Raw genomic sequence first — 144179 nt, forward strand, 5'->3', positions numbered from 1 at the left:
GTGTGTACAGAAAAACCTGGTTGAAACCGTGACTAAATTTTAAGATATAAGGTTATGTTGATTTCAGACTCAATCAGAAATTGGGCAATGGAGGAGTGACTAGCTTTGTCAAAAATGGGATAGTGCTTAAGAGTTTTGGAGATTGGAGTTGTTTATGAACCAATTGCGATTGAAATTTGAGGAAAGAATAATAAAATTTTATGAACGGTTGTGAAAGGTTAATACCTGATAGATTGGAGATGGGATAAATAAGATTATACGGTGTGGGGATTGTAATGCTCAGTACTATGTGTGACACTAACATGCACGTGACAGTGGTGGAAGACTTTCTGAAAGTAAAGTGTTTTATGTGCTTGAATTATGGTAGAAGCACAAGGATAAATCTATTTAACAACGCTTTCTGCTATTGACCTTACACTGGTATCTGAGGATGTATAACTGGGAAATGTATAATGACACAACAATGGGGAGTGTCATTTCCCCATTATCTGTACAATGGAATAGATGTCTGTCAGAAGAAAGGCTCTCCTATATCCAATGGAATTTTAAAAAGGCAAGTCGGGCCATATGTGATGATTCATGTGAAAGCAGATTTCCTGATCATGTGGTTTTCGAGGCTCAGTAATAATACCTTTGAGGTCTGCACTCAACTCCACAGCCAAGGAATCAATTCCAAATCATTGGGAGATAATAAAAGGGGAGCTGTTCCCTGGTGGATGGATGAATGTAAAAGAGCTGTGAAGCAGCGGAATAAAGCTTTTAGGGAAGTTAGGCAGTGATACTCCAATTCACCTTTTGTACAATTTAAAATAACAAGCTGTAATTAGAAAAGTAGTGGGAAGGGCAAAGAAAATGCATTGTGATACAAGTGACTATGATAGCATTGGGGGATAGATCTGTGTCGGGGAAGTTTGATAAAGAAACTGCGGGGAGTTAGAAAACTTGATACATTACCGATTTTGTATGGTGAGGAGAAGGTTGCAGTTACTCACTCTGGAAAAGGCAGAAGTGTTATATTATTCGGCCAGTTTAAGTAAAGAAGAGAGGTCTTACGGGGAAACAGTTTTGGCAAGCAATCCTCAGATTGCTGAGAAAAAAGTATTTTCCAGTTCCTGCTTGGATGTTGAATTTACATTGTATGGACTTAAAGGGCTATTAATGGAGCTGGTCAGATGTCACCTGGGAAAGGTGATATTTGTTTTGGTGTGCTTACACACTTATCAGATTCGAAACTTATATTGGTTTTGAAATTCTTTGATACAATTTGGGTAGAAGGGAGACTTGCTGCTTCCTGGAAATTAGCGGTTGTTAGCGATTGAAATCTGGCGAGGATCGATCAGATCCTTCCAGTTATAGACCTACTTCAGTAACATCACATGGGCGTAAGATAATGGAATGAATGGCTTTCTTATCTTGTGGAAAGTGGTGGAAAATGAGCTGTATACCAACCTGGATTTTGTAAAGAGAGAATGACCATGGACTGGGTGTTAAGTTTGGAACCTGATATTTGTAAGGCCCAAGTTAATAAAGAATCAGTGGTAATAGTTCCTTTGATGTGAGAAAACGTATGATACGTTATGGACACAAGTGTTGCTGCTTAAACTGGAAAGGTGGGAATATGTGGTAGAATGTTCAACTGGATTCAAGATTTCTTATGTGACAGGAAGATACAAGTTAGGGTGGGAACAACATTGCGTAAGGAGCATGAGATAGAGAATGGGACTCTACAGGGGAGTGTGTGTAGCCCACTCCTTTTTAATATTATGATTAATTATATTTTCTTAAATGTTGGCTCAGATATTTCCAAATCGTTATATGCTGATGATGGTGTTGTGTGGAAGAGAAGCAGGAATTTAAATTATATAGTTAGGAAAATGCAGGCAGCTTTTAACGAAGTAGAGAATGGGGTCGTTGGTGGGGTGCAAAGACTCAAATTATTTGTTTTTCTAAAAGGAACATTACACCCACAATTGATCTGAAGTTATATGGGTAAATCTCTTAAATAAGAGTCAGTGGTAAAGTTTCTAGGTAGGTGGATGGACGAAAGGCTAACGTGGAAGGTGCACATGAATAAAATTTTAAAGAAGTGTAAAAAGACCCTTCATGTGCTCAGGTGCTTAGTTGTGTGTGATCGAGGTGTGAGTAGGGGGTCACTCAAACAAATGTGTATTGTTTTAAAAAGATCAGTCTTTGATTATAGACGTACTGCTCATGGATCAGCCTCACTAGCGGTCTTAAAGCCCTGAGATAAAGTTCAAACTCAAGCATTGAGATTATGTTGTGATGCTATTAAATCATCTACAATCTACACAGGTTACAATTATTAATGGTTTATTAGGTTAGTGTAAGAGCACGTAAGTTGATCATCCATTATTGGCAACATTAGTAGAGAGTTGGGGGCACTGCATTCGTAAGGTGTTCGGTTTTGGTTGGATGGGAAATGAATGGGCATAAAGTCTTGGGTTGTTTAATGTAGATTATGTCCCAGTGTACCCCTTTCTGTCGCTCCTCAGTGGTTTTTCCCTTTGCCTGTGGTTGATTTGGGCCTTCAGGAAAACATCAAGATGAATGATATACTCTCACGTTTACGTAGTGGACAAGCTATGTTGAAAATCTGCAGATGCTGGAAACCCAAAGCAACACATGCAGAATGATGGAGGCACAGCAGACCAGGCAGCATCTATGGAGAAGAGCAAACAGTCGACGTTTCAGACTGAGATCCTTCATCGTGTCTCAGCCTGAAATATCGACCTTTTTTTTGTGTGTGTTGATGAGGAGTGATTGTTTATCAGTGGTACAGGGAGTTCTGCAATGTATCCAAGGCAGACATTATGGATTCATACATCCACACAGATGGTGCAAAAGATCCAGCAATAGGTCATTCAGCTGTTACTGATTATGTTCCAAACTTTCAGGTGACATAAGAAAAAAAATCAAGCAATTTATCAGAATTCATGTCTGAGATGGTTGCTATCTAGCCTTGGAAGGGGTTGAAGAAGTACACCCTGATTATGTACTTCTGTGCTCTGATTCATTCTCGGTTTTGACACCTTTAAAAAAAAGGTATTTTAAATTGTAGGCCACATATTCTTCTTGGGATTGGACAACATCAGTTGAGGCTACAGGGTCTAGGCCTGTGTATGCATTTCATATGGATTCCTGCCCCTGTTGGGGTTGAAGGAAACAGGATGGCAGACATTCTTGCCAAAGCAATCACTTAAAATTAAGGACGTAAATGTGGTGAGCCTTTGCATAAGGGGGAGGTGAAGGCCATAATTATAAAGTATTTTCAATCACTGTGGCAACAAAGTTGGAATAAGGAAAAGAAGGGTTGGCACTTATACAAAATTCTGAGGATGATGGGAACATGCCTGGGTATTAAAGAAGGGAAGATGTTATACTCTCACATTTACATATTGGACCAGCTATGTTCAATAATTCCCCATTCAGAATTAGTATATGTAATAAGGCCATTTGTAGGGAATGAACTTGTCAAGAAAGGTGCAGCTTAAATTGTTTGATTGCCGTTCCTTTGAGGTGAAAGGAAAGATCTAATTGCTAAATTTAAATCTTCCCTTTGATGGGAGTTTCAGTGATATTGTATTCATGTGTTGATGCTGCTTCCTGCACACATGCTGAGCTCGTTGACTTCATCAACTTTGCCTCCAACTTCCATTCTGCCTCAGATTTACTTGGTCCATTTCTGACACCACTCTTCCCTCTTTTGATCTCTCTGTCTCTATCTTTGTAGACATTCTACCTACCGACATCTTTTATAAATCCATTGATACTCACAGCTACCTGGACTACACCTCTTCCCATCCTGTCACTTGTAAAACTGCCATCCCTATTAAGTGAAATAGGGATACTGCCATGATGAAGCTAAACTCAGGTTGAAGAAGCAACACCTCATATACCATCTAGGTAGTCTCCAGCCCCTTGGTATGAATATAGAATTCTCCAACTTCCGGTAATTCCCTCCCCCTCCCTTCCCCTATCCCTATTTCACTCTGCCCCCTCCCCCAGCTGCCTATCACCTCCCTCATGGTTCCGCCTCCTTCTTCTACTACCCATTGTTTTCCTGCCTATGACGTCCCTGCTTCCCCTCCCCCACCCCTTTGTCTTTCAAATTACTGGTTTTTCAACTAAACCTACAAGCATTCTTCAAATCCTCCCCCCCCTCCTTCTTTCTTCAGTCCTGACAAAGGGTTCCGGCCCGAAATGTTGACTCATCGTTTCCACTGATGTTACCCGACCTGCTGAGTTCCTCCAGCGTGCTGTGGGTGTTGAAAGGATTACCCGTCAAGAACAGCATTTCCATCTAATTCTTCCCCCATATTTGAGGACCTACAAGTACCTGGGGGTGCACCTGGATGACAGACTTGTGTGAAGCACCAACACAAAGGCTGTGTACAAGAAGGGCCAGAATTGCCTCTACTTCCTGAGGAGACCGAGGTCCTTTGGAGTATGCAGGCATCTCCTTCACATTGTCACCAGTACAATCTTCTATACAGTGGTGTGCTGGGGCAATGGCATCAACACGGGTATTGCCAACAGGCTCAATAAACTGATTAAAAAGGCCGGCTCTATTATAGGAATCAAACTGGACACACTGGAGACTGTGGCAGAACAAAAGTACCCTCCAGAAAACCCTGGCAATTCTGGACAATGTCTCTCACTCTCTGCGTGCCACCTTGGCTGATCAGAGGAGCACTTTTAGTGGTAGACTAAGACAACTGTGCTGTGTCAAAGAGTGCTATATGAGGTTATTAACCTCAGCCATTAGGCTCTATAATAAGTCAACCTGTAGCCAGGAAAGTGATGGCCCCCTCCTGTTGGACTGTTTGAGGTAACTTATTTTTTATTCTTTCTACATCTCTTCTAATATTTATATCTGTGCACTTGTAATGCTACTGTCACACTGTAATTTCCTTTGGGATCAATAAAGTATCTATTTGTCCTCAATATCACACATATCTATCATCCTTAGTTAGGCCACATGACACAGTGTAGAAGTCAAGCTCCCATCATGTGAAGTAAGGGAGATTTGGAGCTCTGTCTTAGTTTGTGCTGCACACAAACAACAAATTCACATCAAGTCAGTCAGCAATAATCATCTTGATTCTGATTCCACATCAGATGCTGCAGGGCAGCAGTGTGCCCAATCCTCAATGTGTTCCAGTATCAAAGCATTAGAATTAATGTGTTTACAGAGAATTTGCTGGACTTGATGTCACTGTTTTATCTTCAATCTCCTCTCTTGAAGGTTCCGACATGCTAGAGCTATAGATCTTCTGGAAGCTGTCAGAATCAGATTTCACATCACTGTCATATGTTGTGAAATTTGTTGTTTTACAGCAGCATTACAGTGCAATACATAAAATATGATAAATTACGATAAGAAATATATATAATTTTTTAATAAGTAATGTGAAAATAGTGGAATTCTTCATTAAGATGGAGAGTGACATAGTTAATTCAGAAACAAAGGTTCTGAACTTAAAGAGGGGTAACTTTGAAGGTATGAGACGTGAATTAGCTAAGATAGACTGGCAAATGACACTTAAAGGATTGACGGTGGATATGCAATGGCAAGCATTTAAAGGTTGCATGGATGAACTACAACAATTGTTCATCCCAGTTTGGCAAAAGAATAAATCAAGGAAGGTAGTGCTGACAAGGGAAATTAGGGATAGTATCAATTCCAAAGAAGAAGCATACAAATTAGCCAGAGAAAGTGGCTCACCTGAGGACTGGGAGAAATTCAGAGTTCAGCAGAGGAGGACAAAGGGCTTAATTAGGAAGGGGAAAAAAGATTATGAGAGAAAACTGGCAGAGAACATAAAAACGGACTGTAAAAGCTTTTATAGATATGTGAAAAGGAAAAGACTGGTAGAGACAAATGTAGGTCCCCTACAGACAGAAACAGGTGAATTGATTATGGGGAGCAAGGACATGGCGGACCAATTGAATAATTACTTTGGTTCTGTCTTCACTAAGGAGGACATAAATAATCTTCCAGAAATAGTAGGGGACAGAGGGTCCAGTGAGATGGAGGAACTGAGCGAAATTCATGTTAGTAGGGAAGTGGTGTTAGGTAAATTGAAGGGATTGAAGGCAAATAAATCCCCAGGGCCAGATGGTCTGCATCCTAGAGTGCTTAAGGAAGTAGCCCAAGAAATAGTGGATGCATTAGTGATAATTTTTCAAAACTCGTTAGATTCTGGACTAGTTCCTGAGGATTGGAGGGTGGCTAATGTAACCCCACTTTTTAAAAAAGGAGGGAGAGAGAAACCGGGGAATTATAGACCGGTTAGCCTAACGTCAGTGGTGGGGAAACTGCTGGAGTCAGTTATCAAGGATGTGATAACAGCACATTTGGAAAGCGGTGAAATCATCGGACAAAGTCAGCATGGAGTTGTGAAAGGAAAATGTCTGACGAATCTCATAGAATTTTTTGAGGATGTAACTAGTAGAGTGGATAGGGGAGAATCAGTGGATGTTGTATATTTGGATTTTCAAAAGGCTTTTGACAAGGTCCCACACAGGAGATTAGTGTGCAAACTTAAAGGACACGGTAGTGGGGGTAAGGTATTGATGTGGATGGAGAATTGGTTAGCAGACAGGAAGCAAAGAGTGGGAATAAACGGGACCTTTTCAGAATGGCAAGCGGTGACTAGTGGGGTACCGCAAGGCTCAGTGCTGGGACCCCAGTTGTTTACATATATATTAATGACCTGGATGAGGGAATTAAATGCAGCATCTCCAAGTTTGCGGATGACACGAAGCTGGGTGGCAGTGTTAGCTGTGAGGAGGATGCTAAGAGGATGCAGAGTGACTTGGATAGGTTGGGTGAGTGGGCAAATTCATGGCAGATGCAATTTAATGTGGATAAATGTGAAGTTATCCACTTTGGCGGCAAAAATAGGAAAACAGATTATTATCTGAATGGTGGCCGATTAGGAAAAGGGGAGGTGCAACGAGACCTGGGTGTCATTATACACCAGTTATTGAAAGTGGGCATGCAGGTACAGCAGGCGGTGAAAAAGGCGAATGGTATGCTGGCATTTATAGCGAGAGGATTCGAGTACAGGAGCAGGGAGGTACTACTGCAGTTGTACAAGGCCTTGGTGAGACCACACCTGGAGTATTGTGTGCAGTTTTGGTCCCTTAATCTGAGGAAAGACATCCTTGCCATAAAGGGAATACAAAGAAGGTCCACCAGATTGATTCCTGGGATGGCAGGACTTTCATATGAAGAAAGACTGGATGAACTGGGCTTGTACTCGTTGGAATTTAGAAGATTGAGGGGGGATCTGATTGAAACGTATAAAATCCTAAAGGGATTGGACAGGCTAGATGCAGGAAGATTGTTCTCGATGTTGGGGAAGTCCAGAACGAGGGGTCACAGTTTGAGGATAAAGGGGAAGCCTTTTAGGACTGAGATTAGGAAAAACTTCTTCACACAGAGAGTGGTGAATCTGTGGAATTCTCTGCCACAGGAAACAGTTGAGGCCAGTTCATTGGCTATATTTAAGAGGGAGTTAGATATGGCCCTTGTGGCTACGGGGATCAGGGGGTATGGAGGGAAGGCTGGGGCGGGGTTCTGAGTTGGATGATCAGCCATGATCATAATAAATGGCGGTGCAGGCTCGAAGGGCCGAATGGCCTACTCCTGCACCTATTTTCTATGTTTCTAAATTAGTTAGCTGGCCTAGTTCACACAGACACGCCTCTATCTGTGGAGACACTGACTATACCTTTGGTCTGTAACCTGGTAGAGTGCAGCATTATATTACATTGCTGGATATCGTCTTGTCCGCTCAAGTAAATTTAACAAAACCCTTGAAACTTTTTTTTTAACACATCCAAGGAAGTTCTCAGAATTCTTGTTGACAGTACCTGAAAAAAACTTACTGACCTACATTAGGATTTTGCAGGTTGGGAACCTATGTAACAAGTATGAAAACTTCAAAAGTAATTAACTATGTCGATGCTGAGAATCTGAAATAAAAAAAACTCAGCAGCTCAGTCAGCATCTGGGGAAAGAGAAACAGAATTAATGTTTCATATTTGAGGTCCAGTTCTGATAAGTAATTTATTGGGGATTTAGTGGATTGAATGTTATGGAGTAAATTATGTTTCTGGACTGATGAAAACAGAATGTGTCAAGAGTCCACAAGAACCAATATACCTCCAGTGTCCCTCCTCCTTCCCTTCCTCCTGGATCCAGGGAGTTCAATATGACAAACAAGTTTAATTGTCATTCAAGCATACATGAATACAACCAAACCAGACAGCGTTACTCCGGGGTAAAGGTCCAAAACACAGTACTAACAGTCACACACAGCACAAAGCACACATAAGGTAGAAAGATACTGCCACTCATTAGGCCAAACTCAAGCCATCCAACATCACCTAAATCTGCAATAGAGCCTGTCTTCTGCCGAGTAAACTTTGTGGCAAAGATAGGTGGAGGGATAGGTAATGCTGAGAAAGCAATGCGATTGCAGAAGGACTTAGACAAGTTGGAAGAATAGATAAAAAGTGGCAGATGGAATACAGTGTTGGGAAATGTACGATAATGCATTTTGGTAAAAGGAACAATAGTACTGACTACTATCTAAATGGGGAGAAGATTCAAACATCAGAGGTGCAGAGGAACTTAGGAGACCTTGTGCAAGACTCTTAGAAGGTTAATTTACAGGATGAGTCTGTGGTAAAGAAGGCAAATGCAATGTTGGCATTTATTTCAAGTGGAATAGAATATAAAAGCAAGAAGATAATGCTGAGGCTTTATAAGACACTAGTCAGGTTACACCTGGAGTATTGCTAACAGTTTGGGAACCCATATCTCAGAAGGGAGGTGTCGTCATTGGAGAGAATCCAGAGGAGGTTCACGAGGATGATTCTGGGAATCAACGAGTTAACATACGAGGAGTGTTGGCCACTTTGGGTCTGTACTCACTGGAATTTAGAAGAATGCGTGGGGATCTCATTGAAACCTACTGAATGTTGAAAGGACTAGATAGGGTAGATGTGGAGAAGATGTATCCAGAACTAGAGGGCACAGACTCAAAATTTAGGGGTGACCTTTTAGAACAGAGGTAAGCAGTGACCTTTTTAGCCAGAGAGTAGTGAATCTGTGGAATGCTCTGCCACAGACTGCGGTGGAGGCCAAGTCCGTGCCTATATTTAAGGTGGAAGTTGATCGTTTCCTAATCGGTCAGGGCATCAAAGGATATGGCAAGAAGGCAGGTGTATGGGGTTGAATGGGATCCAGGATCAGCCATGATAGAATGGCGCAGTGGACTCGATGGGCTGAATGGCCTAATTCTGTTCCTTATATCTCATGGTCTTATGGTCGGGGCAGCACCGACTTCAGCCTAGACGCCATGCCATACTGCCCCCGGTGGAGCGCACCGGCACCAACGCCTCGGTCCCAGCAGCTGTAAACAGGCGGCACAGCAGCTTGAGGCCCAGTCCTTGCATATGCAAGATAGTAAGCACGTATAGGAAATCTATAGTACAATCACGCAAAATATCTATGTAGACAATCATCTAATTAAGGGCCAAACTGTCCAACTATTGATAAATCGCCATTATGCACTCTCTGTTATTTCACATAACTTTATTTTTATTACTTTTTTCCGATTTAGACATTAACAGCAAGGCCCTTGAGAAGGCCGTGGTGAACAATCTTCTTGAACTGCCTTCTTTCTGGCAAAAGTACCACTCCCAGAGGGAGCTACAAGGTTTAGACTCAGTGACAGTTTGGGATGCTGTGTGATGTGGAGGGGAACTTGCAGGTAATGCCATTCTCATGCATCTTCTCCTGGTGAGAAGCTGCTGTGGGAGATGCCCAGAGCGATTCTTTCACTCAATGCAGCCACTCTACAATGGTATGTATAACTATGGATGGATGCTATTCAAATTTACCGTTCTGTCCGGGATTAGGCAGAGTTTTACAAACGTGTGAATTGGTAGCAGGTCCAGGTCATTCGACCCACTGAGCGGCTTCACCTCTTCACGGATAATCCAATTGAAAGCTTAACTCCATGGTAACCTTTCACTCTTCTGTGAAGCGCTGAGTATGTCCTTCGAACCCAGCAACTCCGATTAACCATTACTTAATCCCAGGACAATTCACAATCACCAATTAACCTACCCGGTACGTCTTCGGTTTGTGGGAGGAAACCAGAGCACCCGGCGAGAACCTACAGACGGCGCCGGAGCAGCAACAGCGTCGCGCTAACCGCTAACGCATTCATCTTTGTATTCTGGCCTTTATTTTTTTTACATCGTATGCTCTAACATCTGGAATAGTAAAATAAAATTCTGTACGGTTATTAAAGTGGTCTAGATGACACGCAAAAGAGATTTTCCTTGTAGTTCTAAAGCAATTGCATTAGCCACCGCAGTGAAGTCAGGTTATCCTCCAGTCCAAGGGGCTGCCTGGGAGACGGAGACGGAGAGGTTACTCGGACATTAGCCACTCCGTTTACTGGGAGCTCGGACCACCAGCAGCCCGACCCCCGGACTCGGGACCTCCGAGCACCAGCATCGCTGCGCCCGGGCTGCTCAGGTCCGACCCACAGCTGTCCTCGCAGAATGCCTGAGGATAGCAGGCGAATGAAACTCGCCGGGCGGCAGAAACCCTTTCCCTTTCCCTTTCCCTCCCCCTTTCTCACCGTTTGCGCTAGCTTAGCCGGGCGTCGCTATCCCGGCTGCTTGCGGCGAAGGGTAAAGGTGACTTGCAGGCGAGCGCTTGGTTTGTCCCTGGCGTCAGAAGGCTGAGCCGAGGAAGAGGAAAAGCCCCTTGGCCTCCGGGAGTCTACAGGACGGTGGGGGAGATGTGCCTGGACCCTGGCCGGGGAGGCAAATTGGTCCGTGAGCGGATGAACAGAGCAACCCCAGTGCCGGCTTCAGCCCGATCTCCAGAGCATCCCTAGAGGCGGCTTCCAGCCTCCAGGCGCGCCTCAGCAAGCCCCAAAGGCGACCCCCTCTCCCCCACTCCTGCGCCCAACCCGTAACACCATGGCAGACGTCAAAGTCAAGCAAGAAGTTCCAGATCCGGCGGCACTGGAAAACAGGTGAAAAAGTTTGCTTCTGTGTGAATAACTAACTCGGGGAGAAGCTGGCACCCATTAATGTAAAAACTTGTGGTGGCAGAAGTATATCGGCTTATATGCAATTCGAGTAAAGTATTGTCGTGAGTAATTGCATCTTGTGACATGTCACAGAACCCAGCAATGGTCTTCGACAGGCTTCTCTCACTAGTAGAACATAGAAACATAGAAAACCTACAGCACAATACAGGCCCTTCGGCCCGCAGAGTTGTGCCGAACATGTCCCTACCTTAGAAATTACTAGGCTTACCTATAACCCTCTATTTTACTAAGCTCCATGTACTTATCTAAATGTCTCTTAAAATTCCGTATCGTATCCGCCTCCACTACCGTTGCCGGCAGCCCATTCCACGCACTCTTCACTCTCTGAGTAAAAAATTTACTCCTGACATCTTCTCTGTACCTACTCCCCAGCACCTTAAACCTGTGTCCTCTTGTGGCAACCATTTCAGCCCTGGGAAAAAGCCTCTGACTATCCACACGATCAATGCCTCTCATCATCTTATACACCTCTATCAAGTCACCTCTCATCCTCCGTCGCTCCAAGAAGAAAAGGCCGAGTTCACTCAATCTATTCTCATAAGGCATGCTCTCTAATCCAGGCAATGTCCTTGTCAATCTCCTCTGCACCCTTTGAGTATTCTTAATAAGACGACTTGCATTTACATTTTGCACTTATGGTCTGTTTCTATGCGGGAATAGCAAAGGTTTGGCTAAAATGGTATTAATGTAGCATTTGATACCAAGTGCCCCTCTGACAGATAAGTCCCATTAACCCACCTTTGTCTCCTTCTCCCAGTGGCCACACATTTTAATTCCACATCCCATTCCCATTCTGATATGTCTATCCACAGCCTCCTCTACTGTAAAGATGAAGCCACACTCAGGGTGGAGGAACAACACCTTATATTCCGTCTGGGTAGCCTCCAACCTGATGGCATGAACATTGACTTCTCAAACTTCCGCTAATGCCCCACCTCCCCCCGTACCCCATCTGTTATTTATTTATATACACACAGTCTTTCTCTCACTCTCCTTTTTGTCCCTCTGACCCCTTGCCCATCCTCTGGGTTTTCCCCCCTCCCCTTTTTCCTTCTCCCTGGGCCTCCTGTCCCATGATCCTCTCATATCCCTTTTGTCAATCACCTGTCCAGCTCTTGGCTCCATCCCTCCCCCTCCTGTCTTCTCCTATCATTTTGGATCTCCCCCTCCCCCTCCCACTTTCAAATCTCTTGCTAGCTCTTCCTTCAGTTAGTCCTGACGAAGGGTCTCAGCCCGAAACGTCAACTGTACCTCTTCCTAGAGATGCTGCCTGGCCTGCTGTGTTCACCAGCAACTTTGATGTGTGTTGCTTGAATTTCCAGCATCTGCAGAATTCCTCGTGTTTTGTCTCCTTATAGTTGAGTAAAACTCCATTACAAAGTGTGTGACACTTTGATGCTGATCTCGTCGATTCTCTGGACTACTGCATATTATTGTTACTAGTAACTCAAAACGCACATAATCCAAAGCAATGCACTGCAAAATGCTGGAGGAAGTCGGCAGGTCAGGCACCATCTATGAACAGTTGACGTTTCAGGCTGAGTCCCTTTAGGATACATATAATTCACTTCTTTAGTCCTGACAAGTTTCCCGTGAGTTTCAAGGGAGTGCAGAATCCAGAGCCTGGTATGTCCAAGGGAACGGAGGGATCGGCACTTAGTGAGCCCGGTGCTGAACCATCACGATTCCTGATTATTGGGAATTGAAAGTCTGCTCTTTGGTTTGTAGATGTGTCCTGTTCAGAGTTGATCCAACATCGGTCCCGTTCGAATTTCCTGTACGTATTTGACGAATTATTACTGGCCCTCTAACTGGCATAGATTGTGGACAGATGGGATCTGTTTCCCAGGGTTGAAATGTATAATACCAGAGGGCATGCATTTAAGGTGAGAAGGGGCAAGTTCAAAGGAGATGTGAGGGGTAAGCTTTTTGTTTTACACAGGGTGGCGTGTAACTGGAATGTGCTGCCTGGGGTGGTGGTAGAGGCAGATACATTTGGGACTATTAAAGAGACGTTTAGATAGGCACATGAATGTGAGAAAAATGGAAGGATATGGACATTGTATAAGCAGGAGGGATTAGTTTAGTTGACCATTTGATTAATTTAATTGGTTCGGCACAATATTGTTGGCCAAAGAGCCTGTTCCTGTACTGTTCTATCTCTGTTTTCTTCCTATTTTTGCCATGTACTGTAAACTGACTACTTTCCATCATGTGAGTTTGTGATGGTTCAGTATTGACTGGTTTTGTTGCAATTTCCGAAGCACATCTAACGACGCCTTGACATTTGGATGAGAATGAATCCTCCTGTCTGATTAATTTTTTCTCTAATCTCTTCTCACACAGGATTTTAGAACTGTGCCAGCAGTTTCCACAAGGAATCACCGACCAGGTTATTCAGAATGACATGCCGCAGGTGGAGCCACAGAAGAGAGCAATGGTTATCAACAGGCTTCTCTCAATAGTAGGTCACTTAATGTTTGTAACAGAGCATCTTGTGTTTCTGTTTTGCATTTGCAACCTTGGGCCTCTCAGTTGTTAAGGTGATTTTGAACTGTAGTGTTGCAGCCAGCTGGTATTCAGCAAGGCATCGCAAACAGCAACAGTGTTGATAACTGTACAAACAGGTGCTGGTTAGGAATGAATGGAGCCATGGATTCCTCCTTTTCTTCTGTGTGATCTTCACACCCACTAGAGAGGGCAGGCGCGGCTGCATTTGTATTTCATCTGAAAGATGGTGCCCCTGCGTTGGCTTGGTATTGCACTAGGGAGTTAGCACTGATTATGGGTTTCATTTGCTGGAGAGAAGCTTGGAACTGCATACACATGGAAACTCTCTAGCTCGGCATCCTGGGGACCGGACTGATACTGGATCACTGAAAATCTGCAACCCTCCCCCCCCCCGCCCTGCAAGGAGCTGATACCCATTTCTACAATCCCACCACAACCACTCGTTTAATGTTTATAATTGTGTCCGGCTGTTTTTCTGCTGTTGTTACCTCCAGCGGAATATTGGGAAATCGGGAGGATGGACACTATTGTCCATGGTACAAGTATCACCCTTCTTCCTTGATTACTGGTAAATTTGTTTTTTTTTAATTTTATTTTTATTTGGATAAGGAATTCACAATTATCATGTACTTTTTTCACACATATAACCTTTTCCATTTTTTTATATGTATAAAACTACAATTATTTATACATTCTTAAGTACACATTGAGATGATATAAAAGGAAAATAAACATTTAAATAGATAATTATGTACTGTGGTAAATCTAACCTATTAGGCTAAGTAATGAAATTAGTTGTTAAGAAAAATGGTAATAATAGTTTCCATACAACCCTTCCGGACCATTTCCACTGGTCCAAAATGTTGCATACAAGCCTATATACCAACCATTGTAGGTGTTTATATCCCAATTTGTTCGTGCTTGTTCCTGCCCGCAGACATAATTATCCAATCCCTATGTACTTATTTATTTAATTTTTTCTTTTTTTTTTATCCCTTTCCCAAATCTTTCCCTTTACTTGTGTTAATTCTCTATTTTCCAAAAAAAAACAAACATTTAGACTAGGGGTGCTTACGTTAGCAATATTACTGTGTTGATGAGAAGGGCAATATAAATCATTAGGAGAGTCATCTAAAGTCTGCTCGCATTGGGGATATATATTCAATCCATTTATTCCAGATTTGATAAAATGTTTCTTTTTGAGTTCTCAGGGAGTAAGTCAACTTTTCCATTTTAAATATTTCCAAGATAATTTCGTACCAATCTTCTAATGTAGGTGGTATTGGATTTAGCCATTTTCTAGTGATTGATTTCTTACTTGCCGCTAAGAGGGCCTGCAGCAACTTTATATCTTCCTTCTGTTCAAGGAACAATACATGCCCCAAATAGAGCGTCTCAAAGTTCAGAGGTATCTGGGACCTAAGTACCTTAACTAATGTTCTATGAATACCTTCCCAAAATAGACTTAATTTAGGGCAATCCCAGAAAATATGAAAATGATTTGCCTCCTTGGAGCCACACCTTCTCCAACACATCACATTTGTATCTTTATATTTTTCCTGATATGGGGTCTTGAAGTATCTTATAATGTTTTTCCAACAATGTTCTCTCCAAGTCAAAGAATTAGTCGAGGACCATTGAAAGCTGCAGATTTTCCCCCAAGCCTCCCCTGAAAGTACCAACCCCGCTTCTTTCTCCCACTTCTCTTTAATATACAGTGTATTTACATTTTTAGCATGGGAGAGTGCATTATATCGGCGAGAAACTGATTTACTAGGTATTGAACTGCAAGCCGAATTCAGAATCTTGAAAAATTCTAATTCTACTGTTGATAGGTCTGTATATCTACAACTCTGGTTAACATAGTTTCGTATTTGAAGGTACCTAAAAAAGTCATTATGTTCTAGGCCATGTTTGTCCTGCAGGATTTGGAAACTTTGTAATACTCTTTTATCTATAAATGAGAGGTAGGTTGTAAGACCTTTCTTTATCCATAGCTCAAATCTTTTATCTCCTCTGTTGGGAAGGAATTCGGTATCATATGCACACCATCTAAAGAGTTTTAACATGTTATTAATTCCACATGAATTAACCACCTTCTGCCATACTTTTAATGTAAGATTTATCCAAGCATTATTAAATTTTTCCAACTGGGCCATCAATCCTTTGTCAGCTATTGAGGCCTGAAGAGGAAAACTGTCAACTAATCCAAATTCTATTTCCTTCCATCTAGCCTTATATTCCCTATTACACCAATATAACAGAGGGGTTATCTGTGAGGCATAAAAATAATTTCTCAGGCAAGGAAGAACCATACCTCCTCCTTCCTTCCCTAACTGTAAGGTGTTATATCTAATTCTAGGTTTCCTTCCTTGCCAAATGAAGCGGGAAATCCATTTGTCCCATTCCCTGAATTGATTATCATCCATCTCCACTGGTAAAGTACGGAAAAGATATAATAACCGAGGAAGAATATTCATTTTTATAGTATTTATCCTTGAGTTTAAACTTAAAAAGGGGATAAGATTCCATCTATGCATATCTGCTTTTATCTCTGAGATTAATGGCCCATAATTTACCTGTGACAGTGTTGAAAGATCCTTCGGCAGGGTTATTCCTAAATATTTTAATGATTTAGCTTCCCACTTAAGATCGTATGTATCCTGCAATTTTTTGGATGGTGTATAATTTAGGGACATAACCTGCGTTTTCTTTACATTTATTTTATAACCTGATATTTTTCCAACAGTGTGAACAATCCTATAAATGATTTTTCTGGTTCACTCAGATAGACCAAAACATCATCTGCGAATAACGCCACTTTCTGTTCAATCCCTGCCACCTTGATACCTTTTACAATTTCGCTCTGTCTTATTAGTTGGGCAAGTGGTTCAATATATAGCGCAAAAAGGAGAGGAGAAATTGGGCATCCCTGTCTAGTGCCTCTCTCTAAAATGAAGGAGTCAGAGAGGTCCCCATTTATCTTAATTCGGGCTGTAGGGCTGTCATATAGAGTCTGAATTACTTTAATAAACCTTTCTTGAAAGCCGAATCTTCCTAACACTCTGTATAGGAATGCCCAACTAACCGAATCAAAAGCTTTCTCAGCGTCCAATCCTACTACCATTGTCTCTGTCTCGTTCTTATTAACCTGTTCTAATACGTGCAGAGTTCTCCTTATGTTGTCCTGTGTTTGTCTTTGTTGAATAAATCCAGTCTGGTCTAAATGGATTAGGCCAGGTAAAAGCTTTTCTAATCTGCGCGCTAGTATAGATGTAAATAGCAACATACATCAAAGTTGCTGGTGAACGCAGCAGGCCAAGCAGCATCTATAGGAAGAGGCGCAGTCTCTTAAATAGTAAATAGTTTGTAATCTAAATTAAGAACACTAATTGGCCGATAATTGCCACATTCTAGTTTATCTTTACCCTCTTTAGGAATAACTGAAATAATCGCTTCTCTCCAGGAAGGTGGAGTTTCTCCTCTCTGCAAGATCCAATTAAAGGTGTTAAGTAGTAATGGGGCTAACTGTGTCTTCAGGGACTTGTACCACTCTGAGGTAAACCCATCAGAATCCGGGGACTTTCCAGCCTTTAACCTAGAGATGGCCACGTTCAGTTCTTTGACAGTTACTGGTTCTAATAAACTTTCATTTTGTAAATCTGTAAGTTTAGGTAGATCTAAAAAATTCAATACACTGTCTATATAGGGGTCATTGGGGGCCCGGGGTTGGGAGTACATCTCTCGATAATATGTTTCAAAACTCTCTTGAATTTTCCCTATTGTACTCTCCACAAGCTTTGTCTTTGGATTCTTTATTTTATGAATTGTATTGTCTGCTTGTTGTTTTCGTAATTTATATGCTAATAATCTAGCTGATTTACCTCCTACTTCATAATTCTTTTGTCTCAGGTAAAGAAAATTTCTTTGAGTTTCCAACGTATAAATATCATCAATTTCACTTTGCAATTTCCTAATTTCCTGTTTTCGATTTGAATTACTTTTGTTGCTATCTCCAACTTGAAGTTGTTTTAATTTTCCTTGAAGGTCTGCTAATTTTTGTGCATTGATTTTTTTCATGTGAGTAGTAATGGAAATAATTTTCCCTCTCAGTACAGCTTTCAATGTATCCCATAAAATCACTGGTGATGTTTCTCCCGTGTCATTAAGGTCTAGATATTCTTTGATTTCTCCCCTTAATCTCTCCATTACTTTCGGGTTATTGAGTATATGTGAGTTTAGCCTCCATAGTGTTTTCCTCATTTTCCTTTCCAGGATTAGAGACATAGAGACTGGGCTATGATCCGACAGATCAATTGTTGCAATATTACAGTTTTTTATCCTGAGTCTATCTGTATTAAAGATAAAGAAATAGTCTATCCTTGAATAAGCTGAATGAGGGAAAGAGTAATATGTATAATCTTTACTAGTAGGGTGTAATTCCCTCCAGACATCTATAATTCCCAACTCCTTCATCAATGAATTCACTTTCCGAGTCAGAGGTTTATTCTGAGTAACTATTCTTGAAGAATCTAATATAGGATTTAATCTAATATTAAAATCCCCTCCACAAATTACTACCCCTCGAGAACTGACCATTAGGTCAAAAATGTGTCTATAAAATGACCATTCACTACCTGGAGGAGCATAAACATTCAGCAATGTTATTTCTGTACCTTCTATTCTTCCTGTGATTTTTACAAACCGTCCTTCTTTGTCTCTAGTCTCTGAAATATGTTCATAATTAAGAGTACTTGATATTAAAGTAGCTACCCCTCTTTTGTGACTCAATTTATATGATGAATAAAATACATGCTTAAAGCCCATTCTTTTTAATTTTCCATGTTCAGATTGGCTCATATGTGTTTCCTGGAGGAAAGCTATTTGTGCCCTCTCTTTTTTCAATTTAGACATAATCTTATTTCTTTTAATTGGATTCAAAACCCCATTAACATTATAGGAAATTATTTTTACCAATTCAGTTTGCGTTTTATTCTAGTAGAAAAAAAGCACTCTCCTTTTCTAACCAAACAGTAAGCAATCCCTTCTCAACAGTAAACCAAGACATATAACCACACCCTAGACATTTCTGAACGTATAACATTTGAAAATTTTTCCCGACTTCCCACAGTGAGGCCTGAGCACCGACCCACCTCAGTTCAGAGGGATAACCTCTATCTTCACCCTGTGTTAGAGGGCCCTCAGCAGTTTGAATAATCATAGAGAATTTTCTCCTATTTATGTCTCGCCCATATTGCTATCATTCAAGTTATTCCGCCTAGTTTATTTTCAGTTACCAGTTTTCATTTTACTTTTAAGTCCGATTTACTCTTTTCAGTCATTTCTCTTAATTAATCTGTATTCTCTGTACATTCGCGTCTGAATATTTGCAGCTTTTCCTTGTAGTTTGACACTCTGGTTTGTGTGGAGCGTCCTCGCCCCACTAACTGCCACGACTTCTGCCGAATCCTCTCCAGTAGCGACTCCGGTTGGGTGATAACTTTAATAGGTAGTCCCCGGTCCGCCAGGTCCAACGTTGCCTCCTCCACTGTAGCGTAAGTTTTTGTCCCTTCGTCGTAAAAGACTCTCAGCCGAGCTGGATACAGGGTCTGGAATCTGATGTTGTTTTCCTTCAGGACTCTCCGTGTTTCGGTATATTCCTTCCGTCTGGCAAGAATCCCCAGTGCGTAGTCGTGGTCTAAACTGATTTTGCAGTTGTTCCACATGAAACCTTTCTTTTGCCATGCTCTTTTAAGCACCTCTTCCTTCGTTCTGTAACTGAGAAATCTGATCAGAATCGATCTGGGCTGGGCGCCTGCCGGAGGCTGTGGTGCCAACGCGCGGTGAGCCCTTTCTATCTGTAGGTCTTTTGCGGCCGGTATATCAAGGTTCTTTCTAAGCAGCTTCTCCACGAAGGGAATCATCAATCCGGGTTTACCTTCGGTTCCTTCGGGAACTCCGTAGATCCTCACATTTTCCCTTCTCGAGCGGCCTTCTTGATCTATTAGTTTCCACTGGAGCTGGTCTTGTAGCTTCAGCATTTCTGCTATCACTTCCTCGGCGTTTTGTAGCTTCTCTTCAATTCCAACAATCCTCGCTTCTGCTTCATCTATCCGCGAGTTAGTTTTTACTATTTCTCCTTTAATATCTTCCAGCTGTTTGCTGTTATCTTGTCGGAACTCGCGAATCTCTCCGAGAATCAAAGACAGAGTCACCGATTCCCCCTCATTATCTCCGTCCTGGCTTGCCGTGGGGGAGCTAGGCCCGTCGCCTTGCTGCATCTCTTTATGTTTATCAGCCTTCGAAGCGGACTTTTTATTCTTGTTCTTAGACATCATCCTTGCCCCTTTTATTAATATAGTTATGCAATATTAAGTATTTGTCTAAATTCGATTTTGGGGCAGTTTACCTTCTTTTTTGTCGAGAGACCTTTTCCTTACGCCGCCATTCCCTTGATGACCCAGATTACTGGTAAATTTGATGTTGCATGTGATAACAGCAATCATCAGTAAGACTGTTTCCTTTTGGGTAATAGGGTCTGACTCTGGCACTAACTTAGCTCTTCTGCTGAAATCCTCATCCATATCTTTTTAACCTTTTTTTTTAAGATTCCAATATTTTCCCTGCTAGCCTTCCCTCCCGTAGCCCAAAGTAATCCAAAACCCTCTCTGCAGATAGTGCCAATTCCTGTTCATCCACCACACTCTGCTTATTCTGCTGGTTTCCATTTGGGCATCTCAATGCCCCCAACTCTTCCCATCTCTAACGTCCCCCAGCCCTGCAAGTAGAGAACGACTTTCAATTCTGATCTCTTGAACATACCTGATTTTAGTAATTGCAACTTTAGCACTCTGTAAATCTCTGCATCTCCTCAAAGCTTTAGATGTGCATCCTAACATGCTCATGCTGATCACCGTGTGGTGTGGAAACCACACCAGGACAGGTGACAGGAGGACTCCACAACTGGTGGTTAAATGGCCCACTGGCACCAGCCTGCCCACCATCAAGGACATATATACAGAAAGGTTCCGGAAAAAGACCAGCAACATCATGAAGGATTCCTCCCATCTTGCTCGTGGACTGTCTGTCCTACTCCCATCGGGGAAGAGGCTACCGAACATCCACGCCAGGACCACTGGACTCAGAAACAGTCGCTCCCCCCAGTCGTCAGACTGATCAAACCTCCATCCCACCACCACAACGTACACATCACCGAGCGTCACGTCACCTGCATACAATCAGTCTCTGTATAGAGCAGTTACTTGTACACTGTTTTTATAGGATTGCCGTTGTAATTGTAATTATTGTGTTTGTTTTGTTTTTTAAGCTTACTGTGTTTTTATGCTTAAACTTGTATAATGAAGAATGACAATAAAACACTTGAATTTTAAATTAAATGCTTCTTCTATAATATTAAGTTCTAAGAAGCATTTTATTATTATTGTGTGTGTGTGTGTGTGTGTGTGTGTATATGTATGTGTATGTATATGTGTGTGTGTGTGTATATATATATATATATATACCCGTATGAAGTACATATATGAAGTTCTAAGAAGCATTTTATTACTATACAGGTTTCCCCGCCATCCGAAGGTAGAGCGTTCCTACGAAACGGTTCGTAAGCCGGAATGTCGTAAAGCGAAGAAGCAATTACCATTTATTTATACGGGAAAATTTTGTGAGCGTTCGCAAACCCAAAAATAACCTACCAAATCATGCCAGATAACACGTAAAATCTAAAATAACAGTAACATATAGTAAAAGCAGGAATGATATGATAAATACACAGCTTATATAAAGTAGAAACACTTTTCCACAATCATCGCCTGAACTGTTCTCCGTAGTGAAAATCTCACACAAGCGCCATCGGCAAAAACACACACAAGCGCTCTCCAGTAACCTTTAAGCTATGAAGCTGCCAAGTCATACCAAATAACAGGTAAAAATACACAGCCGATATAAAGTAGAAATAATGTGTGTACTGTGTAGTATCACTTACCGGAATTGGGAAAGCACGGAGCACACTGATGATGGTGTGTTAGACTGAATCATCAGAGTTTGGGTGGTGCAGTGGCCCCCACCCTCCAGGCCGCTGAGTGATACATTGCCGCGAAGCATGCAGTGGTCCAGCGGTAGCCGGGAGGCACACAGCACATCTTTAAGAAAAAAGCCGAAATAAACATGCTAATTAATTAGGTGCCGCCTGACACGTAATTGGCAGCCCAGATCAGTGATGATTGCTGATTGCGTCGCCTCTGATCTCAGCCGACAATTACGTGTCGGGTGCCACCTAATTAATTAGCATATTTATTTCAGCTTTTTTCTTAAAGATGTGCTGTGTGCCTCCCGGCTACTGCTGCATTCTCTGCGAATTGATATCTGTCCGCGGCCTGGGTGTTAGGGTGGTGGGACACTGGGGTGTCATCTCATCGTTGTCTGTTTCCATTAGAGCAGGCAGCTCATCTTCTATGACTGCCCGTCTCGATGTCGAAGATCGAGGTTCGTCGTCTGCTGTGGCTGATGTGGAAGGCTTGCTTGACTGCTGAGCCTCGCACATTTTTATATCATACGGTTCTTTGTAAGCACTCAAACCATCCTGCAAATATCCCCTAAACCGATGTACTCTTTCAAAATTAAAGTCGTACTTTATCATTACCTATTCAGTTTCGATTGTTATCCTTTCCTCTTCCAATTGCATCAGCTCTTCATCTATCAGCTCTTGGTCATGGGATGCCAAAACCTCTTCAACATCATCTTTGTCAACTTCCACAAGCCAAACTCACTTCGTCCTTACTTCATTCACCACGATTGGAGCGCTTAATTATGTCTAGTTTTACGCTAAGTGTAACACCCTTACGAGCTCTTTTAGGCTTTTCTGATACCATAGAACTCATCTTGCAAACGGCTGCTCACAGGCTCGTGTTTAAGCAATGCCGGGGAGAATGCCGTTTCGAATTTGGGGGAGAGCGGCTGCTCGGGGCGCGCGGCGCACTGCCTTTTTCATAACTGAAAACACCTTCTGTTAGCGAAAACGGTACTAATGTAGGACTTTCGTAACAGTGAGTTTCGTAAAGTGAACGTTCGAAAAGCGGGGGACACGTGTGTGTGTGTGTGTGTGTGTGTGTATATTGATGTATAAAGTTCTAAGAAGCATTTTATTACTAATATTTGTAAAATCTGTGCGGTCTTTGAGACAAATCTCTGGTAACACTCCAGGGAAGCAGCTCAGAATGTTCTATTGCACTTCGTAAATACATGCGTTGTTGAAAGTTTCTAGCCTTTGTAGTTAAGCACTGTGCTTCCAGATGCCGAATCCAATACTGGAGTGCAGTACATTTCAAATCAATTGTGTGATGGCTCTTCTTTGTTTTTGAAGCCTTAATCTGTCTGGTACGGTTAGGTGGGTTGAGGAATAGGGTATGCAGAAATACTTCGTCATTTAGTTTGAAGAGCACGATTTGCCAATAGCATGTGAGATCGGTAATGTTTGCTGAAAACTTTAGTTATATTGCTGTAGCTTTGAAATGTTGATCACTTTTTAAGTGGGGAGGCTGACAAAATAACTGTTGCTGAATCATTTCAGGGCCAGCTAGATCTGCTGAGGGGCACTGCTGGTCTCCTTTACCGCATCAAAGATTCCCAGTCTGCAAGGTGAGACCTTTCCCATTTAATCTCAGGGAACAGGAAAGCGCCAGCTTTGCGTCACTTGCATTTAGACTTTTCTATAGTGGAGCACATACATATACAGCAGGAAGCCATTCCAGCCTTTGGTCTTGCTCTACGGTTTTGACAGATTATGATTGATGCATCTCTTGACTCAATTATTTTGCCTTGTGAACAATGTTGGCAATGTTCTTTTTCATTTATTCTCTTTCCATGATCTGGGCATTGCTGGCCTTTTGCCTATCCCTAATTGCCCTCAGTATGGTGGATGCCTTTCAAGGGCATTAAAGTCACCCTCGTGGTGGGCAGGATATTGTCCAGACTGGGGAAGAGTGGCTCATTTCCTCCCGTGAAGGATCAGTGAACAAGGTGGGATTTTGCTGCAGTTCTGTCATGGTGGGATTTGAATTTGGGCTCTGGATTGTCAATCCCAGTCCCTGCACCACTGGTCCAATAACTTAACCAATGTGCCGTTGTTCTACCCTTTGTTACATAGAACACGACATGCTCCTCAGCCCATAATGTTGTGCTGACCCTATAACCTACATCTAAAATCATCTAACCCTTCCCTCCCACATAAACCCTCCATTTTTCTATCATCCATGTGCCTATCTAAGAGCTTCTTAAATGTCCCTAATGTATCTGCCTCGACCACCACCCCTGGCAGAACATTCCACACACCCACCACCCCTGTCATCCCCCTATACTTTCCTCCAATCGCCTTATAATTATGCCTCCTTGTGTTAGCCATTTCTGCCTTGGGAATAAGTTTCTGGCTGTCCACTCAATCTCTGCCTCTTATCATCTTGTACACCTGATCACCTCTCATCCTTCTTTGCCCCTAGCTTTCTCAAACAAATCTGCATGCATGCAAGGATAGTTAGAGGTGGGGGGGCATGAGGTGAGATATTGTTAATCAGTTTTTTCCTTGCTTCACCGATACAGGGTTAAAAGGGAAAATTTAGGATAGATACCATAAAGAATGTCATTGTATGGATTGAAAAACACAGTTAAATGTCTGATGATCTAAATGTTCTGTGTTTTGTTCTGTGAATTGGCAGAATGAAATTTGAGGCCAACTGCTGGTTCTATTTAACTGCTGGCCTATGAATGGAATGAGCTGTTCAGTTGGTACTCAGGAATCACGAAGTTCAGTGGTTTTTTTTCAGAAAAAATTGCTGCCCTCAGTAAATAGTTTCTGTTCCTATTGTACACCGAAGTATTTCTGTTTTTTTTTGATGGAAACTCTAGTGCAGTGGTCCCCAACCACCGGACTGCAAGGAAATGATATGATTTGGCGATATGAAATGATATGAGTCAGCTGCACCTTTCCTCATTCCCTGTCACGCACTGTTGAACTTGAACACCCCCCACACCCCCCCCCCAGCTGGCTAGCCCGCAAGAATATGGTCAATATTAAACTGGTCCACGGTGCGCAAAAGGTTGGGGACCCCTGCTCTGGTGAACACCAGACCTTTGAAAGGTTACCTTTATTTGTCACATTGAAACATACGGCAAAATGCATCATTTGCATCAAATCAAATCGGAAGATTTTGCTGGGTAGCCCACAAGTGTCACCACGCTTCCGGAGCCAATACACCCACATCCGGCCCAAGCTCATAACTTCAGAATGTGGGAGGAAACCAGAGCACGGAGAGGAAATCCACACGATCACTGGGAGAACGTACAAACTCCTTATAGACAGCGGCAGGAATTGCACTCTGATTGCTGATCACTGGCACTGTAAAGTGATGTGCTAACCACTACACTACCGTACCTTTTAAACACCTTGAATTCTGTGCCTGTGTCTGAGGAAATCCCTCCACTGCCTTTACCAGCTGGGAACCAAACTCTTTGTCCAACAAGTCCATGCCGATTTTCAAGCCACCCTATTTTAGTCAACGCATGTTCCTCACCAGACTGCTTTTCAGACAGGCACACTTCGTTTTCTCAAGTACGTGGACCCCAATCCCCCTCTGTCACAGGTCCTCCTTGCTTCCCCGTACCACTTTTCACAGGGATTCCCCAGTGATTATGATTCCTTTTCAATTGTAGCATTGTGGCTGTGTTCACAATATAAATTACCATGAATTCTCTAAATACTTGTTGCTCTCTGCCCTCCTATCTTACTCAGATCTAGAACCCACAGCCGGTATCAAGTGCTTTGCAGTTCAACCTGTTGTTTCTTTAAAACAAAAAAAGCAGATCAAATGTTGTGTCAGTCCTGGATTTGTGGCACAGAATAGTGATGTGGCAATCTGAGGATTACTGAACCTTTTTGTTTTGGAGGACTTTTACTCTTAAATGCATGCTATAACTAAATTTTTTTTTGTTGAATCAGCAAGATGAAGGGATCGGACAACCAGGAGAAGCTGGTTTATCAAATCATTGAAGACGCTGGGAATAAAGGTACAGTAACATCTTCAAATTGACGACCAGCTAGGTAAAATCCCAAAGGGGCCACAGTCCATTGTCATCGGGAAACTTCCTCCAGCTGAGTATTGCATGTGGGGAGCCCGGCTCCCCGAGATCAAGACTCAAGGGCACTGGCCTCAAAGGTTTTCCGCTGGGATATCATTCTTCCATTTCTCTATAGGACCTCCCTGGGTTACAAACACCTGGCCTATGGACAGCTTGTACGCACGATCGGGGTTTTGAGAAACCAGTGAGATGGATTTTCCAGCTGCTGTGAGGTTACAGGCATCTTCTGTTGGGTGGGCATGTGACATTTCGGTAATGCCTTCTCTTCCCACTCATCCTCTCCTTCCTCCCCACCAGCCCATTTCTCTCCCCCCACCACATACACACCCTGAGTCATTGGGTAACATAAATGTACAGAACAGAAGCAGGCTCTTTGACCCATCTAGTCCATGCAGAAATCATTTAAACTGCGTATCTCCATTGACCTGCACCGGGACAATAGCCCTCCATATCCCTACTATCCAAACTCCTCTTAAATGTTGAAATTGAGCTTGTATGCAGCTCATTCCACACTCTCACGACCTTCTGGGTGAAGTTTCACCTCATGTTTCCCTTAAACTTCTCACCTTTCACCCTTGACCTCTGGTTGTAGTCCCACCCAATCTCAGTGGGGAAAGCCTACTTGAACTTACCCTATCTATATCCCACATAATTTTGTATACGTCTATCAAATCTCCCCTCATTCTCCTACATTCTGAAGAGTACAGTCCTAATCTATTCAATCCTTCCTTTTAACTCAGGTCCTCCAGACCCGGAAACATTCTTATAATTTTTCTCTGTACTCTTTCAACCTGATTTACGTCTTTCCTGTAGGTAGGAACTGCATACAATACTCCCATTTAGGCCTCACCAGTGGCTTATACAACTTCAGCATAATATCCCATCTCCTGTAAATACATGGATTTTTGAAGGCCAATGTGCCAAAAGGTTTACGAGACTATCTACCTGTGATGCCACTTTCAATGAATTATGGACCTGTATTCCAAGATCCCTCTGTTCTTCCACACTCCTCAGTGCCCTACTGTTCACTGTGTTAGACTTACACTGGTTGGTCCTACTGAAGTGCAAAACCTCGCACATGAAGTTGGTGCTGCTTTGTCTCAGTTCGACAAACTCTGTTTCTATTTCCCGAGTAAATACAGATGCAAAGAATTCATTTAAGGTCTCTCCCATCGGTTTTGGCTCTACACATGGATTACCGTTCTGGTCTTCCAGAGGATCAATTTTGTCCCTTGCAATCCTTTTGCTCTTAACGTATCTGTAGAATCCCTGAGGATTCTCTTTCACCTTGTCTGCTAGAGTAACTTCGTGCCTTCTTTTAGCCCTCCCCTGATTTCTTTCTTGGGTGTTCTCTTGCATTTTTTGCACTCCATAAGCACCTCATTTATTCCTACTTGCCTATACCTGCTATGCACCTCCTTTTTTCTCTTAACCAGGGCATCAATAACTCTTGAAAACCAAGGTTTCACACACTTGTTATCTTTACCTTTTATCTGACAGGCACCTACAAGCGTGGTACTCTCAAAATTTCACTTTTGATGCCCTCTCACATTTCAAGTATACCTTTGCCAGAAAACAGCTGATCCAAACTTGCCAGATCATTTCTGATACCATCAAAATTGACCTTTCTCCAGTTTAGAATCTCAACCTGTAGACCAGACCAATCTTTTTGCATATTTACTTTGAAACTAATGGCATTATATTCACGGGATGCAAAGTGATCCCCTCCACAAACTTCTGTCACTTGTCTCATTCCTCAAAAGCAGATCCAGTATCACATGCTCTTTCGTTGGGACTTCTATGTACTGACGAAGGAATGTTTCCTGAAAACATTTGACAAACTCTATCCCATTCAGTCCTTTTACAGCTTGGGATTTCCAGCCAAAATGTGGAAATTTAAAATCACCTACTATAACAACCTTACGTTTCTTTCAACGGTCTGTGATCCCTTTACAGATCTGTCCTCTAAATCCCTAGGACTGTTGGGTGAATGTAGCCCTATTAACGTGGCCTTATTTCTCAGTCCCGCCTATAATGCCTCACTATTTGAGTTCTCCAGTCTGTCCTGATGGACGCTGCCCTGACATTTTCCTTGACTAGTAACGCCACCCCTCCCCCTTTAATCCCTCCCACTCTGTCATGAAGAAAACAACGGAACCTTGGAATATTGAGCTGCCAGTCCTGCCAGTCCTGCCCCTCCTGCAACCAAGTCTCACTAATGGCTACAACGTCATAATTCCAGTTGCTGATCCATGCCCCAAGCTCATCTGCCTTTCTACGATGCTTCTTGCACAGCTCAGGACTCCAGTCACACCATGCTCAATCTTTTGGTTCCTGTCTTTGAGGGCTTACCAATACCTGTCTCCACAACCTCTCCACTAACTGTTCTGGCGCTCTGGTTCCCACCCCCAGCTACTCTAGTTTAAACCCCACATGCAGCTTTAACAAACCTTCTTGCTGGGATATTCGTGCCCTTCCAGTCGAGGTGCAAACCGTCTCTTCTGTGCTGGTCCCACCTTCCCTGGAAGAGAGCCCAATGATCTAAAACTCTTAAGCTCTCCCTTCTACACCAACTCCTTAGCCATGTATTAAACTGTATAATCTTCATATTTCTGGCCTCACTAGCACTTGGCATGGGTAGCAATCCTGAGATCACAACCCTGAAGGTCCCGCCCTTTTGCTTAGCTATGGCAGTTGAGCAGAGCTAGGAGCACTGAGCAGACTTGCTCGCTCCCTCACTGAAACAGTGAGGTCAGCTGGTGGCCACTCTCCTTCCATCTGCTCATTCTGCTGTCACAGCTGTTTCTGTGACCCTCTCCTACCCACAGTGTATCTGTGCTTGTTTTGCAAACACCCCTCAGGAATGCAAGCCTGTTGTAACCTAAGGAAGGTACCCGGGAGAACAACTGTAAGGCGTTTTAGAATAGTCCTACTGCAGATTACACCTGTCTCCCACTTACGATGGTTTTAAAAAGAATGGAGGGAATGGTTCAAGATATCATCTATTTGATCTGCCTCGCCCTTTTCAAACTTACTATCCCAATTTCAGACTGTGCATTTTCATTTGTTGCAGTTGGGAGCCAAACTAAGTGCTTCCAGTATTGTTGCTTTTGTTTTGGGTATTAGAAAAGCTGAGCAGTTCAAGCAGGAAAGAGAAATGGTCAATGGTTTGTGTCTGCAACCCTTCACCAGGACCAGACAAAGAGGGGCACAAGTTAGTTTTCACTAAGTGATGGTAAGGCTCTGTAGAATTGAGGGAGAATTTATAATAGGATAAATCGAGACTCAAAACACTGCAAATACTATAATCTGGAGCAAAAGAATGAACTGCTGGAGGAAATCAGCAGATCAGGCAGCATCTGTGAAGGCAGAGGGATGATGGCTTCAGGTCTGAGTGTGTGAAGGAGTGATGGCCAGTGTGAGAGGCAGGGGTGGCAGGTGTATAGATGTAACCAGGTGAAGTGGGGCTGGTTGATAGGCAGATTGAGTTAGGTGGCACAAGGGTTGGTGGTAGAGGCAGCTGGAAGGCTGTTATGTGGAGACAAAAGGAAACTGGAGATTCTGGAATCTGATGAGGAACCAGGCAGCCTGGGTGGATCAAGAGAGAAAAGAACATGGGTTGCATGTTACCAGATTAGTTAAAATGGCTGAGCAACAGACACAAAATGCTGGAGGAACTCAGCAAGTCAGATAGCATCTACGGAGAGGAATAAGCAGCAGGACTGTTTATTTCCCTGCACAGATGCTGCCTGACCTGCTAAGTTCCTTCGGTATTTTGCATGTGTTGCTCAAAGTTTCCAGCAAAATTTCTTGTGTCCATGTAGTTGGTGGCAGTTAGCAGCTCATTAAGTTACTAGACCTGTGTAATGAGTTGTTAATGGTCAGGTGTAGGGTCTGCCCAGCAGAGCTTTGTGCTCCTTGCTGAACAAATATTCTATTTGGAGGTTGCAGACACTTCAGCCTCTGTGTACCATTGAAGAGAGGATGAGTTATTGAACTGGTGCCTAGGGTGTCAATCACATGGCTGCTTTGTGCAGCACGTCACTGACTATTCATGGAATATGCTCTATAGCTGTCCTGATATCCGTTTTGGATCCAGAAAGTTTTGGCTGAACTGATCTCCTGCGGCATTGCTGATGATTATCAAGATTCAAGTTTATTTATCTTGTGTACATTGAAACATACAGTGAGAAGTGCCTTTTGCATTCATAACCAACACACCCAAGGGTGTGCTGGGGCAGCCCCCAAGTGTCAGCGCACATTCTGGCGCCAACATGGCATGCCCACAATGCTCAGCAGAACGACAGCAAGACAAGCCCTGGTTCCTCCAACACACTCAGCCCTGGTTCCTCCAACACACTCAGTCCTCTAATCCCTAGAAGGCTATCTTCTTTGGTCTCCAGGCTCCATCGCATTCAGGCTCTCAGACACTGGTTCTTCAACTTCCCCAGTGAACTTGCAGAGATTTGCTGACCAGGGCTCCACTCAGGGTCCTTGACTTCCGTACTCCTTAATCGACCTCCATCAACCCCAGGACCGCTGATCATCAAACTCCAGGTCTTGAATTTTGGATTCGCAGGTGCCGGGACCTGAACACTAGGCCTTGAGCTCCAGTCCCACTGATTCACAAACGTGGGGTTATCGGACCTCGCTGCTTTTGCCCGCACAGATCTCCAACTCCAGAGCTCACCGCCAACTCACTGACCTGGTTTTTGTTGGAGATGTCATTTAATGGCAAATAATATTAAACATCCTGACTGATCCTTGGGCCATAATTGTTCAAAGTACAAAGGGGCTTTCAGGATGGCAGAGAGAACCTCGAAGCATGCATCAGCAGCAGAGGCGCAGAGAAAGGGGTAGAACACCTCACAAACCACCAGCCCCATCATTCACCACCTCGTGCATCTGTGAAAGACTGTGGTTCCCATCTTAACCACATTGGCCATCATGGAATCCTCAAAGCTGTCATTGAAATAAGTCACCCTTGATCCCGAGGAGCTGCTGAGGAAGAGGTGGAAGAACACTGAATGTTGACAATGTGTTTATAAACCATTTCATTGTGTACTGGAATAGAACACGTTAGCAAACGTCTCTACTTCCGGTCTTTTATAGCAGGAAAGTTTTTGATGAAGCACCTGAAGGGGGTTGGTCCCAGGCTTGAGGAGGAGATGATTGAGTTTCGGCAATCACAAGCATTATCTAATTTCAGTGCAGAATCTCACCCCTGTAATCCCTTGACCATGGTCAGAAGTTGCACTGATGTCGAGCCCAATCACTTTCACCTTACTCGGAATCCTATTTATATTTTCTCTCTGCATTAAGGTCTGCAGCTGGGTGATTCTCCTAGCCCTGAGCTCACTGCGTGTCCGCAGGTTGTTGGTGTGTGGTGATAGCTTTTTAGCACTTTAAACGAACCATTCCGACAAAGGATTGAGGACAGTCTGATGGTGTGCAGAAGTTGTTTGGAATGGATTGTGCCTGGTTTGTGTGGAAGTGACATACCTGAGAGACTTTCCACGTTGTCAGATGTTGTAGTTGTGTTGACTCAGAGTATGGCTAATTCTACAGGCAGGACAAGTGTTCAGCACAGAAATTGGGACTTTGTCAGGGCACGGCTGTGTCCAGCACACTTGGCCACATGGGATAAATAGAATTGGCTGCAATCTGACCTTGCAGGGTGAGAGCAATGTTCTCTGCAGTTATTGTGGAGTTGCCTTGCCATGTTAACTGAGTTGTTTGTCCATCACCATTCCTGGGATTTCTAAGCACCAATTTGATTTTATTCCAATACTGCTTCCACTATTTTAGTGTTAGGTTGGCACTTTATTTGGGTATTCTGCTCCCACAGAAGCTCACTGGTGTCCTGAGTTGATGATGCTGGTAGAGTTGGGGTTATGCGAGATCACGTGGCTGTGGATTGTGGGGGAGTGTAGCTCAGCTTCGTGACAGCCGGCCGTTTCCTACGGAAGCCCAGTTTAGAGCTGCTCAGCTCTACCGTTCCCACACTTGTGCACTGATCTTGCAGTGGCACGGTCATCTTTTAGTGTGATGCCAATTAATGGAACCACTAAGAGCCATTCCCAACCCGGGGTCCACGAAGCCTTGTTTGGGAACCCGCATGCCAAGAGGTCCTCGTGCTCAAGTCTTTCCAGCGGGTCTTGAACTCACGTCTCTGATACTGTTATTGCTAAAGATACGGTTAATACCTTTTAAGAATTCATAACATGTCTAATAATAAAATACCTTTGATCTAAAATGGCAATGCTGAAAAATTACAAAGTGCTTAAAATCATATCTTCAGCCCAGTAATAAAAATGTTTATTTTGTAGGTATATGGAGCAGAGATATTCGATACAAAAGCAACCTTCCTCTAACGGAGATCAACAAAATTTTGAAGAATATGGAAAGCAAAAAACTAATAAAAGCTGTGAAGTCTGTTGCTGTGAGTATATTAGTCCGGGTTTGGATAAAATACTCTCCACCTTACCATCCCTCTCTGAGATCTCTCAACATGTAAAGAAGGCATGATTTGACTGCATAGTGCAGCACTCTTAGATATTTTTAGATTATGGGCTTGGGTCTGTGCTTACATGTTTCAATTAAGGCAACACACACAAAATGCGGGAGAAACTCAGCAGGTCAGACAGTATCTGTGGAAATGAACAAACAATTGACATTTCAGGCCCTTCCTCAGCACTGAAGTTTGCATGGTCACCTTCAAACTGAGTGTTTTCATTCAGTATAATAAAAAATGGAATTACCTTTAATCAGTTTATACTTAACACATACACTCAGTGGTCACTTTATTAGGTACAACTGTACACCTGCTCGTTAATACAAATATCTAATCAGCCAACTCAATACATAAAAGCATGCGGACATGGTCAAGAGGTTCAGTTGTTTTTCAGACCAAATATCAGAATAGGGATGAGATGTGATCCAAGTGACTTTGACCGTGGAACTATTGTTGGTGCCAGATGGGGTGGTTTGAGCATCTCACAAACTGCTGATCTCCTGGGGTTTTCACAGTCTCTAGACCTTACAGAGAAAGGTGGAAAAACAAAAACACCCAGTGAGCGGCAGTTCTGTGGGTGAAAACGCCTTGTTATTGAGAGAGGTCAGAGGAGAATGGCCAGACTAGTTTAAGCTGACAGGAAGGTGACAGTAACTCAAATAACCATGAGTTACAACAGTGGTGTGCAGAGGAGCATCTCTGAACGCACAAGTGGATGGGCTACAGCAGCAGAAGATGACAAACGTACACGCAGTGGCCACTTTTAAGCACAGGAAATACCTGATAAACTGGCTATTGAGTGTATGAAACTTCCAGTGACTTTTGTGAAAGCAATACAACTCCAGAAATTCAAAGTACAGAAACAACCCATTGTTCTGTATTTATATCAATCTCATTAATCCCACTTTCCTCAAAGCCTTACATTTTACCCCAAGTTCCCTTTTTTTTTTGAAAATTCTCCTATTAACGTTGGGGGAAATGTGAGCTATGGGGAAAGTAATTTCAATATTATTTCCAAAAATATTCCATTATGGAGGTGCATTAAAAAATATTAACACTTGTACATTGGTTAAGGTGAGAGGCAATATTTTTCTAGAGGGGATTTTGTTGTACAAACTAATGCCTGAAACACCAACTATGTTTTAAGTCCAGTCCATGATTTTCTTGATTGGTTTTGGCTGCCTGTTGAAATTGGAGAGCAGATTTTCAGATTCTTTCCCCCACCCCGCCCCCGAGTCGATTACTAAGATATCCTGCGCATCTGGTTGGTGATGAACTTCGCATTCTGATGTCCCAGGACACCCAGGAGCAGCGATGCAGAAGGGGAATGGGCAGCACCCTTGGTGCTAACTGAGAGATCAGAAATGTAACCCCATGTTAGTAGGTTGCGAAATTGAGTTCGGGGCAGGGCGGTGGCAGTGAGGGGGGGGAAGAAAATCTTGTGATTTGTGATGGGCACCAGGTAACTGATCATAAAATCCACGAATTATTTCAGCTGTTTACCTTGGTGCCTTTCAAAAATGCAATCAGTCCACCACATAATTTGTTTTAAATTTACTAATGTCTGTGGATGTTGCTGGTAAGGCCATCAATTATTGTTACTCCCTCTTCTCACTTATGAGGAGGTGGTGTCGAAATGCCTTCTACAATGGCTGTTTCCTTCTGGTGAAGTTGTGTCCACAGTGCCATTAGCAAAGGAGCTCCAGCATTTAGACCTGTGACAAAGGACGGATGAAGATTTATTTTTGACTCTCAATGTTTTAAAGAGCTGCTAGTTTCAGGGATAAATGCCTGCTTTGGCAGTAATGCACTGGAGTCAAGAGTAAGTAAAATGTCTATCCTCCCTTATTCCAGGCATCGAAGAAAAAGGTGTACATGTTGTATAACTTGCAGCCAGATCGGTCTGTGACTGGTGGCGCTTGGTACAGTGACCAGGACTTCGAGTCCGAGTTTGTGGAAGTGTTGAACCAACAGTGCTTTAAGTTCTTACAAAATAAGGTAAGGCTTTAAATTCATACAAAATAAGCTGATGCTTTATAAGGCATTGTTCAGACTGCTCTTGAGAATATTATGACCAGTTTTGGGCCCCTTATCTAAAAAAGGATGTCCTGGCATGGGAGAGGGTCCAGAGGAAGTTCACAAAAATGATCTTGGGAATGATGGGGTTAGAGAGTGGGGAGTGTTTGGCTCTGCTCCTGTACTCACTGGAGTTTTGAAGAATGAAGGTGAGGATCTCATTGAAACGTCTTGATTATTGAAAGGCCTGGATAGAGTGGGCGTGGAGAGGATGGTTCCTAAAGTGAGGAAGTCTATGACTAGAGGGAAAAGCCTCAGAGTAGAAGGACATCCCTTTAGAAGGGAGATGAGGAGGAATTGTTTTAGGCAGAGGATAGTGAATCTGTGGAATTCATTGCCACAGACAGCTGTGGAGGCCAAGTCATTGGGTGTATTTCAGACATACCACCTCTCCCGGAAGTTCCAGGAGTCTCCCGCATATCGATAGTGGCTTTCTGATGCTTGGAAATTATATACAATATCCCGGAAATAGATTTTTTTGAGCGGGAGAGGGAGACCGAGCATCCTGATTGGTCTCTCTTCATGCTAAGAGTGGTCCCCAACCATTGGGCCGTGAGGAAACAATATGATTTGGCAATATGAAACGATATTAGTCAGCTGCACCTTTCCTCATTCACTGTCACGCACTGTTGAATTTTAACACGCGAGGTCATCAGTGACCCAAGACATGCAAAGGAATTCCATCCGTGATCCCCAGTGAATCATCCATGTCAGCGTGGGGAAAAAGATCAACTCCTCCAGCTTGCAAATGACGGCGGGCTGAAAAGTATGTTTGACATAACATCTCTGGATCAAAGTCAAGGCTGAATATCCTGAGATAGCCATGAAAACGTTGCTTCCATTTCCAACATATTTCTGTGAAGCGGAGCTTTCTGCAATGAATGCAACGAAAACTAAATTGCCGAATAGACTGGACATAAGGAACCCCCTTCGAGTATCGCTGTCTCCCATCACCCCTCGATAGGACCATGTTGTTGCAGGAAAACAAGCCCAGGGCTCCCACTGATTCAGCGATACAGGTATTGGTCTGTTGCAATGATTTTATATATTCATACGAGGAATATATGCACTGTGTGTTTAATATCCAAACGTTACTTAAAATGTTATGATGCTATTGACTTACAAGTGACTTACAATTCAGTGGTCCCCAGCCTCTGGGCCGCGAAGAATACGGCGGTGGCCGGGACGCACCCAGCACATCTTTCAGAGAAAAGCCAAAATAAACAAGTTAATTAATTAGGTGCCATCCGGCCCGTAAATGTCGGCCCAGATCAGAGGCAATTGCCAATTGCATCGTCTCTGATCTGGGCCGACATTTACATGCCGGGCAGCACCTAATCAATTAGCTTGTTTATTTCGGCTTTTTTCTTAAAGATGTGCTGGGTGTGTTCCGGCCATCGCTGTACCCCTGCATTCGTCGCGGCCCGGAGGTTTGGGACCACTGTTGTAACTGACTTATCACTACATTCATGTGAGGAAAATATGCGCTGTGTGTTTAGTATCAAATTCGTTAGATAAACCCCTTTAGAAATGAAATCGAGCATATTAGCCACTGACAAGTGACTTATGGCTGACTTATCACCTATATTCCGGTTGCGTTTAACCCCCCACCCTGTCTCATCGGCCGGTCCGCAGGAATATTGTCAATATTAGACCGGTCCACGGTGCAAAAAAGGTTGGGGTCCCCTGATTTAAACTAGCTGGCTGGTTGCCAAGGAGCTACGCTATTGATGTCCTACGTGATGAGGCCAAAATCCCTGTAGACTTGCTTAAAGTTGTAATAGAATAAACATGATAATATAATATAATACAAGTACATACTTTAATCTCACATTTGCTGTATATACCCAACTTGGTTTACAGATTAGACAAAATCATTAAACAAAGTATTACATACACCCTTGGAGGTCGACCAGGGGTGGGGGGGGATGCGCGGGGGTGCTACCTCCCTAAAATGAGTTTTTGCAGGGTGGGATGTCTGGTATTTGAAGCTGAGGTTGATAGATTCTTGATTAGTAAGGGTGTCAAAGGCAGGAGAATGGGGTTGAGAGGGACAAATAATCAGCCGTGATTGAATGGCGATACAGACTTGATGGGCCAAATGGCCTAATTCTGCTCCCATCTTGTGATGCTGTAAACTGTACAGTTTGGAGGGACAAGTCATAATGACCTGCATTGTGGGGGATTGACAATTTTTGGATTGATTGAAGCAGGATGAGGATAAGTGATTTAACAAACAGCATGTTGAAATAGCAGGGACCAAGGGCTTGAGCTTTGCATCATTAGGGGGAGAAATTCTAAGAATTTTGTTATTCAATGTTTTGCTCCAACACAGTCGGATGAAAATATTTGAGACCCTTCGATATCAGATAAATGAAATGTTTCACCGGTGCATGGTATTTTCTAATGTAAGTCAATGTACGATGAAATTTCACCCCCTCGAGCTATTCTGCCCAATTGTTTTTTAAATTTCCAGTCTCAGAGAGCTGAATCCAGAAACATCTGACTCAGAGGCGTGGCTGCTATCAATAAAAATTCATGTTATTTCCAGGGAGAGGAATTATCCAGATGAATGTAGTTAAAGTAATTCCCCGACCTCAATGGCCATGATTCCTGTTCTATAAATGGATTGTTGTTCCAGCCAGAGAAGGACCCAGCTCTCCCCTCTGCCTGCACATGTGAACTGGCAGCCTGTCAAGCTTCAGGGAGTTGCTCCAATCCTTACAGCAATTTCATATGTTGGAAATGAACAGAAACTGTTTGTGGAAGAGGATCGCAGGGATGGCTGTGATGGGAGAGTGAGCAGGCAGCCAGCCTCACTCACTCAGTGAGTGCTCTGTGCTCCCAGCTCTCCTCCTCTTCACTGAGACCTCGAATGTCCCAACTCGGGTGGTGAGAGAAGGCACCTGGAAATACCCCAATTCCCACCTGACAGTCGATGCCTGCACCCAATAACGCCCAGTGGCCAATAAATCTATCCCAACAGTCTCTCAAATGTTTTTTCTCTGTACAGGGCGTCCATCCAACTGGGGAAGGAACTGCATGATTGTCTGGAAATAATTATATATTTCTCCAATCCAGCAGTCCTACAATACCCAGTGTTTATTATAGACTGATTTGTACTAGGGTAGTAATCAGTACATGCCACACACATTTACGTTGCGGAAGTGAATGGTAATATTGAATATATATTTTAAAGTCTTATTACTGGAAGTTAATCACTAATAAAGAAAGTAACCATGTGTTCCCTACAGGCAGAGGTGGCTCGGGAGAGTAAACAAAGTCCTATGGTTCAAAGGAACAGTTCGTTTGCTTCATCGCATGAAGTGTGGAAATACATCTGTGAATTGGGTATCAGCAAGGTACTAGAATGCTGTCTGTCTCTTTTCTTTAGACCTGTGAAGATGAGGTCTGTTGTCTAGCTAAAGTGATCAGTATTCAAAAATGACATTTTTATCAAATACGGTGTCTTTAAACCACTTTACCCTGCTTTTTCCAGTTTCAGGTTTAGTGAAGTTTGCAGATATTTTTTGCCCCATCGATTATGACATTCAACCTCCTCAACCAGTTCCTTTCCTTCCCTTTGTCCACAGACTAAATCTTGTATGTTCCCATTCAACCTAAAATCGTCCTTCCTGATTCATTAGCTTAGAAATAACAAACAACATTTTCATCTCCTGTTCACATGTCCATAGATCCCTTAGAGTTGTGATGCAAGTTGATAGGGTTGTTAAGAAGGGATATGGTGTGTTGGCCTTTGTTAGTCAGAGGATTGAGTTCAAGAGCTGTGAGGTAATGTTGCAGCTCTTTAAAACCCTGAAAACAGGACACTTAGAATATTGTGTTCAATTCTGGTCACCTTGTAGGAAGGATGTAGAAGTTTTCAGAGATTTACTATGATATTGCTTGGGCTAGAGGGCATGTCTTATGAAGATAGGTTGAGCAAGCTAGGGCTTTTCTCTTTGGAGCGCAGAAGGGTAAGAGATGACTTGATAGAGATGCGCAAGATGATAAGAGGCATAGATCGAGTGAATAGCCAGAGATTTTTTTTCCCCCAGAGTGGAAATAGTTAATACAAGGGGGCTTAATTTTAAGGCGATTGGAGGTAAGTATAGGGGGAATGTCAGAGGTAGGTTTTTTTTAAACACAGAGAGTGTGATGGGTGCATGGAACGCCCTGCCAGGAGGGGCGGTGGTAGAGGCAGATACATTAGGGACATTTAAGAGACTCTTAGATAGGCACATGGATGATAGAAAAATGGAGGGCTGTGTAGGCAGGAAGGGTTAGATTGATTTTAGAGTAGGTTAAAAGGTCATCATAAAATCATGAGTCGAAGAATTTGTACTGTGCTGTAGTGTTCTATGTTTTGCCTTCAAGCTCATACTGCCTTGATTCCTCTGCCATCGTTCCACATTAAACCAAACTGTTGACAGTCCAGCTTCCATTTTTGGGTCCAAGGTTAGCAGAGTGTGAACATGAAAGTTGGAGGTAAAACTTTCCTGCACACCCTTCTCAACCTTTCTGTTGCCATTTACTGCTGGCCTTCACCACCACTTTTCCAGTCCAGGGGTACTGCTTTAAGTTCCCTCTGTTTTCTCATCTACAAGTCACCCCTTTGGAGATGCTTTTCAAATACATAGGCACTCTTAAATGCCTCTTCACTCCCTTGGATGGAAATAGTTGAGATCTGATAGATGCACAGAAATTTCCCACAATTAGAAATGGGTGCGGGGGGGGGGGTATTGAAACCTTTTGTCACAGATTGCTTCTTGGGCTCCACTTCAAATAAATTTGAACCAGGGCAGGAAGTTTGTGATTGCTGTCTCCCACGATCAACATTGTGGGATAACCATATACTGCTGCTGTTGCTTTTCTGTAAGGGTTATGAATGTGTTTATAATACTGTAAATCTGCTGCCCTTGGGTGGCGATGTTAAAGGCTGTGACTGCACATTCTTTATATCTAAAACAAGCCACTGGACTAGAAAATAAGATGACATTTGGTTAATGTTGTTTATTAAGTCAGAGGCAGTATATAATGCAATGCTAATGAGATAGTGCCACTAATTATAGTATGTGGTATACTGAGCAGTTCTGTGGTATTTATCACACTAATTAGTTCTGCTGTTCGGTTACATTCTTCTGTCATAACTGTAGAATGAGCACTTGCATATGGACACATTTTAAATCTTGGCGAATACTTTTCTTCCCCTCTTCCTCCAATCATTCTCTCACTAATCTCATTAAATAATAGAATCCAGAAATGTTTTGAAGGCACTGCAGTACTGTTGAAGTGTAGCAGCAGAATTAAGATCCCACTGACAGCGCAGATTACCAGCTAATCTGCTCTATTGATTATGGTTGAGGAAATCGCCCTGCTCTTCTCTGAATTGGTGCACTGGGACATTATGCTCACCAGAGGGCAGATGGGGTTTCCATCTGATCTCCTGCAAAAGAAAATACTTCTGATGGTCCCGCAGTGCTTCACAGGATTGTCAGCCTATATTACACGCTAAAGGTTTGAGCCAAGACCCTTCATCTGCCCTGATGAGGGGTCTCAGCCTGAAATGTTGACTGTTTATTCTTCTGCGTGGTGCTCTGGATATACAGCATCTGCAAAATCTCATGTGTTTATGTACTGAAGTCCCTGAAATGGACTTTCAATCTGGCTTCTGCGGACATTTGGTTTTGTAGCTTGCTGCTCTAGCAATGGGAAGATCTGGAATATTGGCCTTGTTTTTAAAGTCATGGTTGATTACTGTGAAGGATGTGAAGGCCTGTTACTGAAACCATTCATGGGCTAGGCCAGATGTTAATCAGTTGTTGCTTCAAATTGTAGCCTGATAATTTTGTTCAGTTCGTTTCTTCTGTTGCTCAGTAAATGAATTAACCACTAGGGCTCTTGCATTTTCAGGTGGAACTCTCAATGGAAGATATAGAAACTATTCTAAATACGTTGATATATGATGGGAAAGTAGAGATGACGATTATAGCTGCAAAAGAAGGCACGGTTGGTAGCGTGGATGGACAAATGAAGCTGTATAAAGCAGTCAATCCCATCATCCAGCCCACTGGCCTGATGAGGACGCCTTGTGGGATGTGCCCAGTAAGTGTGGCTTCTTTGGGATCAGTGAAGTATTGTTTCATTTATATTCATGGGACATTCATTACTCAATCTCACGGGAGAAATGATTGAAGTTGAAGAGGACAGTTTTTAAATCAATATTGGTCATGACACCAGGATGCTTCTGCCAATTTATGTAACCACTAAAGTGGTTTAGGTAAATACTTGAGAGTATAATGTGAACATAGCCTAAAGGATTTCTGTGATTGATGGATTTCAGGAAATTATTCCCCTTCCCCTCCCCTTGCCAGTTTTGGTTCTCTGCATTTGGGTTTATTTTGGTGTTTGTGTACAACGTACTGTGATTTAATTCAATGGGTTGAACCCATCTTCGCCTTTCTCTGGCAGCAATTTTGGCCCTACATTTGGGTGTAAACATTCAAACTTCCTGAACCATTCTTCCACTTAATTTGAGTGTTTGTAGCTCTGTCAGCACCGTAAAACCATACACCAATGTCTGGCAGCATTCAGTGCCATTGCATTGCCTTGTTTCAAAGAGGTCTATGAATAACATCTGTTTAGGACTCTAGGCTCCTAGACTTAGCAAAGGAATAAAGAGATTGCTGACAGAAGGCTGTCATGTCCACCTTCAGAGATTGCAAGATAGGCTCTGAGCTTGGATAACCCTACAGCTTCCTGTTCCTGTTACTTCCTACTGGTTCGGTAGATAATAAGGTTGAAGAATGAATGGACTGGGAGGGTGAGTAGGGTATTTGGTCATTACTGCACTTTTTGCAGTTTGTCTTTTGCCCTGTAAGTGGGAATAGTCTCAAACTCTATAAACACATTTAGGACAACAGCAAGTGGTACCTTTGACGGGGTGGGGGGGGGGGGATATACAAGGAACTTTGACGAAGAGTAATTAGAAAAAAACTGCTACTACACTCAAGGCTCAAGGTGACTGAAAGCTTGGAGGAGTGGAGATGGATGCCAAGGTTGTGGGTCTTCCAGACTGAAAGCACTGCTGTTAGTATTGAAGCTAAAGCATTTGTTGCTGTTCAGAGAGCTCATGGAGACCCTCAGTTTGTAATTACCCCATTCCCTATGTAGTTGATCACTTCCGATAAGTGGTGACATTCTGTCTAAATTATCCCTCAGCCTACCTCCATTATCTTACTCTCAGAAGGAGGCTAAGGCACTGAAAATCTGCAGGAGTCCTCCACCTCAAATAGTGAGGTCAGAATTTATTGCTCTGTATTTAAATTTTGTTTACAGCAGGAAGAAATATGTGCAAATGGTAATTCCCAAAATACATTGCCGGAATTTTGCAAATGTCATCTCACTAGATCCACTTCCTTCCTATTTACCCAGAAAGATGTAAATATTTTACAAGTAAATCTGTTCGGCACTGCAAAAGTTGTGCATAACCTGTAAAGATGCCGAGTAAACCGTTATGAAGCTGGGGTCCCCTTCAAAATGACTCTGACCCCTCTGGTGATCTGTTGCTTCTACATATCGGTATATTCTCTCTCTTATTCAGTTTCAGACAGGAGCTCAGTTCCTCTTAATGTTTCTTCCAGGTATTTGACGATTGTCATGAAGGCGGGGACATCTCTCCTGCGACTTGTCTATACATGACAGAGTGGCTGGAATTTTAACCAACATTGTAATAAAAAGAACATTAAAAAACAATGTCAATAGAACTTGGACGACGGACCATGTAGATTTATGAGAGGATTTGTATCAAGTCCATGGCACTGAAGCAGCTCATTCAGGCCAATTGGTTTATGCTCTGTGAGCCACCTTTCAACTTCTCCAGCAGACACATCTTCCAATCTCTTAACTGATAATCTTGCTAACCATTATATGTATTGGAACCAAGTCAAGAGTTCTGCGGGGGACAGATGTGCAGGCAAACGTGAGAAAACACCACAGAAAAGTACTTAAATCTGTTTTTTTTTGTTTTTACGCCTACATTTCTTTATCATCTACACAATTCTTGATTCAACAGTTTACTTGTAAAAAAAAAAGTCATGAAAATTTAATAAAATGTTTACTGTTTCGAAGTATGTAATTGTTTTTAAGACCACAACAATTTACGTTTGCTAGAGCATCTTTAAAGTAAAGGTACTAAGTTTTGATGGCTCACAGGAACACTGTCGGCCAAAATGGTACTGGGCCAATATGAGAGGCTACGGCAAAGAATTTCATTGTGTTAAGAGAGGAGGGTTTTAGAATACAAAGTCTGATCCATTGTGTCAATACTGAAGGTCTAGCTGTCAATATTGAGAAAAGGAAAATCTGAAATGCAGAAGTAGCCAAAATTGACTGGAAGAATGCAGAGCCGCATGTCACCAAAAACAGGCTATTAAGCCAAAACACTATGTGTCATTATTTATTCTGTACAAGACCAAGATGTGGCTTCAGAACACATGCCAAACACTAATCCTTATACATCCTGTTCATCGGCAGGTAGGGTTTGCGAATGTTGTTAGTTAAATTAGAGAAGAATTTGTAACTGGAATAAAAGGACCACGCTGCAAGAAGTTAATAGTCCCCATGATCATTCTATAAATTAGAACTGATATTTTGTTGCTGTTAAGCTGTTATTGTGAAAAACTTATCTAGTGATGGTTTAGACTTTAGAATGTACATTATTGGTTTCTAACAAACTTTTAATTGCAGTTTAAGTCCGTCTGCATTTTCTCCCCACCGACCTTACCTCTCAATCATTTGTGATTTCTGCCCATGAAGCAAAGATGAAGGCTACTATTACTAGTGACAATTATGCTGAATTTATAGAAATCTTTGATATTGCAAAATCATTTTAAGTATCCAACTTTTGGAACAGGCACTAAAGCAGAACCAGCTTACCTTATTAATTATTTTTAAAAACATTTTATAAGAAGCAAGATGCTGCAGTGTAGAGCAGATAACCTGATAACATTGAGAATATGGATGGCAGCTTAGACCATGAAAGGCCTGTTTCAGAGTTATCACATGTACATGTAAATCGAAACACGGTAAAGTGTGTCCTTTGCACTAACGACCAACACAGCCGAGGAGGTGCCATGGGCAGCCCACAAATATCACCATACATTTCAACACCAACATAACATCACCACCGTGCTTGGCAGAAATACACAGAACACATCAAGCAACAAAAGAAAGACATGCCCTGTTCCTCCCTCTCACCAACGTACATATTTGCTGTAATAATTTCTTATCCCTGCTAGGGACAGAAATATGTCTACAATGTTATTGATCTGGGAGACTATAATGAGTGCAGAATGTGGGAAACAAACCATAGATATTTGTATGTATATATAACATGCTCTGAAGGTTGCCAAAGTGTCAGCTGAATGATTTGCACCTCTATATTACCTTAAACAGCAGACGTCCATTATTCAATGCTTATTATGGGGCGGCACAAGTACAGCACTTTCTTTGCAGTCCGAGCTGTAAGATCGGGGTTCAATTCGCACCACTGTACATTCTCTCCATGACTGAGTGGGTTTCCTCCCATTTTTCCAAGACATATGGTTAGGGATAGTGAGCTATGGGGATGCCGGAAACATAGCATCTCTTGCAGGCTCTTTAGCACATTTCTCGCTGATTTGATTGATAAACGACTGTGTTTCGATGTACATGTGACAAAGTTACTCTTTAAGTTTATACTTGGATAACATAATCAGTTATCATTATGTGCAAGTCCTCATCAACATAGTGCTATCAACCCTGGCTTATTTTTGCTCTTCCCAAAATACAGATTCTCTTTGTTTATGATCAAAAGAAAGATCTGCCAGTATACAGGTCAAACCAATTTTTATTTCGTTAAGTGGTTTAGCCATAAATATTGCATTAAAAACAGAATTACAGCTGGTTGGGCAGCTTCTGTGGAAAGAGAAACACTATCAACGTGATAGCTCCAAGACACTTCGTTGCAAATGAAGAAGAGTACTGGACCCGAAATCTGAATTAACTCTGACAGCTTTTAGCAAGTTGTCGCCATACTCTCTGTAAACCAAAAGGACATAAATATAGGAATCAATAAATCCATTGTCATTTGGGCAAATGAGATTTATCATTAATATAGTACTTATTACCTTTTAAATAAAAGGATCTGCAGCTATTTAAATCTGACCACTTCAGAGGGGATATCAAACAGACATGTGAATGGGGTTGAGAGGAATAATAAATCAGTCATGATGGAATGGGAGAACAGACTTTAAGGGCTGAATTGCCCAACCATGTTTCTACGTCTTTTGTTATTAATGTGTTCAATGATTATGGAATGGGAAAGCATACTTGTGCTGGCCCCACTACTCACCCCCTGTTTGTGACATCAATCTCAGTGATAATCATCAGAAAATCTCCCTGCTCCTCAGCAGATTAATTTCACAGATCAACATGGGGTGTATTATCACACACTTTCCATGTTGTGGACTTGTGGAGGACAGCTCTTGTTTGAGCTGAATAGCCTTTTTCTGTGACTTCTATATAGAGATCTGAATTCTTCCATTTCTGGCCACTTCTGTATCTCAGAGAAATGTGGAATAAGATGTACTACTTGGATTAGTCTAGAACCTTGTGAGGAGTTTTACATGAACCAAAACATAAAAAAGGCAGAGGAGTTAAACAGGTATTTTGTAGACACTACAGCAGAAGCTGGTATCCCATTAATGCCAAAAAATACATTCGATGGAATTAATATAGCTGGATGAGATGGTGTCCATCACTAAGGATCCCTACCACCAGAATGTACCCTTTTCTCTCTGTTACCATCAGGAAGGCGGTCCAGAAGCCTGAAGGCACGCACTCAGTGATTCAGGAACAGCTTCTTCCCCTCTACCATGTGATTTCTAAATGGACTTTGAACCCATGAACACGACCTCACTACCTTTTTATATCTGATTTTTTGCACTACTTATTTTAACAACTATTTAATAGACATATGTGTAGTCAATGTAATTAAGTGTTTTTCTCTATATTTATTTATCATGTATTTCATTGTACTGCTGTTGTAAAGTTAGCACATTTCGCAACATAAGCTGGTGATATTAAACCTGATTCTGATAACTTCAGCGAGAATGGATGCATTAATTACAATCTTTCAGCAATCCTTAGATTCTGAAGAGATACACTATATTGTTCTTCAAAACCCATCCATAAAGTGAACTCTTTTCTTCCCCCCACTGAATCCCAAGTTATAAGTGGGTGCGTTCTACAGGATTTTTTTCTCAGCAGAAGTAATAGCAACACACAAATATAGGCAGACATTTTTAAATACATAGTAAATAGAGGTAAGATAATTTAAGAATATTACTTGCAATAAATGATAGTGGTGCACAAAAACACAAGTACTAACCAGAGACGTTGTGGAGTGTTGCGTGGTGGAACAGAGTTAGGGAGAGGGAGGCTCTGATTTTAAGACAAGGAACGCATCAAGAGTTGATTGTTGTTTGCGACGTACTTTTTCCTTGTACATTTCCCTGTAACAGCTCATAGCGTCTTGCAGTAAGCGGCCAACCCTTAGACTACGTTCTCGGTTTGGGTCGTTCACACTAAGGATATGCACAACCTGATCAATGTACGATAAGGCATCCGAAAGATGGTTTGTCATTATTTGAAGAGGAGCTGGTGGTGTTTCTATCATATCAATTTCTTGTGAAGCCTGCTCTTGCTCCAACAACATGAGATCTTCATCTGACAAATAATCTTCATACGAATCCAAGAGGTGAATCACATCTCCTTCGACAACATCTTCAAATCCGGCCTCATTTGCTAGTTCTACTATGTCTCTGGTAACCTTTTCTGCTGATTCTGCTGGTGGAAAGCCACTAAAGTTGTTGATGCACTCCGGCCAAATGTTTTTCCAGGCACCATTCATTGTAGAAACTTTCACTTCATCCCATGACTCAGCTATGTTATCTATTGCATTCATAATGTTAAAGCTTTTCCAAAATTCTCGAACTGTTGGCTTACCTTCTTCATCAGTTGCATAAGTCAATTGCTTAAAAGTTTTTCTTAAATAATATCTTTTGAAAGTTGCAATTACACCTTGATCCATTGGTTGTAATAAGGCTGCTGTGTTGAGGGACAAGTACTCAACTCGCACATTATTAGAAAGATCATTTAAATTCAGTGGGTGGCTAGGAGTGTTATCCAAAATGAGCAGTGCTTTGTTGGAAAGATGATGTTTGGCACAGTACTTTTCTACAGCTGGACAGAAATAGTTGATAAACCAGTCATGAAAAATAGTCACAGTCATCCAGGCTTTGCTGTTTGAGTGCCAAATCACTGGTAGGTTAGGTTTTGCATAACCCTTGAGAGCTCTGGGATTCTCACAGCTGTACACTAGAAGGGGCTTTAACTTAAAATCACCAGCAGCATTGCCTCCTACGAGTAGCGTCAGGCGATCATTGGAAGCTTTAAAGCCCGGGATGGCCTTCTCTTCTTTTGAAATATATGTTCTGTCAGGCATGCGTTTCCAGAAAAGACCCATTTCGCCTACATTAAATACCTGTTCTGGCATGTAAGCTCCTTCATCAATTACCTTCTTCAGTTCACTCGGATAATTTATTGCAGTACTGGCAACAGCATTATGCACTTTATGCAAGTTGAATCGCTTTTGAAACATGTCAAACCACCCTTTACTTGCCAAGAAAGGTTTTCCTTGTGCACCGCTGCCCTCTTCTTTCAAAAGTTCATCATAGAGGCTCTTGGCCTTAGCTTGAATAACATTTGTACTTAATGGCACATTATCCTGCGTCTGGTCTTTTATCCACATGCTCAGGAGTCTTTCCATATTAAGCATCACTTTGCTATGGTGAAAGTAGAGTGTTTGAGCGTTTAATGGTGCAGCAATTTGAACACTTGTCTTAATTTCATCTCTGCTGTCTCTTATCGTTGCCACTTCAGATGTGGCTAGCCCCAAAGTTTTAGCAATTGTACTAAGTTTTTCTCCGGCATCAAACCTTCGTAAAATATCGAGTTCTATATCCAGTGAAATTGCTTTACGTGGTTGTTTAGGTTTACAACTTGCACTTGAACTTGTTAGCCTTTTTCCGGACATCTTGAGGGTAAATAAAATGAGAAAGTCTTGAAAATAAACTGCTAGGAGAAAAAAAACTAAACCTGTTGTACTAACTGAATTCAACTGAAATCGCCACGTTTTCTGCACATGCATCAAGAAACATGAACTGAATTTCTGAAAGAATTTGTCACTTTTTCATAATGTTGTGCCTATTTATTTACATAAGAGTGATTTTTTTTATTCTGTACCTCGGATTATTTGGTAGTGATTTGTGAATTCAGCAAGGGCAAGTTTCTGCTACCCAAACTGCGGTAATGGCAGGTTCATTATATCAAAGGATTGGAAGACTGTAAAAATTATAACATGATTCAAAAAGGATGGAATATAAAAGGTGGTGATTTCAGGCCAGTTAACTTGATGTTAGAAAAGCACTGGCATCAATTATTATGGAAATTATAACAATAACATTAGGAAGATCAAAAGATTCAAAAAGGGAAGTTATTGACATTGGTTTGTAGAGTAATGAACGATGGACTGATGGAACTGCTTTGCTTGGAAGTGGCATAGACTCAGCTCGGCAGGAATGTCTCCTCCTGTATTGTATTAAGTGGTAACCTGAGCAAACATGGCTTCATGAATGTGAAATCATGTCTGACAAGTTCATGGAAACTGCAGTGTGGCAGACAGGAAAGCTGTACAAGACTGACCAACACATCGCTAACACCAGCCAACCTGCTACCAAGGAAAGCTGCTGGAAAGAGGCCAGCAACATAATGAAGGATCCACCCGCCCTGCTCAAGGAACATCCTCCCACCCACTCCCATCGGGGAGGAGGCTACCTAGCATCCATGCCAGGGCCACCAGACTCAAAAACAGTTACTTTCCCCAAGCAGCAACACCTCCACCCAGCAACCCACCCCATCACACCTCCCACCAACACTACTTCATCAGTTTCTTTCAGGGCTACCCTATGTACAGACACTCCTGTACCTAGTGTCACTTTATGGACATACAATCTGTGTATATAAGCTATCTTATGTGTTTTTATTGTGTTCTTTATCATATTTAGATTTTTTTTTGCTGCATCGGCTCCTGAGTAACAATTATTTCTTTCTCCTTGACACTTGTGTACTGGAAATGACATTAAAATATCTTGAATCTTGAAGAAAAATGAGTCCAGAGTGGATCAAAGGGAACCTCGGCTTCTGTACCTTCAAGATATCCTGGATCCTTGACTTTCTCATCGGAAGTCCACAGTCCGTCCAGGTTGGAAATAATATCTCCTCCATGTTGACAATCAATACAGGCGCACCTGAAGGAAGTGCACTCAGCCCTCTCTTCTACTCTCTCTACAGTTACCACTGCGTGGTTAGACACAGCTCATACACCATCTATAAATTCGTTGTGACACGACTGCTGTTGGCAGAATCTCAGACGGTGATGAGGTGGTGTACGGGACTGAGGTAGATCAGCTTGTTGAGTGGTGTCATAACAATAACACTTGCACTCAGCATCAGTAAGACCAAGGTATTGGTTGCGGACTTCACTAAGGGGAAGTTGGGAGAACACAGATCAGTCCTCATTGAGGAGTCGGCAGTGGAAAGGGTCAGCAGTTTCAAGTTCCTGGGTTTTAACATCTCTCAGATATATTCTGGGCCCAACATATTGATGCATGACAGCAGCTATATTTCATTAGGAGGTTGAAAAAGTTTGGTACATCACCAAAGACTAATAGATTTCTAGAGATGCACTGCGGAGAGGATGCTATTTGCAGCACCGTCTGGTATGGAGTTGCCAAAGCACAGGATTGGAAAGAGCTGCAGGGCATTGTAAACTCAGTAATTCCATCGTGGGCATACGCCACTCCACAACCGAGGATATCCTCAAAACGCGGTGCCTTAAGGAGATGGCATCCATCATCATTAAAGGTTCTCACCATCAAGGACAGTCCCTCTTCTCATTCATTGCTGCCTTCATGGGTGAGGTACAGGAGCCCGAAGGAACATTCAATAATGTTTCAGGATCAGCTTCCTCCCTTCTGCCATCAGATTTCTGAATGGACCAGAAACACTACCTCACTTTTTGCACTATTTAAAACATATCTTTCTTGTTGTAACATAGTAGTTTTTATATGACCATAAGACATAGGAACAGAATCGAGACACCTGACCCATTGGGTCTGCTCTGCCATTTCATCATGGCTGACTCATTTCCCTCTCAACTCCAATCTACTCTCTTCTCCCTGTAACCTTCTGTGTCCTGACTAATCAGAAACCTATCAACCTCTGCCTTACATGCACTCAGTGACCTGGCCTCCACAGATTCACCGACCTCTGGCTGAAATAATTCTTCCTCATCTCTGTTCTAAATGGATGTCCCTCTGTTTTGAGGCTATGCCCTCCTAGACTCCCGCACCATATGAAACATCCTCTTCACATCCACTCTATCTAGTCCTTTTGAGAGGTTTCAATGAGATCTCCCCACATTTTTCTGAATTTCAGCAAGTACAGGCCCAGAGCCTTAAATCGCTGCTCATAAGATAACCCTTTCATTTCCGGAATCATTCTCGTGAATCTTTGAACCGTCTCCAAAACCAGCACATCCTTTCTTAGATAAGGGGCCCAAAACTGCTCACAATAGTCCAAGTGAGGCCCCACCAGTGCCTTATACAGCCTCAGCATCACCTTCTTACTTTTACATTCTAGTCCTCTCGAAACGAATGCTAACACTACATTCACTTTCTTTACCACCAATTCAACCTTTGGGGAATCCTGCACAAGGGCTTCCAAATCTCTTTGCACCTCAGATTTTTGAATTTTCTCCGTTCAGAAAATAGTCTATGCTTTTATTCCTTCTGACCAAAGTACATCACCATACACTTCTGCAAACTCTCTGCTTCCCCAGTACTACCTACCCCTCCACATATCTTTATATTGTCCCCAAACTTGGCCACAAAAACATCAACTTCATCATAAAATTGTTGACATACAATGTAAAGATTAGCAGTTGCAACACAGACTCCTGTGGAACACCACTTGTCACCAGCAGCCAATCTGAAAAGGATCCCTTTATTCCCTCTCTTTGCCTCCTGCCAATCAGCCACTGCTTTATCCATGCCAGAACTGCACTGTACTCCTGCTGTAAAACAAATTTCATGTCATATGTCAGTGGTAATAAGCCTGATTCTGATTCAGTACGTGCAACATAACTGGAGTTTCTAAAGATGTTCATATAAGGTGCCATATAAAAGATTACTTTTCAAGATACAAGCTCGAGGGATCCGAGGTACGATGTTAGCATGGAGAGAGGACTGGCTATCTGGCTGAAAGCAGTATATGGGAATAAGGGGGCTAATTTATAGTACTTCTCAAACTGTAGCTGTTGAAATACACTCAGTGGCTACTTTATCAGGTACGCCTGCTTGTTAATGCAAATATATAAACAGCCAATCAGGTAGCAGCAACTCAATGCATTAAAGCATGCAGACACGGTCAGGAGGTTCAGTTGTTGTTCAGGCCAAACTTCAGCATGGGGAAGAAATCTGATCTAAGTGACTTTGACCGTGGAGTGATTGTTGATGCCAGACAGGGTTGTTTGAGCATCTCCAAAACTCCTGGGGCTTTTTACTCACAAGTCTCTGGAGTTTACAGAGAATGGTGTGAAAACCAAAAAAACATCCAGCGAGCGGCAGTTTTGTGGATGAAAATGCCTTCATGAGAGCTCAGAGGAGAATGGCCAGACTGGTTCAAGCTGACAGAAAGGTGACAGTAACTCAAATAAGCACATGCTACAACAGCGGTATACAGAAGAGCATCTCTGAACGTGCAACATGTTGAACCTTGATGTGGATGAGCTACAGAAGCAGAAGAGCATGCAGTGTTCCACTCCTGTCAGCTAAGAGCAGGGAACTGAGACTGTAGCAGGCTCAGGCTCAGGCTCATCAAAACCTGACAGCTGAAGACTGGAACAACATTGCCTGGTCTGACAAATCTTGATTTCTGCTGCGACATGCCACAAAGAACTCAGGCTGTTCTGGGGCAAAGGTGGGTCCCACCCAGTACTGGAAAGGTGTACCCAATGAAGGGGCCACTGAGTGTATACTGATGATTTAAAGGAAGTGCATACACTGTAGACCAATATCTGGATTATAAGAAGTAGTGAGAAAGCAAATTGTGATGATTATAAACAATTTACACAGAGAAATATGCAAATTAAATCTGTGGAGACCACGGCAGCACAGCAGTTAGCACGACATCATAGCAGTTCGGGTGTTCCAGAGTTCAATTCCAGCGCCGTCTGTCAGGAGTTTGTACGTTCTCCCTGGGAACCACTCGGGTTTCCTCCGAGTGCTCTGGTTTTTTCCCCAGAGTCCAAGGACATACCTGTTAGCAGGTTAGTTGGTGATTGTAAATTGCCCTGTGATCAGGCTAGTCGGGGGTCGCTGGACGTTGTGGCTCTTTGGGCCGGAAGAGCCTGTTCTGTGCTGTCTCTCTAAACAAAAAACAAACAAAAAAAAAATGTAGGGTTACTAATTTAGGAAGAAAGAGCAATAAAACCATATTACACGTGTGTTTCGGCCTTTTGGGTAACAGAATTTCACCTTTTACAGAATTCATGAATAACTACACAAAATTTTGAGATGCAGTATAAAATTCGCTCTTCAGAGTTCAGATAAAAATAGTAAATTAATTTTTAACTCACATTTCCTGACGCAGGTGACACAGCTTTGCATGACGAAATATGGGCCATTCTTAGGATCCCCTGCCAGAACATGGGGGTCACCTGTATTTGAAAAGAAGATCGGCTACAGCACAAACAGGTCTGGGGTACTCAAATACCTGAGACAGAGAAAGCTGCAGCATAGGCACAGCCAGGTAATCAGGAAGGTGAACACAATGCTGGCTATTATTTCAGGAGAGTTCAAATATAAAAGTAGTGAGTCTCACAAGAACTTCACAAGGGACTACAAGACCTCACCTTGAGTACTGTGTACAGGTTGGCACCCTATTCAAGAGGGGTATACCATCATTTGAAGCATTCAGGAGATGGTTTCATGGATAGAGGGACTGTCTTAGGAGGGAAAGTTGGACAGGTTGGGTTTGTACTTAATGGCATTTATAAGAACGAGAGGTATTCTTACTGAAACTCGTAAGGTTCTTAGGGAGATATATAAAGTAAAACATGGGATTAGATAGTACAATGCCTGGCTTAGCAAGCACCTATTCAATATAGCGATTAGAATGAATTTCTCTGGTGAGTTTTGATTCTTTGTCTTTGAAAACTCTGGACCAAAGAATTCCTAATGAACATTGATTTCTCTGTCTTCTGATAATTTCTCCCCCCTCCACCTTCTCTCTCTTTTTCAATTCCCCATTACAGCTCCCCGCCCCCCCCTTACCCATTCTCTTCTCCTCACCTGCCTCTGATGCCCCTCCTCCTTCCCTTTCTCCCGTGGTCCACTCTCTTCTCCTATCAGGTTCCTTCTTCTTCAGCCTTTTCCACCTATCACCACCCAGCTTCTCCCTCATCTGACTTCATCTATCACCTGTCAGCTTGTGCTCCTTCCTCTCCCCCCACCTCCATATTTTAGCTTCTCCTCCCTTCATTTCTCATCCCGACTATTTTTTCCCTTCTATAGGTGCTGCCTGACCTGCCGAGCTCCTGCAGTATTGTGTGCGTTGCTCTGGATTTCCAGCAGCTGCAGAATCTCCTGTGTTTATTCCATATGGTCTCCCCCTGTTGCTATTTGTTATGGGAATAGGAATAGGCAACTGAGCTCAGCATCTTGTCCTTTCATCTTCGAACACTGGGAAAAGGGGACAAGGGTTCCTGGAAACTGGGTCCAGTGCACTCTGTTATCATCTGGAATGCCTCAGCATCTGCACTTTCAAACAAGCACCAAATTCTGCTTTCCTCCTAGTTACCAGTGTTCTCTCTCTCAGATGCTTCATTCAAATCCTGAGCCTCAATCCCCTGAGGTAACAAACACCAGATTCTGCTGGAAGATTATTAACGTAATGAAAGATGCACTTTGGTCTTCCAATAGGAGATGTCTGTCAGTGAAAACTGCTGATTTGCGCTGCTGCACTACAAACGGTGGTGGTAGTGTGTTCGGCCCAGTACATCATGGCTAAAGCCCTCTCAACTCCTGAGCTCATCTACATGATGTGCTGTTGTAGGAAAGCAGCATGCATCATCAGAGATCCCTATCACCCAGGCCATGCTCTCTTCTCATGCCTGCCAACAGGTTGAAGGTACAAGAGCCTCAGGACCCACATCACCAGGTTCAAGAACAGTTACTGCCCCTCAACCATCAGGCTCCTGAACAAAAGGGGATAACTACACTCACTTGCCCATCCATTGAGACGTTCCCACAACCAATGACCTCACTTTACAGCAAACAACAGGAATTCTGCAGATGCTGGAAATTCAAGCAACACACATAAAAGTTGCTGGTGAACGCAGCAGGCCAGGCAGCATCTCTAGGAAGAGGTCCTGACGAAGGGTCTCGGCCTGAAACGTCGACTGCACCTCTTCCTAGAGATGCTGCCTGGCCTGCTGCGTTCACCAGCAACTTTTATGTGTGTTACCTCACTTTACAGACTCAGTATCTCATTGTCATGTTCTCGTTTTTTATTGCTACTTATTTATATTTGCATTTGTAGTTTGGTGTCTTCTACACTGATCTTTCAATGATCCTGTTATAGTTACTATTCTATAGATTTGCTAAGTATGCCTGCAGGAAACATCTTGGTGAACGTCTTCTGCACCCTCTCCAAAGCCTCCATGCCCTTCCTTGTAATGAGGCAACCACAACTGCACACAGTACTCCAAATGTTGAATCAAACATCAGCCTATGTTTGATACAGCTCCATCATGACCGGACAACTGTTACATTCAACTGCCCAACCCACGAATGCAAGTATGCCGTAGGCTTTGCCACTCTATCTACCTATGCTATCATTTTCAGGGGGTGCATAAGTTACGGACACCTGTTCATACCAATGAGTTCTCATAAATACAGTATTAATAAAGTAAGAACTAGTCTTGAAAAAAATGTTTACATGTGACTTGTCAACAACAATCAGATACCATTGTTTCCTAAGAATAGAGGCACCGTTTTCAATACAGAATCAACTTAACAGAGCTACTCCAGAAAATGACATACAATAATCTCTAATGATACTTACATAGAATAGTACAGCACATTACAGGCCCTTCGGCCCACAATGTTGTGCCGACTCTCAAACCCTGCCTCCCATATGACCCCCCACCTTAAATTCCTCCATATACCTGACTAGTAGTCTCTTAAACTGCACTAGTGTATCTGCCTCCACCACTGACTCAGGCAGTGCATTCCACGCACCAACCACTCTCTGAGTAAAAAACCTTCCTCTAATATCCCCCTTGAACTTCCCACCCCTTACCTTAAAGCCATGTCCTCTTGTATTGAGCAGTGGTGCCCTGGGGAAGAGGTGCTGGCTATCCACTCTATCTATTCCTCTTATTATCTTGTACACCTCTATCATGTCTCCTCTCATCCTCCTTCTCTCCAAAGAGTAAAGCCCTAGCTCCCTTAATCTCTGATCATAATCCATACTCTCTAAACCAGGCAGCATCCTGGTAAATCTCCTCTGTAACCTTTCCAATGCTTCCACATCCTTCCTATAGCGAGGTGACCAGAACTGGACACAGTACTCCAAGTGTGGCCTAACCAGAGTTTTATAGAGCTGCATCATTACATTGCGACTCTTAAACTCCATCCCTCGACTTATGAAAGCTAACACCCCATAAGCTTTCTTAACTACCCTATCTACCTGTGAGGCAACTTTCAGGGATCTGCGGACATGTACCCCGAGATCCCTCTGCTCCTCCACACTACCAAGTATCCTGCCATTTACTTTGTATTCTGCCTTGGAGTTTGTCCTTCCAAAGTGTACCACCTCACACTTCTCCGGGTTGAACTCCATCTGCCACTTCTCAGTCCACTCCTGCATCCTATCAATGTCTCTCTGCAATCTTCGACAATCCTGTACACTATCTACAACACCACCAACGTTTGTGTCGTCTGCCAACTTGCCAACCCACCCCTCTACCCCAACATCCAGGTCGTTAATAAAAATCACGAAAAGTAGAGGTCCCAGAACAGATCCTTGTGGGACACCTCTAGTCACAATCCTCCAATCTGAATGTACTCCCTCCACCACCACCCTCTGCCTTCTGCAGGCAAGCCAATTCTGAATCCACCTGGCCAAACTTCCCTGGATCCCATGCCTTCTGACTTTCTGAATAAGCCTACCATGTGGAACCTTGTCAAATGCCTTACTAAAATCCATATAGATCACATCCACTGCACTACCCTCATCTATATGCCTGGTCACCTTCTCAAAGAACTCTATCAGGCTTGTTAGACACAATCTGCCCTTCACAAAGCCATGCTGACTGTCCCTGATCAGACCATGATTCTCTAACTGCCCATAGATCCTATCTCTAAGAATCTTTTCCAACAGCTTTCCCACCACAGACGTAAGGCTCAACGGTCTATAATTACCCGGACTATCCCTACTACCTTTTTTGAACAAGGGGACAACATTCGCCTCCCTCCAATCCTCTGGTACCATTCCTGTGGACAACGAGGACATAAAGATCCTAGCCAGAGGCTCAGCAATCTCTTCCCTCACCTCATGGAGCAGCCTGGGGACTATTCCGTCAGGCCCCGGGGACTTATCCGTCCTAATGTATTTTAACAACTCCAACACCTCCTCTCCCTTAATACTTGTGCAATGATACTCCACTAAATCAGACCAGTGTAAACCCTCTCCAAAACCAGACCAGTGCAAGCCTCCCCGACAGAGCTGTTTTGGAAAACGACATGCAATAATCTCTAATGATATTTGTGCAATGATACTCCACTAAGTGGTGTAACAGTCACTGATACTTCATTGAAACCACTCTTTGTGTGAAACGTTCTGATTCTGTAATGTAACCAGGCATGGGAGGACATAAATAACATAAATATCCATGTTAATTGGCCTTCATCAAGATCATTCCCTACGTTACTGAGGAGATATGGTTATCATATTAATTGGTATTGTGTATTTTGCAACTTAAGAATACAATTTGCTTATGGACACCCCTAAAATCATAACCTGTCCATAACCCGAAGATCCTGGTTGTTGGTGTGCACTCCATACATCCCTGAAAGTGGAGAATAGTACAGAAGTGAAAGGATAGTACAGAAGGTGTTTGCCATGCTTGCTTTCCTCAGTCTGGGCACTGGCTGTAAGAGTTGGGAAGTCACAAGTTGCAGCTGTACAAAACCAGGTAGGCAGCATTTGGACGCCAGATTAACAAGACATGGAGGCTTTGGAGGCAGAAAGAGTTCACCAGACTTTGTCTGGATTGGAAAGAATTAGCCAGAAGGACAAACTTATGATGTTTTCTTCGGAGTGTCAGAAGCTGAGGGAATAACCCGTAGAGGCTGCTAAAGTGATAAGAGGCACACATTAGGTAGATAATCAGAATCCTTTTCCCCCAAGATAGAAATGTCAATTACTAGGGAGCATGGGCTCATGGTGAGAGGGCGGCAAGTTTAAAGGGGATGCGTTGAGCAAGTTTTTTTTGAACATAGAGTGTGGTAGATATCAGGGGAAGTGGGCACAGCCCTCTCCACCCATGACATCTATCATTAAGGATTCCTACATCCAGGTTATGCCCTCTTCTAGTTGCCACTGTCAGGCAGGAGGCGGAGAATCCCGAAATTCCACACTGCCAGGTTCAGGAACAGCTACTTGACTGCAACCATCAGTTTCCTGAATCGACCCTAACTCAGCAACCCAACACCTCCCGCATTACCGTGGCCTTGTCTTCAACTCTTTCGCTCTAAGGTCTTATGTAAGTAGGTATATGGCAATAAAATTGGTGGAGAGACCATACTTATGTTGAAGAGGCGTTACAAGTAGGGAATGGAAGAATAGAGAGCAGGATGAATTGGCGTCATTAGTGTCGCTGGTCTGAAAGGCCAGATCCCATGAGAACATTGTACATATTTACACAACTACCCTTTACCTCAGCGCCGCTCACTCCCTCGCTCCCGTTAACACGAGAGACGCTCCATCACTTTGTCTCCAACACTCCGGCCTCCAGCTTACGTCACGTGATGGGGCCGAGGCCGACGGGGCGGAAGTGACGGACATCCCGAGGCGGACCCGGCTGCTCGTCGCCTAGCAACCGCGAAGCGCCGGCCTTGGAGGGAAGCAGGCGAAGTGACAGACAGCCGGGCAGAAGGGCCGGTCGGCGGGGCTTGGTCATCGGTCAGTACTGTACGTCCGCGCCGCCGCCCAGGTTAGCGCTCGGGCCTCGGAGCTGCCGTTAAAGGTGGGCTGGGGAACAGACTAAGAGCTTATTTCTCTGTGACTTTAAACTGACGGGCTTTCAGTCTGGGAAGCTGTGCACTGATAATTAATTGTATGTTGCAAATTGCTCCTTGTTTAGGAGGAGGGAATGATGTGATGTCAAACAGTCTCTGACAACCGGCCCTCACCTGTGGCTGAACTACTCAGCCTGACGGAACCGTTTCTACTGACGGGAGAAGGGGCAAAGGCGGGTTACCAGTCGCGTCGGGCAGCCGTGGCTGGCAGCTCACCTCGGAGAAGGAAAACGCAGATCTCAAACCTCCACTGCCTCGCTGCGCGGTAGTGTAGTGGTTAGCACAACGCTTTACAGTACTAGCGGCTGGGTTCAATTCCTGCCACTACCTGTTAGGAGTGGCCGCGCGGGTTTCCTCTGGGTGTCCCGGTTTCCTCCCACAGTCCAAAGACCGACCGGTCAGTCGGTTAGTTGATCAATGTCCCACAACTAGGCGAGGGTTAAATTGGGGATTGCTGGGCAGCACAGCTCAGTGGGCTGGAAGGGCCTATTCCACTCTGTATCTCAATAAATAAACAAGTACTCACTCATGGTGAAGGCTTCGGGAGGAAAAATCCAGGGCTGGAGACCCTAAGGCAGTCTAAAGTTGAGTTCAATACTATCGAGCAACTCCTGCAACGCCGCTGGTGACAAACTGCCTCTGCCGTTACTTAGGATTCATCAGCTGCTAGAGAGGGGGACCTTGCTGCGTGGACAACAGCTTCTCTCCATATCATACTGCCCTGTCTGTTGTGTATCACGCAGACGACTAGACACAAGATCCACCGTTGACTCCTGTTTGTCTGTCTGTATCTTGTTTTACGGCGGTTGGCATCCAGCTTAATGGTGCATTACTGCCACCCTCTGCTCCAGAATGTGCACTAGACATACATTCTAAATCCCTTCACCCAATCGCGCGCACACACACACATATATACAAACCTACACTTCACCCTGCCATCTTCGACCATCCTAGTATCCTATTCCTGTTTATTTGTCATATTCTATAAAAAACCCCTGTACCCCTTAAAAACGCTAAAAATACCCGGACTTGTGCTCTCTCACCCATGCCCAGCAACCCTTTGAATGTGAATTCCTGCATCCCCAACTCCCTTAATTTATTTCTCATCATCTCTCTCTGTATCCCATACTTCCTGCAACACAAAACTACATGTTCTACTGACTCCTCTTCCTGACATTCCTCACACAATCCTGTCTGGTGTTTCCCTATCATTTTCAATGTTTTGTTTAATGCACAATGCCCCAGCCTTAACCTAGTCCACACAATTTCCTCTCTTCTGTTTCCATTACCTACCCTAGTAACTGCAACACTCTTTTGTATTTGATATAAATGCCTCCCTTTCCCCTCCCTGTCCCATCTTTCTTGCCACATTCGGTTGACTTTTTCCCAGATTACACACTTAACCTCTGCTTTACTGATACTAATGTGCATTTCCACATTTTCTTTCTTTAACGCCCTCTTTGCCAACTCATCCACCCTCTCATTCCCTTTCACCCCTACATGTGCTGGAACCCATAGAAATTTTACCTGACCTCCCTGATTTGCAATTCTTGTAACTAACTGAAGGACTTCATAAAGTACATCTTGCCGACTGTTTGTGTGAAAAGACCTTAAACTTGCTAGAACTGAGGATGAATCTGAACATATCAATGCTTTGGCTTGTCTGGCTTTCTGCACCCATTGCAACGCAACCAACACTGCCAGCATCTCCACTGTAAACACCCCTAACTTATTAGATGTTCTTCTGCTGATTCCAATTTCTTTTGCTGGTATTACCACCCCAAACCCTGTCACTCCTGTTTCAGGTTCCTTCGCACCATCCGTATAAATGTGAGTATAATCACTATACTTTTCCATCACATGACAGTTAAATGCATTTACCAAATCTGTTTTATATCTTTCTTTCCTTTTTACCTCTAACAAATGCCAGTCTATGTCAGGCCATACAAGCTTCCATGGAGCTACAACCGGATAAACTACTGAAGGACTTATCCTCAGATCAAATACTCCACATTCTTTCGCGATATCATTCCCTACCCGACTAAAGGTATCCCTCTGAAACCTCCCATTTTCCCAGCACTCCTGCAACACTCCTTTAGTAGGGTGAGAATCATTGTGCCCCTGCAAGTTAGCCCAGTAGTTTGCCATCAGTTGCATCCTTCTTAGTTCCAAAGGCATTATTCCCATTTCTACCTGTAGGGCTGACACTGGTGACGTTTTAAAAGCCCCACTGCACACTCTCAAGGCCTGAGCCTGAATCACATCCAGTTTCCTTATAAGAGACCTAGCTGCTGATCTATATACTATATTTCCATAATCCAATACAGATCTCACTAAAGCCACATACATTCTCTTCAAAGCTGAACAACTTGCTCCCCATTCCCTACCAGTCAAACATCTCATCACATTTATTACTTTTTACATTTCTCCTCAACTTTCCTGATATGGTCTGCCCATGTTAATCATGAATCAAATATAACTCCCAGAAATTTAAATGATGCAACCCTTTCTAATTCAACCCCATACATTCTTAACTTCTTCCCTACCTCAACCCTTTTCCTGGTAAAAAATACAGTTTGAGTTTTATCTACTGAAAATCTACATCCCCAATCATAACCCCACTCCACCACTTCATCAATTGCTTCTTGTAGTTTCCTGATTATATGGTCCATGTTCCTGCCTCTTTTCCACAAGGCCCCATCATCCGCAAACAGTGACCTACCTATATCCACTGGTACCTTTGTGAAGACATCATTGATCATAATGATGAAAAGTAACGGGCTAATCACACTACCTTGAGGTGTGCCATTTTCCACTATGTACTGTTTTGATAATTCTGATCCAATCCGAACTTGAATTTTTCTACCAAACAAAAAATCTTTAATCCAATTAAAAACTCTCCCACCAACCCCCATCTTGTGCAGTTTAATTAATAATCCTTCCTTCCACATCATATCATAGGCTTTTCCAATGTCAAAGAACACTGCCACTACTGACACTCTATTTGCCTGGGCCTTCCTTATTTCAGTCTCTAACATAATCACTGAGTCCATGGAATTCCTTCCCTTTCTAAAACCACTCTGATAACTTGCCAGCATTCCCCTTTTCTCAAGCTCATATGATAACCTTTCTGTTATCATCCTTTCCATTATCTTACATATACTTGATATTAATGCAATTGGTTAGTGGGTTTTGACAGATCCTTGCCAGGCTTCCTTATTGGAATTAGTACTGCTTCTTTCCATGCACTTGGTAATCTTCCCTCCTCCCACACTCTGTTATAAAAATGCAGCAACTTCAAGAGTGCTCTTTCTCCTAGATTTTTTAGCATCACAGAGCATATCAGATCTTTCCCTGGGGAGGTTGGTCTCGATCTCTTTATTGCTCTCACCATTTCTGCTAATGTAAATGGATCATCAATTATATCATCTTTTCCTTCCCTCCTGCTTAACACACCTGGGTGTTGGCTCATTATTCTTTCCCTTCTTCTTCTCCCTTCTTCAGACAAATTTTCTGAACTGTGTATCAGTACAAATGACTTGGCCATGACCTCAGCCTTATCCCTACTGGAGACTGCAGTTTCCTCCTCAGATATCATTACTGGATATTCCCATTCCCTTCGATCTCCTCCCATCCTCTTAATCATTCCCCATATCTCTCCCACAGGTTTTGTTCTTCCTACCTTGTCGCAAAAACTCCTCCAACTTCACTGTTGACTCCAACCAGTGGAGGGCCTCAAGAGGGAACAATCTTGGGGGAGTGATACTGACGGTGTTGGTAATTGTTTTTATTACTGTCACGTGAACGGAGATATGGTTTTGTTTTGCATGTCCACCATGCCTCACGTAATTATATCCAGGCTGTAAGTCAAAGGAAACCAGAACACAGAATCTCGTGTTGCAGTTACAGAGAAAGTGTTCAAACGAAAGCTGAGTTTATTGTCAGATGCACAAGCACTTCCTTGCAGCAGCATCACAGGGGTATAATATTACAGCACAACATACACTCAGCATAAATGATCCAAAATGCAAGGGTCACCACTTGGTTGATTGAGCAATCAAGAATTTATCTTTTAGCACATGGCAGATTCTCCCAAGAGCAGCCTAGACTTGACGTCTAGGTAAAAGAAGTGGGGCAGTTACGTTGCTAATCAGGGATAGTATCACAGCTGCAGAGAGGGAGGACGTTGTGGAGGTATTGTCTACTGAGTCAGTGTGGGTGGTCAGAATCAGGAAGAGACCAATCACTCTATTGTAAGTATCCTATTGACCCCAGTAGCAATCTGTATTGAAAGGAAATTTGAAAATATGGATGATGCCAACTGATATTTCAGATCCAACTGTTTGGGAGGGGTGTGAAGACTGATTGTTTACATACTCTGTGATAACAGTGTATTTCTAAAGAGATAAATTGGAGTGGAGTGAATGACCCGGCTACCACTGGACTTACTACTGTCCACAAAGAATAACATATACTGTATCAGCAATGTCATTTCCCCTCCAGAAATGAATATTCCAAACCACTTTTGCAAATTGTTGCAGTTAATAGAAGTAATCATGAGTCTTGTGTGATTTTTGTCTACCTTGGCTACAATACTTAGAAGTTGTCCTCCAATTTTGATACAGTTTTTGCTAAGATCGAACTGAATAGCTGAACAGCTTGCGGACCTAAATGACTGCCGCTGCTGTTCTTTTAAGCGTGTGAACAATCACTATGAAAAGAGTAGATATTTAACACTGCTTGGGAAAGCAGCAACTTTTTGTAGATCAGTAACTGAAGACATGAAAATAATTAGAATCACAGAGTAATCTGGCACAGAATAGGCCCTTTGATCAACTAGGGAGTCGTAGCGACCAGGTCTCTAGCTCTGTGGCTCAGAAGGAAAGGGGGAAGAAGAGGAGTGCAGTGGTGATAGGCGATTCACCAGTTAGGGGAGCAGGCAAGAGATTCTGTGGACATAAAAGGGACTCCTGGATAGTATGTTGCCTCCATGGTGCCAGGGTCAGGGATGTCTCAGCTTGTGTCCGTAGCATTATAAAGGGGGGCTGATAAGCACCCAGAAGTGGTGGAACTGTACATATTGGTGCCAACAACATAGGTAGGAAAAGGGAGGAGTTCCTGAAGAAAGAACATAGGGAACTAGGTCAGAAGTTGAAAATGTAAACCTCAAGAGTAGTGATTTCTGGATTGCTGCCTGTGCCACATGCTGGATAGAATGATTTGCCAGATGAATGTGTGGCTGAGGAATTGGTGCAGAGAGCAGGGTTTCAAATTTGTGGATTATTGGGATCTCTTCTGGGTAAGGTATGATCTGTACAAAAAGGACAGGTTGCACCTGAACTTGGGGACCAATGTCTGTGTGGGCAGATTTGCTAGAGCATTTGGGGAGTATTTGAACTAGTTTAGCAGAAGAATGGCACCAGAGTGGTAGGTCAGATGATAGGGTAGTTGCTATACATGTAGAGAGACTATGAGGAAGGATAGGTAGTTGATAGGGCAAAATTGTAGTCAATGGGATGGACTGAAGTGTCTTTTTTAAGGCAAGATGTATCAGGAACAAGGGTGATCAACATAGAGCATGGATCAGTACCTGGAACTATGACATTGTGGTCATTATGGGAGACTTGGCTGTCACAAGGACAAGAATGGCTGCTGTGTTTAGGAAGGATTCCCTGTTGATATGAGGAAAATTGAAATTTCTCACTAGCTGTACCCGACTGTTCTCACAACTATGTGCAATTTCTTGACACATCTGCTCTCAAGTTCCTACTGACTACGGGAGGATCGATAATAAAGTCCTACCAAAGTGTCCATCTCCTTCAGATTTCTAAATTCTATCCAAGCCTCCTTATTGGATGATCCTTCAGGAATGTCCTCCCTCATCAAACATCTCCTTCACTCCTACCTGTTTCTCTGACACACCATCAGTATCCCAGAACACTCAGCTGCCAGCCTTGCTCTTCTCTCAGCAAAGCTTCTGTTATGGTCACAATATCCCCGTCCCGAGAGGTAATTCACCGTATCGGATTGCCAGCCTCACCTGTTAAGCTGTGCGTATTGAAATTGATGGAATGCAAAGCAGTGGCCAGATCTGCCCTTTTACTGTTGGCAAAGCTACGGTGATCGCTAGGCTTACGTGCTTATTGATCTGCATTCACAAACCCAGAGACAAGTTCTCCCAGTGCAGAGCTGAGACTTGGCTCCACTGACAGGGACAGGAATGAAGGGGAATCTATTTCTCTCTTTTGGGACATGCTTATTATAGGTAAATTTAAAGACCGACAATGAAGCAAAACAGCTCCTTGCATAATGAAAAGGTAGATTTGGATAACTGCTGTAAACTGAAGGGAACATGAGAAGTATATTCAAATCAAGACGCTTAGCAGCAGATTTCCTGTCATCTTGAGCTTTTCTTCCAATTGGTCTCCAGATGTACTAAATATGGTTTCCACTAGTGCAGTAACCTCCCCATGCTTCTGTAAAAACCACTCGCTCCCTGCCATCGGGATCTCACCAACCAATTGGTTATTTCACACCTCACCACTTGGACTCATTTATTATGTTTCTAATTTTTCAGGCTTTGCTTCACCCAAAGGATGAAATCTGTGAAGTGCACCGACTCAAACGAGAAAACACTTCGACAGCTTCTGCGTGGTTGTGAGAGGGCTCAGAAGGCTGACATCCTTGCTTACAGTTTCGGCCATTTGAACCACAGGAATCTGTACAAAATACCTGGGCAGCATGAAGGCTCAGCATCATGGCAGAGTGCTAAAACGTCCACCCTGAAGAAAGAGAAAAATGCATTGACCCAGCGGTCAAGTGAGAAGAAAGGAAAGAAAATGAGTGATGGAATGGCAGATCTTGGCCGGAGATCTGTGCTGCCAATATTGCCTGCAGCTAACTGCTCTGACAATTCTGATCGGAATGCAGCTAGAGTTTCTCAGTGTGCACCAGATAATACTTCATTCAGATGCTCGGCAACCTCAGGTACCAAGGAACAAATGCCACAAGATCACTTCGTCAATGAGGAATTCGACTTAACTACTCTCATGCTCGTGAAACCTCAGCAACAGAAATGTGCACCACCCCACGGCAATCGTGACCAGTACCAGTTTGTTGAATGCTACTTGGCTGGAGTGACAAAGGCGGACCAGTTCCGAAAGCTACTTGAATTTGAGAAAAGAGTCCTGATGAAGCAAGACCTTCTGGACAGGGATATTATGTCTGGTTACAAAGCTGTAGTGAAGCATGAGTGGAAGTTAGCTCATGTAAGAGATTTTATAGGTGTAATGAGATAATTAAGACCACCACTCAGAATCAAAATAGTTGGGGAGCAAAGGAAGGAAAGAATTGAAAAGATTTTTTTTTGAGGGGAAGGTTGACAGGAATTCTTTGGCAAACAACTCAGTGTTGGCGCTTAATTGTAGAATTCTACTCTTCCCTCAAATAAGTGTTGCTGAAATGGATTTACTGTGATTTAGACATTTCATTTTTTAACCAGATGGGAAAATAAGTTGTGACTTTTTATCAGTGCAACCTTCTTTTACATTTTTATCTGTTTTTATGGCCATTTTTTTGGAATTCTAATAAATCTGCCTCATACTCAAGTCACTAAACTCAAGAGGTGAACAAAAATACTTTCCCCTTGTTTTTCTGATGTATTCCCACAAGCTGCCTCTGCACGATTTCTTGGAATTCCTCACTCATGCCATGATGTGGTTCAGGACACCAAGAAGTTGCAAGAGTATTGTGGCATAATTCAAAAACAGCAAAGATCAACTAAGAGAGAGATGATACTGGTATTGATTTAAAAATGGATAAATCTATGCCTACAGTTACAAAATTGTATTTATGTAACTTATGTAATTTATGCCCCTCCCCTCTGTCTCTTTTTCCATTCCTCATTTTCGGCTCCCCTTCTCTTCTCAACCATCCATCATCTCTCTCTGGTGCCCCTCCTCTTTACCTTTCTCCCATGGTTCACTCGTCTCCTATTAGATTCCTCCTTCTTCAGCCCTTTACCTTTTCCACCTTTTATTACTTTCCAGCTTCTCACTTCATCCCCCTACCCCCCGCCCACCCACCTTCCCCCTCACCTGGTCTGACCTATCACCAACACACATGAAAGTTGCTGGTGAATGCAGCAGGCCAGGCAGCATCTCTAGGAAGAGGTACAGTCAACATTTCGGGCTGAGACCCTTCATCAGGATGAAGGGTCTCAGCCCGAAACGTTGACTGTACCGCTTCCTAGAGATGCTGCCTGGCCTGCTGCATTCACCAGCAACTTTCATGTGTGTTGCTTGAATTTCCAGCATCTGCAGAATTCCTCGTGTTCACCTATCACCAGCTAGCTTGTGCTCCTACCACTCTCCCTTCCTTCTTATTCTGGACTTCCCTCCCTTCCTTTCCAGTCCTGTGAAGGATCTCGACCTGAAATGTTGACTGTTTATTCCTCTCCATAACTCTGCTGAATTCCTGCAATATTGTGTGGGTGTGTTACCCTTATGTTTCCCCCTGATGCTCTCCCAGGCTCAAGGACAGCTTCTACCCTGCTGCAATAAAACCATTAATTGGTTGTCTAGTACGATAAGGTGGTCCTGTTGAGTTCCTCCAGCATTTTGTGTGTGTTGGTTTGGAATTATGTAATTTCTTTAACCTAGTAAAACTTTCCCATTTGGCCCATCGAATCTGCTCCACCATTATTTCATGGCTGATCCATTTCTCTCTCAACCCTATATTCCCGTCTTCTTCCTGTAACCTTTAATGCTGTGACTAATCAGGAATCTATCAACCTCTGCCTTAAATACATCCAATTACTTGGCCTCCACAGTTGCCTGTGGCAACAAATTCCAAAGATTCAGCACCCTCTGGCTAAAGGAAGTCCTTTTCATCTCCATTCTAAATGGACGTCCCTCTATTTTGAGGCTGTAGCCTCTGGTCCTGGACTCCCCTACCATAAGAAACATCCTCTCCACATTCACTCTATCTAGGCTTTTCAAGATTTGATAGGTTTCAATGAGATCCCCTCCCTCCATTCTTCTAAATTTCTGTGAGTAAAAGCCCAGAGCCATCAATTGCTCCTCATACAAAAAACCTGTCATTCCCATAATCATTCTTATGAACCTCCTCTGAACCCTCTCCAATGTCAGCTCATCATTTCTTCAATAAGAGGGCCAAAACTGCTCACAATTCTCCAGGTGAGGCCTCACCAGTGCTTTATAAAGCCTTAACATACACCCTTGCTTTTATATTCCAGTCCTCTTGAAATGAATGCTAATATTGCATTTGCCTTCCTCACCACAGACTCAATCTGCAAATTAACCTTGAGGGAACCTCAGATTTTTGAATTTTCTGCCTGTTTAGAAAATAGTCTATGTTTTTATTCCTTCTACTAAAGTGCACGACCATACACTTCCCAACACTGTATTCCATCTGCCACTTCTTTGCCCATTCTCCTAAACTGTCCCTTCTGCAGTCTCCCTGCTTCCTCAACGTTACCTGCCCTTCTACCTATCATTGTATCATCTGCAAACTTGGCCACCAAGCCATCAATTACATCATCCAAATCATTGACATACAATGTAAAAAGAAATAGCCTGAACACTAGTAATCACTGGCAGCCAGTCAGAAAAGGCTACCTTTATTCCCACTTTTTGCCTCATGCCAATCTTCTATCCATGCTAGTACCCTGTAATACCATGGGCTCTTAACTCGTTCAGAAGCCTCATGTGCAGTACCTTGTCAAAGGCCTTCTGAAAATCCAAGTACACAACATCCACTGATTTTCCTTTGCTAATCCTGCTTGATATTTCCTCAAAGAATTCTAACAGATTTGTCAGGCAAGATTTTCCCCCAAGGAAACCATGCTGAACTTGGCCTATCTAACCATGTGCCTCCAAGTACCCTGAAACCACATCCTTAACAGTCGCTCCAACATCTTCCCAACTACTGAGGTCAGGCTAACCAGCCTATAGTTTCCTTTCTTCTGCCTCTTCTCCATTTTTGAAGAGTGGAGTGGTATTTGCTATTTTCCAATACTCCAGAACTATTCCAGAATCTAGTGATCCTTGAAAGATCATTACTAATGGCTCCACAGTCTCTTCAGCTACCTCTTTCAGAACTCTGGTGTGTAGTCCATCTGGTTCAGGTGACTTATCGACCGTCAGACTTTTCAGTTTCCCAAACATGTTCTTCATAGTATTTCACTCACTTATGCCCCCTGACACTCTTGAACTTCCGGCATTACGGCCATTGCCCTCCACAGTGAAGACTGATGCAAAATAATTATTAAGTTCATCTAGTGTTTCCTTGTCCCCCATGACTCTTCAATTTCATTTCCCAGCCTTCCAATATCTACTCTCGCCTTTCTTTTACTCTTTATATATCTGAAAAAACTTTTAGACAATAGACAATAGACAATAGGTGCAGAAGTAGACCATTCGGCCCTTTGAGCCTGTACCGCCATTCTGAGATCATGGCTGATCATCTACTATCAATACCCGGTTCCTGCCTTGTCCCCATAACCCTTGATTCCCCTATCCATAAGATACCTATCTAGCTCCTTCTTGAAAGCATCCAGAGAATTGGCCTCCACTACCTTCTGAGGCAGCACGTTCCACACCTCCACAACTCTCTAGGAGAAGAAGTTCCTCCTCAACTCTGACCTACCCCTTATTCTTAAACCATGCCCTCTGGTACTGGACTCTCCCAGCATCTAGAACATATTTCCCCTCTATCTTGTCCAATCCCTTAATAATCTTATATGTCTCAATCAGATCCCCCCTCAATCTCCTTAATTCCAGCGTGTACAAGCCCAGTTTCTCTAACCTCTCTGTGTAAGACAGTCCGGACATCCCAGGAATTAACCTAGTGAACCTACGCTGCACCTCCTCCACAGCCAGGACGTCCTTCCTTAACCCTGGAGACCAAAACTGCACACAATACTCCAGGTGTGGTCTCACCAGGGCCCTGTACAAATGCAAAAGGATTTCCTTGCTCTTGTACTCAATTCCCTTTGTAATAAACACCAACATTCCATTAGCCTTCTTCACTGCCTGCTGCACTTGCTCATTCACCTTCAGAGACTGATGAACAAGTACTCCTAGATCTCTTTGTATTTCTCCCTTACCTAACTCCACACTGTTCAGATAATAATCTGCCTTCCTGTTCTTGCTCCCAAAGTGAATAACCTCACACTTATTCACATTAAACGCCATCTGCCAAGTTTCTGCCCACTCACCCAGCCTATCCAAGTCACCTTGAATTCTCCTAACATCCTCATCACATGTCACACTGCCACCCAGCTTAGTATCATCAGCAAACTTGCTGATGTTATTCACAATGCCTTCCTCTAAATCATTGACGTAAATCGTAAACAGCTGTGGTCCCAACACCGAGCCCTGTGGCACCCCACTAGTCACCACCTGCCATTCTGAGAAACACCCATTCACTGCCACCCTCTGCTTTCTATCTGCTAACCAGTTTTCTATCCATGTCAATATCCTCCCCCCAATGCCATGAGCTCTGATTTTACCCACCAATCTCCTATGTGGTACCTTATCGAATGCCTTCTGAAAGTCAAGGTACACCACATCCACTGGATCTCCCGCGTCTATCTTCCTGGTTACATCCCCGAAAAACTCCAATAGATTAGTCAAGCATGATTTGCCCTTGGTAAATCCATGCTGGCTCGGCCCAATCCTATCACTGCTATCAAGATATGCCGCTATTTCATCTTTAATAATGGACTCTAGCATCTTCCCCACTACTGATGTTAGGCTAACAGGGCGATAGTTCTCTGTTTTCTCCCTCCTTCCTTTCTTAAAAAGTGGGATAACATTAGCCATTCGCCAATCCTCAGGAACTGATCCTGAATCTAAGGAACATTGGAAAATGATCATCAATGCATCCGCAGTTTCCAGAGCCACCTCCTTTAGTACCCTAGGATGCAGACCATCTGGACCTGGGGATTTATTAGCCTTCAGTCCCATCAGTCTACTCATCACCGTTTCCTTCCTAATGTCAATCTGTTTCAGTTCCTCTGTTACCCTATGTCCTTGGCCCATCCATACAGCTGGGAGATTGCTTGTGTCTTCCCTAGTGAAGACAGATCCAAAGTATTTATTAAATTCGTCTGCCATTTCTCTGTTTCCCATAACAATTTCTCCCAAATCATTCTTCAAGGGCCCAACATTGTTCTTAACTATCTTCCTTCTCTTCACATACCTAAAAAAACTTTTGCTATCCTCCTTTGTATTCCTAGCTAGCTTGCATTCATAACTCATTTTTTTCTCCCCGTATTGCCTTTTTAGTTAAGTTCTGTTGCTCCTTAAAAATTTCCCAATCATCCGTCTTCCCACTCACCTTAGCTCTGTTATACTTCTTTTTTAATGCTATGCTATCTCTGACTTCCTTTGTCAACCACTGTGGCCACTTTACCCCCTTTGAATCCTTCCTTCTCCGGGGGACGAACTGATTTTGCACCTTGTGCATTATTCCCAAGAATACCTGCCATTGCTGTTCCACTGTCTTTTCTGCTAGGATATCCGACCAGTCAACTTTGGCCAGCTCCTCCGTCATGGCTCCATAGTCTCCTTTGTTCAACTGCAATACTGACGCTTCTGATCTGCCCTTATCCCTCTCAACTTGCAGATAAAAGCTTATCATATTAGGGTCACTACCTCCTAATGGCTCCTTTACTTCAAGATCACTTATCAAATCCTGTTCATTGCACAACACTAAATCCAGAATAGCCTTAACCCTGGTCGGCTCTCGTACAAGCTGCTCCAAAAATGCATCCCCTAGGCACTCTACAAACTCCCTATCCTGGGGTCCAGTACCAACCTGATTTTCCCAGTTCACTGGCATGTTGAAATCCCCCATAACTACTGCGACATTTCCTTTGCCACATGCCATTGTTAACTTGCACCCAATATCCATGCTACTGTTTGGGGGCCTGTAGATAACACCTATTAGGGTCTTTTTGCCCTTACTGTTCCTCAGTTCTATCCACACTGATTCTACTTCTCCTGATTCTATGTCCCCCCTTGCAAGGGACTGAATCTAATTCCTCACCAACAGGGCCACCCCACCCCCTCTGCCCACCTTTCTGTCCCTTCGATAGCACGTATACCCTTGTACATTCAATTCCCAGGTCTGATCCCCCTGCAGCCATGTCTCCGTTATCCCAACAACATCATAGTTACCCATTCGCACCTGAGCTTCAAGCTCATCCGCCTTATTTCTGACACTTCGTGCATTCGGATATAGAATTTTTAACCCTTTCTCCTCTCTCTGTTTAAATTGCTGCCTATTGTGCATAACCCAGCTCCCCAAACTCTCACCGGGCTATACGCCCCTTGAATTTTGTTGTCCTTCTTAAATTTACTTACTCTTTCTGCACATTTAACTCCATGCTCCGTCAGACCATCCCTCTGCACATGTATCCTCCTTATCACTTGTTCCGCCTCACCTTTCTCTACTTCACACTTAATATTCCGGAACCGTGTAGTCCCCACCGGTCCTTTATACTTCATCTCGCTATCCTCTCTCACATTCTGGATCCCTGCCCCCTGCAATTTTAGTTTAAACCCCCCCCAAGCAGCACTTGCAAACTTTCCTGCAAGAATGTTAGTACCCCTCCAGTTCAGGTCTAAACCTTCCCATCGGAACAGATCCCACCTTCCCTGGAACAAAGCCCAATTATCTAAAAACCTGAAGCCCTCCCTCCTGCACCATCCTCTCAGCCACATATTGATCTGTATAATCCTTCTGTTCCTCGCCTCACTCGCACATGGCATAGGTAGCAATCCTGAGATTGTTACCCTGGAGGTCCTGCCCTTCAGCTTCGCACCTAACTCCCTGAACTCACTACACAGGACCCCCTCACTCTTCCTACCCACGTCGTTGGTCCCTACATGGACCACAACATCTGGATTCTTGCCCTCCCTCTGGAGAATAACCTGCACCCGATCTGAGATGTCCCGGACCCCGGCACCAGGGAGGCAACATACCATCCGAGACTCCCGATCTCCCCCACAAAATTTCCTATCTGCCCCCCTGACTATAGAATCCCCTATCACTACCGCTGTCCTCTCTTCCCTCCTCCCCTTCTGAGTCGAGGGTCCAACCTCAGTGCCAGACACAGGACCACTGCAACTTGTTCCTGGTAGATCATCCCCACCAACAATATCCAAAATGGTATACTTATTGTTGATGGGAATGGCCACAAGGGTGCTCTGCTCTCTCTGCCTGCTCCCCCTCCATCTCCTGACAGTCACCCAGTTGCCTACCTCCCGTCTTTTGGTATCCTCTTTTAGATTGTTGGCTAGCTTACTTTCATTTTTCATCCCCCACCTCTAACATGGCATCTTTTATTTGCCTTCTGTTGATTTGTAAAAGTTTCCCAATCAATAGACAATAGGTGCAGGAGTAGGCCATTCAGCCCTTTGAGTCAGCACCACCATTCACTGTGATCATGGCTGTTCATCCACAATCAGTACCCTTTTCCTGCCTTCTCCCCATACCTCTTGACTCCACTATCTTTAAGAGCTCTATCTAACTCTTTCTTGAAAGAATCCAGAGAATTGGCCTCCACTGCCTTCTGAGGCAGAGCAATCCACAGAACCACCCTCTGTGTGAAAAAGTTTTTCCTCAACTCTGTTCTAAATGGTCTACCCCTTATTCTTAAACTGTGGCCTCTGGTTCTGGACTCCCCCAACATCGGGAACATGTTTCCTGCCTCTAGCGTGTCCAATCCCTTAATAATCTTATATGTTTCAATCAGATCCCCTCTCATCCTTCTAAATTCCAGTGTACACAAGTCCAGTCGCTCCAATCTTTCAACATATGACAGTCCCACCATCCCGGGAATTAACCTTGTGAACCTACGCTGCACTCCCTCAATAGCAAGAATGTCCTTCCTCAAATTTGGAGACCAAAACTGTACAACTGCAGAAGGACCTCTTTGCTCCTATACTCAACTCCCCTTGTTATGAAGGCCAATATGCCATTAGCTTTCTTCCTCCTGCTGTACCTGCATGCTCACTTTCAGTGACTGATGAACAAGGACACCTAGATCTCGTTGTACTTCCCCTTTTCCTAACTTGACACCATTCAGATAGTAATCTGCCTTCTTGTTCTTGCCACCAAAGTGGATAACCTCACATTTATCCACATTAAACTGCATCTGCCCACCCACCCACCCACCCAACCCGTCCAAGCCATCCTGCACTCCATAACATCCTCCTCACATTTCACACTGCCACCCAGCTTTGTGTCATCTGCAAATTCGCTAATGTTACCGTTAATCCCTTCACCAAAATCATTAATGTATATTGTAAACAGCTGCGGTCCCAGCACCGAGCCCCGCGGCACCCCACCAGCCACCGCCCGCCACTCTGAAAAGGACCCACCAATCCCCACTCCCCGTCTCCTGTCCGCCAACCAACCCTCCATCCACGTCAGTATCCTACCCCAACACCACTTGCTCCAATTTTTGCTCAAATATCTGTTGTCTGTTTCACTTTTATGTTGGTTTTGACTTTCCTTGTCAGCCACGGTTATGTCATCTTGCCTTTAGGATACTTTTTTTTCTTTGGGATGTACCTATCCTGTGCCTTCCATATTGCTTCCAGAAACTCTAGCCAGTGATCTTCTGCTGTCATCCCTGCTAGTGCCCCCTTCCAATCATCTTTGGCTAGCTTCTCTCTCTTGTCTTTGTAATTTCCTTTACTCCACTGTAAAACTGATACATCTGACTTTAGTTTCACCCTCTCAAATTGCAGGGTGAAATCTAAGAGCATGTTACAATGCTGTAACTCTAAATAAAATAAATAAATAAAAATAGCAGGTTTAAGGAGCGTGTAAAGGGAGATGGAGAGATTTAAGGAAAGAACTTTAGAGTTTAAGGCCTAGGGAGGTGACACCACAACTATCAGGTTAACAATAATTAGAAATAAAAATACACAAGAAACCAGAACTGGAGAAGGGTATAGAACTCAAAGGGTTCGAGGAAGTTATAGAAGTAGGAGGGACAATGCTTTGGAAGGAAATGATCTTACAAACATCAGTGTGAATTTTACAAATGGTGGTATTGCTGGATCAAAGCTAATTTATGTTCACTAATATAATAGTTGTTGATAGATAGGCAGAATTTTGTGCCAATAAAAAAAAATTGCAAAGGCTGAAAATCTGAAATAAAAATAGAAAATGCTGGAAGTATTAACAAGTCAAGCCACATCTGTGGGAAGAGGTCTTCAAACTGAAACACTGGCTCTGATTTCCTTCCGACAGGCATGACCTGATCTGCACGTTCTGTTCTGTGCAGGTTGGGATGCTGGAGCAGAGATAACTAATCCATTTCCTCTTAATTATTCAGTACCCATTAAAAAGTTTTAGACTGAAAATTTTGGAAGAAGCATATAAGAAAACTTTTTAAACAGGTTGAGATGCAAAAACATAGGTAGGAAGAATTAATAGTAATCTGGAGTCCTTGGCAGGATCATACAAAACCACAGTCAGACAGCTTCTGGGGATGTGGAGCAAATTCAATGGCAAATGTATGTGAACAATGAAATTCTAATGGAGTCTCAATGGTCAAAATGGCTTCATTTGATATTGTAAGTCATCCAAATGAATAGGATGTAAAAATACAGTAGTACTTTCATTATTGAATTATTTTCTAAATGTGTAGTTATTACAAATTGTAGACAGTGAACTACTCATAGCAATTTGAGTTTCCGTTCAGGAAGTAACAGAGATTAGCTGCTGATTTGTGAGGATTGAGGAAGAGAGCAAGGATTATAAAGGTATGGCTGAAAGAATAAAGAAGATCATCTCAACACACTGAGAAACTGTTTGTTAAAGATAATGGATAAGAAAGTCAAAGCAAAATGGTAATATTCCATATAGTTCAAGTTATGGTAGTAAGGATGACTTGCTTCTTAACATCCACTTACGTTGGAAAATAAGTTCACCTAGCTGGTCTTGCTACTGCCATTTTCAGTTGTCTAAATTATTTATTTCAACAATCTAAAAGACAGCTTTAGATTTTAAGTTTATACATACTATATTTGTCATACTGACTTAAATAATTTAAGCTTTTGAAGTCCTACGTCTAATATACTCATTGCTGTTTGTGAATCATCTCGGTTTTAATCGTTATATTCTTTTTTAATTACAAATGTAGGAGCTGATGAAGTTAGGCCATCTCCCTGCACCAAACTTGAAACGTCTTCAGGTCTTCAGTGATGTGTTTGAAGACATTTGCCGAGACTCAACAATGTTTCATAAAATTTTAAGTGAAATCAAAGTAATTTTCAGCAAACATATCATACAGTATTTTCTTTGTGCATTTATAAAATTCCTAATTTAGTAATAATTTCCTATGTGTTTAATTATTGTAATGTCCTAAATCACTAAGCAGGAGCAAAAGCTTGACAAGAATTAAAAAAGAGCCATTGACATATTTTGATAAGGAGCTTGGTTTAAGAGGTGGATTTTAAGGAGTAACTAAAGGTGGAGAGAAAGTGATGTGTTTAGGGAGAATGTCTGGATAGTTCAGGGTTCTGGAGGGGAGCAAAGGGGGATTAAGGTCTTCTCCCGGGACTGGAGCAGGCAAATGGCTGATCGAAGGAATTGACAGATGAGAGTTTTGGGAGGATTGGGAAGGCAGGAAGTTTTGAGGGATCAAGATAATAAAAGGGCTTTGGGTTTAGGAGGACTGTAGGCGTCCAAGAAGGAAAGTGAAGTGTCATAAGGATGGAGGGATCTAAAGGTTAGGATGGGATGTAGGGCAATGTATATTCCTGGCCTGGGTTTTGGGATTACAGTCAAACCTGATGGGTCAGAGTTAGGTGGGGATGTGTAATATAGGGTTGGAGTGAATTAGCAGAGATAAGTATGGGACAAATCTTACAGGAGTTTCAGTAATTGCTGCGCAATGAAAGCCAAGTGTTCTTGAAGTGCTCAGCAAAAGCTTCACCAGGTCAATATGGTTTGTGTTCACATGCTTCAGGTAGAGTTCTGCACAAAAGATGAAGTCACCCACATGCTCCAGTGCAGAAATTACCTTGGGTGTAAGGGGTCTTGTTCACAGAAATACCCAATTCGAATTTCTGAAAGGAAGCAAAACTACTTGGAAATAGCCATTATTATATTCCTCTCTAGGGAACTATTAATCACACAATGATGAAAATGACATTGTATAATTGATTTCTCGACAAGGGAATATATATTTTCTGAATCTAAAAATAACAGCTAATAGTGTATCAAATGTTGGATGTATTGCAGAAGGTTCTTTAAGAATATTTATTTTATTCTCATTGAAGTTAGATCTGCTAAAAAAGAAATTATCAGCCCAAAATGCATCTCAATCATTTCTCATGTCACATGTTTTCTTTCTATTTCAATATTCACTGTTCCAGATAGAATCCAGAGTCCTTCTTCATATTTCCAAATTCCTAGACAGAGCACTTTTCCATCCATATGGGTACTTGTATCTCTGAAAAGAGATGACACCATCTTGAACAACTGATTTTCTATATCTTTATCCTGTTAAAATGTACTATATAAACCTAATCAAGAGCTTCCTGATCACACATTCCTTCAGTCTATAAAACGAGTTTCTGTCATCTCATTTGAAGCAAATTATTTCTGTCAACTCGTTTCATTTGTTGTGCCTGTACAATTTATTCTTTTCTCATTAAAAGTTAGCAAAGAATTTGGTGCCAGCTATAAAAAGTCTAAAAAGTCTTTTATAAAAATAAAAAGATTATTTTAAAATGGCCGTTTCATTTGTAAGTAATTAAATATTTTATTATATTGGAATTCACAATAAATGATTCTGAGCTGAACCTGAAGATTGTTATCGGACCATATGCACTTAATCAAACTTCCCAGGATACGACTGTGACACCTATAATGATTGACTTTTTTTAGCTTTTGGTACTTTCTGCTTGGTAGCTTTTCTTCAGGTAATTCTGCAAAACAGTGAAAATTTCAAAATCGATGTGAATGCATTCTATTTACACGACTTTCCAGAGCAATCCATCCCATAGTTTTTTCATACCCTTTCCCTCTGTCTTTTTTGCTCTACCACTCACCATTTCCCAGCCCTCTTTTTATTTAGCTTTTACAGATACCATATTGTTGGTCTAGATAATTATTATTACAGCAGCTTAATTTTTATAAAGTATTATATTTTGTTTCATTGAGTTACTTCCTGCTTGGCCTTTTTACTTTCAGGTCGAATACGATACATACCTCATGTCACTCCTGGAGTCTCAGCCAACGAATCAACACAAGGTAATGGGTTTAAAAAAGCCTGGATATTGGAAAATATTGTAAAGGTATCAAAATTGGAAGGGTAGGTTGCAGTACTTTGGGCAATGCTGATGACTGAGCTGCTCAATCAGACCAATTCAAACAAATTCAACAAAGTGGTAAAAAGAATTCTGTCAAGTGGTAAAAAGAATTAAAATATCACCATGGCAAATGACAATATTGTATTGCATTAATGAGCAGGTATAGAAGTGTACCTAATAAAGTGGCCACTGAGTGTTCGTAACGAATCTGGTAATTTCTGTGTAGGTACCAGAAAAGTGACCATGAAACTTAAACAAATCAGAAAATAAGGTAAAGGGATCCTTTATACTGAATTTGTGCAATGTTAATAGATACTCATCTTATCCAGTTTGAGTATTTATCTACAGTATAATAGAAAACTTTATTTCTGGAAACCTGTTTATCATAGCTTTTCCCAAAATTACGAAGGAGCGATAGTTTCTCTCATGTCATTCTCTCACCGACATCTTGTACAGCTGTAACATGACATCCTAACACTTGTACCCAGTGCCATACAATAAAGGCAGGCATGCCAGACATCTTCTCCACCACCTGACATGTGCCCCCTAAATCTCTCTGTTTTACAACACTCCCCAGGGCCCTGCCTTTCACTGTGCTGCCTTGGTTTAACATCCAAAATTGAATTACTTTGCCCATCTGCTATTCCTTTGTCTACTTTCCCAGTTGATCAAGATCCTGTTTTAACCTCAGACAAATGTTGTGATTTTTGAGTCATCAGACAGCTGGTTATTGAACTTGATACTTCAGCGCAGAACTGAGGGACTACTGTAGTTTTGGAGCTGTTGAGCAGGTGCCCCATCAGTTCCTTCAGGCATAATTCAAAGAAGATCTCTGATGTCCTGGCCTTTGGTTGTCCCTCATCCCGTAACTTACGGATTACCTTACGGTTATTTGATTACAATATGTCAGAACATGTTGGCGCGTGGCCAAGTGGTTAAGGTGTCGGTCTACTGACCTGAGGGTCGCTAGTTCAAGCCTCAGCTGAGGCAGCGTGTTGTGTCCTTGAGCAAGGCACTTAACCACACATTGCTCTGCGACGACACCGGTGCCAAGCTGTATCGGCCCTAGTGCCCTTCCCTTGGATAACATCGGTGGCGTGGAGAGGGGAGACTTGCAGCACGGGCATCTGCTGGTCTTCCATACAACCTTGCTCAGGCCTGCACCCTGGAAACCTTCCAACGCACAAATCCATGGTCTCACGAGACTACCAGATGCCTATTTTATTTTATGTCAGAACACAACATGCACAAATTCCTAACATGCTATATCACGGACACTGCGCAGTGGCAGACAGGAAGGGTCCAGAACGGATAGTCAAAATTGCCCAACACATCACTGGCACGAGCCTATCTGCTATCAAGGACATATATACACTATACAGAAAAGTGCCAGGAAAAGGCTAGCAATATAATCAAGGATCCCACCCATCCTGCTTATGGAATGTTTGACCCACTTCCAGCATCTGTGCCTGGACCACTAGACTCAAAAACAGTTATTGCCCCCCAGCATTCAGGCTGATCAACACCTTCACCCATTAATCATCATGCCACCATTACGTACCTGTTACATAGCATCACTTTATGTACATACAATCAGTCTATATGCATATATAAATTGTACATCTTATTTTATAGGGTTGCTGTTATATTAATATTTATTGTGCTTTTTTGATTTTTGCTGTATTCTTTACACTTATTGAGGCTTTTTACTGCTGCATCGGATTCAGGGTAATAATAATTTCCTTCTCCTTCACACTCGTGCGTTGAAGAAAGACCATAAATAATCTTCAATCTTGAAACATTGAACTGACTATAATTGAAAGTGGAGTGCTGTAAATATAGAGCAGCATGACCATCATCAGTGAAGAGGCAAACAGAGTCAGTTGATGATGACTTTTGATCGGATATTGAAAAACTTGAGAAGTTTCAAAGTGCAGAGAAAGGAGATGGGGTAGAACAGATGGAAAGATCTGTAATAGGGTGGAATGGAATACCGTTCAAATAACAAAATGCAAATGATGCAGAAGGGAGTCGTAATGGGGCAAATAAAAAAACAAAATATGGTTCCGAACGAATTGTAAATGGAATAGCAGAATCATTTATTGAAATTCTTGAACTGGATATTGAGTTCAGGCTGTACTCTGCCTAACCAAAAAATGAAGTGTCCTTTAAGCTTGCATCGAGCTTCATTAGAGTGGAAAGCAGGACCAGAGGTCAGAGTGAGAATGGCACAAATAATTTAAAATGGTAGCCAACAGGTAGCTTGAGGTATTGAGCAGAACTTTTGCCCAAGCTGATTTTGGTCTTCCCCCTATAGAGGAAAGCTCCCCCCTTTCCCTTTTTGTTCCTCTTTCCCTTTCCCTGTAGAACATAGAACGTGGAACCTTTCCCCACAGACCATAGAACAGTACAGTACAGGCCCTTCGGCCCACAATGTTGTGCTAAACCAATTAAATTAGTAATCAAACTGCTAACTAATTTCTTCTGCCCACACAATGTCTACATGCTTCCATTTTCCTCATGTTTATTTGCCTGTCTAAAAGTCCCTTAAAAGTCTCTAGTGTATCTGCCTCTACCACCTCCCTGCACAGCATATTCCAGGTGCCCACCACTCTCTGTAAAAAACACTCGCCCCTCACATCTCCTTGGAACTTACCCCCCTCATCTTAAATGCATACCCTCTGGTGGTAGACTTTTAAACTCTGGGAAAAAGATACTGTCTGTCTACTCTATCTTTGCCTGTCATAATCTTATAAACCTCTATCAGATCTCCCTCAGCCTACGCCGCTCCAGACAAAACAACCAAGTTTGTCCAACCTCTCATTATAGCACATGCCCTTCCTTAGTTACTTTTGAGCTAGCACCAAATAATTTTTGCACACTTATAGTTGTCGAATTATTTAGTGATGTCTGAAATGTATGCTGTACTTCTGCATGTCTTTTTCACTTTAATAGAAGTGACATTCATAGTCATAACACTAAAATAGGATGAGGATAGATATCTGCTGTAGCAAGGCAGCTTCACTACTTTGCTTATTGTTGACAGATATCTAGAGGTAGGGATTTTCAAAAAGATTTTTTTTTTAGATTATTTCCTTTCTCTTCCAAACACAACAGACTTTACAGGCTCAGTTTCAAATGATGAAGAACAGGCCAGTGAAAACTCATCACGTAGAAGAAGCATACCAGAGAGTATTAAATCTGGAGAAAGAAGCAAAACTTGCTCTGCAGAGAAATGATGAGTATGTACCTGGAATTCCATTGAGAATTATGCTGTTCTTTCGATTCTTCTTTCTGTAATTATACAGGTTTGATCATGTTATCTTATGGCTGTTTAGCTCATACTGCATAAACTTACTCTCTATGAACATGAGTCATATGCTGGAGTCTGAATGTATTTCACACATTGTTGTAGTAAATTTGAGTGTTAAATTTACCACTGGGGAGTTGAGTTGGGGGGGGGATTAAAGTATAAAAGTGGTGCATTTCATCCAGACCTTGTGAACTCTGAGACTTGTATTCATTTATATAACGTAGCCATTGAAGAAGGATGTGAACAGATTACAGAGTAATGTAAATTACCAGCATTACAGAGTAACTTACTGATGTTAGACGATTTGCATGTAGGTAGCTAAATGCCTGCACAGGAGGGTATAAAGTGTAGAGAGGTGAGAAGATCTGCAGATGCTGGAAATACAAAATAACACACACAAAATGCTAGAGGAACTCAGCAGGCCAGGCAGCATCTATGGAGAAGAGTAAACAGTTGATGTTTCAGGCAGAGACCTGCTGAGTTCCTCCAGCATTTTGTGTGTGTTGCAGAATATAAAGAGTGTTTTTTTTTGTTTGTCCTCATCCCATAATATATTAATTAGCCTCTGCCAAATGAAACTCCTTCTTGCTTGAGATAATTTGATACTGGAAATTGTAGGATCTGTATTTGATCTTGTTCTAACCCATGTTTGTAGTTATTTATCATATGGATTGCTTCTCGACCTTTTGGCTAAGATCAAGTATAGTATCGTGGTGGACTTGCTGTGATCAAGAGGCCAAGAAGAAGTTAACCTGCTGATGTTGGGGCGAATCCTCATGCTGATCGAGTAACCAATCTAACTTCAGCCACCCAGCTTGGATGGCTGCATCTACCAGCACATCAACTGGAGGACCAGGGATCTGAAATAAGTCAGTCAAGGATCTGATTGGGGAAGGCCATCCAACAAGAATCACTTCATTTGCAAGGTTTTGCTCAATTGCTGCAAAATTGAGGTGAAGGACTTCAATGGCTATGTTGCCAGATGGAATGTTGCCTCCCAGGTGCCAGAGTCAGCCACATCTCGGATTATGTCCTCAGCATTTTGGGGGGGGGGGAGGGAGAGTGGCCAGGTGTCCTGATACATATTGGTACCAATGACATAGGAAGGAAAAGCAAAGAGGTCCTGAAGAGAGAATTTAAGAGAGCTAGGTAGAAAGGTGAGAAGCAGGACTTCCCGGGTAGTAATTTCTGGATTGCTACCTGTGCCACGCACCAGTGAGGGTAGAAACAGGATGATTTGGCAGATAAATGCATGGCTGAGAAGCTGGTGCAGGGGGCAGGGCTTCAGGTTCTTGGGATCTCTTCTGGGGGAGGCATGACCTATACAAAACAGACAGGTTGCACCTGAACCCAAAGGGTACCAATATTCTTGCAGGCAGGTTTGTTAGAGCGGTTGGGGAAGGTTCAAACTAATTTGGCAGGGGGATGGGAATCTGAGTGTAGGGATTCAGGATAGGATGGATGGTAAAAAAGCAAAGATAGCATGTATTCAGATTGTCAGGAGGGCAGGCGGATGTTAGGACAAAATTATGGCCAGCAGGATGAGTATCAGTGTATTAGGGATGAAGAATCAAAAAGGGTAGCAAATACAGTACTCAAAGTGTTATATCTCAATGCACAGAGTATAAGAAGTAAGGTGGATGATCTTTTTGCACTTTTACGGATTGTCGGGTATGATGCTGTGGCCATCACTGAGTCGTGACGGAAGGATGGTTGTAGTTGGGAGCTGAATGTCCAAGGTTACACATTGTATTGTAGGGATAGGAAGGTAGGCAGAGGGGGTGGTGTGGCTCTGCTGGTAAAGAATGGCATCAAATCATTAGAAAGATGTGACATAGGATCGGAAGGTATTGAATCCTTGTTGGGTTGGGTTAAGAAACTGCAAGGGTAAAAGGACCTTGATGGTAGTTATATACAGGCATCCCAACAGTGGCTGGGATGTGGACTACAGATTACAATAGGAATTAGAAAAAGCTTGTCAAAAGTGTAATGTTATGATAGTCATGGGAGATTTTAACATGCAGGTAGATTGGGAAAATCAGGTTGGCAATGGATCGCAAGAGAGTGAATTTGTTGAATACCTATGAGATGGCTTTTTAGAGCAGTTTCTCATTGAGCCTACTCAGGGATCAGCTATACTAAATTGGGTGTTATGTAATGAACCGGGGGTATTAGGAAGCTTAAGGTAAAGGACCGCTTGAGAGGCAGTGATCACAATATGACTGAGTTCAACTTGAAATTTGATAGGTATTAAGTAAAGCCTGATGTAGCAGTATTTCAGTGGAGTAAAGGAAATTACAGTGGTATGAGAGAGAAGTTGGCCAAAGTAAATTGGAAGGAGATGCTGGCAGAGGTGACAGCGGAGCAGCAATGGCTTGAGTTTCTGGAAAACAAGAGGAAGGTGAGGATAGATGTATTCCAAAAATGAAGAAGTACTCAAATGGCAAAACAGTACAACTGTGGCTGACAAGGGAAGTCAAAGCTAATGTAAAAGCAAAAGAGGGGACATACAACAAAGCAAAAATTAACGGGAAGATAGAGAATCAGGAAGCTTTTGAAAACCTACAGAAAGTAACTAAAAGAATCATTGGGAGGGAAAAGATGAAATATGAAAGCAAGCTAGCAAACAATATCAAAGTAGATAGTAAAATTTTCCAAGCATGTAAAAAAAAAAGTGAGATGAGAATGGATATAGGACCGCTAGAAAATGAGGCTGGAGAAATAATGATCGGGGGCAAGGAGAAGGCAGATGAACTGAATGAGTATTTTGTATCAGTCTTCACTGTGGAAGACACTATCAGTGTGCCAGGTATTAAAGGGTGTGAGGGAAGAGAAGTGGGTGCAGTTACTATTACAAGGGAGAAGGTGCTCAAAAAGCTGAAAGTCCTAAAGGTACAGAAGTCACCTGGACCAGATGAACTGCACCCTAGGGTTCTGAAAGAGGTAGTGGTAGAGACTGTGGAGACATTAATAATGATCCTTCAAGAATTATTGGACTCTGGCATCGTTCCGGAGGACTGGAAAATTGAAAATGTCACTCCACTCTTTAGAAAGGAGGGAGGCAGCAGAAAGGAAATTTATAGACCAGTTAGCCTGACCTCAGTGGTTGGGAAGGTGTTGGAGTCAATTGTTAAGGATGAGGTTATGGGGTACTTGGTGACACAAGACAAGACAGGACAAAGTCAGCATGGTATCCTTCAGGGAAAATCTTGCCTGATAAACCTGTTGGAATTCTTTGAGGAGATTACAAGTAGGATAGGTAAAGGGGATGCAGTGGATGTTGTATATTTGGATTTTCAGAAGGCCTTTGACAAGGTGCCACACATGAGGCTGCTTACCAAGTTAAGGGCCCATGGCATTACAGGAAAGTTGCTAACATGGTCAGAGTATTGGCTGATTGGTAGGAGGCAGTGAGTGGGAATAAAAGGATCCTTTTCTGGTTGGCTGCCAGTGACTGGTGGCCAACCAGTCTGCAGGGGTCGGTGTTGGGACCACTTCTTTTTATGCTGTATATAAATGATTTAGATGATGGAATAGATGGCTTTGTTGCTAAATTTGCAGACGAGGCGAAGATTGGTGGAGGGGCAGGTAATGTTCAGGAATCAGAAAGGGTGCAGGAGGATTTAGACAGATTAGGAGAATGGGCAAGAAAGTGGCAAATGAAATACAGTGTTGGAAAAAAGCATGGTCATGGTCATTGGTGGAAGAAATAAATGTGCAGAATATTTTCTAAACGGGAGAAAATTCAAAAATCTGATATGAAAATAGACTTGGGAGTCTTTGTGCAGAACACCCTAAAGGTTAACTTGGAGGATGAGTTGGTGGTGAGGAAGACAAATGCAATATTAGCATTTATTTCAAGAGGTCTAGAATGTAAGAGCAGGGGTGTGATGCTAACGCTTTTAAAGCACTAGAGAGGCCTCACCTTGAGTATTGTGAACAGTTTTGGGCTCCTTATCTAACAAAAGATCTGCTGGCATTGGAGAGAACATAGAACATAGAACATAGAATAGCACAGCACAGTACAGGCCCTTCGGCCCACAATGTTGTGCCAACCCTCAAACCCTGCCTCCCATATAAGCCCCCATCTTAAATTCCTCCATATACCTGTCTGTTAGTCTCTTAAACTTCACCAGGGTATCTGCCTCCACCACTGACTCAGGCAGTGCATTCCACACACCAACCACTCTCTGAGTAAAAAACCTTCCTCTGATATCCCCCTTGAACTTCCCACCCCTTACCTTAAAGCCATGTCCTCTTGTATTGAGCAGTGGTGCCCTGGGGAAGAGGCGCTGGCTATCCACTCTATCTATTCCTCTTATTATCTTGTACACCTCTATCATGTCTCCTCTCATCCTTCTTCCCTCCAAAGAGTAAAGCCCTAGCTCCCTCAATCTCTGATCGTAATGCATACTTTCTAAACCAGGCAGCATCCTGGTAAATCTCCGCTGTACCCTTTCCAATGCTTCCACATCCTTCCTATAGTGAGGTGATCAGAACTGGACAGGTATTCCAAGTGTGGCCTAACCAGAGTTTTATAGAGCTGCATCATTACATCGCGACTCCTAAACTCTGTCCCTTGGCTTATGAAAGCTAACACCCCATAAACTTGCTTAACTACCCTATCCACCTGTGAGGCAACTTTCAGGGATCTGTGGACACGTACCCCGAGATCCCTCTGCTTCTCCACACTACCAAGTATCCTGCCATTTACTTTGTACTCTGCCTTGGAGCTTGTCCTTCCAAAGTGTACCACCTCACACTTCTCTGGGTTGAACTCCATCTGCCACTTCTCAGCCCACTTCTGCATCCTATCAATGTCTCTCTGCAATCTTTGACAATCCTCTACACTATCTACAACACCACCAACGTTTGTGTCGTCTGCAAACTTGCCAACCTACTCTTCTACCCCCACATCCAGGTCGTTAATAAAAATCACGAAAAGTAGAGGTCCCAGAACAGATCTTTGTGGGACACCTCTAGTCACAATCCTCCAATCTGAATGTACTCCCTCCACCACCACCCTCTGCCTTCTGCAGGCAAGCCAATTCTGAATCCACCTGGCCAAACTTCCCTGGATCCCATGCCTTCTAACTTTCTGAATAAGCCTACCATGTGGAACCTTGTCAAATGCCTTACTAAAATCCATATAGATCACATCCACTGCACTACCCTCATCTGTATGCCTGGTCACCTCCTCAAAGAACTCTATCAGGCTTGTTAGACATGATCTGCCCTTCACAAAGCCATGCTGACTGTCCCTGAGCAGACCATGATTCTCTAAATGCCTATAGATCCTATCTCTAAGAATCTTTTCCAACAGCTTTCAAACCACAGACGTAAGGCTCACTGGTCTATAATTACCCGGACTATCCCTACTACCTTTTTTGAACAAGGGGACAACATTCGCCTCCCTCCAATCCTCTGGTACCATTCCTGTGGACAACGAGGACATAAAGATCCTAGCCAGAGGCTCAGCAATCTCTTCTCTCGCCTCGTGGAGCAGCCTGGGGAATATTCTGTCAGGCCCCGGGGACTTAGCTGTCCTAATGTATTTTAACAACTCCAACACCTCCTCTCCCTTAATATCAACATGCTCCAGAACATCAACCTCACTCATATTGTCCTCACCATCATCAAGTTCCCTCTCATTGGTAAATACCGAAGAGAAGTATTCATTGAGGACCTCGCTCACTTCCACAGCCTCCAGGCACATCTTCCCACCTTTATCTCTAATAGGTCCTACCTTCACTCCTGTCATCCTTTTTTTCTTCACATAATTGGAGAATGCCTTGGGGTTTTCCTTTACCCTACTTGCCAAGGCCTTCTCATGCCCCGTTCTTGCTCTTCTCAGCCCCTTCTTAAGCTCCTTTCTTGCTTCCCTATATTCCTCAATAGACCCATCTGATCCTTGCTTCCTAAACCTCATGTATGCTGCCTTCTTCCACCTGACTAGATTTTCCACCTCATTTGTCCCCCATGGTTCCTTCACCCTACCATTCTTTATCTTCCTCACCTGGACAAATTTATCCCTAACATGCCGCAAGAGATCTCTAAACATCGACCACACGTCCACAGTACATTTCCGTGCAAAAACATCATCCCAATTCACACCCGTTAAGTTCTAGCCTTATAGCCTCATAATTTGCCTTTCCCCAATTAAAAATGTTCCTGTCCTCTCTGATTCTATCCTTTTCCATGATAATGCTAAAGGCCAGGGAGTGCTGGTCACTGTCCCCCAGATGCTCACCCACTGAGAGATCTGTGACCTGACCCGGTTCATTACCCAGTACTAGATCTAGTATGGCATTCCCCCTGGTCGGCCTGTCCACATACTGTGACAGGAATCTGTCCTGGACACACTTAACAAACTCTGCCCCATCTGAACCCTTGGAACTGATCAGGTGCCAATCAATATTAGGGAAGTTAAAGTCACCATATCAACCCTGTTATTTTTGGACCTTTCCAAAATCTGCCTCCCAATCTGCTCCTCTGTACCTCTGCTGCTACCGGGGGCCTATAGAATACCCCCAATAGAGTAACTGCTCCCTTCCTGTTCCTGACTTCCACCCATATTGACTCAAAAAAGGATCCTGCTACATTACCCACCCTTTCTGTAGCTGTAATAGTATCCCTGACCAGTAATGCCACCCCTCCTCCCCCTTTTCCACCTTCTCTATCCCTTTTAAAGCACTGAAATCCAGGAATATTGAGAATCCATTCCTGCCCTAGTGCCAGCCAAGTCTCTGTAATGGCCACTACATCATAATTCCATGTATGTATCCAAGCTCTCAGTTCATCACCTTTGTTCCTGATGCTTCTTGCATTGAGGTACACACATTTCAGCCCTTCTACCTTACTGTCTTTACACCGTTTATTCTGCTTCTCTTTCCTCAAAGCCTCGCTATATGTTAGATCTGGCTTTACTCCATGCACTTCTTTCACTGCTCTATCGCTCTGGGTCCCATCCCACTTGCAAATTAGTTTAAACCCTCCCGAACCATGCTAGCAAACCTACCTGCAAGGATATTGCTCCCCCTCGAGTTCAGGTGCAACCCATCCAATCTGTACAGGTCCCACCTTCCCCAGAAGAGATCCCAATGATCTAAAAATCTAAAACCCTGCTCCCTGCACCAACTCCTCAGCCACGCATTCAACTGCCATCTCCTCCAATTCTTACCATCACTGTCACGTAGCACTGGCAGCAATCCTGAGAATGCCACCCTTGAGGTCCTGTTCTTCAGCCTTCTGCCTAATTCCCGAAACTCACACTTCAGGATCTCATCCCTCTTCCTGCCTATGTTGTTGGTCCCAACATGTATCACGACTTCTGGTTGCTTTCCCTCTTGTACCAGGATGTCGTGCACCCGGTCAGAGACATCCCGGACCCTGGCACCTGGGAGGCAACAAATCATGCGGGTGTCCTTCTCACGTCCACAAAATCTCCTGTCTGCTCCCCTGACTATAGAGTCTCCAATGACGACAGCCCTCCTCTTCTCCGTCCCACCCCTCTGCACCACAGGGTCAGACTCAGTGCCGGAGGCCCTGCCACCGTGGCTCACACCTGGTCGGTTGTCCCCGCCAACAGTATCTAGGATGGTAAACTTATTATTCAGGGGAATGGCTACAGGGATGCTCTGCACTACCTGTCTGCTCACCTTCACTTTCCCCCATCTGACTGTCACCCAATGACCTGCTTCCGACAGCCTAGGTGTGACTGCCTCCCTGTAGCTCTCATCTATGACTGCCTTATTCTCCCTTATGAGTCGAAGGTCATCCAGCTGCTGCTCCAGATTCCTTACACGGTCTTCCAGATCGCCCAGCCGTATGCACTTCTGGCACATGTGACTCTGCGGGAGAGGGGAGATCCCCCACGACTGCCACATCTCACATGAGAGGCACATTACCGTCTCAGGAGACACTGTAAAAACTAACTGCGAGCTAGCTTGTCTTCCGCCTCTTCTCGTCAAAGCCTCTGGAGTCAAAGCCTCAAAGCTCCACTCCTTCACTGGCCCACTCACGCACTGGCCACTTTCCACTGGGTTCAGAGGAGGTTCAGAAGGATGATTCCAGGAATGAAAGGCTTATCATATGAGGAACATTAGATAGCACTGGGGCTGTACTCTCTGAGGGATCTTATTAAAACTTTTCAAACGTTGAAAGGCATAGACAGAGTAGACGTGGAAAGGATGTTTCCCATGGTGAGGGAGTCTAAGACAAGAGGGAACAACTCTGGGTTAGAGGGTTCTCCATTTAAAACAGAGATGTGGAGAAATTTCTTTAGCCAGATGGTGGTGAATTTGTGGAATTTATTACCACAGGCAGATGTGGAGGCCAGGTTGTTGAGTGTATTTAAGGTGGAGATTAATAGGTTCTTGATTGGCCACGGCAATAGAGGTTGGGGGAGAAGTTTGGGGAGTGGGGCTGAGGAGGGGGAAAAAGGATCAGCCATGATTGAATAGTGGAGCAGACTCGATGGACCTAATAGCCTAATTCTGCTCCTACATCTTATGGTCTTAAGGCTTTTTTGACATAACCTTCAAGTATGCATAGAGGTGGCAGAAGTTCTTGCAGGATTTTAGAGAGAAAAGAATGAGGGGACTACTGTGGCTGCTGAAGGTCCAGCCTCTTCTCACCATCCCTACCTAGAAGGGGCTTGTAATAACAGTGCATATGTCCACCCTACCTGTGCCCATTGTGGACGTCCTCACCTTTCATGCCCGCTATGTCGAGGGCACAGGAAACTGTGTGGACATAAAAGACATATTTGTGATCTGGACAAGCAAGCACCAGGTCAAGATCAAGCTGAGGGTGGATTCTGATGGCTTCATCATTGCTCTCATCCTGGGCCTGTAACTGCAACAAGCATGGTCATGCCACAGCTCAGTGCAATGCAGTCATCTGCAAGAACTGCAAACAGAAAGGCCACCACAGAAAGGACTGCCAGGAGAACAAATACTGCAACCTCTACAAGTCCTGCCCAAAACGTGTTGGCTCCTATGCACAGGCAACAAGTGGGGGAGCTGGCACTGATAAGGCTCAGGCAAATGCCAATACGCCTACTACCAGTGCAAAGGCCATGCCCAGCATTAGTATCGAGACTCTGAGGGAAGGCTGACCACCTCAAGCCCCCAATCCTCTACCCAGGCCCCTCCACAAGACCAGGCAGAGTCCATAGAGGAAGGGAGGGCAGAGGGACGAGAAGAAGAATGGCAGCTGATGAAGAGGAAGAAGTCTCAGAAGACACACCCAAGAGATAGCTGGCTGAAGAAAATAAAAGAAATGGGAAGAAAAAGGCAGGGCAGTGAACAGGCCTATCTTCGTCGGAGGATGAAGCAAGTGTGGGTAACCAGCAGCCCAGGCAGAAGAAGTGCATAACGGGGGGAAAGGTCAGAAAGGGAAAATACGAATGGGGAAGGAGTTCTGCCGACCACTCTCCAGTTGTGGGAGACTGGGAGCAGCACAGACACCACTCCCCGACTCGGAGAATCTGGGAGCAGGCCTGCGTCAGGTACTCCCAGCTCCCCAGCTCAGAGAGGTGGTAGGTGCTGGTCAGGTGCAGGATCTTAGAGGACAACTGGTGACGAGACCCCCCCCCCCCCACTCACACCACCAGCACCGCCACACACGGTGGGAGGATTATCCTCAGTACCTGAGCCCACAATAAGTGCAACAGTTCACCAAAGCCATGGGCATGATGGTTCATTCTGAGTAACCTGGATGAGAGCTTTGCCCCAAGAACGAATCCCGGACTTAAATCTGGCCTTGTTAACCGTGTGCAATGTAAAGAGGACGTTGAGATGTGTCAGTGCCTTACGGTGGCTGGCCAAGATCAATGCCGATTTGACCACCTTACAGGAGTCCCGGCTACCACAGCTCTGCAACAACTGGAGCTGGTCACGATGGAGACCCCATGGTTTGTGTGGTCGGTGGGCAATGATTGTCATGCTTCCAGCTTGAGGATTCTGCTACAGGGAGGCAACTTCTCAATCACCCAAGTCAAAGAGGTGGTTTGCGGGGGGCGCCCCAGTGGCAGATGTAAAATACTGAAATGCAGCTTAACCATGTGTATGCCTCTCCTGTGCAGAATGAACAGCTGACTGTGCTTGAGCAGCTCTCAGTACTGCTGGCGAAGTCCCAGCTGGTTGTTCTGGCTGGGGATTTCAACTGCATCACGACCTGTCCTTCACGGAAAAGTTCTTCCAGACCAACACTTTTGACCACAAGGCCATCAGGCAGTGGTCAGCACAGAACATACTGCAGACACTGTAGGAGAAGGGCTCGATGGACACAGTGGGCTGGTTCTTGAGCAGACTGTCCAGACAATCTGGCGGAAAGCCTCATTGGCAGGCCTCACCTGGCTGGGAGTGAGGGAAGCCCTCCTAGTCACATCCTTCCTGCATGCCTGGAGCATCATCCCCGCTGCCCGCTGCCCGCAGGATGACTGTAGTGGGAAAGAAACAATAGCCCACCTCTTTTTAGACTGTGGGTTTGTGAAAGATGAAAGGGCCTGTGTCGCGTTTCATCTCAAGCAGCTGTATGACAGATCTATGGGCTGTTCCCAGGGTCATACATGGAGGCAAACGTCAAGAGATGCTGGCAAATCATCAGTTCAGTGAAAGTTGCTTTTTGGTGGGCCTGAAGCTTGTTGTCCATTGTAGAATGCTGCCAGCTGGTTCCAGGAGTACATGCTGAGGGACGCACTGAAACTTGGTGCAGCCACTATAAGGGCCTGTTGGGAAAGGATCACAGTATAAGGTTCTTCTCCTTCTGGAGAGGGAAGGGCCGGGTGGGGGGGGGGGGGTGAAGAAAGCCCGCTCAATTATTGTAGTGGTTAGTATACCACCCCAGAGGACACACGAGTGGCAGCAGTGCGAGAACAGTATGGAAAACATTGACCATGCGTGTAACGACAGGAGAGGCATGGGACGGTTTACCTCGTAAATAATTTTTTATTCTGAATAAAGTTTAGTTTGTTAAAAATAAAACAAGTAAAATGATCATACGGATAAATAACAGAATTGGATGACTTTGCTAAGTTCTGTTTCCATATTGCATATGCTGGTGGCCACTTTATTAGGTACATCCATACACCTGCTCGTTAATGCAAATATCAAATCAGCTAATCATGTGGCAGCAACTCCATACATAAAAGCATGCAGACATGGTCAGGAGGTTCAGTTGTTGTTCAAACCAAACATCAGAATGGGGAAGAAACTATGATTGTGGAACGATTGTTGGTTCCAGACGGGATTTTGAATATCTCAGAACCTGCTGGTCTCCTGGGATTTTCATGCACAACACTTTTTAGAGTTTACAGAGAATGGTGCGAAAAACAAAAAAAATGTCCAGTGAGCGGCAGTTTGGTAGGCATAAACGCCTCATTATATGAGAGGTCAGAGGAGAATGGCCAGTCTGATTCAAGCTGACAGGAAGACGAAAATAACTCAAATAACAACGCATTTCAACAGTGCTGTGCATCTGAGCACACAACACGTCAAAGCAACAGCAACAGAGGTCCAGGAACCCATACTCAGTAGCCATTTTATTAGGTACCTAATAAAGTGGCCACCGATTGTACATAGAGCGTATTATAATAGTGTTATAATAACATTTTGAGCCTCATCTCAAACAATTTTGTGATTAGCTAACACTCTAGGGTAGATATCAGACCTTGGACTATTCTGATATGTATGATATTAGAACCATTTCAGCCATATGTTTATGCAGTAGACACATGGGGAAATAGTAGTTAATATATTGGGGAAATAGTAGTTAACACATTGTTCAATAAAACTGAATTTAATGTTTCATTTGGTTGTTCACTAATTCCATGATAAATGGCAACAAAGGTTACAGGATTAGACATTTACCACTTCCATATACACCCAGTGGCCACTTTATTAGGTACCCGCAGAAGAAGACTGGAAAAAAGGGAAGATAATCTTGCTGTCATTGTGACTGTGGGGGAGTGACTTGCCAAGATGGGGCAGGGGACATAGTGGAGGTTGGATCAAAGATATTTTGGGTAGTTGGCAAGGTGATTAGTTTGTTGGGGGTACACAGAAAGCTTTGGGCCCCAATCCTCCAAGTAGGAGACTAAAACTTAGCTGCTGTGTATGGACTATCTAATTACTTTAAACAATTGATTTTTTCCCCCAAAATTAGATAAACAAAGTAAAAGACCATGTCTAATTTTATTGATTGGTGGAGTAAGCATAACAGACTGAATGGTCTCCTTTCCTTTCTGTAACTTGGGCTCTAATAATGTATTATTGATCCAATTGCCTTCATTTTATTCAGTTCTCATGAGGGTATTTAGTAGAATTATAAAGCTGCTGTGTACAGTAGATTCAGGTGCTTGAAAGACTGATTAATGGTCACTAACCCTGCATCCTTTGGTTGTTTAAATACCCAAACATTTAAAAAGATAGCAATGTAGACGTTCTTTTACACCGTAAGACGATGTTTCAATAGAAAAGACAATTGCTAAACACATCTGTTACTGAGCATGTGAAATTTGTGCAAACATTGACTGTGAGTGCACTAACATGTGAAATCTTGGGATTTAATGTGGCTAACAGATTTTTGGTCATCAGTAAAGGTCTTCCTCAGAACAAATGATGCCAGTCTCACAATTGTGCACTCTCTCTCTTCATGGAAGTTTTACCTTTCACACTTTAACTACAGTTGAAATGCATTGGAATGTTTTAAATATCAAATGACTTAACTTCAATTTACAGCACCAGCTGTTGGTCAACACCTAGTCACCACTTAACACTGACCCATGCAGGTAACTGTGTTCGATCAGGTCAATGGATGATCTTGGGTCCCTGAATGGAGTGATGATTGGGAGGTAATTGTAACCTGTAAAAATTGGGCCCATGTCTCACTTGGCTTATTGCATAGAACAGATGCAGGCTTTTAACATATTTGGTAATCGTGTTTCTTTTCAGGCTAAGGAATGAACTTGAGAGGGAACTTCCAAAACCGAGGCAGCAAGGTAAATCAATCTTTAAAATCAATGCTTTGGACAGAGTTCCTATCCTGCGGGATTGCCCTGGAGTTCTGGGAATTACAGATTAAGTTGGGGTAATTGTGTTTTCTTTGAGCTCTATTTTAATAGTTCTAAAATAATGGCAAATCCAAAATATTCCACCTTAATAGATCGTTAGATATGGTAGGTCATTTCATAAGCTCCAAGAATATATCTGAAAAGACTTGACAATGTCAGCTTTAATTGTAATTTTCATTAAGGTGATAAGCATATATATTGACATAAATAAACAGTTTAAAGAAACTACAATTAAAAATGAAAACTCTGCCTATTCGTTGCTCCCTGCCTCAGAGATGAGACACTGCACTGCAAACATTAGAAACCAGTTACCCGGTCTTGCTTTGTAAGTACCGTCTTTAGACTACATTTGAGAAATGCCAGTCTAGGATTTTAATCAGGGGTAAATTCAGTGGTTTAGTTCCAGAGTGTATGTCCAATTCCATTCGTTGTTACAGTCTTCTGTACAGCAATTCCATTTACTGTGACACAGGTACATCCGACAGCCCTTATGCCTTTTGTACTGGGCATGACTAGTGGGGGATGTGGAATGAAAAGAGTGAGAGAGAGGGGAACTGTTTCTTTGCTCTTATTACATGGATGATCTGTTGTCAAGTATTGTGAAGTGGTATGACAGAAGTTAAGTAAGGTACATACAAGAACTGTATAAGACACAAGAGCAGAATTAGCTCATCTGACCCATCAAATTCTTTCTCAACCCCATTCTCCTGCCTTCTCCCCTAACCTTTGACATCCTTACGAATCAAGAACCTATCAACCTCTGCATTAAGTATACCTAATGACTTGACCTCCACAGCCATTTATACAGGGGTCCCCAACCTTTTCTGCACTGTGGACCGGTTTAATATTGACGATATTTTTGCGGACTGGCCGACGGGGGTGGGGGGGGATGGTGTTCAAGTTCAAGAGTGCGTGACAGGGAATGAGGAAAGGTGCAGCTGACTCATATCGTTTCATATCGCCAAATCATATTGGTTCCTTGCGGCCCGGTACTGGTCCGTGGCCCAGTGGTTGGGGACCACTCGTCTATAACAATGAATTTCACAAATTCACCACCCTCTGGCTAAAGAAATTCCTCATTATTTCTGTTTATAAGGGATGCCTTTTTATTCAGTGGTTGTGCCCTCTGGGCGTAGACTCTCCCACTGCTGGAAACAACCTTTCCACATCCATTCTATTCTGGTCTTTCAATATTCAGATTTCATCGTGATCCCCCCTCATTCCTCTAAACTCCAGCAAGTACAGGCCCAAAGCCATCAAACAGTCCTCATTCATTAACCCTTTCACTCCTGGGATCATGCTTGTATCAGAATCAGGTTTGATATCACCAACATAGGGAGGGAGGAGAAGATGGTGACGCGATGCAGCGCGCGGGGCTGTTCCGAATGATATTGATATATGTTAACTAGGGGGCTGTGCACAATTCTGATTTGACGGAGACAGCCGCGAGGAGCACGGAGGAACACCTGGAGTAACTTCTGAAATGCCCGCTTCGCTGCCGCTGCTACTGCGCGATCGAGAATTTTCCGGAGGGGAAGGCCCCACATCCTTGGCTTTGCCTGTTGCCGGGGCCGGGGTCGAAGTGCTTGGCAGAGATGGTGCTCGGTGCTTGGTGTCGGAGAGCTGGTCGGAGGCTCGGAGTTTTTGGACGGACTCGGAGTTGAACTGTGGTCGGATGCTTCCAGTATGCTGCATCGGCAAGTTGGCGGCGCTGGAAGTTTACTGTCTGCGTGAGATGATGGGACTTTCGAGAGACTTTGAGACTTTTACCGTGCCATGGTCTGTTCTTATCAAATTACGGTATTGCTTTGCACTGTTGTAACTATATGTTATAATTATGTATTTTTGTTAGTTTTTAAGTCGGTTTGTCATGTGTTTCTGTGATATCATTCTGGAAAAACATTGTATCATTTCTTAATGTATGCATTACTAAATGACAATAAAAGAGGTCTACATATCCTCATAATCTAATCTAACGTGTTATGAAATTTGAAAGTAAGTTTTTATAACTTTGCAATATTTATTTATTTTTGTAACGTAATAATTTGGAAGCCGCAGAACAACGAATTCCGTGCCATATGTCAGTGATAACATACCTGATTCTGACTCTGGTGTTGATATTATCAAGTTTAAGAAAAAACTTACTGCAGAATAGCAAACATTATAACTCTGAAATGTAAGCAGAACCATGGTACATATCTTTGCACTACTTTTTCATTTTAGGCTTATAGACTTCAGTTTGAAATTCTAAAATCCAGTTCTTTAATTTTTATATTGACGATTAAAAAATTGAACCAGCAAGTCCAAAGGATCTTCTGAATTTTTGAAGTTAGTGGTAAATAATATTGATAACTGTTCAAAGAGGATAATTTTATCTTGAATTCACTGTTCTGATTTTAATTTCTGTTGAAAGATTACAGTCTTTTGTAATTAGTGTGTGAAGTTTGCATAGATAAGCTCCTCATTCTGATAAAACTAGAAAGAGGAATGGGAATTACAGTGTTATGGATGCTGTTGTGAGGTACTCTATGTGGGATCTAAGGTTGAAATCATGAAACTGACCTAAAATATTGACTCTTCATTCCTTTCCATAGATGCTGTTGAATTCCTGCAGCATTTTGTGTGTATCAATCATAAAACCTTGTCTGGCAGAGAAAATCTATCATCCTACTAGATCTGAGGATGTTGTGGTGGGCCTGACATCAGTTATAAAAAATTTAAAATGTAAAATACCCCATCACTTGCTGGCGTCCAGGGACCTGGTCTCAAGAGATGAGTGATGACCTTCAGGGTGGAAATAATAAAGGGAATATATTTCAACAAAGATAAGTCAGTCTCTTACTTCCTTACTGGGGAAGCATTCTCCACATCGGCACAGTAGCGTAGTTGGTGTGGCGTGTTAGCCTAAGGGAAGTATGGTAGCATAGTTACACCAGAAGTGAACGGCAAGTTAATTAAAATGGAATTGGACACTGACTCGGCTATTTCAGTCATTCCACAAAATGAGCTTGAACGGCATTTCAAAGAAACTGATCTGAAGCCTGCAGGTATCCAACTAATAACTTATACTAAAGAAAAGGAAACGCCTGTGGGAAAAACATTTGTAGTAGTGTACATGGGTTCTTTGTCCATTCAGAACTCTGATGACAGTGGGGAGAAGCTGTTCCTAAAATTTTGAGTGTGTCTCTTCAGGATCTTGTACCTCCTCCTTGATGGTAGTAACGTGAAGAGGGAACGTCCTGGGTGATGGAGTGATGAAAGATGCTGCCTTTTTGAGGCATTGCCTTTTGAAGGTGTCCTCAGTGCTGGGGAGGCTATGCCCATGATGGAGCTGGCTGAGTTTACAATCTTCTGCAGCTTTTTCCAATCCTGTGATGTGGCCCCTCTATACTTGTGATGCAACCAGTAAGGAAGTTCTGTATGGTACATCTGTAGAAATTTGTGAAAGACTTTGGTGACGTACCAAGTCTCCTCATGCTTCAAATAAAATATAGCCGTTGTTGTGCCTTCTTTGTAATTGCAGCAATATGTTGCACCTGGGATAGATCTTCAGAGCTGTTGACACCCAGGAACTTGAAACTGCTCACCCTTTCCACTGCTGATCCTTCGATGAGGACTGGTGTGTGTTCCTTCAATTTCTCCTTCCAGAGGTCCACAATCAATTCCTTGATCTTACTGACGTTGGGTGAAAGGTTGTTTCGACACCACTCAATGAGCTGATCTACCTGAATTTCACCATCTGAAATTCTGCCAACAATAATTGTGTCATTGGGAAATGCATAGATGGCATTTGAGCTATGCCTAGCCACACTGTTGTGGGTGTAGAGAGAGTAGAGCAGTGGCTAAGCATGGATCCTTGAGGTGCCACCAGTGTTAATTGTTAGCTAAGTGGAGATGTTATTTCTGATCTGCATGTGGTCTCCCAAAGAGGAAGTCAAAGATCTGGTTGCAGAGGTAGGTATAGAGATCCAGGTTTTGGAGCTTTTTAATTAGTACTGAGGGTATGATAGTGTTGAACGCTGAGCTGTAATTTGGTTTGGGTATGCCTGGTATGTTCTCAAAGGCACACACTCATCCATAAGGGTCTTGATGAAGTCAGTGACAACTGTGGCACATTCATTCATATTCAAAGATGAATCCCTGAATATCATCCAGTCCACTGATTCAAAGTGATTCTACAACTTCTCTTGACTATAGCTTCTTGGTCCTTACCACTGGTGCTGCTGTCTTCAGTTTCTGCCTATCCACTGGGAATAGAAGTACAGCTGGGTGATCAGACTTTCCAAAGTGTGGACATGAGATGGCACAGCTCCTGCTACTGGTATAACAGTGGCCAAGTGTGTTGGCACCCCTGGTTCTGTAGATGATGCATTGTGGTAGCTGTTTAGAGACTTCTTCAAGCTGGCCCAGTTGAAATCCCCTCAGTGATGGGGAAGGTATCAGGGTGCACTATTTCGTGACTGTTGATTACAGTGCTCAGCTCCTCCTGTGCCTGCCTGATGTTGGCCTGAGGTAGGATGCACACTGCTACCAGGATGATGGCAGAAAACTCTCTCAGCAGATAAAATGGACAACACTTGACCGCTAGATGTTCCAGGTCTTGTGAGCAGGATGAGACAGAACTGTCATGTCTGTGGACCATGATGAGTTAATCATGAAGTATACTCCCCCTCCTCTACCTTTAAAAGACTTACTGACCTGTCTTTACAGAGAATGGTGAAGCCATCGGGCTGCAGTGCTGTATTCAAAATGGCGCAGGTGAGCCATGTTGCTGTGAGGCTAAGTGCGCAGCAGTCCCTGATGCCCCACTGGTACTGCAATCTTGCTTTGAGGTCTTCAATTTTACTTTTCAGAGATTACATTCACAAGCAGAATAGTCAGGAGTGGGGTCTAATGCCTCTGTTTCAAATGTACCTGTCAGACCAGTATGCCCTCCCCACTTCTGTTTGCTTAAAGGGAAACTGCACTCATGACCTGAGTCTCTCAATTTTGAGGATCAATAGATTTTTTAAACAAATTTTCTAAAATTTAATTTTTAAATGATGTTTCTTACTGAAGTACCCATGGTTGTGACTGTGGATTTCAGCTTCAGTAGTCGCGAATGGGAATGTTTGATGATTCACCACTTATCGACACCATAAGTGGTGATGAATGATGGAGCAAAGCACTAGCTTTGTAATGTTTTTAAGCTTTACAGCAGGTCCTCAATTAATCATCCAAAGAAAGTAGAAGCATACCATCATGATGTGTGGCACTGCATCATCTTAAAATTTGTAAATAGTAACTGGTCATGTTAAGGGCTGAGCATTCTCCCTGTGACTACATGGTTTTCTCAGGGTGCTCTGGTTTACTCCCATAATCCAATGATGTAGGTTAGAGTTACGGTTAGTAAGTTGTCATCATGCTATATTGACATCAGGAACATTGGCGGCACTTGATGGCTGCCCCCACCCCGCACAACCCTCGCTGATTTGATTTGTCGCAAACGATGCATTTCACTCTGTGTTTTGGTTTTTTGATGTACATATGACAAATCAAGCGGATCTCTTTTCAAGTTGCAAAAAGTGGGAATGGGAATAAGAAGCCAAATACCGTGTATGTTGGAAAATGAGTTAAAAATAAGAAAGTGCAGAAAAGACTCAGGAAGTCAGGCAGCTTCTGGGGAAGATGCAACAAGCCCCGTGGTTGGTCATGAGGCTGAAAAGTTATCTTTATTTATCTCTCCACATGGATCAAAAAGAGACCATGTTGCATTTAATGTTTTTGCTCCATATCTTCTGATCCTTAATAGAAGTCCTTTGATATCATTCCTGAAACTAATTTATTTTCCAAACAGAATTAATCTGCAAAAGTATTGTAATGAATTTGCATCCCCTATGATTTTGTTGTGTCATGTTGCTAAATCAAGGTCCACTCTGCCCTCCTTAATGGATGAAATATATTCCTTGACATAATTTTGAAGTTAAGCCAATAGTTGACAAACATTTGCCCATCAGTTGAAGGCAAAGAGACATTTTGATGAGGCCTTGTTCTGCACAAATTTAACAGGAAAGGGACGCCCCTTATTGGCTCAGAATACCGCAGAGCCATCTTGAAGTCATGAATTTGTTTCCTTGCAGATGTACAGCCTATTATGAAACCCATTAAAACCAAAGGTCACCAGCTGTCCGACACAGAAAAAATTGTGTTACTGAGGAACAGAATTGATCAAACAAATGCCCAGATTCAAGAGTTGGAGAGTGAGCTGAAGAATTCCATGGTGCCCTCTGCAGTCACTAATGCTATGCAGAGCTCTCTCAGAGACTCTCAGGTACTTATGATTGTTGTCTTCTTTCCAACTTTTGTCATCTTGCTTGGACAGATCTCAGATACCTCCTCATACCAACCCCTGAACCATGATCCACCAGTGAAAGTCAAGCCACCATCTCCCACGCTGTTATAGATCTCATCACATCAGAAGATCTATGTACCCACACTTCCCTCTTCCATCTCTTTCCGAAGATCTGCTCTGGTTGGCTTGTTGTTCCTGCCTGCTGTTGACTGACTGAGCTTACTCCTTCATACCCTGACTTCTCTCTCCACTTGTCCAGTCCATTCCCATGTACACCACCTACTTTTTATCCCTTGGTCCCACACCGTAGTAGATGTTCTGTCTTTATACACCTCCGCCCCCAACCCCCAATCAGGAAAGGCTTAAAGCCCTCTGCTTCTTTTTACAACAAAGTTCAAACCGGATGTCCTCCATCAACACTCTTGCCCATTAGGCTGAATTTGTTCTTACCCTGAACAACTTCTCTTTCGAATCCTCTCACTTTCTACAAATTAAAGATGTAGCCATGAGCACCCACATGGACCCTAATTATGCCTATCTTCTCGATGACTGCATGGAACAGTCCTTGTTCCAAACACCTCCGGTACCACTGCTCAACTTTTTCTCTGTTACTTTGATATTTCCAGCACCTCATCAACTTTATCACCTTTGCCACCAACTTTCACCTTGCTTTTAAATTCACGTGTACCATTTCTGACACATCGCTCTCTTTTCCACTAATGACTCTTCCCACAATTCCTGCCATAGATTTATACACCTTGATATTCTAGTCCTGGTCCTCTGTTTCATGCAAGCTCTTAAAAAGCTGGGCCATTGAAGCTATATTGGCTTTTCTGGTTCTTTATGCCAAACAGCACCATTTCACACTTATCCATTAACTTACCTCTGTCCTCTTGAAGTCAGTTACTATCTTCCTTACTGCTCACTACAAGTCCACCAGAAGGCAGGGAACTACAGGCCAGTTAGTTTAACATCACCTGTTGGCAAGGTGTGGCAGGCAATACTCTAAGCAGAACAGAGCAAAGAACAAGTGGCTCGAAGAGCTCAACAGGTCAAACAGCATCTATGGAGAGAAAGGAATTGCCAGTGTTTGGCATTGATACCTTGCATTCAGCCCTGATGCAGGGTTTTGATGCGAAATATTGACAATTCTTTTCTCTCCCATCAGATACTGTTGAATTGTTTGTTGCTGCAGGTTCCAGTCTCTTGTGCCATCAAAGAGAACATAGCTAATTGTTCAGAAAAGCTGAATATAATCAAGTAAAGTTTCATGAAAGGAAATCATACTCGACAAATTTGCTTGAATTTTTTGGGGATGCGTTAGGGAGAACTGATAAAGGGAATTTGTTAACGTAATGCATTTAGATTTGATGAGGTGCCATATCTGGTGTATAAATTTAAGAACTTATTCTATTCGAGGAGGTGTGTTAGTATTGATTGAGAATTGACTGTCACATAGAAAACTAATAGTTGGAATAAATAGGTCTTTTTCAGGCTGACAATAGACAATAGGTGCAGGAGTAGGCCATTCGGCCCTTCAAGCCAGCACCGCCATTCACTGTGATCATGGTGATCATCCACAATCACTATCCAGTTCCTGCCTTATCCCCATAACCTTTGATTCTGCTATCTTTAAGAGCTCTATCCATCTCTTTCTTGAAAACATCCAGAGACTTGGCCTCCACTGCCTTCTGGGGCAGAGCATTCCACATATCCACCATTCTCTGGGTGAAAAAGTTTTTCCTCAACTCCGTTCTAAATGGCCTACCCCTTATTCTTAAACTGTGGCCTCTGGTTCTGGACTCACCCATCAGCAGGAACGTACTTCCTGCCTCCAGCGTGTCCAATCCCTTAATAATCTTATATGTTTCAATCAGATCCCCTCTCATCCTTCTAAATTCCGGTGTATACAAGCCCAGTCGCTCCAATCTTTCAACATATGACAGTTCCCCCATCCCGGGAATTAACCTTGTAAACCTACGCTGCACTCCCTCAATAGCAAGAATGTCCTTCCTCAAATTTGGAGACCAAAGCTGCACACAATACTCCAGGTGTGGTCTCACCAGGGCCCTGTACAGCTGCAGAAGGACCTCTTTGCTCCTATACTCAATTCCCCTTGTTATGAAGGCCAACATGCCATTAGCTTTCTTCACTGCCTGCTGTACCTGCATGCTTGCTTTCAGTGACTGATGTACAGGAACACCTAGGTCTCGTTGTACTTCCACTTTTTCTATCTCGACTCCATTTAGATAATAATCTGCCTTCCTGTTCTTACCACCAAAGTGGATAACCTCACATTTATCCACATTAAACTGCATCGGCCATGCATCTGCCCACTCACTCAGCCTGTCCAAGTCACCCTGCATTCTCATAACATCCTCCTCACATTTCACACTGCCACCCAGCTTTGTGTCATTGGCAAATTTGCTAATGTTACTTTTAATCCCTTCATCTAAATCATTAATGTATATTGTAAGCAGCTGCAGTCCCAGCACTGAACCCTGCGGTACCCCACTAGTCACCGCCTGCCATTCCGAAAGGGACCCGTTAATCGCTACTCTTTGTTTCCTGTCAGCCAGCCAATTTTCAGTCCATGTCAGTACTCTGCCCCCAATACCATGTGCCCTAATTTTGCCCACTAATCTCCTATGTGGGACTTTATCAAAGGCTTTCTGAAAGTCCAGGTACACTACATTCACTGGCTCTCCCTTGTCCATTTTCATAGGGCTGCAGGGATGTGTCAAGTGGAGTAGCCTAGGGATCAGTTCTTGACCCTCAGCTGTTCACTATTTACATTAAATTTGTGGAGGAAGGAATTAAGTGTAAGGTGTCCAAGTTTGCCAATGCTATGAAAATGGGTGATACATGCTGTAACGAGGACGTTATAATTCTTTGATGGGATTTAGATTGAGTGATTGGGCGAAATCCTATAGTTTAATATGGGGAAGTGTGAGGTCATCCGCACTTTGATGTGAGGAATCAAAAGGTGGATTATTATCTAAATGGAGAGAGTGTGCAAATTAGTGAAGTTCAGAGGGATCTAGGTATCTGAGTGTATGAATTACAAAAAGCCAGCAGGCTGGTCCAACAAGCAGCTAAGAGGCAAGTAGAATGTTGTCCTCTCATGCCAAAGGGTTGGATTTAAGAACAGGGTGTTGGTGAGGTCACACATGGAATGCTGAGTGCAGTTTTGATCCCCTTGCTTAGGAAAGATGAGGTAGTGCTGGAGGCAGTCCAAAGGGGATTGACTGAGCATAATTCCTGTGATGAAAGGGTTGACCTATCAAACGAGGCTAAACAGTTTGGGTCCTTATTCCTTAGAGTTCAGAATGAGTGACGACCTTATTACAATATTTGAGATCCTAACATGGTTGATTGATCAAATGTTCTTGAGAGCAGGTAAGTCATAAATAAGTGGATATAGCTACAAAATAAGGGGTGGGTCATGTAAGTTGAATTGTTTAGAAATGCCTTCTCTCAGATTAGAATGACCGGAATTCTCTGCCCCTGACAGCGGTGGAGGCCAGATCATTAGATGTATTTAAGGCAGAGATAGATATGTATTTGAAAGATCAAGGAATGAAGGGTTTTGTAGAACTCGCACAGAAGAGGAGTTGAGCCCAGCATTGATCAGTCAATGAACAGTGGGGCAAGCTTGAGGAGATTGGTAGCTTACTCCAGCATTTCCTGTGTTCTTGTGTCAAAATTCAATATCTGTAAAATTTTGACAGTTTACTTTGCACACCCATATCCAAATCCATAATAATTATCTACAAGATAGTAGCTTTAGCTGCTGGGGAACATTTCTGGACAATCTCCACCAGGCTGAAAAATAACTTTTCACTAAAACTCTGTGGTTCCCCTCCCTGCCACAATGTTCAGCTTTTGTACTTGTTGAATTATTCATTTGTCACGAATCATACATTCCCTATTTCTTTGCTTTATTACACTCTCTTTTTGTCATCTGTGAAACTCTGGTTTTGGTTTCCCTATCCTTCCCCTTATGATCATACTTGGCTTAAACTAGAACTTGTCTTTTAAAATTAACACATTTTGTTTTGTTACAGTTTACTTGTCAATTATTTGTTCCACTTTACCTTGACCAGGTCCTACTTTAACCTACTGAAGTTAGCTCTCCTGGAATTAAGAGGTTTGGCTTTTAACTGCTTCTTGTCCTCTATGTTACCCATCTAGACCTTATGATATAGTGATTACTCATTGCCAAGTCTTCTCCCATTGTCATTTAGAATCATAGAAAAGTACAGCACAGAATCAAGCCTTTCAGCCCATCTAGTCCATGCTGAACCATTTAAACTGCCTACTCCCATAGACCTGCACCGGGCAATAGCTCTCCCTACCCCTACCATCCATGTACCTATCAAAACGTCTCTTAAATGTTGAAATCAAACTCATATGCATCACTTGCATTAGAAGCTCGTTCCACACTCTCACAACCTCTGAGTGAAGAAGTTTCCCCTCATGTTCCCCATAAACTTTTCACCTTTCACCCTTAACACATGATCTCTAGTTGTAGCCCCCCCCCCCCCACCTCAGTGGAAAAAGCCTGCTTGCATTTACTCTATTTATACCCTTCATAATTTTGTATCAAATTTCCTTCAATCTTCAACGTTCCAAAGAATAAAGTCTTAACCTATTTAATTTTTCCTTATAACTCGGGTCCTGAAGTCCTTGTACAAAGCCATGCTGACTATCCCTAATCAGTTCATGTCTATCCAAATACTTATATATCCAGTCCCTTCGAATACTTTCCAATAACTTTCCCACCACTGATATCAGGCTCTCTGGCCTATAATTTCATAGTTTATTTTTAGAGTATTTCTGAAACAGTGTACCAACATTAGCTATCTTTGAGTCCTCCGGTACCTCACCTATCACTAAAGATGATTTAAGTATCTCTGCTAGGGCCCCTGCATTTTCTACACTTGTCTCCCACAGGGTCCAAGGGAACACCTTGTTAGGCCCTGGGGATTTATCCACTCTAATTTGCCTCATGACAGCAAACACCTCCTCCTCTGTAATTTCTATAGGGTCTGTAAAGTTGATGCTGCTTTGCCTCACTTCTATAGACTCTATTGTCTGTCTCCTGAGTAACTTCAAATGCAAAAAATTCATTTATGATCTCCCCATTTCTTTTGGCTCCACACATGGATTACCATTCTGATCTTTCAGAGGACCAATTTTGTCCCTTGCAATCCTTTTGCTCTTAACTTACTGTATCTGTAGAATCCCCAAGGATTCTCCTTCACCTTGTCTGTTAGGTCAACCTCAAGCCTTCCTTTAGCCCTCCTAATATCTTTCTTAAGTGTTGCTTTGCATTTCTTGTATTCCATAAGCTTCATACTCAGCAGCAAGAACGATGAGTCAGCACACAGAGAGGAGGTGCAGCGGCTAACGGACTGGTGCAGAGCCAACAACCTGTCTCTGAATGTAACAAAACAAAAGAGATGGTTGTTGACTTCAGGAGGACACGGAGCAACCACTCTCCACTGAACATCGACGACTCCTCAGTAGAGCTTGTTAAGAGCACCAAATTTCTTGGTGTTCACCTGGCGGAAAATCTCACCTGGTCCCTCAACACCAGCTCCATAACAAAGAAGGCCCAGCAGCATCTCTATTTTCTGCGAAGGCTGAGAAAAGTCCATCTCCCACCCCCCATCCTCACCACATTCTACAGAGGTTGTATTGAGAGCATCCTGAGCAGCTGCATCACTGCCTGGTTCGGAAATCGCACCATTTTGGATTGCAAGACCCTGTAGCGGAGAGTGAGGTCAGCTGAGAAGATCACCGGGGTCTCTCTTCTCGCCATTAGAGACATTTACACCACACGCTGCATCCATAAAACAAACAGCATTATGAAGGACACCACACACCCCTCATACAAACTCTTCTCCCTCCTGCCATCTGGCAAAAAGCACCAAAGCATTCGGGCTCTCACGACCAGACTGTGTAGCAGTTTCTTCCCCCAAGCCATCAGACTCCTCAATACCCAGAGCCTGGACTGACACCAACCTACTGCCTTCTACTGTGCCTATTGTCTTGTTTATTATTTACTGTAATGCCTGCACTGTTTTGTGCACTTTATGCAGTCCTGGGTAGGTCTGTAGTCTAGTGTAGTTTTGTGTTGTTTTACATAGTTCAGTGTATTGTTCATGTAGCACCATGGTCCTAAAAAACATTGTCTCGTTTTTACTGTGTACTGTTCCAGCAATTATGGTCAAAATGACAATAAAAAGTGACTTGACTTGACTTGATACTCTCAAAATTTCACTTTTTAAGGCCTCCCACTTACCAAGTACACCTCTGCCAGAAATCAGATTGTCCTAATCCACTCTTGCCAGATCCTTTGAGCTACCATCAAAATTAGCCTTTTTCCAATTTAGAATCTCAACCTGCGGACCATTTACTTTGAAACTAATGGCATTATGATCACCAGATTCAATGTGTTCCTCTACACAAACTTCTGTCACCTGCCCTGTCTCATTCGCTAATAGCAGATCATATCGTACATTCTCTCACTGGGACTTTTACATACTGAATAAGGAAATTTTCCTGAACACATTTGACAAATCTAGTCCTTTTACAGTATGGGAGTCCCAGTCAATATGTGGAAAGTTAAAATCACCTACTATAACAACCTTATGTTTTTTGCAACAGTGTAAAATCTCTCTCCAAATTTGTTCCTCTAAATCCCGCAGACTGTTGGGTGTCCTGTAATATAGCTGCACTAATGTGCTCATACCTTTCTTATTCCTCAGTTTCACCATAACACCTCATTAGAAGAGTTCCAATCTATCTTGACTGAGCACTGCCATGACATTTTTGTGACTAGTATCACTACCCCTCCTCCTTAATTCCTCTTGCTTTGTCACCTTTAAAACAACAGAACCCCAGAATATTAAACTGCTAATCCTGCCCTCCTTCAACCAAGCTATCTCATTGGGCTACCTCAGTCTCCAGCAATGCATCTTTCTTTGTTGAGCCAGAAACATTCTGGTAGCTTTTTTGAAGTTTCCCAAAAGTTGACTCCCTTATTGCCCAATACTCTGATGTCCAGTTAAATATTGGGGTAAGTAAGTTCACTAATATGCTCCTGTTAAGCTTTTTAAATCACTTTTACTGTGAGTCTTTGCATATCCATCACAAGCCTTCTGGGTTGGATGAATTTCTTAGTGCTTTGTGTAAAACTGTGGAACCATGGATATTGTGTCCTAGCTGTCTAGATACACAAGCCTGGGCAGTACAATATGGAGAGCAACCTGTTGTCCATGTAGCAAGCTCTCCCTCTCCACGAAACTGATGAACCCAAAGGAACGGCAGAGACCGATACAGTTTGGTACCAGCAGCATCACAGGAGCTCCCAGTCAGTGTTGAACTCAATGTAGGACTGCCTTAGGGACTCCAGCTCCAGATTTTTCCCTCAGGGTTTACTCCCGAAGCCTTCTCCATGGGTAGGTATAACTGCAAGGCAGCGGAAGTTTGAGATCAGAGTTTTCCTTCTCCTAGATGAGCTGCCAACCACAGCTAATAAGCCCCATCTGCGTGACTGGTTTTAAGGCACCATTATCTGCCTTTGCCCCTTCTTTTGTCAGCAGAAACAGTTCTGCTGGGCTTAGTAGCTAAGCCACACGTGAAGGCCAGGTGCTGAACTTGGTTGTCAGAGGCTATTTGAGGCGCACACTTCCTCATTGTTGAACTGTGAAGAAGTAATGTGAGTTACAGGAGGAATCAGTGTTTCAGGACAATTCATCAAGGTAAAATAATGGCCTATGCTTTTACTAAAAGTTCATTCACTAGATTAGTGTTTGTTTTTGAGAAAAATGATAATATTGCAGCTAATTTTCTATTCTAACAACAGGGTGAAGTTGCAAAGCTGCAGCAATCCAATGCATTTCTTCACAGGAAAATAGCAGTAAGTAAGGACAGTTTTACTTAATTCACTGTATTTCTCAAAATTCCTAATTCCCTAAAGGTACTTTTGGGTTAACGTAACCATTATGCAGTCCTTCAAAGATTTTATTAATCTGTCTTACTGATGTTAGTAGTCAATTTAAGATCTCTAGCTGTTGGTGGACTTGGGATTCCAGCATAAAGACTATAAGACCATTAGACAAAGGAGCAAAATTAAGCTGTTTGGCCCATCGAGTCTGCTCTGCTATTCCATCATGGCTGATTTATTATCCCTCTCAACCCCATTTGCCTGCCTTCTCCCCATAACCTTTAATACCCTTTCTAATCAAGAACCTATCAGCCTCAGCTTTAAATACATCCAATGAATTGACTTCTGCAGCCATCTGTGGCAATGAATTCCACAGACTCACCACCCTCTGGCTGACGAAATTCCTCCTTTTCTCTGTTCTCAAGGGATGTCCTTCTATTCTGAGGCTGTGCCCTCTGGTCCTAGACTCCCCCACCACGGGAAACTTCTCTGCATGTCCTAGGCCTTTCAGATACAAGAGACGGCAGATACTGGAACCTGACCCAAAATGTTGACAATTCCTTTCCATCTACAAATACTGCTTGACTCACTGTGCTCTCCCAGCAGATTGTTGATCCTGTATAAAGAGTCTTGATCAACTCGTTGCAGTTCATATGGACACTATCAACATCAGCCTCAGCCAACATGGATCGTCACATAATCGTGCTCCAAAGGTTCAGGCAATCATTGTCCTTTGGTGTAATTAAAGATTCACTGAAAGGTACTCCCTAAAGCTGGAAAACAATTGAAAGTCGGCAGTTGAGGAAAGACATTAGTGGAGGTAGAATGGGAAAGTTTTTGGATGAGAGAACAATAACGAGGAAGAAGGCCTCATGTAGAATGTTGCAGACTGCTTTTACCACAGCCCACAGACAGAAAAAAACAAAAAGTGTCAGAATTAGAAGCAAAATGTGGAGTTGTGGGTTTAGGGAGAGGTCTTATGAGAGACAGCGTACCACACGATCAAGTTTATCTATGCCTGCTCATGCTGTTTCTATGCCTGATTCGAGAACCTACACATTGGATAGAAGCTTCCTTCACTGTGCTATCAGAATTTGGAACAGCCTTCCAGATGCTGTGGTTGGAAACATCTGCGACAATGGGGTCCAAGCTTTCAAGAGTCGAGTACACAAACACCTATCATCTCTGGGAGGGAAGTCACATGCTTCTTCATAAGCTATCATGAAGGGGACCAGGATGGCAATGCTTGGCTGTTGGTAGGTAGGGTTAATACCTAACTATTCAAGAGCAGTTGTGAGTTATGTTCCGGCTGGACTTAGTCCTTAAACTGCTGGAGAACAGTGCGGAAAGAACAGGTGCTGTTTTCTCCCGGTAGGGATTAGTTTTTAGTTCCAAGTGCTCCTGCCACATTTTGTCACCCTGCAACTTTATCCTTCAATCTCTTTGAATTATGGAGGACAGTATGTGTATAAATGTCTCTCTCCAGCAGACTTCATCATAATCATCATGACTCCAGTATTTCTACTATTTTTTAATGTTTCTTAATTGCACATATGATTTTTGTGTTCTATCACTGAGCAGCAGTGAACCATCCGATTGGCCTATCAGAGTTCTCTTTGGGAACTAGCTGACTTGATCAGCATTTCTGATCTGGCTATTGTTCACGATTGCACTTAATTTTTAAAAAAGTCTATGGAGATATTCACAAGTGAAGACCGGGGTTTCAAAAGGTGGATAGGAAATCACTGAAGAGTGGTTATTAACAATTTTTGACTCCTTTGTTCATCTGACCTACAGCAGCACAAAGTAGGTACTGCAGAATGTATAGGCACACTAAAGTTAAGAGTTCAAAGTAAGTTTATTATGATAAAGGTACATATAGGTCACCATATATGTACAAACCCCATTTCCAGAAAAGTTGGGATATTTTCCAAAATGCAATAAAAACAAAAATCTGTGATATGTTAATTCACGTGAACCTTTATTTAACTGACAAAAGTACAAAGAAAAGATTTTCAATAGTTTTACTGACCAACTTAATTGTATTTTGTAAATATACACAAATTTAGAATTTGATGGCTGCAACACACTCAACAAAAGTTGGGACAGAGTTAATATAAGATTGAAAAGTGCACAGAATATTCAAGTATCAATTCAAAAGGAACGTTTCTCAATGCAAGTTTGCAGAGAATTTAGGTCTTTCAACATCTACAGTACATAATATTGTGAAAAGATTCAGAGAATTCAGAGACATCTCAGTGTGAAAAGGGCAAGGTCGGAAACCACTGTTGAATGCGCGTGATCTTTGAGCCCTCAGGCGGCACTGCCTAAGAAACCGTCATGCTACTGTGACAATTATAGCCACCTGGGCTTGGGAGTACTTCGGAAAACCATTGTCACTCAACACAGTCCGTCGCTGCATCCAGAAATGCAATTTGAAACTGTATTATGCAAGGAGGAAGCCATACATCAACTCTATGCAGAAACGCCAGCAAGTTCTCTGGGCCTGAGCTCATCTCCAGATGGACCGAAAGACTGTGGAACCGTGTGCTGTGGTCAGGTGAGTCCACATTTCAGCTAGTTTTCGGAAAAAACGGGCACCGAGTTCTCCGTGCCAAAGATGAAAACGACCATCCAGATTGTTATCAGCGAAAGGTGCAAAAGCTAGCATCTGTGATGGTATGGGGGTGCATCAGTGCCCATGGCATGGGTGAGTTGCATGTATGTGAAGGTACCATTGACTCTGAGGTGTATATTAGGATTTTAGAGAGACATATGTTGCCATCAAGGCGACGTCTCTTCCTGGGACGTCCATGCTTATTTCAGCAGGACAATGCCAGACCACGTTCTGCACGGGCTACAACAGCATGGCTTTGTAGACACAGAGTGTGTGTGCTTGACTGGCCTGCTGCCAGTCCAGATGTATCTCGTATTGAAAATGTATGGCGCATCATGAAGAGGAGAATCAGACAATGGAGACCACGGACTGTTGAGCAGCTGAAGTCTTATAGCAAGCAAGAATGGACAAAATTTCCAGTTGCAAATCTACTACAATTAGTATCCTCAGTTCCAAAACGATTAAAAAGTGTTATTAAAAGGAAAGGTGATGTAACACAATGGTAAACATGCCTCTGTCCCAACTTTTGTTGAGTGTGTTGCAGCCATCAAATTCTAAATTTGTGTATGTTTACAGAATACAATTAAGTTGGTCAGTAAAACTATTGAAAATCTTTTCTTTGTACTTTCGTCAGTTAAATAAAGGTTCACGTGAATTCACATATCACAGATTTTTGTTTTTATTGCATTTTGGGAAATATCCCAACTTTTCTGGAAATGGGGTTTGTACATAGGTCACCTGAGATTCATTTTCTTGTTGGCATTCACACTAAATACAAAGAAACACAACAGAATAAACCAAAAACTGCATACAACAAAGACAATCTGCAAATACAAAAAGATAAAAAAAGTAATAAAAATGAAAAAATAAACAATAAGTATCGAGAACATGATGAAAAGTTCTTGAAAGTGAGTCCATAAATTATTGATTCAGTTCAATGTTGGGGTGAGTAAAGTTGAGTGAAGGTATTCTCTCTACTTCAGGAGACTGATGGTTAAGGAGAAATAACTGTTTCTGAACTTGGTGGTGTGGGATCTGAGGAAAGTGAGACCTATAGAAGCGAGTGAAAGTTTTAAATGACATGCCAAATCTTCACAACGTTCTAAGAATGAAAAGCTTATGATACAACACACCAGAGACTACATGTATATCCCAGGGAACATGGATAAAGTTCTGGGTGGAACATGGATAAAGTTCTGGATAGAACATGAAATTCAAGAGAGGGAGTTAGTGTTGAGTGATTTAGGCAGCCATAGATAATTGTGGATGTTTGAGTTTAATCGAGTTACACAGTTGCTTACCTTATGTCCAAGTGTCTTTGATCAGCACCTACCAATTTCTCTATCCAAGTACATACCTGCCATAAAACAGGCCTTGATGCTGGGTTACAGATCTTCTTGTTACTCCCTTTATACTTAAAGTCCCTCTTAAACAGAAGCAGGGCAAACCAATGTTTTTTAAAATTTGTTTTTATTACAAACATTTGAGTATCTTAGGAAGACTTTTTATGGCTTTAGTCAAAATCATATTTGTAATTCAAATTCAAAGAGCTTAGATTGCAGGTCTCTCTCAGATTTGCTTAATATGCTTGAATGGTAATTGAAAAATTAAGCGTATAAGCAGTATAACTAAACTGGTGGGAGTTCCATGAATCATTGACTCTTTTTGCTTGGTTTTACTTGTGGCACTGAATTCTGACGGGTTTTGTTATCAGGAGAATGGGTGCAATAGTTTAGCTTCTGGAATACAGAGAATGTAGTGCGGACAATCCTAGTGAAGGACTCCTTAAGCTGATAAACTCTTCTGAAGATAGTTTTCCCTATTCCTAGTGATACACTTTACTCACTGAAGAATGGTCAATGCTACTTCCTGCACCCAATTCTTCAACTTTGTATTTCTGTCTACCAAGTGCCACTAATGGGAAAATTACACTTTCAGTACGCTGGATGAACTCAGCAGGTCGGGCAGCATCAGTCAGAAACGATGTGTCGACATTTCGGGCCGGAACCCTTTGTCAGGACTGAAGAATGAAAGATGGGGAAGGATTTGAAGAATGCTTGTAGCTTCAGTTGAAAGACCAGTAATTTGAAAGACAAAGGGGTGGGGGAGGGGAAGCACTGACGTCATAGCCCTTGAAAACAACTTGCTGAGTGAAACAGTTGTTTTCAAGGGCTATGACGTCAATGCTTCCCCTCCCCCACCCCTTTGTCTTTCAAATTACTGGTCTTTCAACTGAAGCTACAAGCATTCTTCAAATCCTTCCCCATCTTTCTTCAGTCCTGATGAAGGGTTCCGGCCCGAAACATCAACTCATTGTTTCTGACTGATGCTGCCCGACCTGCTGAGTTCATCCAGTGTACTGAAAGTGTTGCTTTGATCACAGCATCTGCGGATTATTTTGGGAAAATTACATTGCAACCATCTATCTTCAAATATCCATCACTTTTAAGTTTTTTAAATGTTCAGTTCCACAATGCAGAGATAGTATTCTTACATTTTCTATGAATCTTTCTTTCTATAAAGCCCACTGCAGACAGTGGAGCACAATATCCCAAGCACACAATATCCCAAGCGCTGTTGTGCAGGAGAGAAGGAGGGAGAAGAGAAATGCGGTAGTCGTGGGGGATTCCATAGTCAGGGGAACAGACAGGAGATTCTGTGAGCCTGACAGAGATACCCACATAGTGTGTTGCCTCCCAGGTGCCAGGGTACGGGATGTCTCGGATCGAGTCCTGAATATTCCAAAGGGGGAGGGTGAGCAGCCAGTTATCTTGGTACATGTTGGTACCAATGACATAGACAGGACAAAGGAGGAGGTCCTGAAGAGAGATTTCCAGGAGTTAGGAAGGAAGTTGAGAAGCAGGACCTCCAGGGTAGTAATCTCGGGATTGCTACCTGTGCCACGTGCTAGCGGGGGCAAGAGTAGTCGGATCAGGCAGATGAATGCCTGGCTGAGAGACTGGTGTAGGGGGCAGAGCTTCAGATTCTTGGATAATTGGGATCTCTTCTGGGGAAAGTATGACCTGTTCAAAAAGGACAGGTTACACCTGAACCCAAAGGGGACCAATATCCTGGCGGGAACGTTTAATAGAGCTGTTAGGGAGGGTTTAAACTAATTTGGCAGGGGGATGGGAACCGGAATGATAGAGCGGAGGAAGGGGAAAACAGAAATAAATCTAAGATAGTGAGCAGTAAAGATGTCAGGAAAGACAGGCAGGTGATGGGGCAAATGTGTAGCCATTGGGATGAGTTGCAGTGCAATAAAGTTGCAGTGAAATCAAAGCAAAAAGTATCAAATACTGGTCTTAAGGTGTTGTACTTAAATGCACGCAGCATAAGGAATAAGGTGGATGATCTTGTTGTACAGCTACAGATTGGCAGGTATGATATTGTGGCCATCACTGAGACCTGGCTAAAGGATGCATGTCTCTGGGAGCTGAACGTCCAAGGATACACAGTGTATCGGAAGGATAGGACGGTAGGCAGAGGGGGAGGCGTGGCTTTATTGGTAAGAAATGATATTAAATCATTAGAAAGAGGTGATATAGGATCAGAAGGTGCAGAATCTTTATGGGTTGAGCTAAGGAATAGCAGGGGTAAAAGGACCCTGATGGCAGTTATATACAGGCCTCCAAACAGCTGCAGGGATGTGGACTACAAATTACAACTGGAAATAGAAAAGGCTTGTCAGAAGGGCAGTGTTATGATAATTGTGGGGGATTTTAACATGCAAGTAGATTGGAAAAATCAGGTCGGCACTGGATCTCAAGAGAGAGAATTTGTAGAATGTCTGCGAGATGACTTTTTAGAACAGCTTGTTGTTGAGCCCACTAGGGGATCGGCTGTACTGGATTGGGTATTGTGTAATGAACCGGAGGTGATTGGAGAGATTGAGGTGAAGGAACCCTTAGGAGGCAGTGATCATAACATGATTGAGTTCACTGTGAAATTAGAAAAAGAGAAGCCAAAATCTGATGTGTCGGTATTTCAGTGGAGTAAAGGAGATTACAGTGGCGTGAGAGAGGAACTGGCCAAAGTTGACTGGAAAGGGACACTGGCGGGAAAGACGGCAGAGCAGCAGTGGCTGGAGTTTATGCGAGAAATGAGGAATGTGCAAGACAGGTATATTCCAAAAAAGAAGAAATTTTCGAGTGGAAAAAGGATGCAACTGTGGTTGACAAGAGAAGTCAAAGCCAAAGTTAAAACAAAGGAGAGGGCATACAAGGAAGCAAAAATTAGTGGGAAGACAGAGGATTGGGAAGTTTTTAAAACCTTACAAAAGGAAACCAAGAAGGTTATTAAGAGAGAAAAGATTAACTATGAAAGGAAACTAACAAATAATATCAAAGAGGATACTAAAAGCTTTTTCAAGTATATAAAGATTAAAAGACAGGTGTGAGTAGATATAGGACCGATAGAAAATGATACTGGAGAAATTGTAATGGGAGTTGAGGAGATGGCAGAGGAACTGAACAAGTATTTTGCATCAGTCTTCACTGAGGAAGACAGCAGGATACCGGACACTCAAGGGTGGCAGGGAAGAGAAGTGTGCACAGTCACAATTACGACAGAGAAAGTACTCAGGAAGCTGAATAGGCTAAAGGTCGATAAATCTCCTGGACCAGATGAAATGCACCCTCGTGTTTTGAAGGAAGTAGCTGTGGAGATTGCGGAGGCATTAGCGATGATCTTTCAAAAGTCGATAGATTCTGGCATGGTTCCGGAAGACTGGAAGATTGCAAATGTCACTCCGTTATTTAAGAAGGGTGCAAGGAAGCAAAAAGGAAATTATAGACCTGTTAGCTTGACGTCGGTGGTTGGGAAGTTGTTGGAGTCGATTGTCAAGGATGAGGTTACAGAGTACCTGGAGGCATATGACAAGATAGGCAGAACTCAGCATGGATTCCTTAAAGGAAAATCCTGCCTGACAAACCTATTACAATTTTTTGAGGAAATTACCAGTAGGCTAGACAAGGGAGATGCAGTGGATGTTGCATATTTGGATTTTCAGAAGGCCTTTGACAAGGTGCCACACATGAGGTTACTATCAAGATAAGAGTCCATGGAATTACAGGAAAGTTACATACGTGGATAGAGCGTTGGCTGATTGGCAGGAAACAGAGAGTGGGAATAAAGGGATTCTATTCTGGTTGGCTGCCGGTTACCAGTGGTATTCCACAAGGATCAGTGTTGGGGCCGCTTCTTTTTACATTGTACATCAACGATTTGGATTATGGAATAGATGGCTTTGTGGCTAAGTTTGCTGACGATACGAAGATAGGTGGAGGGGCCGGTAGTGCTGAGGAAACGGAGAGTCTGCAGAGAGACTTGGATAGATTGGAAGAATGGGCAGAGAAGTGGCAAATGAAGTACAATGTTGGAAAGTAAAAGTGTATGGTTATGCACTTTGGCAGAAAAAATAAATGGCCAGACTATTATTTAAATGGGGAAAGAATTCAAAGTTCTGAGATGCAACGGGACTTGGGAGTCCTTGTACAGGATTCCCTTAAAGTTAACCTCCAGGTTGAGTCAGTAGTGAAGAAGGCGAATGCAATGTTGGCATTCATTTCTAGAGGAATAGAGTATAGGAGCAGGGATGTGATGTTGAGGCTCTATAACGCACTGGTGAGACCTCACTTGGAGTACTGTGGGCAGATTTGGTCTCCTTATGTAAGAAAGGATGTGCTGACGTTGGAGAGGGTACAGAGAAGATTCACTAGAATGATTCCGGGAATGAGAGGGTTAACATATGAGGAATGTTTGTCCGCTCTTGGACTGTATTCCTTGGAGTTTAGAAGAATGAGGGGAGACCTCATAGAAACATTTCGAATGTTAAAAGGCATGGACAGAGTGGATGTGGCAAAGTTGTTTCCCATGATGGGGGAGTCTAGTACGAGAGGACATGACTTCAGGATTGAAGGGCGCCCTTTCAGAACAGAGATGTGAAGAAATTTTTTTAGTCAGAGGGTGGTGAATCTATGGAATTTGTTCCCACAGGCAGCAGTGGAGGCCAAGTCTTTGGGTGTATTTAAGGCAGAGATTGATAGGTATCTGAGTAGCCAGGTCATCAAAGGTTATGGTGAGAAGGCGGGGCAGTGGGACTTAATAGGATAAAATGGATCAGCTCATGATAAAATGGTGGAGCAGACTCGATGGGCCGAATGGCCTACTTCTGCTCCTTTGTCTTATGGTCTTATGGTCTTATAATGCAGCGCAGTACTGAGGCAGTTGTGCTAAATTTTGGGTGAAACATTAAACTGAAGTCCCCATTTGCTGTCTCACATAAACATCAAAGCAATGGATAAAGACATGTAGGAATTTCCCATGGTGCCCTCACCTTGAAACAACATCATGACCTCTGACAACTGGCCATTAACAAAACGCAGTTTGAGAAAACTTGCTGAGTGAAGCAAGTTTTCTACCATCCGTCTGCCAACCCGACGTCGGTGTGTAACATCATTTACACCGTTGGGCACAAGAAATTCAGCTAGAGACTCATTCCACCGGATGCAGCACTGAGCCTCATGGGAAGTCATTCCTGCCTGTGGCCATCAAACTTTGCAGCTCCTTCCTTGGAGGGTCGGACACCCTGGGCCAGTGGGCTGGTCCTGGACTTATGTTCATCTGGCATGGTTTACATATTATTATTTGATTGTTTGTGGTTTTTGTATTGCTATGTTTGTACTCTGTTCTTGGTTGGTGCAGCTGTAATGAAACCCAGTTTCCCTCAGGATCAATAAAGTATGTCTATCTATCTATCTATCTATCTAAATTGGCCACTGCACCAGGTACTTAATAACAAAGATTACATTATGAAGTACTTATTGGTGGAAGTGTTTTGGAGTGTCTTGTGGGAACTCTAGAATATCATATAGTAATATAATTTGTAATTTATTTTTTATTTTATGTGTTTCATTACATTTCTCCATTTTCTGAATTTAGGCTTTTGAAAATTATATTGAAAATATCCTTAATGAACACAAAGTGAGCAAAAGTGTCAGAGAGTAAGTATTTACCATAACCTATTACATTTTTTTTTAAAAAGTATAGATTGGAGTCAAACAATGCTCCAATTTTTATTTTGGGTGAGTTTAGAAGTTGTCGAACTAACTTTAAATATATATCAGGCTATAAACTTTGTTGTCCTATCCCATCCCTGCTTATTAATAATTATAAATGTAAACTAGATTGACCTCAAGTCTCAGTAAATTGAATTTGTTTGGTTTTAAATTGGTGACTTCTAAGCAGCCAGGAGCAGTTACAGTTTTGAAAGTTTTCAACAAAAAAATCCTATTACTGTGTAATATCGGTGTGGTCTAATCTTCCATTCCTTTGTACTGGTGGACCTTTTGCCCTCGATATCTTGAGTCCCTCTATGGCTCTCTGTGAACCGAAGACTGCACACACAACAGATCTATCTATTTTAATTTGAGTGTGATGAGTAGAAGTACCTAACACATTTTACAGTTGACTCTTCAGGAGAAAATAAGATGAAGCAGATATCTATTGTTCTCTACTATCCAAGTCTGTGTCTAAGTTGAGTCCAATAGAGCAGCTGGAAAGAAATATAGGATTACTATTTACAGAATTAGTATCTTATTGAGATTCTCAGTACATACAATCAGTCTATGTATATAAGCTAATCTTATGTATTTATAGCCATACTCTAATCTTATGTATATATAACACAATGGGTAGTAGAAGGAGGCGGAACCATGAGGGAGATGATAGGCAGCAAACTCTGCCCCCTCCTCCAGCTGCCTATCACCTCCCTCATGGTTCCTCCTCCTACTACTACCCATTATGCTTTCCCCTATTCCTTCTTCACCTTTCCTGCCTATCACCTCCCTGCTTCTCCCCACCCCCACCCCTTTACCTTTCCCCTTACTGGTTTTTCCCCTGGAACCTACCAGCCTTCTCCTTCCCACCCTCCCCCCACCTCCTTTATAGGGCCCCTGCCCCTTCCCTCTTCAGTCCTGACAAAGGGTCTTGGCCCGAAACGTTGTCTGTTCGTTTCCACGGATGCTGCCCGACCTCCAGCGTGTTGTGTGTGTTACTTGTACATTGTGTTTTATAGCATTGCTTTTACAAATGTTTGTATATTTATTGTTTTATTATTGTCTTCTTTATGCTTATTGTTCATTTTTATGCTAAATCAGACCCAGAGTAACAATTATTTCAATCTCCTTTATACTTGTGTACTGAAGAATGCCATTAAACAATCTTGAAGACCTAGAGAATCTGTTTATAATTGATTTTAAATGTTTTTCTGTTTAGGAGCTTTTGGCAGATGGTTAATGACCTTTTGGATCCTGCTGAGAATAACATTGCTGCTGTCTCTGGGTAATGGGGCAATATGTCCCCACCATTTTACCGGACTTCTTACACAGCCCTATTTACCCCAATATCTGGGCACTGAAAATGTTAGCACTAACAAAGTAGTTTGGTAGAGTTTGAGCTTTGCAATAGTTTGACAAGGATAATAATTTTCATATGTTTGTGTTATTCAATGAATTTCAACATTAGATCCACCTCTGTACAGTATAATTCTGAAAGTTCTTTCCCAATTATAGCAACAACATCTTGTTTTTATATAACACTTTTTACACAGTAAGATGTCTTAAATTTTGAATGGGAGTGTTTTTGAATAAGGTTTGTTACAAGCTAAGTATGAAGATATTAGAGCAAATGATCAAAAGTTTGGCAGAGTTTTGTTTTAAGAGCTTTTTAAAGGTGGAGGGGTGGCAAGGAGATGACTTGGCTCAGTGAGTGAGTTCCAAAGCTTGGACAACTAAAGGAATGCTTGTTGATGATGGGGTAATAAAAATCAAGGCTGAACTGGATGTCAAAAATGGGATCCTAATCCCTATTTTAAATTAACTGTATTCCAATAAAGTGTATTTTGATTTCCCTGAAATTGAACTAGAATTCTTCTTTTATACTTCCTCATAATCTTCTGTTTCCATTTCAATTTCTTATCCTTAATTTTTATTTCTCCCCAGTACATGTTCTCTGAATAATAATTGCCTTTTAAAATCACCTTTTGCTGTTACTTTCCTAACAGTAGAGCTACAGCTTTTGCTTCTTGCTTATGAGGAAGAATGTACTCACTTTATGCTTTATTCACTTAGCTTTAAAGATGTCCACACACTGATATACCAGCTAGTTAATCAGAGCTGTCAGCCCTGTTATCATGCTAAAAATAGATTGTTTTTAGTACAACATTTGTATTTTGGATGTGGGACCTTGTCCCCAGCTGCCTCCAGCTCTGACCTTGGCCCTGGCCACCTCCACCTCCAACTCCAGCTCTGAACCTGGACCTGGCTCCGGCTCTGACCAGCTGACTCCACCTACCTCCAGGCTGAGGTGTTTCTCACTGCTGCTGGGTCCTATGACTCCTCTTCGTTCACCTCTGCTCCCTACCAACCTCGAGTCTCTCAGGCAACCCCCCCCCCAAACCTTGTCTCTCTTCATTCCTCTGAACACCCATCTACAAACCCCACATCCCAACCCTTCTCTCTCCTATGACCCCTCCAGCTTTAATCTCTGCCTTGTCTTCACCATCCCCTCTGATCTACCCTCTTCTTGGCAAGTCCCCCTGTGCCCGCACCTCAGTGAGTTCCATGTCCACCATAATGCTGAACACTTCTTCCGTCGCCTCCATCTCTGAGCTGACCTTATTGGCAAGGATTCCCCACCTTGCACCAATGACCCCTTCACCCATCTTCAGCCCTCCTCCTCCTCTTGGACATTCCAGTTTGGTTTTCAGCCTGCTTGGGATCTCCTCATCTCCAACTGCTGATGAGACATCAAACAACTTGACTTCAGCACTCCTCCCTCCATTTTGATCCTCATGCCCTCAGAACACACTGTCTGCACCAACCCCAACTTTGTTTTCAAACTGCAGACAAGGGGTGTGCTGTTGTACTGACCTTAACCTTGCTGAGGCAAGGCAACAACTCTCAGACACCCCCTCTTACTTACCCCTTGAACAGGACTTTATCGGGTCATTGTCTCCCACACCATCATCTCTGGAGATCTCCTATCCACTGCCACCAACCTCATGGTTCCTATAACCACACTACTCATTTCTATCTCCTACCCAAGATCCACAAACCTGAATGTCTGGGTAGACACATTGTTTCTGCCTGCTCCTGCCCCTTAAATGAAAAAAAAAACACGATTCCTTCTTTCCTATAGCAGCTTCTTTCCCAAGTTTTTTTTGGGGGACTGGTTAAAATTTCCATGATTTCAGAATCAGAATTGAGTTTATTATCACTGACCTACAGTCTGTCATGAAATGTGTTGATTTGTGGCGGCTGTACAGTGCAATACCCCAAAATGCTATGTTACAATAAAAGTATATAAAGAAGTAAATGAATAGTGCAGAAAGAGATCAAAATAGGTAGTGTCATGGATGGTCCAGAAATCTGATGGTGGAGGGGAAGAATAGTCATAGTCATACTTTATTGATCCCGGGGGAAATTGGTTTTCATTACAGTTGCTCCATAAATAATAAATAGTAATAGAACCATAAATAGTTAAATAGTAATATGTAAATTATGCCAGTAAATTATGAAATAAGTCCAGGACCAGTCTATTGGCTCAGAGTGTCTGACCCTCCAAGGGAGGAGTTGTAAAGTTTGATGGCCACAGGCAGGAGTGACTTCCTATGACGCTCTGTGCTGCATCTCGGTGGAATGAGTCTCTGGCTGAATGTACTCCTGTGCCCAACCAGTACATTATGTAGTGGATGGGAGACATTAACCAAGATGGCATGCAACTTGGACAGCATCCTCTTTTCAGACACCACCATGAGACAGTCCAGTTCCATCCCCACAACATCACTGGCCTTATGAATGAGTTTGTTGATTCTGTTGATGTCTGCTACCCTCAGCCTGCTGCCCCAGCACACAACAGCAAACATGATAGCACTGGCCACCACAAACTCATAGAACATCCTCAGCATCGTCCGGCAGATGTTAAAGGACCTCAGTCTCCTCAGGAAATAGAGACGGCTCTGACCCTTCTTGTAGGCAGCCTCAGTGTTCTTTGACCAGTCCAGTTTATTGTCAATTCGTATTCCCAGGTATTTGTAATCCTCCACCATGTCCACACTGACCCCCTGGATGGAAACAGGGGTCACCAGTACCTTAGCTCTCCTCTGAAGCTATTTCTAAAATGTTGAATTCGTGTGTTCAGGCTCCTGTACCTCCTCCCTGATGGTAGTAAAGAGGAGAGGGCATGTGCTGGGTGGTGGGGCTTTATTATTTTATGTCTCTTACTCACCTGATCAACATATTTCATTTTCCCCTTCCATTGGCCTATAATATCTTCCCATTAAGGTGACGAGTCTTGTATTTTAATCTAATCCATGTGGATTATGTACAATTTATAATGAGTTATGTACTTTCTGTTCTACTTTTTAATCTCCATCTGCTCTTTTTCCTTCCTAAATGCAATTATTTGCTAGTCCTGTGCTAGTTACTCTTCCATTATCCATACACATAGAACCATAGAACACTACAGCACAGAAAACAGGCCATTTGGCCCTTCTAGTCTGTGCCAAAACATTATTCCGCTAGTCCCATTGATCTGCATCCAGTCCATAACCCTTCAGACCTCTCCCATCCATGTATCTATCCAATTTATTATTAAAACTTAAAAGTGAGCCTGCATTTACCACGTCAGATGGCAGCTCGTTCCACACTCCCACCACTCTCTGAGTGAAGAAGTTCCCCCTAAACCTTTCCCCTTTCACCCTAAAGCCATGTCCTCTCGTATTTATCTCTCCTAATCTAAATGGAAAAAGCCTACTCGCATTTACTCTGTCTATACCCCTCATTATTTTGTAAACCTTTATCAAATCTCCCCTCATTCTTCTACGCTGCAAGGAATAAAGTGCTAACCTGTTCAATCTTTCCCTGTAGCTCAACTCCTAAAGACCCGGCAACATCCTAGTAAATCTTCTCTGCACTCTTCCAATCTTACTGATATCCTTCCTATAGTTAGGTGACCAGAACCGTACACAATACTCCAAATTTGGCCTCACCAATTTCTTATACAACCTCCCCATAACATCCCAACTCCTATACTCAATACTTTTGATTTATGAATGCCAGGATGCCAAAAGCCTTCTTTACAACCCTGTCTACCTGTGATGCCACTTTCAGGGAATTAAGTATCTGAACTCCCAGATCTCTTTGTTCCTCTGCACTCCTCAGTGCCCTGCCATTTACTGTGTATGTCCTACCTTGATTTGTCCTTCCAAAATGCAACACCTCACACTTGTCTGCATTAAATTCCATCTGCCACTTTCTGGCCCACCCCTCTAGTTGGTCCAGATCCCTCTGCAAGCTTTGAAAGCTTTCCTCGCTGTCCACGACACCTCCAATCTTAGTGTCATCAGCAAACCTGCTGATCCAATTTACCACAATATTATCTAGATCATTGATACAGACAACAAACAACAATGGTCCCAGCACAGATCCTTGAGGCACACCACTAGTCACCGGCCTCCAGTCTGATAAGCAATCATCCACTACCACTCTCTGTCTTCTCCCACACAGCCAATTTCGAATCCAGTTTACACCCTCTCCGTGGATACCTAGTGTCTGAACCTTCTGAACTAACCTCCCATGTGGGACCTTGTCAAAGGCCTTACTAAAGTCCATGTAGACAACATCCACAAGCCTTTCCTTCATCTACAGTACTTTCTTGGTAACCTCCTCGAAAAACTCTACAAGATTCGTTAAACACGATATACCACGCACAAAGCCTTAAGCCCTTGGCTGTTCAAATATTTGTATATCCAATCTCTCAGAACACCTTCCAGTAATTTACCTACTACTGACGTCAGGCTCACTGGCCTGTAATTACCCATTTTACTTTTGGAGCCTTTTTTAAACAACGGAACAACATGAGCTATCCTCCAATCCTCCGGCACTAATGTCCATAAATGTTATTCATTTGTTTATGCGATATGATAACATCATAGCATTTATTGTTCATCCCTAATAACCCCTGAACTGAGAATTTGGTTACCTCCACTTCATCTTGTTTTACACTTGGTCGCCACTTTATTAGCTACAGAGCCTCCTATACCTAATGAAATGGCCATTGAGTATATGTTTGTGGTCTTCCGCTGCTGTAGTTCATTAAAGTTCAATTTGTCTTCTTTTGCACATTGGTTGTTTGTCTTTGTTGATGTATCATTTTTCCTAATTCTATCTATTTCTTTATTTTCCTGTAAATGCCTGTAAGAAAATGAATTTGGTGACATTTGTGTACTATGATAATACATTAACTGCACTTAGACTTGGACTTGACATCTTTACTCCTTTTAGTTACCTTATTGTTATGATATTACAGTCTGCCATGTCGCTTTTCCATACATCTGACGCAGCGAAATCCTGATTTTCCATTTCGCATGACATAATATGAAAATATCAGGGAATCTTTTGTGGAAATTGCACTTCATCATATCTTTGTGTTGATTTTTTGGATCCAAAGATTTGGATTTCAACTTTTGCTTGAATATGAAGTTGCTGCCTTTGGTTAAGAATAACTTCTGTAGTTCAAGCATGTCTTTTCATCACCCATAGTTTTATAGATAACAAAAGACAGCAGGAATGTGCATAATATTTAAAGTAACACTTCGGTCTTTTTGGAAGTTGCCCACAGAACAATCTTATTTCCTGGATAGACCAGGAAAATAATGGAGTATGTGGAGCCCAAGGTAGATCATGGGTGCAAACATTTGAGTTATTCCTTCATTTATTTCTGCTGTATTGGATGAGATAGAATTTCAAATTCAAGTTCAAGTTTACTTGTCATTCATTCAACCATACACATGTATACAGCCAAATGAAACAGAATTCCTCTGGGGACAAGTTGCAAAATACAGTAAGTACAATCACACACAGCTCGCAGCTCATATAGTTACAATAGCACATACAGTTGCAAAGTAATATTAGCAGAAGTCCCTGCGGAAGATTGATGGTGCATGGGATGTTGTCCTGGAGCCATGTTTCTGCAAGAACAAGCAGTTCCTCTTCTCGCTCTGGGTCAGCTTCAATCAAAGGCAATGCAGCTTGTCTTCCAGGGAATGAACACTGGAGAGCAGCACCAGGTCATGTACTTTGTGTATGGGTCATTCTGTTCAGGAAGTGCCATATGTGGCTCTGGGCACTAAATGTTAATTCAGGCAGACTATTATGTTGAACGCATATGTGCTCTAGATTTATCTCACTCTCAGCATACTGTGTTTTTATAGCACAGCCTAATATTCTGTATTTTCTGTATTTGAAAATATCTGACTACTTAATATACCTGTGTAGTGTGCATGTGGATAATCACAGTAAGTCAAGATTTAGAGGGAAGACTGATGTCCATTGTAGGATAAATGTAGTTCTAATAAATTGCTATTAATTCATAAATTCAGGAAATATATTTAGCTTTTCTGGTAAGTGATTCCTCTCTGAAAGAGCTAAAATCCATTTGATCCACTCTCCATCTCTTTCTCCATAGCTGTGCAATTTTCCTTTTCCCATGTAATTGGTTTATTCTTGCATCGCTTTCAAGTAATAAATTCCTGGTGATAAAATCCTCCTCATTTTCCTGATTCATTTGCCAGCTATCGCAAAAATTTTTCTGTTGGTGGTTATTGACCCAGAAACAATGTATTTTTTTTATTGTTTTAGTGACTCTTAGAACTTTTCAACATGACGAGTCAGTGAGTTTAAACTGGATTAAAAAAATATCAGCTAAACAGCACCCTCTGGTGGAGTAAACGTGGTGGCCCTAAAAGCCCTGGTTTACAAGATGTGGACAATAGGTCAGGTGATTTTCTGGATGGCTTGGATATTACAGCACATGAAACACACAGTGAACATGATAAGGCTGATGTAATTAGCTTTCAGGTTAATCTCTAAATGATAAAGTTCATCTGGATGTTCATTGCGAGTGATAACGTTTTATGGTAGAAGGGGCTCATGGAGCTCAGTAGCCATTTCCTGTGTGCATATTGTTGAATGGTCAGCACGGGGTCATAGGGTAAAGAACACCACAAACTGCAGATGAAGTACAGGAAAAAAAAAGGGCTGAAAAATGGCAGATGGAGTTTAATACAGACAAGTGTGAGGTATTGCACTTTGGAAGGACAAACCAAGGTAGAACATACAAGGTAAATGGTAGGGCACTAAGGAGTGCAGTAAAACAGAGGGATCTGGGAACAGAGATACAAAATTCCTTAAAAGTGGCGTCACAGGTAGATAGGGTCGTAAAGAGAGCTTTTGGTACGTTGTCTTTATTAATCAAAGTATTGAGTATAAGAGTTGGAATGTTATGTTAAGGTTGTATAAGGCATTGGTGAGGCTGAATTTGGAGTATTGTGTACAGTTTTGGTCACCAAATTACAGGAAGGGTATTAATAAGATTGAAAGAGTGCAAAGAAGGTTTACAAAGATGTTGCCGGGACTTGAGAAACTCAGTTACAGAGAAAGGTTGAATAAGTTAGGACTTTATTCCCTGCAGCGTAGATAGATAGATAGATATACTTTATTGATCCTGAAGGAAATTGGGTTTCGTTACAGCCGCACCAACCAAGAATAGAGCATAAATATAGCAATACAAAAACCACAAACAATCAAACAACAAAATGCAAACTATGCCAGATGGAAATAAGTCCAGGACCAGCCTATTGGCTCAGGGTGTCTGACCCTCCACGGGAGGAGCTGCAAAGTTCGATGGCCACAGGCAGGAACAACCTCCCGTGATGCCCAGTGTTGTATCTCGGTGGAATACGGCCAGGATCCAACAACAAAAAGTTCAATATCCGGTCTACAAGCGTGTTCCTTGATCGTAATATGACCTGGATTGCACCATCCGTTGTTAACCAGAACAGTAAGCACCCAACTCCTTTATGCTTACTGCTCTCAGTGCACTTCCGGTCAGCCCGAACAGTCTGGAAGCCCTCCATGGAAAAGATTGGATCGGGTATGTCCTCGTGCAGCCCCGTTCCAGTAAAACACATAACACTGCACTCCCGAAATGTTCTCTGACGCCTGGCTAGCGCTGTCAACTCGTCCATTTTATTACCCACCGAACTCCTCTTCTCCATAAGTCTCTGTTGTCTTGACCCGGTCCTCCTTCCTCACCTTTGTGATCCCCCTCTGCATCCACTATGTGTTTTCCTCTGGATTTCAGCTGGGGTGTTCGCTGCTCTGTTCGCTAAACCGGCCGGCATAAGCGCAATCAGCTGGTCCCTGGAATAAACAATGCGACCATGCTGCTGTAGAAGAATGAGGGGAGATTTGATAGAGGTATATAAAATTATGATGGGTATAGATAGAGTGAATGCAAGCAGGCTTTTTCCACTGAGGCAAGGGGAGAAAAAAACAGAGGACATGGGTTAAGGGTGAAGGGGGGAAAGTTTAAAGGGAACACTGGGGGGCGGATTCTTCACACAGAGAGTGGTGGGAGCATGGAATGAGCTGCCAGATGAAGTGGTAAATGCGGGCTCACTTTTAAGATTTAAGAAAAAACTTGGACAGGTACGTGGATGAGAGGTGTATGGAGGGATATGGTTCAGGTGCAGGTCACTGGGACTAGGCAGAAAAATGGTTCGGCACAGCCAAGAAGGGCCAAAAGGCCTGTTTCTGTGCTGTAATTTCTATGGTTCTATGGTTCTATGTCTGCTGAAGACAATGTGCTGTGGGAGTGAGGAATTTTGCCTAACAGGCACCTGACACAAGCTTTTCCCTGCAAGATTTTCCTCAGTGTTGATGCTCCTACGTTACCCATGAGGATGCTCAGGGATTCTGTGGAGGAGGGAAGGGAGGAAACCTTGTCACTCTTCAATGTAAAGTATCTCTTTGTTCTTTAAGACCATAAGACATAGGAGCAGATTAAGGCTATTCAGCCCATTGAGTCTGCTCCGCCATTCCATCATGGCTGATCCCAGATCCCAATCAACCCCATACACCTGCCTTCTCGCCATATCCTTTGATACCCTGACTGATCAGGAAACAATCAACTTCCGCCTTAAATATACACATGGACTTGGCCTCCACTGCAGTCTGTGGCAGAGCATTCCACAGATTCACTACTCTCTGGCTAAAAAAAATCCTCCTTACCTCTGTTCTAAAGGGTCACACCTCAATTTTGAGTCTGTGCCCTCTAATTCTGGATACCCCCACCATAGCAAACATTCTGTCCACATCCACCCTATCCTTTCAATATCTCCACAGTGAAGGCAGATGCAAGATACACATTAAGTGCATCTGCCATTTCTTTGTCTCCCATTACTACCTCACCAGCATCATTTTGCAGTAGTCAAATATCAACTATCACCTCCCTTTTACTCTATATATAACTAAAAAAATACTTTTGGTATCCTGCTTTATATTATTGGCTAGTCTGCCCTCATATTTCATCTTTTCCCTTCTTATAGCTTTTTAAGTTGTCTTTTGTTGGATTTTTAAAAATTCCCAATCATCCAAATTCCCACTCCCTTTTGCTTCCTTATATGCCCTTTCCCTGGCTTTGTTAGCTATGGTGCACATGTCAATCCATATGTGCCTCCTGTGGATATATTCATGTTCTTAACATCAGCATGGAACACAGAGAGAGCACTGTACAGCACAGGAACTGGCCCTTCGGCTCAGCGTGGTGCTGAGTTAAACTAACTCTCTTCTGCCTGCACATGTCCATGTCCATTCATTACCAGCATATTCAGCCTCTTAAAGGCCCGTGCAGTATCCAGCACTTTCCCCAGCATCCTCCTTCCAGACACCTACCCCTATATGCGTAAAAGAACATATGTCCCTTACATCACCTTTGAACTTTCCTTACCTGACTTTAAATGCACGCCCTCTAGTATTTGACATTTCTGCCCTAGAAAAATAAAGATTCTAACAGTCTATCCTGCCTATGCCTCTGATAATCTTATAAACTTACATCAGGTCTCCTCTTAGCCTCCAATTCTCGAGAGAAAATTTGTCTAACCTCTCCTTACAGCACACGCCGTCTAATCCACACAGCATCCTGATAAACCTCTGTTGTTGCCCACGAACTGGACTCTGAAATCTTGCACTTGTTCCTCAATCACACTTTATTTACTGGTGCACAAGGAGAACAGCCTGTCACCACACTGTTCTGTAGTCTGAACAAAGAAATGCCATTTTTATACAGAAATTCACTAGTTGTAAACAAATATTGATCCAATAGAAACTTTGTACACTTCTGAATTCAGTCATTTTGTATATTTAAGTACCAATCATAGTACATATTTCAGGTATTAATAACCAATTAACCATATGTGTTAAAGACCTGTAATACTGGAGAAATAGTAAACTAACTACCTAATAGTAAGTGTTGTCCTAAAGTCCTTCACTTGTATCTTTATCTTGGTATATTTGGAGAGCACGATTCCCAGGCTTGAACAGAAAGGCCGCACAAAGGAGAGTTTGGCTTTGTTCAGCCTGGTTGACTGCACTATGCCTGCCCACTGTCTCTGTCAGTTTATCATCTTGACACCTGCCTTACTGAATTTCCACACTCAGAAAAGGCTGTACACAGTGATCCTTGCTACAAATTCCACACCTGCAGCTGTGCAACAGAAAAGGAAATCCATGGTGTCTGGAGCGGCCAAAGTGAAGCTGAGGGCAGACAAGGGTGGAGCCATGCTTGTCTCCTGGCATTGTGCTTTGTGACAGACATGGATGGATGGTGTGTAGTACATTAGGGACACCTAGAATATATTGAATTTGAGAAGGCAATCACCCAGCAGAAAGAAAAGGTCGTACTGCCTTGCAGCCTAGCCAATAAGAGTTAAACCAGAAACTCAGCTGCCAGGATCAGCAACACCAATGTACACTGCCTCTAGGAAACTGGAACACACACACTAACTCCAGGAAAACAGAATCAATTCACAATACTAGACTCAGTGGCCACTTTATTAGGTGCTTTCTGTACAGGTACCTTATAAAGTGGCGACTGGGTGTATGTTCATGGCCTTCTGCTGCTGTGTTTGACATGTGTGTTCAGAGATGCTCTTCTGCACACCACTGTTGTCTTCCTGTCAGCTCGAAGCAGCCTGGCCATTGTCCTCCAACCTCTCTCATTAGCAAGGTGTGTTTGCCTACAGAAGTGTCACTCATTAGATTTTTTTTTTGTCTTTTGCATTGTTCTTTGTAAAGTCTAGAAACTGTTGTATGTGAAAATCCCAGGGCATCAGCATTTTCTGAGATATTCAAACCACCTCGTCTGTCCCTAACAATCATTCCATAGTCAACGCACCCAAAATGATGAAGTGTCACTGAGCTTCAGAAAACTGGAATCAATTCAATTTACTCTACAGCAGCTCTGGGATCCAAAATCAAGTCAATGTACGATACACACCAACTCTTGGAAAATGGAATCATTTCAATGTCCTATATGCACCAACTCCAGAAAACCAGAACCAATTCACTGTCATACATACACCAGGTCTGGGAAGCTTGAATTAATTTAGTGTGCTATACGCACCAACCATGGGGAGCTGGAATCTCTTAAGTGTGTGACAGACACCCCAACGCTGGGGAGCTGGATGCAGAGAGTAGCACACTCTGGCACCGGGAACTACAGCCATGACATAAAGCACAAGACACTCCCATCTCCAGGAGCAATACATGTGTGGCTTTGCAGATTTCTAGGATTGGCGCTGTTGTTCCTGGAATCTTGGTTCGTCTGCTGTAATATACACGTCAGTAGAAGGAATAAAGGTGTAAGCTATCTTCTCAATGTGAAGAAAATTCAGAAAGAGGTGCAAAGGGTCTTGGGAGTCCTAGAGCAGGATTCCCTTAAAGGTTCCCTTGTAGGTTAACTCCAAATGGACGGTCCCAAACCCAGCTGCAAATGGAGGAGGTTTGGACATGGGGCTAGCAACCCATCCCATAAAAACCCAGAGCTACACCGACACCAAAGAAACTCCAAAGGCCTCATTACTGAGAGAGGAAATATATGGGCAACATCTGGGGACGAGAGACTAGACCAGGATAGAGCTCTCTACACCCCAGTAGGCATGATGGGCTTAGCCAACTAACTTTCAGGCTGAGTTGGTGGTAAGGAAGGCAAAAAGCAATGTTAGAATTCATTTTGAGAGGACAAGTATATAACGATGAGGCTTTGGAGTACCATAGGCAGAATTGGTCCCCTTATCGCAGAACGAATGTCCTGGCATTGGAGAGGGTCCAGAGGAGGTTCATAAGAATGATCCAGGGATTGAAAGGGTTAATGTATGAGGAGTATTTGATAGCTCTGGGCCTGTACTTGCTGGTGTTTAGAAGAATAGTGTGGGGGGGGGTACTTATTAAAATCTATTGAATAATGAAAGGCCTAGATAAAGGGGATATGTAGAGAATGTTTCCTATAGTTGGGGAATCTAAGACCAGAGGACACAGCCTCAGTATAAAAGAATGTCCCTTTCCCTTTAGAACAGAGATTCCAGAAATTTCTTTAGCCAGAGGTGGTGAATCTGTGATTTTCATTACCACAGGTGGCTGTGGAGGCCAAATCATTAGGTACATTCGAAGTGGAGATCAATAGGTTCTTGATTAGTAAGAGTGTCAAAGGTTATGGGGAGAAGGTAGGGGAATGGGGCTGAGAGGGATAGTAAATCCACTTCCTTGGAATGGCAGAGGCAGGCTCAATGGGTAGAATTGCCTAACTCTGCTCTCATGTATTATGGTCTGAAGGATTTGTATGATGTTCTGCACTGCCTTCTGCAGTCTGGTAGATGCAGCAAAACTGCAAAACCACAGGGTTAGACCAGCCGTGGATAAACCTCCTGTCCTTGTGCTCAGACACACTCGCATCATGCCGCATTCATCTCTGTTAGCTACAAGAAGACCAGAAGGCTAGGAGAGCGTTGAGGAATTGAATATGAAACCATTAACCCAGGAAGAATTGATAAACTTAAAGGGAAGAGTACAGGGCCATTCCAATCCCCAATGTACCATTGGGAAGTAATCAAACTTAGTATCATGAGGTTCTTCATTCTCAAGGGTGCTCAGAAGATGAGAGGGTTAGGAGAAGTGCATGCAGAAACTACCCCTTCTGCAATCAATGCTGAGGGGGGGTGACTCCAAAATATAAGAGCCCGAAAGACTCACTGCTTCTTGCCTTAGAGTCGTCCAATTTCATCTTCAATGCCGAGTCTGCTCCTTGGATTGGGATAAGGAGTGCTCAGCCTTCTCCCAGAAAAGGTTCGCTGAGGGAACGAGGATGAGGTTGGTTTAGTAACATGTTCACGCTGAGCGACACCTGCAACTTCCGCTATGCTGAACTCTATGACTAGCAGGCCACTGTTAACGCAACCTTCTGGAACTTCCTGTGCTTCAGATGGTTAGAGAGTCTGGTCCGCCTATTAGCTCTGGGAGAGCTGATGAAGACCCTCCATTCCACTGGGACAAATGGAGCTCCTGGATCCTGCAGTTTATTTGCTAACATACTCCACTTGGCTGGAAGTGCGCAGAACTATGCTTCTAGCTGACAGCTGATCAGAATCCATGAATAATGGGTAGATCCTGGTCTACCTGATCCTTTGTTTACTTCACCATTAGGTCTAATAACCTGAAGGTGATGGGAATGTGGTTCGGAGTAACTGGGAAATGCACACAGATGAAACAGAAATAGCCATTATGAAGCAGGAACTTGGTTTGTGGATGAGGGGTTTCTTTCTTACTTCCAGGAAAAGCACATAGTCATCATTGTAGGAACTCCTGGTGTAGTGAAGACATGGACATGCCCTGTGGCTGCACTACAGCAGAGACCTGTAGGATTTAGCCAATAAAACGTGTGAGAGTCATTAACAAAAGCCACAGCTCCTTACCTCTATCACGAACAGACCTGAAGCAGTCGCCTTACACTGATGTCATTATGTCAGAAACCATCTCTTAAACACAACAACTCAGTGATGGGGTTTGTGAATGATGTAGAACAGTTTGTATTATGAACAATAGATGTCATACATCTCCCATGACATTAGCCTGCACAGACACACCCAGAATTCACCAAAACCTGCATTGTGAGTCTGCCTGGAACTCGTACAAGTTGCCTGACTTGGGTCCTATGTGGAGAAACAGCAGGAGCCCCTGTCTCACCCTGGGCTGTGCTGACATGCACATGGTCTTGTCGTAATGCAGCGGGTAGTGGAACCACCCTGGCCTTGGGGGGCTGGTTTAAGGCGATCTACAGAAATACACTCAGGTTTACCCTTCCTATCTACAATAAAAGTCTTTTTGTCCCATTCCAAAACGTGGAACGGACCATCGTTAGGAGGCTTGAGGGTGGGGTAGATGTGCATGATGGCGGATAAAAACAAATTAGCTGAAACGTAGGTCGACTGGACCCCAAGGGTGCTGTCCACCACGATGGGAGGCAGCAATAGATGTAGAAGGACTGAATTTACTGAGAAGGACAGAATTGCCCGTACATCAGCTCAGCTGCGGAGGACTGCAGGACCTCTTTTGGAGATGTTCTGAGCCCCAGCAAGACCCAAGGGAGATGATCATGTCAAGGCTTGTCCATCAGGGAGGGCCCTCAGATGGTGAAACTGTTCACACAGGCCATCAGACTGTGGGCGATACGCCACGGTGTTATGCAATTTAATGCTGAGGTCTGGCATGAATTGGGGACTGTGGGGAGAAGAAACATCAGGTGGAGTGCTGGACTGAATGAGCCAGGTGTTAATGAACGCCCAAGCCACATCCGCCACCATCGTCGACGCCAGCAGGACAACCTCCGGCCACCATGGTAAGGAGATGCTTGCAATTGCGGGAGTGGGGGGTGGGGTAAAGAGGACCAACCAGGTACCCATTGACGTAATAAATCCATTGCTCAGCAACCTCGAAAGGTGCCGATGGTGCCCGAACGTGACGGTTAGTTTTCGCCCGCTGACACACAACACTCCAAACACTCCGGTGTTCTGCTTCCCTCCTAAGACAAACTTTAAAGCAACCATTTTCTGTGAAGCCTTCTTGCCTGGATGTGCGAGGCCGTGAATGGATTTAAAAACAGAACACCTCCAGTTTGCAGGCACTATGGGGTGAAGGTGACCGGATGAGACACCACACAGGAGAGAAACTCCTGTGTCCCTGAAGTTGACATCAGTCAACCACAGGCCCGTGTCTGCTGCCCAGTGAGCTGGGTCAGTGGCTTCGTCGGCTGCCATGCTGGCATAGTCAATGGTGGGTCGTCAGAGGCAAACGCCAGAGCGTTACTTTCCCCCTTGATGTGCTCTATGTCAGCCGTGAATTCCGAAATGCAAGCCAGATGACATTGCAGTTGTCCAGACCAAAGGTCTGACGCTTTGGCCATTATGTGCATGAGAGGCTTGTGGTCAATGAACTCCGTGAAATGCCGACCTCTAGCAGAAATCGAAAATGGTGGACGACCAGATGGAGACTGAGAAGCTCGAGGTCAGACGTGCTGTATTCCACTCGAAGGGGTGGAGCTGCTGGCTGGAGGAGGCGAGCGGCTGCTACGTGCCTCCAACCAACTGTCTGTGCACAGTACCCACTGTATAGTCTGAGGCCTGAATACTGATGACTATAGGTGTGTTAGGGAGTTGATGTGTGACCAGGGTCGTGTTTGAAAGAGCTTGTTTGGTGTCATCAGGTGCTTTGGTCATGTCCACTGACAACTGAGGCACATGATTAGGGTTATTGCCTTTAAGGGCACTATACAGGGGGAGCATAAGTTCAGTAGCTCATGGAATGAGATGGTGATAGAAATTCACTAACCTAAAAACTCTTGCAGTGCTCTGGTAGTGCGGGGCAGTGGAAAGTCCATGACAGTGGCGACTTTTGACGGCGAGGTTTCGCACCTTCTGCGGAGATGCAGTGGCCGAGGAAGCCAATAGCAGACAACCTGAACTGGCGTTTAGTGGGTTAACACTCAGCCCATGTTGGCTTAAGCACTTGAAAAATGCGCAGAGATGTGATAAGTGTTGGGTTTTAGTTGTGCTGGTGAAAAGCATGTTATCCAAGTAAACAAAGGGGTAATTAAAGTTTTTTAACACAGAGTCTATTAGTCGCTGGAAAGTCTGTGTTGCATTTTTCAGCCCAAACGGCACACACAGAAACTCAAATAGGCCAAACGGGGTTATTATGACAGCAGTCTGGGGAATGTCCCCAGTGCACACAGCCATCTGATGGTAGCCCCTGACTAAATCCACTTGAGAAAAACTGGCGAAACATGCTGAAAAGTCTTGAATACATAGGACGGGGTAACAATCAGGGGTGACAGAGGCAGTGGTAATCGCTGCATGGACGGCAACCACCATCGGGCTTAAGGACCATGTGGAGGGCTGAAGCTCAAGGGCTATTTGACCTGCCAAGCATTTCCATGTTGGCAAACACAGCCTTCATGCTGGCCAACCTTTCTGAGTCCAGTTTATGCGCATGGACGTGGACGGGCAAGCTGCTTGTGGAAATGTTGTGCTCGACCCCAGGCCTTGTGACTGTCGTGGAAAGTGTGGGTTTAGAGAGGTTTGGGAGTCCGCCCAGCAGGCGAGCGAATTCATCTGTGGTGGTGCTTGTGCTAGACAGAGTCATTGTGGGGAACTTACTGGGGGTACAGTGTAACGACCCAAAGTCTTTTGCATCCACAAGCTGGCAGTCCTTTGGCACGCAGGAAACCTGCGCCGAGCAGAGGTCTAGCAGCGTTAGCCCAGACCAAGTCCGATGTGCAGCGTTTTGCACTGAAGCAGAACATTGCGAGTGGTGTCGCATTGGTTCAGACCCTGCTGCTGTTGGCTTCACTCTCGGTCTTATAATCGGTGCTGGTAGCACACTGACCTGAATGCCCACCTCACACCAGAAGCGTCACACTGAACGGGTGTCTGCGATGAACCTCGATAACCCTGGCAGCTGGAACCCATGGCATTCACAGACCTTCAATGTACCAATTTGCTGGCACTGTCCAAACTGCATGGCGATTGGCGTTTCCTGGCATTTGTGGTGAAAACATAGACCCGGCATTGGTCTGGTTCGGAGCTGTGGGTGTGAGTCTGCTGGAGGCTCTGCTGACCGGGCTAATTGAGACAGGGAAAGGAGGAGAAAGAATGAACCTCAGTCTACACTCAGCCAGGCAATCGGCCATCTTAGAAAGCTCAGTAAAGTCCTTCACGGCTGTATTAGTGAGGGCTATGCAAACTTGATCAAGCATTTGCTGCATAGAGAATTCTTTAAAAACAAAGCAAAGATGGTGATTGCCCAGACGAGGTAGCATTAGCTCTGAAGGCTTAGCATCACCCAGGCCCAGCAAGGACAGCAACTGGTTTGCACGTTCAGACTCAGACAGCCCAAAAGTCTGTAATAGGTGAGTTTTCAGAGGGACGCATCTATCACATGCAGGCTGGTCTTCCAATAGACTCATCACTCTGGCTGCAGTGGAACTTCTTAGCAATGCTGCAACACTGTAAAATTTGGTATTTTCCGCGAACATACTTTAACAAAAGCCGTGGCCCTTTACTTCCATTACCAACAAACCAAAAGCAATCACCTTACACTGACGTCATTACGTCAGACACCGGCTCTTAAAGTGAACACATCTACTCAAAGACAGTGTTTGTGAATAATGTCGTACAGTTTCTATTATGAACGATATGGGTCATCTGTCACCCATTACATCACCCTACACACTATACCAGGGTGGCTCAGTAACGTAACGGTTAGCGTAACACTTTACTGCATTAGTGACTGGGTTCAATTCCTGCCACTGTCTGTAAGGAGTTTTGTACGTTTTCCCATGACTGCATGGGTTTCCTCCCACATTCCAAAGATGTACAGATTAATTGGTCACGGGTGTTATTTGGCCATTAGGCCGGAAGGGCCTGTTACTGTATATCTCTAAATAACTTTAAAAACAGAATGGATGTGGTCCTATTACAGTGGAATATCCTTCGGGATTTGTAACGTCACTTACAGCTATAACCCCTGAATGCTGATTGGGAAGGAGAGATGATGTAGGATAGTTTGCCCAAGCAGAGGGTCAAAGTCACAAGAATGGTTCACTAGTAAACCTTTAACCGTTACAGAGACCTGACTTGCCCAAGTGAGGAAGTCGTCCGTAGAGTTCTGAGCTGGTCTGGTCCATGGCTAAGAGCTTCTGCAGGGGGCCAGAAGAAACCAAAGGGCAGCACAGGAGCATAGCGATTAGCATAGCACCTTCACAGTGCTAGTGACCTGGATTCAATTCCTGCCCCTCTCTACATTCTACCCCACATCCCAACAATGTCCGGGTTAGTAGGTTAATTGGTTACATGGGTATAATTGGGTGGTGGGGGCCCTGTTACCATGCTGAATCTCCAAATAACAATAAAAGAAAACCTGCAAGGTGTACACTGCCTTGCTTCGGAAATATATCACTTTTGCTGCCATGGGTTTCTTATATCCTGGAGTGCCAGATCGACCTTCAGGAAGACTGCAGTGATCCAAGAACAGTACTCACCAAGATCCTGGAGAGAAACTGAAGATGAAGATGAAGATCCACAATTGCAGGATTTGACATGTCCACGCACCAATTCAGCCATGTTAAGTAGTGTTGAGAGACTACTGGCAACAGCTGCCTATGTTGATCTGCTGGCCCTGCAGTGGCACCAAGTCCCTGGTGTGTAAGTTTGCATGGTTGTGGAGGCATCAAAGAGAAGGCAGATGGATATGCATGTCCTGGTCTACAGGGACATCTACAGTACATACAATATCTAGTGCCATTACAAAGAATGCACCTATACTTTCTTTGGAGTTTGCACAGATTTGGCATGTCACCCAAAACTTCGACAAGCTTCTATAGATACACAGTGGAGAGTATCCTAAATGGTTGCAACATGTACACCTGCTCGTTAATGCAAATATCTAATCAGCCAATCACGTGGCAGCAGCTCAATGCATAAATGCATGCAAGCATGGTCAGGAAGTTCAGTATTTTTCAGACTGAACATCAGAGTGGGGAAGAAATGCGACTTAAGTGACTCTGACTGTGGTATAATCATTGGTGCCAAATTGTTGGTGAGCATCTGAGAAGCAGCTGATCTCCTGGGATTTTCACACCCAATGGTCACTAAAGTTTACAGGGAATGGTGCGGAAAGCAAGCACATCCAGTGAGAAACAGTTCTGTTGACTTGTTAATGAGAGAGGCCAGAGAAAAATGGCTAGACTGTTTCAAGCTGACAGGAAGGTGACAGTAACTCAAAATAGCCATGTGTGTGTTGAAGGGCATTTCTGAATGCACAACACATCGAATGTGCCTCCATTTTTCTATCATCCATGTGCCTTTCTAAGAGTTTGTTAAACGTCTCTAATGCATCTGTCTCTACCACCATCCACACACCCACCACTCCCTGTGTGAAGAACTTACTTCTGACATCCCCCTTACACTTTCCTCCAAACACCTTAAAATTATACCCCCTCATGTTAGCCATTTCCACTCTAGGATTAAGTCTCTGGCTGCCCACTCTACTTACACTTCTTATCATCTTGTGCACCTCCATCAAGTCTCCTTTCATTCTCCTTCACTCCAAGGAGAAAATCCCAAGCTCACTCAACCAATACGCATAAGACGTATTATCTAACCTCCGGGTAAGTCTCTACTGAAAGGTCTCTAAAAGAATCTGCAACTTGAAACGTAAATACAGTTTCTTTTCTCAGAGATGCAGTCCAACTTGCTGATTATTTCAGATTTAATTCTGTTTTAACTTGCTTTCTTTCTGGGCAGACGATTGATATTGCATTCATAGAGTCATAGAAAGCGACAGCACAAAAACAGGCCCTTCAGCCCATCTAGTATGTGCTGAACCATTGAAACTGCCTAGTCTCATCGACCTTCACCCGGTTCATAGCCCTTCATATCCCTCCCATCCATGTACCTATCCAAACTTCTCTTAAACTTTGAGATCAAAATTGTATCCACCACTTGCCTTGGGCTGGCAGTTTATTCCATGCTCTCATTACCTTCTGAGTGAAGAAGTTTCCCTTCAAGTCCCCTTTAAACTTTTCACCTTTCAACCTTAGCCCCTGACCTCTAGTTGTAGTCTCATCCAACCTCAATGGAAGAAGCCTGCTTGCATTTACCCTATCAATATCCCACATAATTTTGTATACCTCTATCAAATATCTCTTCAATCTTCTACATTCTAGGGAATAAGGTCCTAATCTACTCAATTTTTCCCTGTAACTCAAGTCCTCCAGTCCTGGCAACATAGTTGTAAATTTTCTCTGCACTCTTTCAATCCTATTTACATCGTTCCTGTAGGTAGGTGACAAAAACAGCAAACAATATCGCAAATTAGACCTCACCAATGCTTACACAACTTCAATGTAACATCACAACACCTGTTTCGATCCTTTGATTTATGAAGGCCAATGTGCCAAAAGCTTTCTTTACGAAACTGTGATGCCCCTCTCAATGAATTATGGATCTGTATTCCCAGGTCCTTCTGTTCCACAGCACTCCTCAGTGCCCTACCGTTCACTGGGTAAGGCTTACCCTGGATGGTCCTCACAATGTGCAATACCTCACACTTGTCTGCATTAAGTTCTGTCTACCATTTTTCAGCTGATGCAGATCCCGTTGCAAGCTTTCATAACCTTCCTCACTGTCCACTACACCCCCAATCTTGGTGTTATCCACAAACTTGCTGATCCAGTTCACCACGTTATTATCCAGAGCGTTGATATAGATGACAAACAACAATGGACCCAGCACCGATCCTTGTGTCACTCCACTAGTCACGGGCCTCCAGTCAGAGAGGCAACCCTCCACTACCACTCTCCGACTTCTCCTGCAAAGGCAGTAGCTAACCCAGTTTACTACTTCAGCCTGAATGTCAAACAACTGAACTTTCTTAATAAACCTCCCATGCGGGACCTTGTCGAATGCCGTGCTGAAGTTCATGTAGACAACATGAACTTGCCTTCATCAGCTTTCCTGGTAACTCCCTCGAAAAACTCCATAAGATTGGTTAGACCCAACCTACCACGCACAAAGCCATGCTGACTATCCCTAATCAGTCCATGCCTATCCAAATACATATATATCTGGTCCCTCAGAATACCTTCCAATACTTTTCCCACTACTGATGTCAGGCTCACTGGCCTATAATTTCCTGATTTATTCCTAGAGCCTTCCTTAAAAAATGGAACAACATTAGCTATCCTCCAATCCAATGGTACCTCATCTGTTGCTAAGGATGATTTAAAAATCTGCTAGGAACCCCGCAATTTCTACACTTGCCTCCCACAGGGTCTGAGGGAACATCTTGTCAGGCCCTGGGGAATTATCCACCCTAATTTGTTTCAAGGCAGCAAACACCTCCTCCTCTGTAATCTGTATGGAGTCCCTGACCCCACTGCTGCTTTGCCTCGCTCCTATAGACTCTGTGTCCGTCTCCTGAGTAAATACCAATGCAAAAAATCCATTTAAGATCTCCCCCATCTCATGTGGCTCCACACATGGATTACCACTCTGATCTTCCAGAGGACCAGTGTTGTCCCTGCAAACCTTTTGATCTTAACATATCTGTATTAGCTCTTAGGATTCTCCCTCACCTTGCTAGAGCAATCTCAAGCCTTCCTTTAGCCCTCCTGACTTCTTTCTTCAGTGTTCTCTTGCAATTCTTATACTCCATAAGTACCTCATTTGTTCCTACCAGCCCATACCTGCTATGCACCTCCTGTTTTTCTTAACAAGGGCCTCAATATCCCTTGAAAACCAAGATTCCCTACATCTGTTATCCTTGCCTTTTATTCTGACAGGCACATTCAAGCCTTGTACTCTCAAAATTTCACTTTTGAAGGCCTCCCACTTACCAAGTACACCTTTGCCAGAAAACAGCCAGTCCCAATCCACCCTTGCCAGATCCTTTCTGATACCATTGAAATTGGCCTTTCTCCAGTTTAGAATCTCAACCTGAGGACCAGACCAGTCCTTTCCCATCATTACCTTGAAATGAATGCCATTATGATCACTAGATACAAAGTGTTCCCTGACACAAGCCTCTGTCACCTGCCCTGTCTCATTCCCTAACAGCAGATCAAATATCGCACACTGTCTCGTTAGGACTCCTATGTAGTGATTGAGGAAACTTTCCTGAATACATTTGACAAACTCTATCTCATCCAGTCATTTTACAGTATGGGAGTCCCAGTCAATATGTGGAAAGTTAAAATCACCTACTATAACAACCTTATGTTTATGCTTAACATGTTGGTCAAACAAGTTAGATTAGATTATGAGAACACTCAGCCCTCGTTTATTGTCATTTAGAAAATGATACAATGTTCCTCCAGAGTGATATCACAGAAAAACAGGACAAATCAAAGACTAACACTGACAGAACCACATAATTATAACATATAGTTACAGCAGTGAAAAACAATAACATAATTTGATAAAGAACAGACCATGGGCACAGTAAAAAAAAGTCTCAAGTCCCGATTGACTCCCGAGTCCCCGATAGCAGGCGTCAAAAGGGAGAAACTCCCTGTCATAAACCTCCAGGCACCGTCAACTTGCCGATGACTTGGAAGCAGCCGACCACAGCCAACACTGAGTCCATCTGTCTGAAAACTTCAAGCCTCCGACCAGCCCCTCCGATACAGCCTCCTGAGCGCCATCCTCTGCCGAGCACCTTCGACCTCGCCCCGGCCACTGAAACAAGCAAAGCTGAGGATTCCGGGCCTTCTGCTCCGGAGATTCCGGTTACCACACAGTAGCAGCGGCAGCGAAGCGGGCATTTCATAAGTTTTCCAGATGTTCCTCCGTACTCTCACGTCTGTCTCCAACAAATCAGAATTGTGCACGGTCCCCTACTTGACAGATAACAGATATTCATCTCAGGAGAGGCCGCACGCACTGTCATCGCGCCACCATCTTCTCCTCCTCCTTCTGATACACACATTGCTAAATATGTGGGTAACTTCCTGTAAAGAGTTTGACAGCTACTAAACATTGAAATCCAGCTCGTCGGAAAAGAACACCAGCGAGGCCCCAGGGAAAATGTAATAATGGAGTGCGAGCCATTTATCGCAGCAGTTTAATTCCAGCATCCTCTGTAAGGAATTTGTATGCCCTCTCTCTGAACATGTGGGTTTCCTCTGGGTGCTCCGGTTTCCTCCCACAGTCCAAAGACGTACCGTTTAGCAGGTTAATTGGTCATTGTAACTTGTCCTGTGATTAGGCAAGTGTTAATAGGGGCCTGCCAGGCATTGCAGCTAATTGAGCAGGAAGGGCCTGTTCTGTGTTGGATCCACAATAAATAATGGCCAAGATCTGAAGATACTTAAATCATGGTGTAATTCTTAATCCCTCAAACTTGCTAGCTAACTTGCACATTTTTCATGGCAAGCAGTGCTTACAAGTTGATATCCTTTTAGGGACATATTGCTCTTAAAATTGTTTGTGGGGACCTTCTCTGCAAACGGTTTAAAATGACCAGGTTCTCTCTTTTATTACCACGACGATTACACTTCAGAAATTACCAATTGTCTCCGAACTGCTTTGAAACATTTAAGAGCAATAGAAGGCATTCTTTCATTCCTTTATATAATCAGTGACCTGGATTTCAAGGTATTTCACTGGACGTGATTCATTTCAGCTCTTGATGAGATGCTGTATAACCCCAAGTTTAATAAATAGACTGCTTCTCCCTCCATGGATGAAGGGTCTCAGTCTGAAAGGTCCACTGTTCATTCCCCTCCTTTGATGCTGTTGAGTTCATAGAATCATAGAATGCTACAGCACCCCATTCGGCCCATCTAGTCTGTACCCGCTAGTTTCTTCAGTTTGGCTTCATGTTAGTAAGCCATGAGGAGACATTTACCGGGCCAAGTTCTGCTCATCTCATGCTTGTGCAGACACAAAATAATTTTATTTCTTCGTCAAAATTAAACTGTGCATGATGACATTTACAAATAAATCTATATGATTTAATTTGCTGCAAATTACTTTCAGGCACCTATGATGATCCACTCACCGTTAACAAAAGGCTGCAGTGCCAATATCTACCCTCCTATGCTGCAACAGAATGTAACGTTAATAATGTTCTTGCCTTGCCTTTTCTTTCCTTTTCTGCTTTCTGGTGTATGGATTAATAATGATAACAGCATTAGTCCAAAATGTCCTTGGCAATAAACACTTCCGACACTTTGATTAAATGCCTCAACCTGCAGCTTCAGCATTTAATCAGCATAAGAGCCATTTACTGCCAAGGACATTGGGACAAGTGGCTTAAATGCACCTCCTAAATAGCTGTGCCGGAGCTGAAGAAAAGTCTATGGTTTATAGTAACTGACACAGGCCAATCAATGTTTAAAAATTAAAATATTGATTTCTCTTTCTTATCTGATCTCCTCTCAGCAGCACCACACTCAAGTGCTGATCTTAACAATGTCACTCTTGATTATAAAATTAATTTGCTTAATGCTGGCTATTGGAATGCATGACAGGAATGAGCTTTCACCAAGTTCCTGTCATTTCGTATTCGCTACTAAATTATATTTTGAACTGCACTTTTTAATGTTTCCCTAGCTATATTTCAAAGCAGATTTTACATTGAACTGTTGACTCAGATATCTCTAAGTTAGACCAGATTAAATATGAGACCTAATGGACTCTGGATCCAGCAACTTGCTTGCCAGTATATTTTCCTTCATCCCAACCTCGGTAACAATGGCTATGGGGTGTGTGTGCGTGTGTGTGTGTGTGTGTGTGTGTGTGTGTGTGTGTGTGTGTGTGGTGTGTGTGTGTGTGTGTGTGTGTGTGTGTGTGTGTGTGTGGTGTGTGTGTGGTGTGTGTGTGTGTGGTGTGTGTGTGTGTGTGTGTGTGTGTGTGTGTGTGTGTGTGTGTGTGTGTGTGTGTGTGTGTGTGTGTGTGTGTGTGTGTGTGTGTGTGGTGTGTGTGTGTGTGGGGTGTGTGTGTGTGTGGTGTGTGTGTGTGTGGGGTGTGTGTGTGTGTGTGGTGTGTGTGTGTGTGTGTGTGTGTGTGTGTGTGTGTGTGTGTGTGTGTGTGTGTGTGTGTGTGTCTGTGTGTGTGTGTGTGTCTGTGGTGTGTGTGTGTGTGGGGTGTGTGTGTGTGTGTGTGTCTGTGTGTGTGTGTGTGTGTGTGTGTGGTGTGTGTGTGTGTGGGGTGTGTGTGTGTGTGTGTGGGGGGGTGCCCATTAACACTGCAATAAAATTCCACCTCACTCCTCAAACCGCCAGTCAGACTCGAGCCTGCGGAAGTCACAGGTGAGAGTGAGTCTTTTTAATACATTAAAACGTATGTGACGATGTGAGGTCCCAGTTACGAAAGGCATGTGCTAGAGGCAGATACGAAAGGAAATTTAAGAAACTCTTAAATCGGCACGTGAATGATTGAAAAATGGACGGCGTGAAGGTGGGAAGGGTTTGATTGATACTGGAGTAGGTTAGAAGGTTGGCACAGCATCCTGGGCCAAAGGAGCTGTAGTGTTTGATGTTCTTAAAACAAACTTTGCTCAGGATAAATAAAATATTTAGAAGAATAAAACGTGTAAAGCCTGTTCATCCTTACATTCATA

The 144179-nt window shown here is 43.1% G+C and overlaps 3 protein-coding genes across 7 annotated transcripts; 2 read left to right on the forward strand and 1 right to left on the reverse strand.

Annotated features, from left to right (window-relative positions):
• The first annotated feature begins 10814 nt into the window (after positions 1-10814).
• polr3f (polymerase (RNA) III (DNA directed) polypeptide F) lies at positions 10815-42489 on the forward strand. The gene is made up of 9 exons (XM_063056408.1): positions 10815-11093; positions 13518-13635; positions 23266-23333; positions 25687-25754; positions 32156-32268; positions 34195-34338; positions 37671-37778; positions 40330-40521; positions 42060-42489. The coding sequence occupies exons 1-9, from the start codon at positions 11038-11040 to the stop codon at positions 42135-42137; spliced, it is 945 nt and encodes a 314-aa protein (XP_062912478.1). The 5' UTR covers positions 10815-11037; the 3' UTR covers positions 42138-42489.
• Positions 42490-42700: 211 nt separating this feature from the next.
• On the reverse strand, positions 42701-57685 carry LOC134350755 (tigger transposable element-derived protein 1-like). 5 transcript variants are annotated; one of them, XM_063056402.1, is made up of 6 exons: positions 57584-57685; positions 52217-52297; positions 51898-52006; positions 49452-49567; positions 45848-47554; positions 42701-44496 (listed from the first exon to the last, which is right to left on the reverse strand). In XM_063056402.1, exons 4-5 carry the CDS (start codon positions 49452-49454, stop codon positions 45884-45886), a joined length of 1674 nt encoding a protein of 557 aa, XP_062912472.1. In that variant the 5' UTR covers positions 49455-49567; positions 51898-52006; positions 52217-52297; positions 57584-57685; the 3' UTR covers positions 42701-44496; positions 45848-45883. The 5 variants fall into 5 exon arrangements, with proteins under 5 accessions (XP_062912472.1, XP_062912473.1, XP_062912475.1 ...); XM_063056403.1 differs by lacking the exon at positions 52217-52297; XM_063056405.1 differs by lacking the exon at positions 49452-49567.
• Positions 57686-57772: 87 nt separating this feature from the next.
• LOC134350180 (uncharacterized protein C6orf118-like) lies at positions 57773-119424 on the forward strand. The gene is made up of 10 exons (XM_063055151.1): positions 57773-57859; positions 64522-65212; positions 75133-75255; positions 77190-77249; positions 80426-80550; positions 93578-93624; positions 99816-100006; positions 107904-107957; positions 117544-117605; positions 118879-119424. Exons 2-10 carry the CDS (start codon positions 64541-64543, stop codon positions 118946-118948), a joined length of 1404 nt encoding a protein of 467 aa, XP_062911221.1. The 5' UTR covers positions 57773-57859; positions 64522-64540; the 3' UTR covers positions 118949-119424.
• The last annotated feature ends 24755 nt before the right edge of the window (positions 119425-144179 follow it).

The sequence above is a fragment of the Mobula hypostoma genome, chromosome 8 (assembly GCF_963921235.1).
Source record: "Mobula hypostoma chromosome 8, sMobHyp1.1, whole genome shotgun sequence".
Taxonomy (NCBI): Eukaryota; Metazoa; Chordata; class Chondrichthyes; order Myliobatiformes; family Myliobatidae; genus Mobula; species Mobula hypostoma.

Excerpts from the sequence above, each read along its gene's own strand:
- polr3f (XM_063056408.1), top strand. The coding sequence starts at position 11,038 with ATGGCAGACGTCAAAGTCAAGCAAGAAGTTCCAGATCCGGCGGCACTG. Across the intron at positions 23,334-25,686 it reads AAAGATTCCCAGTCTGCAAG|CAAGATGAAGGGATCGGACA; the intron begins GTGAGACCTTTC and ends TTGTTGAATCAG. Across the intron at positions 40,522-42,059 it reads CGCCTTGTGGGATGTGCCCA|GTATTTGACGATTGTCATGA; the intron begins GTAAGTGTGGCT and ends TGTTTCTTCCAG.
- LOC134350180 (XM_063055151.1), top strand. The coding sequence starts at position 64,541 with ATGAAATCTGTGAAGTGCACCGACTCAAACGAGAAAACACTTCGACAG. Across the intron at positions 75,256-77,189 it reads AAATTTTAAGTGAAATCAAA|GTCGAATACGATACATACCT; the intron begins GTAATTTTCAGC and ends TTTTACTTTCAG. Across the intron at positions 107,958-117,543 it reads TTCTTCACAGGAAAATAGCA|GCTTTTGAAAATTATATTGA; the intron begins GTAAGTAAGGAC and ends TTCTGAATTTAG.